The 142,802-nt window shown below is 47.9% G+C and overlaps 6 protein-coding genes across 6 annotated transcripts; 2 read left to right on the top strand and 4 right to left on the bottom strand.

Annotated features, from left to right (window-relative positions):
• Positions 1 to 34,336: 34,336 nt before the first annotated feature.
• spry1 (sprouty homolog 1, antagonist of FGF signaling (Drosophila)) lies at positions 34,337 to 38,502 on the bottom strand. Its single transcript, XM_062475964.1, has 2 exons — positions 37,890 to 38,502; positions 34,337 to 36,207 (listed from the first exon to the last, which is right to left on the bottom strand). Exon 2 carries the CDS (start codon positions 36,150 to 36,152, stop codon positions 35,088 to 35,090), a length of 1,065 nt encoding a protein of 354 aa, XP_062331948.1. The 5' UTR covers positions 36,153 to 36,207; positions 37,890 to 38,502; the 3' UTR covers positions 34,337 to 35,087.
• A 1,020-nt stretch (positions 38,503 to 39,522) lies between these two features.
• On the bottom strand, positions 39,523 to 107,575 carry afg2a (AFG2 AAA ATPase homolog A). The gene is made up of 17 exons (XM_062475963.1): positions 107,320 to 107,575; positions 106,743 to 106,867; positions 106,343 to 106,500; positions 105,591 to 105,649; positions 104,336 to 105,244; positions 104,045 to 104,174; positions 103,783 to 103,839; positions 103,433 to 103,556; positions 102,344 to 102,445; positions 101,587 to 101,740; positions 95,129 to 95,283; positions 91,915 to 92,124; positions 90,846 to 90,899; positions 90,199 to 90,278; positions 89,077 to 89,197; positions 49,902 to 50,066; positions 39,523 to 39,992 (listed from the first exon to the last, which is right to left on the bottom strand). The coding sequence occupies exons 1-17, from the start codon at positions 107,486 to 107,488 to the stop codon at positions 39,816 to 39,818; spliced, it is 2,949 nt and encodes a 982-aa protein (XP_062331947.1). The 5' UTR covers positions 107,489 to 107,575; the 3' UTR covers positions 39,523 to 39,815.
• Positions 107,576 to 107,800: 225 nt separating this feature from the next.
• On the top strand, positions 107,801 to 114,104 carry nudt6 (nudix (nucleoside diphosphate linked moiety X)-type motif 6). The gene is made up of 5 exons (XM_062475853.1): positions 107,801 to 108,134; positions 108,255 to 108,458; positions 111,361 to 111,416; positions 112,941 to 112,995; positions 113,509 to 114,104. The coding sequence occupies exons 1-5, from the start codon at positions 107,816 to 107,818 to the stop codon at positions 113,874 to 113,876; spliced, it is 1,002 nt and encodes a 333-aa protein (XP_062331837.1). The 5' UTR covers positions 107,801 to 107,815; the 3' UTR covers positions 113,877 to 114,104.
• A 499-nt stretch (positions 114,105 to 114,603) lies between these two features.
• On the bottom strand, positions 114,604 to 119,160 carry fgf2 (fibroblast growth factor 2). The gene is made up of 3 exons (XM_062475855.1): positions 118,545 to 119,160; positions 117,022 to 117,125; positions 114,604 to 115,127 (listed from the first exon to the last, which is right to left on the bottom strand). The coding sequence occupies exons 1-3, from the start codon at positions 118,720 to 118,722 to the stop codon at positions 114,942 to 114,944; spliced, it is 468 nt and encodes a 155-aa protein (XP_062331839.1). The 5' UTR covers positions 118,723 to 119,160; the 3' UTR covers positions 114,604 to 114,941.
• Positions 119,161 to 119,230: 70 nt separating this feature from the next.
• Positions 119,231 to 122,910, bottom strand: bbs12 (Bardet-Biedl syndrome 12). Its single transcript, XM_062475852.1, has 2 exons — positions 122,777 to 122,910; positions 119,231 to 122,462 (listed from the first exon to the last, which is right to left on the bottom strand). The coding sequence occupies exon 2, from the start codon at positions 122,448 to 122,450 to the stop codon at positions 120,552 to 120,554; it is 1,899 nt and encodes a 632-aa protein (XP_062331836.1). The 5' UTR covers positions 122,451 to 122,462; positions 122,777 to 122,910; the 3' UTR covers positions 119,231 to 120,551.
• Positions 122,911 to 122,939: 29 nt separating this feature from the next.
• cetn4 (centrin 4) lies at positions 122,940 to 125,243 on the top strand. Its single transcript, XM_062475854.1, has 5 exons — positions 122,940 to 123,102; positions 123,671 to 123,826; positions 123,993 to 124,121; positions 124,349 to 124,486; positions 125,007 to 125,243. The coding sequence occupies exons 1-5, from the start codon at positions 123,100 to 123,102 to the stop codon at positions 125,094 to 125,096; spliced, it is 516 nt and encodes a 171-aa protein (XP_062331838.1). The 5' UTR covers positions 122,940 to 123,099; the 3' UTR covers positions 125,097 to 125,243.
• Positions 125,244 to 142,802: the final 17,559 nt, after the last annotated feature.

Raw genomic sequence — 142,802 nt, 5'->3', positions numbered from 1 at the left:
ATCGAAGTATGGGTGGATCACGCTACTCTCTGTAATGTCAACAAGGAAGTGTTGTGTGATGGTATGATGTCGACGATTTGAGTAAGATCAGCGCAGCTGCCAACCGCTCCTATCCCATTTTACAAGCTTTGTATTGTTTTATGTCTGTGGATTTAAGGGATATGAAGGTAGGCACTATAGGCAGCTAGGATAACCCTGTGACTCACACATTCAAGCATCTACGCAGAGTTGCGTAATCTATCTGGAATTCTTGCAAGGAAAAAGTAATATCACGTTGTTATTGAGTCATAGGATTTAATTTGACAACTGGATGAAAAAACGAAAGACTTTAAAAGTAAACTTTATATAAACTTTTGACACACATTTCCCGAAGCGCCACTGAGTAACGCTGGTGCCAAGCAGGAGTGAGTCAACACCCGTGGCACCCTCCCCGGAGAGAGAGTGTGGGAGAGACCAAGATGATGGTTCACGCTACACGGCTCAAATTCCATGAAAGAATAAATGCGCCGTGCAGTATTTCTCACGCAGGATATAGTTGGATTTGTTTATTAGTCTGTCAAGCTGGCGAACGTACATTAAACAAATAGTTAATCCTGCATAACGAACGCAAATATGAACAGTTGTTTATGGTATCAGCGTGTTGTCGTACTGTGACTGAAGTGTGTGATATATTTGATAAACCTCAACCATACTGCTTTTGTAGGTTGACACATGTGCGTCTAAATTTAACTGTCAGCGCTTTGCACATATTGAGCTCTGATCCCCACCAGCCCATACATCTAGCGCCTACAAAACTAATAATAACAAATTTATCTCCAGTGAATGTGTTTCATGTGTCCGTATGATGTAAACCACACCAAAAGTTGTCATTAGTGCCATTTTCATGGCAGATACAAAGTAGGGGACATAAAAGAGTCTCATTATTCAATATTTACACATGGGGCTTTGTAGTGTTCTTAACAGAAGCTTTCTATTTAAACTTGGAATCCATCAAAACGTTTCCCCACCCCTCTCATCTTGTGGGAACCGCTGGATTAATTAATTTCTTGCAATCGGTCATTACTTTGACAGAGATGTGAATATCATTTGAACTGCGCTCTAAAACCCGTTACTGTTTTTAATGCGTTCACAAGTCTATGCAGAATGGTTATTGTGGTGTTGATTTTAAGAATACCGGCCTATATTTTATTGTGTAGTATTAGTTAAGCATTTGTGTAGCGTTTAGAAAACCTATTAGGCATATTGTAAACCATGTGTTAATACTTTATTAGTCAACCTTGTAGCTTTATGTAAGTCCTTGATGTAACACTTTACAATAGCAATTATTTGTATATATATATATATATATATATATATATATATATATATATCATCAGCCATTTCACTATTAACTTAAATATTAGTGGTTTGGGAGGTGCTAATAAAGAAAAGAGATTCACTACATTTTCATCACCACAGTGGTGCCAAAGTGTTTTGCTATATTATTCATAATATTATTCACTATTCTTTTATTATATTATTTAGAATTATCTATAGAAGTAAAAAAAAGTCAATAATCAAGTTCTGTAATCGTTTTTTCTTTAAAATTTAACTGTTATTTTTCTGTTGGGGAAAAAAATCTGCCCAATCGAGTCTTTCAGAGATGAAAGCAGGAACGGACCTAGCACTCCAACATGGACAGAATCCATCGCTCTCCTTCTCCATAAAACCTGTTTTCGGCCAATTCTCTTGCAAACATTAAAAATAATGACTACACTCAATGCCGTAAATGCTGTGGAGATATTTTGCATGCTGAGTGCACATCCTGTGAAAAACTATATTATGTCTGGGGCTAAACTTTCATTAGCACAACAGTTACTGGCAGAACACTATTGATACAATAACTCAGTGAGGGGCAGTGTAAAACTGTCACCCTGGCTGGAATGGATGGTGAGGACTGGGGGGAGAACCTGGCCTCACTCAATATAAGGGAGGAGGCTGCGGTAGAGGCCGGGGAAGAGGCTGGGGGGAGAGGCAGGGGTTCCTGGGAGGGTGAGGGTGGGTGTTTGTCCCTGTCTGCAGGGACAGGAACTCAGGAGTCTGTTAATCATAGAGAGACTGCACTGCAGTCATCCAGATGGAATACACACAGGTCTTGGAGTCATCCAGATATAATTGTGTAACAGGTCACATTTGTGAAATAAAACAGTTGGCTTGGAAGATGGTAGGATAGGGGTGAAGGAGAACACAGACACATACACACACACAGAGAGAGACACACACACACTCAGACACACACAAACAGACACACACTGACACACACACACACAAACACACACAGAGACAGTCACACACACACACACACTGACACACATACACACCACTTACAGAGATCATGTAGTGGCTCCAGACAGGCTCAGGGTCTTATTACTGTAAGAGCCAGTGGAGGTGTCCAGTGATGGGCAGGGTTAATAAGGCCTGGGTCCGCCTCCTGTCAGCTCCTTAACGAGCCGGCTCCCTCTGCCCTCTTAACGAGCCAGCTCCTTCTGCCCTCCTCAGGTGCCTGGGGAAGCTAGTTAAGCCTGTCTTAAACCTGCCCGACCAGGGACAGGCCGCCTGGGTGGCTAGGGGCCCGAGTGAGAGGGTTCTGAGAGAGTGGGAATGTAGACGTGTGTTTTGCAAAATTGAATCTGCTCTTTTTACGTTTGTGGTAACAGAGTTTAATGATTTATTGTTAACGTGGAACTGAGAGTTCCAGAGGCTCTTGTTAAATGGTTGCAGTTACGCTCACAAACAGCTCAGCTCAGAAGGGTTGTGCATGATCACTGGTTGTGTTCATGTGTCACTTTTAGCTTTTGAAGAGGCCTCAAAAATGTATATGAACAAAATCCACAACACGAAAATATAAAGTGGTCAGATAAGGCTTGAATCCACAAGTTACGCTTCACAACAAAGTTACTTACTTTATTTTCGTGGATGGTAAGATAAGCTAAATGATAGTATCATACATATCCTGAATATTATAGATAAAGAAAAGACAGGATAAAAGGTACAATTAATCAAATCAAACTTTATTTACATGGCGCATTTCATACCAGAAGGCAACACAATGCGTTTCACATAGCGCTTAGCTAATTAATGAGACTGCCCCAGTCTCCCTCCCGGCTCTGACCTTCATGGCGTGTTAGTGTATTATGTGACAGAGATTTAGACATCAGGACTGAGCCCCTGGTCATGTTGGAAAGCTCCAGATGCGCTTCCTCCAGAAGGAGAGGGGCTGCTGCCCATCACAGCTGGAATCTGACAGCTCACATACCAGGGGGATGGGGAGATATTGAACGTTTAATTTCCTGGCTGCAAGGCAGACGGTGAGTTCCTCCAGACCTACACAGACATGGAGATGGCTGTTGACACACCAGGGAAAACAACGTATATTGGACCAGAAGTTCTTAAAATATTTATAAGAAGGTCTTATCCCTGGGCCTGGGTCTGCAGTGTCAATGTTTTCGAGACTTTTATCAACGTGCAGGTCTCTTTGCTGACATATCTCCCTTGGCCTGCTTACCTCTGCTTCTCTTTTGTCATAAAGTGGTCATCATGTCCCTGAACAGATTCTAAACAGATGATTCATGACAGTGTGTCTGGGTAGAGTATTCATTAAATGTATTCATTTACCACATGTGCTTTTATCTACAGGGACGTACAGTACGTAGGAGGGGTTTGAAGCTGTAACCCATTAATCCGTGGTCAAATGCAGTTAAATCAACTTGTGATGGTGAGAGAGGCTCTTATATTAACGATTAAGATTTCAGCACATCAAATACTGTTTTGTGTTTTAATATTATTACACACTGGAGTACCCCTGATGCACAAACAAGGTTTATTTCAGTACACCGTTATTACACCTGTTACTGCACTGTGGGTCTGATGTATTACAGCACACATACCAAAACACCTTGTTTAGAGGTAGAGTTGTGTTTTGAGTTTCCTTTTTTGAGGCTTTTCACAAACCATAACGAACGCCATAAAACGTACATTTTTGTTGACTGTGTAAGTAACCCAGCACTGTCACTGCATCCGTTGAGCTGTGCATATTTTCCAGGTGAGATTCGAACACAAAACACACGACTGCTTAGTAGAGGAAGACGTAGAGCAAGTCACTGAAATGCCTTCGCGACGACTCATGCCTGAGCGGGAGACTAGAGTCGTGCCAGCGAGTGGAACGAGGGAACGTGTCTGGATTCTTTCCCGTCACTTCCAGGCTTCGGAGTTGACTCACTGGATGACGCTCTCGTGAGTTCCAGCGGCTCGCTCGCGAAGGGGTTGCCTGACCCTGAGCAGGAAGGCCGTTCACGTGTCTGAGTCATGGAAACGCTGAAAACACAGACTGACGTGTTACACGGGGGTCAGGGCGCTCGCCAGGTTGCCAGACATCTGGATTTTATTTCCAAATAAGCTTATATTGAAATTGTGGCTGATTACTTTGGCGCAAAGCGATTCTATAAATATTTATTTCGGGGTGAATGTGAGAATCCTGCGTCCCGTTGCAGTATTTTTGAAAGGAGGGAGTTTGTGAGGGTGCCAAAATGGTGGCGGCCATGTTGCAGGTGTTTTGAATATGCATGCCAGTTGGTCAAGTTGAGAAGAAATGAATAGTGTTGTTATTCTGCATATCCAAGTAAGAGTTCTTCAGTAACTTGTATTACTAAAGTAAGTGTACTGAAGTGATATCCACAGAACGGAGCCCACAATGGGATTTAAAAAGCCAAACTGTAAATCTTAGCTTTCAGTGTTTCTTGTAGTAGACTCAGTCATCAGGCGTGCATCACTAGGCAACAAATTATCATAAAAAGTGTTTTTGTTGTGTAAAGTGTTGTGAGGTAAACTCTGCTCACCCAAAATTCCCCCCATAAAACGTTGCCGGGAACTGGAGCTGGTCTCCATGCGATAGTGCATCTGAGACTTCCTGTTTATCTGAGACTTCCTGTTTATCTGAGACTTCCTGTTTATCCGAGACTTCCTGTTTATGCGTCCCTGGTTGCTGGGTGTGCATGGCCTCACTACGAGCCAACAGCTGGGAATGGCCTCCAACGAAACATGCCGTTCCTCTGACAAACACCCATGGAGCAATAGGAACATGTGTCTCCAGCCCCTGCTGCCCCTGCTGCCCCCCCTTCACCCCCCAGCCTACTACCCCTCCACCCCCCTACCCTTCACCCCCTAGCCCCCTCCGCCCCAGCCCACCAGCCCTCCCTCCCATACAAAGCTGCACAGTGTACTTAATGAATAGCACACTTGGGGCTCAGTTTTTTTTACCGGAACACTGGGAGGAAAAAACCTCTCCCTGCACTCCCCCCCCCCCTCCTGACTCCCTTCCCCCCCCCACCCCTCCTGACTCCCTCCCCCCCCCCCCCCCCCCGACTCCCCCTGCTGCCCCAGGTGGCCTTAGGGGGCCATCTGAGATCATAAATCCATGACCCTGAGTTCCGGAGTGCTTTGGGCAAGGTCTAGTGCCACATCTCCCACTTCCACTATATCCGATGTGAACGGTAATTCCTTTTAGCCGATGTGTAATGGCTGAGGAATGTCTTTTCCAACTTCGTCTAGGGCCGGTGGAATCTGTTGAAAATGTGTGACAGCTGTGAAAGTTGGCCGGCGCTCTCCTGTGAATGTATACGATCTGGAAGCGCTTCAGAGTTTGGGCTTGTTATGATGAGCTTTCTCCCCCTCCACACCAACCCTGCTCTCCTTTGCTCAACTGTTACTCTGTTACCTTGCCTCAACTACTCTCTCTCTCTGTCTCCTTTATGTCTCTCTCTCACTGTCTCCCTCTCTCTTTTCTGTGCCTCTCTCACTCACTCTCTCACTCTCTCTCTCTCTCTCTCTCTCTCTTTCTCTCTCTCACTGTCTCTCTCACTGTGTTTCTCTGTGTCTCTTTGTCTCAATCTCTATCATTCTCTCTGTCTCTCTCTCACTATCACTCTCACACTGTATCTCTCTCTCTCATTCTCTCCCTCTCCATGTTTTTTCATGGTAGGAGGAGTGTTTGTCAAGAATGTTCCCATACATTACAGAGAGGGAGCAGCTCTTTGAACAGAAGTGTGGTTGGGAACATTTCATGCCAGAGACCCATGTTTCAAAAGGCCTGCTCTCCCTTTCAGAGTGTCTGCGTGCCGTGTGAATCGAGACTGCATGTACCTTCATCCTCCGCGGTTCCAACGCTCAGCTCTTTAACTGCAGCCAGATCATAAATATCAGAGCAGGAGAGAAGCCAGGGGAAAAGGCATAGCTCAGTGGTGGAGCATTCGCCTGCAGATCAACAAGTCCCGGGTTCACAGAAGTGCAGCACATTAAGAAACTGCATAAAGCAAAAAAGTATAAAATGGTAATTATTTTGTTAGTGTTTAAAAGAACATTCTGTTATTGCCTCCTGTTGAAGCGATGAACCGAATGTTGAAGGTTTTAGGGTTGGCCTACTGAACTCCCTGCCTTACTGCTCACCTTCCACTGCGGACAGTAAATGGTTGTCCAGTTGCTGCAGTTTCTCAAGCTTCTTGGAGACAGCTGCAAGTTACAGGAGGACAGGGGGGGGGAGGATGGGGGGGTACAGGGAGAGGGGTGAGACAGTTTACAGGGAGAGGGGAGTTGGGGGATGCAGGGAGGGGGTGGGGTGTACAGGGAGAGGGGGTGTAGGGAGGGATAGGGGGGTCATGTTTTTCTGGCTCGTAACAGATCCCTCTGCGATTAGGAGCACCTTCTCTCACCGCCTAATGCCTTTGAAAGTGAGGTTGAGGATTACTAATTGGATTAAATAGAGGCGGTGACACATATTGTGCTTTTCACTGTCCAAAAGCACCTCAGATGGTGCTGTTTAAATAATCTCCATGCCCTGTTATTCCACATTAAACATGTGAGTGTGCATTTTAGCAGCCTGTCTGATAATCTACTGTGTGTACCGTGTTTGTATTTAAATTACCATCGATTCTTTTAGCAAAGTATGATGGATCAGAAGTGAAACAGTAATGTTGGCTGTTCTAACAGTATTCCAGTATTTCAGTGGTCAGAGTCAAGGATTGGTCTGTATTTACCAGGCCCAGGGATGAGAGCAGGGAGGACAGTACAGGATGACAGTTGTGACGGTAGGGATGACAGTATGGGGATGACAGTAGGGGGGTGAGAGTAGGGATGAGAGAGGATGACCAGGACACACGTCTGAAGAGTGGAAGGAGGGGGAGGCTCCGACTACACATTCCATGCACCCCCCTCTCCTCCACACACACACACACTGAAACACTGCTTTGGGCAGTGGCTGGAGATAGTATTTCCGCAGGGCCAAAAAGGCACAGGCCAAACAGAGGGCTCTTTGTTGCCATCCTGAGAATGCCTTTCACTTGGCGATTGTGGAGGTAATTCCAGAGCTGCACCCCATGGAGGATTTCTTTTTTTCTGCTGAAATCGTGACTGCAATTGGAAAGACTGCCCCTTCTCTCTGAGAGCAAACGCCACGGAAACAGCTTCACGTTACTGAGCACACCAGATTCACTCTGAGATTCATCACAGTTCTGTTCGCGTCATCAAATATCATGAAGGCAGTGGTTGTACAGGAAGAAAGATAGATTGATTGAAGATTCTGTGCATTGTGGGCCGGCTCCTTGACTTGCTAAGATTGTTCTGACATAAACTTATATGTATTTCTTCAAAAACATAAACAGCAACAGCATAACCATAATATTGACATACTGTTAGCATGGTAACATTAGCAACCCGTTAAAGGACAAAGTAACCACATGAGTTCATCAACTGACTGATGGAGAAGATGAAGACTTGAAGCTTGTTTTGATCGCCGTGTTCCTCAACATGGAGCTGCTGTTGTACTGAAGGTGCCTTTCCTCTGGAAACATGTCTGTGCATGGAGGAGGAGGGGGGAGGAAGGGAGAGGAGGGAAGGGGATGGAAGGAGAGGAAAGAGGGAGGAGAGTAGAGAGAGGGAGGGAGGGGAAAGAGAGAGGGAGGAGGAGAGGAGAGGGAGGGAGGAAAAGGAGAGGAGAGGGAGAGAGAGGGAGAGGAGAGGAAGAGGAGAGGAGGGAAGGGGATGGAAGGAGAGGAAAGAGGGAGGAGAGTAGAGAGAGGGAGGGAGGGGAAAGAGAGAGGGAGGAGGAGAGGAGAGGGAGGGAGGAAAAGGAGAGGAAAGGGAGAGAGAGGGAGAGGAGAGGAAGAGGAGAGGAGAGAGAGAGAGAGAGAGAGAGAAGGACAGGAGAGCGAGAGGGAGAGAGAGAGAAGAAGGAGAGGAGAGGGAGGGGGAGACAGAGAGAAGAAGGAGAGGAGAGGGAGGGGGAGAGAGAGAGAAGAAGGAGAGGAGAGGAGAGGAAGAGGAGAGGAGAGGGAAAGAGAGGGAGATAGAGAGAAGAAGGAGAGGAGAGGGAGGGGGAGAGAGAGAGAGAAGAAGGAGAGGAGAGGGAGGGGGAGACAGAGAGAAGAAGGAGAGGAGAGCGAGAGGGAGAGAGAGAGAGAAGAAGGAGAGGAGAGGGAGGGGGAGACAGAGAGAAGAAGGAGAGGAGAGGGAGGGTGAGGCGTGAGCAGCCTCCCCCTCCCTCTCCTCTCCTTCTTCTCTCTCTCTCTCCCTCTCTTTCCCTCTCCTCTCCTCTTCCTCTCCTCTCCTCTCCTTCTTCTCTCTCTCTCTCTCCCCCTCCCTCTCCTCTCCTGGTTGTGGGGCTCTCTCTCTCTCCTCTCAGGATGCATTCCTACCGCACCACACCCAAGATCATTGTAATGAAAATTCCTGCATCTGTGCCAAAGAGATCCAGTTGCTGCTAATCCCTCTGTGAAGCATCCTGCCTTCCCAGGTAGGTCATCATCCCTTCCCAGGTAGGTCATCATCCCTTCCCAGGTAGGTCATCATCCCTTCCCAGGTAGGTCATCATCCTTTCCCAGGTAGGTCATCATCCTTTCCCAGGTAGGTCATCATCCTTTCCCAGGTAGGTCATCATCCCTTCCCAGGTAGGTCATCATCCCTTCCCAGGGGTCATCATACCTCATCATCCCATCCTTAACCAAGAGGTGGAACCTGGAGAAGAACCTGGAGAAGAACCTGGAGAAGAACCTGGAGAAGAACCTGGAGAAGAACCTGGAGAAGAACCTGGAGGACAACCAGCTCATGGGCAGGTTTATCCAGGGTCATCTGTATTGTGACAAGTAGGAGGAGAACACTTCAGACATAAGTTCTGCATTCATCCTTATCCCAGTGTAAGAGAGATCTGTTTGTCAGATTGAGTATGGGTATCCATCTGTCTTTAAACAATGATCACACGCCAACTTTCTTAACAAACTTTAATTTAAAAACTGCTACAAATTACCTCAGCCCCCCTTTCTTTGATATTCTACTTTTGTTTCCACTCGGAGCCCACAAGAGACAGCTACCTGTATCGTATTCATCCAAATGTATGATGGATGAGAATTTATGATAAGAAAAAATGCTGCAACTGTATTTGTTCTTCCCTTAGCGATAGCTCCAGGCGGTTGCCATGGGGTTTGTCATATCCCAGCCCCTTTGGCATACACTCTTATCTCTGTTTAAATATCCTGTTACTTCCTCTCTCCATCTCTCCCGTCCAGACATACAGAAACATGTCCTCAGCAGTCGTATCTCTCCTCTCTCCCTGGCTCCCTTCCTGTGTGTTTGTGTGTGTGTGTGTGTGTGTGTGTAAGTGTGTTTGTGTATCTGTGTGAGTGAGAGAGAGTGAGAGAGAGAATGTCTGTGTGTGTGTAATTAGTAGCCGTATCTCTCCTCTCTTACCGGCTTCCTTCCTGTGTGTGTGCGTGTGTGTGCGCGTGTGTGTGCGTGTGTGTGTGTGTGTGTGTGTGTGAGAGAGAGTGTCATTAGCAGCAGTATCTCTCCTCTCTTGCCGGCTTCCTTCCTGTGTGCGTGGCGACAGATTGATTTTCTCAGGCAGGAGTCTTCAGTCTCATCTCCATGGTAGCCAGGAGGTCAGATGTCTCTTCTAGCTCAGGGAGGGTGGGGGGGAAGTGGGGCAGGGGTCCGCAGAGGAGGGTGGGGGGGAGGGTGGGGGGTCCACAGAGGAGGGTTAGGGGGGGCGCACAGGAGGGGAGGGGAGAGGGGGGGGCGCGGAGGAGGGTGGGGGGAGGGGGGGAGACGGGTCCGCAGAGGGGGGGGGGAGGGGGGTCCGCAGAGGAGGGGGGGGAGAGAGGGAAGGGGGGGAGGGGGGTCCGCAGAGGAGGGGGGAGGGGGGTGTGAAGAAAAATCAATCCTGCGCTCCTGTTCTTTGTCTTCCAGATGCACCAGAAAGGGAGCGCTGGATTGGGTTACATACAATGTCAGGTATTCATTTAGCTGACGCTTGTATCCAAGGCGCAGTAGGGACGAGGAGGGGGGGATTTGAGCCTGTGACCTCTTGATCTGCAGATGCTCTAACCACCGACCTGTACCCAGCCCCAGGTTTGTTGGAATATGTCGAACTGTGATGGGAAACGGGTTCAGAAAGATACAAATACTTCAGTAAGTATGTGTGTGTGGGTGGGGGGGGGGGACTGTGAGGAGTTAATATCACACCTGCAGGTGGTAACATTTGATATTGTGTCATTATCCACGCTTGATCAAATCCCGTATCCCGACCGTGCAGAAACACTACTACTTACACAAGAACTGAAAAAATGAGAGCTCACATTCTCCTACAGCTGTGGAAAGTAACGCACATTCTAAAACGACACATTTATCTTAAAACGTTCTCTCAGCACCCTAATCTTTTACAGCTTTCGTCGCGATCTGGTTACACATTCTACCCGCGACAGTCCTCGGAGCTTTAGTACGTCTTTATCGCGAAGCGTTCTCAGTCGTCCGTGTGCGCGTATCACCGCTCGCTCGCCCTGGGGTTGAACCCGGGGAGACGGTAAACAAGGGAGAGAGGCGCGTTCAGCTGCCGTGATGATGTTGTCGTCCACAGCTGCTACGATCCGACAGGTGTGCAGGCCTCGGCAGACCACGGGGTCGGGGGCAGACAACAACCAAGCACGAGAGGAGAGGGGGGCACGGAGCAGGGAGGAGAGAGGGGGCACGGAGCAGGGAGGAGAGGGGGGGCACGGAGCAGGGAGGAGAGGGGGGGCACGGAGCAGGGAGGAGAGGGGGGGCACGGAGCAGGGAGGAGAGGGGGGGCACGGAGCAGGGAGGAGGGGGGGGCACAGAGCAGGGAGGAGAGGGGGGGCATGGAGCAGGGAGGAGAGGGGGGGCATGGAGCAGTGAGGAGAGGGGGGGCACGGAGCAGGGAGGAGAGGGGGGCACGGAGCAGGGAGGAGAGGGGGGGCACGGAGCAGGGAGGAGAGAGGGGGCACGGAGCAGGGAGGAGAGGGGGGCACGGAGCAGGGAGGAGAGGGGGGGCACGGAGCAGGGAGGAGAGGGGGGCACGGAGCAGGGAGGAGAGGGGGGCACGGAGCAGGGAGGAGAGAGGGGGCACGGAGCAGGGAGGAGAGAGGGGGCACGGAGCAGGGAGGAGAGGGGGGGCACGGAGCAGGGAGGAGAGGGGGGGCACGGAGCAGGGAGGAGAGGGGGGGCACGGACCAGGGAGGAGAGGGGGGGCACGGAGCAGGGAGGAGAGGGGGGGCACGGAGCAGGGAGGAGAGGGGGGGCACGGAGCAGGGAGGAGAGGGGGGGCACGGACCAGGGAGGAGAGGGGGGGCACGGAGCAGGGAGGAGAGGGGGGGCACGGAGCAGGCAGGCATGAATACGTCCACAAGAGACTTTATGTTTGGGCGTCCTGGTAGCTCAACAGAGAAGTGCACATACCGTGTAGGCTACAGCCTTAACGCAGTGGCCTGGGTTCAAATCTAGCCCATGCCCCTTGCTGCATGTCACCCCTCTCTCTCCACACTGTGTCTGTGAAAAAATAACAAAAAGGCTTAAAAAAGCTTTTTTTTAAGATCCTTTATGTGCCCGCTCCCCTAGCTCCCTAACCCCCCCCACCCCTCAGCAACAGCCCAGCTGGGTGGAATATTCAATTAACAATGTCTCCTCTAACACCTGGCTGCTGGGGTGAATTTGATATGGATGTGGGATCTGGACCTTGACAGTTTTGCTCTGACTCACGTGGTGTTTAGTAGAGATACAACCTTCTGTCTGGAGTCTGGACATCCTTCCCGAGGCAGGGATATCCCCAGCGTGTCTTAGACACTGAACACACAACCAGTCAGGAAGGAGACGATGGAAATACTTCAGGATCATTTCCTGTCAGGGCCCCCTCCTGTAAAACCATTCCCTGCCAACTTGATCTTGACACGGGATTTAGAGGCTCGCGAAGAGCCCTCCTGTTATAAATAGACCTGTTAAAGTCTGTCCTGCTCCGGATGTTGCGTCAGTCACCACTTTCCACTTCTGCATTGCAAGCGCCGCTTCAAATAATTTCATTTTACAGGATGTTTGTTTGGACTTAGTCTCATTTTTCCAGGTGCTCTCCTTTCCTGCTGTGATGCAGTAATTCACGGAACACATCTACATCCAAGCCTTTGAAATTCAAATAGAAGCAGATAGTGAGTTAAAGTGGAAATGATCAAACACTAACACAGCACATTAAAACCTGTGTTGATTCCAAATTGCCAAGCAACTCTAAATAATTAAACGCAGGTACGGAAGTTCATTTTTCGTCTGGAGTTTCGAAGGTGAAGCTGACTGCGTATTAGCGGACTAACACAAAGGATACATCTTTAAAACATAAAATATGATTAAAAGAGTAAGGGGGGGGGGGGGGAGAGACAGTAGGGAAATGTTGCTCTGCAGTCACAGAGTCATGGAGTCCAGCCCAGAGCACAGGCTCTCCTGTACAGTATATACCTCTGGCTAATATTAAAGCCAAGGCCGTCCGAGGTAAATATTAGCTTTCCTCTCTCATGTTGACAGTGTGTGATTTTCCACACACACAGAACAAAGGTCGCCATATTGCATAGCCACCTTGGTTCTGTCAGTTTGGGGAGGGGAGGGGAGGGGGGGGAGGGGAGGGGAGGGGAGGGGGGGGGGAGGGGGGGGGCAGTGAGTGCTCATCACCTGGCCTTACACAGATGGGATGATGACTTAGGGATGATAATGCTATTGAATATACAGACCAATAACTTTTCACTGCATTCTCCGCTGCTTCCTGTCTGAGCTGGTTTACGTCGTGAAAGGTTAAAGGTCGGCTCCTAAAAGGGACATACATCACAGTGCATACCAGGGAGCAGGATGAGGCCTGGAGATAATGATCACTGAGCCTGTCAGAGCAGTTTACACCAGCGGCATCAATAATCATAATAAAACAGCTCCTTTGCTTTATCTCTCTGTCCACCCCCTGCCTCACTACACACACACACCCTTCCCCCGATACACACACACACACAACGACACATACACACACCACACACATACCACACATTTCACACACACACACACACACTCACACACACACACACACACATACACTCCCCCAGTCTCGGCTGACAGATAATGATACACGAAAATCCTCTTATCCCATGTTCCTTTCTGCAGAGCTGAGAGCCAGTTCCAGTTCAGGGCCTGGTGGCTGGAATGTGTCCAGGAGATACCCTGCTATTTACCGCCTGTTTCCACTCCCGAGGGAGCAGCTCACTTCCTGCCGGTCTTAGCGTCCGACAGGAAGCAGAACCCGGCTTAGATTCCAGGAGTGATGTTTGGGTTCCTTGTGGAGCCGGACCGTTCCACGGTCTGACCACACACGAGTTTCAACTCACAAACACTCACATGTGATACAAACATGCACACATGGCCTCATGAAAAGTAATACAGTTTTATGCAGAGTTTCAAACTGTTTGGATGCAATGACTTTTTAACGTTGTTTCTGCAGTTATGGTTCGAGTTTTCTGGTCTCAGCAATAGACAAATGCTTTCCTTAATCACAACCCTGAGGTTCTCTCTGTTACCCGGTCCTTCACATACACATGTACACGTACTCTCTCTATCTCACACACACACACACACAGGTTCTCTCTCTTTCACACACACACACACACACACAGTCTCTCTCTCTCTCTCACACACACACACACTTGTGCACACAGACAAGACCCTTGAATCCAAAACATTCCTTCAGCTCAAGCTCAGACACATCCTGCTAATAGTCGGCTTGGTGCTCTTCGGCTGTTTGGCTGCACACTCTCTGCACGGCCCTTTCACTGTCACTGTGGAACTCGGAGACTGTGATTTAAACGTTGTCTGAGCGCCTCTAATCCACCGGAGGCACATGAGTCACACAAAGGTACAGCTACGAAAGACTCCGTAAATCCACGGAGTAAAGAGGACGTTTTTAAGCTGGCCTTGAATACCTCAGAGTTGACTTGTGATGGATGGTTCTGACGCGTGAATGAGAATCTCCTGATCGAGTGCTGCGCTCGCTGTTGAGTGTGTCTGGGAACGGGCGCGGAGCCTGGAGAGGAGGCCCTGGGAGAGGCCTAGGTCTGGGAGAGGCCTGTGTCTGGGAGAAGAGGACCTGGGAGAAGAGGACCTGGGAGAGGCCTGGGTCTGGGAGAGGAGGCCCTGGGAGAGGCCTGGGTCTGGGAGAGGAGGCCCTGGGAGAGGCCTGGGTCTGGGAGAGGAGGCCCTGGGAGAGGCCTGGGTCCTGGAGAGGCCTGGGTCCTGGAGAGGAGGTCCTGGGAGAGGCCTGGGTCCTGGAGAGGCCTGGGTATGGGAGAGGAGGCCCTGGGAGAGGCCTGGGTCCTGGAGAGGCCTGGGTCTGGGAGAGGAGGCCCTGGGTCTGGGAGAGGAGGTCCTGGGAGAGGCCTGGGTCTGGTAGAGGAGGCCCTAGGAGAGGAGGCCCTGGGAGAGGCCCTGGGAGAGGCCTGGGTCTGGGAGAGGAGGCCCTGGGAGAGGCCTGGGTCTGGGAGAGGAGGCCCTGGGAGAGGCCTGGGTCCTGGAGAGGCCTGGGTCTGGGAGAGGAGGCCCTGGGAGAGGAGGCCCTGGGAGAGGAGGCCCTGGGAGAGGCCTGGGTCTGGGAGAGGAGGCCCTGGGAGAGGAGGCCCTGGAAGAGGCCTGGGTCTGGGAGAGGAGGCCCTGGGAGAGGCCTGGGTCCTGGTTCAGGGTTCAGTCAAGTGAAAGACTTCTCTGTCCTTCTCCTCTCTACAGATTCTCTATCAGTCGAACCTCACTTTTGGTTTGGGAAAGTCAATCTAAGCATGTTACGTCTGAGCATGCTGTTGGGCAGAGGAAGGGTGTGGAAACCTTGCGTTGGCTTCAGTTCGATCCTGGCCGAGTGCTAACTATTTCTGCGACAGTGTGCTTCTGCTATAAAGCATTACCAGTAACACAGCGGAGTCAGGACGTAAACAGCGTTGGCCTCCGCGAAGCAGCGACACACAGGCCACACAGCGCCTGAGTCGCGTCACTCTCTCATGTCAACCAGGTGGGTCCAGAATGCATCTGGCTCCTTTCAGGAGTTCCTGTGCTGAGACAAGTCCTGCTGGCTGTGTGTCTGCCAGAAGGACTGGGAGTCACGGCACAGCCTGCAGCTTTCTCCCCCCTCCTCCCCTTCCTCCCCCCTCCTCTCTTCCTCCCCCCCCTCCCCCTTCCTCCCCCCTCCTCTCTTCCTCCCCCTTCCTCCCCCTCCTCTCTTCCTCCCCCCCCCCCCCTACTCCCCTTCCTCCCCCCCTCCTCTCTCCTCCCCCCCTCCCCCCTCCCCCTTTCTCCCCCTTCCTCCCCCCTCCTCTCTTCCTCCCCCCCTCCCCCTTCCTCTCTTCCTCCCCCCCCTCCCCCTTCCTCCCCCTCCTCTCTTCCTCCCCCCCCTTCCCCTTCCTCCCCCTTCCTCCCCCCTCCTCTCTTCCTCCCCCCTCCCCCTTCCTCCCCCCTCCTCCTCCCTCCTCTCTTCCTCCCCCCCTCCCCCTTCCTCCCCCCTCCTCTCTTCCTCCCCCCCCTCCCCCTTCCTCCCCCCTCCTCTCTTCCTTCCCCCCCTCCCCCCTTCCTCCCCCCTCCTCCTCGCACACACCGGCCATTAGCCTGTCATCACACATCTCTCCTCACTGTCACATGGAATACCTGCTCCTGACCCAAACAATATGAGAACGACGAGAGAGAGAGAGAGAGAGAGAGAGAGAGAGAGAGAGAGAGAGAGAGAGAGAGAGAGAGAGAGAGAGAGAGAGAGAGAGAGAGAGAGAGAGAGAGAGAGAGAGAGAGAGAGAGAGAGAGAGAGAGAGGTGGAAAGGGGAAGAGAGGACGGGTGGAGGAGATGGAGGGGAGGAAGAGGGGGGGGGGGGCAGAAAGAATATCAAATTTATCTGACATCCTCTTTCAGGTTTGGAAGCCATCAAGGCCAATTTCCTCTGGGGAGAGATAGCATCTGGTGAATGAACGCTCTGGGGTGGATTGTATTATGTCAGGTTGAATGAGAGTGACTCTGGCTGGAACGAAGAGGCGTGGCTTCTCAGAGGCCCAGGCAGGATGCACAGAGGGTGGCCATGGTGACAGGGCACACCACGTACACAAGGAGGCGGACTGCCCTCCCCGGTCTGAGGGCTGTCTGCTTTTGGGGTCCAGACCCGTAGGTTGTTAGTGGGATTGTTAGTAAATGACATGGCATTATGATGGTAATAATAGCAATGACATGAACCACAGGATTAATAATAAGAATGAATAAATAAGTCTTACTAACTTTCTGAAGCCTTACTGAACTTACTGAACTAACGCTTCTTACAAGCACCTGGATCCAAACAGTTACCCAACAACCTTGAGGACTCTGGGACTGTCTACTGACCAGTGCTGTTCAAGGTAACTCCATTCTCAGTTCCTGTGGATCTGGAGACCAAAACCCCAGTGAAAAGACAACATCTTCACAAACGCTCCGGAATTCCAGATCCGAGCGACCTGCAGCCTGCCCTTATATGGCGTTGAGAAACAGGAAGCAGAAGGTAAACATTCATTAGGCCTGTGTGATGTTTTACCGCTCCATCTAATAATTACACCTGAGGGCCACAGATCCATCATGGCTGCCTGCGCTAGAAATTGCCCTCAGATGGTCACATGGCCAGGGGGTAAGGGTGGCCAGGGGTAGGGGGGGGGCAGGGGGTAAGGGGAGCCAGGGGTAACATTTGCAAACTATTACAGGCTGATTTCTGCTCTCTTCCTCTCCATGTTGATGGTAATGCCGGATGCGGTGACACAAAATGTCCTGAGCATCTGGGATCTTAAGCTTTTAACAGCACCTCAGGGAAAAAAGGAGAGTACTTCTTGGCGAATGTGTGTGTGTATGTGTGTGTGTGTGTGTGTGAGTGTGTGTACACTTAATTGTTTCTGGATTCATTCGGTGCCTATTGGTGTTCTTGGTCCACATACAGACCAAAACCACTCGCCCCCACAATACATTGTGGGATAGTGTTTACCCAGGCCGATGTAATGGTGGACTTCCCCCTAATAAACCACTCCATAATGGAGGCCCCAGTCTCTGGACATGGTTATCTGCTCCCAGACCTCTCTCTTATCCATGCACCAATCCAGTAACCCCAGAAAGGCTCTCAGAGGGAGGCTCAATACACTTGACCTGCCCCCCTTATCAGATACAAGTCTACAGGCTGGAGATAATTGTTGATTCTTTATTCCCATGATGCTGGGAACAACGTTCAAGCTGTGGTTAGAAATGACCAAAGAGAGAGAGAGAGAGAGAGAGAGAGAGAGAGAGAGAGAGAGAGAGAGAGAGAGAGAGAGAGAGAGAGAGAGAGAGAGAGAGATTAAGGCGAGAGGGTGGGGAGGAATAAATATGACAGATACACACACGCACACATACACAGCCCAGGGTTGACCTGCTGGTGTTTTAACATTCCATTCAAATTATTACTGGGACTATTTTAAACGGCAAACATTTGAACCCACGGTAAAATGTCTGATAAGATGGTATGTGTGTGAGGGCTGTCAAAGTCTGCGAAACAGAGTCAGCAAGACTGTATGCTAGTTTATAAAACGTTGCGGACCGAGCTAATGTCAAGTCACACATGGATGAAATCTTCAACCACCGAAGAATGAGCTATAAGCACATTTTTTGCGAATTTCGCATGAAATATGAATCTATGAGAGCGTTCGCCCAAGCCCGTGTTACCAGTTAGCTTTTAATCTACAAAAACATTTTCAGTTGCACTTTTTCAGTCGTTAAACCTTGTCTTCAAAAGAGTCTGGAAATCAGAGGGACTCGAGCTATCCGCCAGCCCACAAAAGGTGAGCAGAAATGCAGCCAAGGTCAACAAGACTCTGGCTCGTGGGAGACGAAATAAATCACATCTCTAAATGCTACACTGGGTCATTTGTGGAAAGCGCTGCCCCTCCGTAAGCCTTGAAGAATATGTTTTAAACATAGGCTTAATGGCCATGCCAAAAGCCCCAGAGAAATGTTAATATGTATGCCAGATAAAAATGTGACCCTGTGTTTCCGACCACCGCTATAATTTGCGCCACATAACTGGTGGAAGCGACCAGAGATATCCTTGCTGGATCGGAGTGGGATGATGTCAATAACATTTCATGATTATTGCAATTGCCTTCACTACATGACATTACACTAAATTAAAGTGTAAAATTAAACTTTCTATTCGTTCAGCAGACGCGTTTATCCAAAGCGACGTACGAGCTTCAATGTTTCAGTTGTTTAGGTGCAGATGCACAGTTTAGCAATGTAGGCTACAACGCTTCTGTGACGTTGTCGCTTCTGTATCAAACAGATTACGGTCAGGTGGCCAAACATTTCCCCTCGGAATAGCAACGTGTTTACCAAAGGGAAACTACAAGACTTAGAACTAAAGCTGCACTGCTGCTACACAACATCACTTTAACAGAGCCAGTGGGATGCCAACTGGAAGGGACAGTCCGTGTGGTTCACAGTCGCTCTAACGCGGATGGTTAGCGAAGTCAATCCAGAGTGTGTGTGTGTGTGTGTGTTTGTGTGTGGTGGGGGGGGGGGGAGAATTTTCTTCCTGTGGGAAAAAGGGGTCTGGTATCCCACCACGGTAGGTATTTCTTTCTCCTTCTTCTACTTCCTTCCACCTCTACCTTCACAGCTCCTCTCTGCAGGCCAGGTCACACTCCTCCCCTTCAGTGTGCTGGGAGGCAGGGGGAGGCATGGAGGGGAGGCAAGGTTGAGGCAGGGGAGGGGGGGAGACATGGGAGGCAGGAAAGGGGGAGGGAGGTATGGCAAGGGGAGGCATAAGGGCAGATGCGGGGAGGCAGGGAAGGGAGATGAGGCAGGAGAGGGGGATGAGGCAGGACGCACTTATTGAAACTGAATGGAGTGGAACCTCTCGTATTGTCTGCCCCCTCCCTCCCTCCCCCTCCTCCCTCCTTCTTTCTCTGGGGGACAAAGAATGCCCTGAATGCCCTGCATCTCCTGCAGTGTCAGATGACTGAAGGATAGGTGGGGCCAAAAACCCCAACTGGGTGGAACCCCCTGAACAGGCTGGGGGAGAGAGGGAAGAGATTAGGAGGAACACACTGACCCAGGGTTTTAATTAGATGTATTTTTTTTGTATCTCCTTTTTTCATTATTTATAGACTTGTTAAGTTGTCTCAAGTTTTACCAAGCACTGGGTTTTTATGTATCTCTTATCCTGTCTCTCTCGCTCTCTTTCTCTTTTCTCTCTTTCTCTCTCTTTCTCTCTCTTTCTCTCTCTTTCTCTCTCTTTTCTCTCTTTCTCTCTCTCTTGCTCTCTTTCTCTCTCTTTCTCTCTCTTTCTTTCTCTTTCTTTCTCTTTCTCTCTCTTTCTCTCTCTTTCTCTCTCTCTTTCTTTCTCTCTCTTTCTTTCTCTCTTTCTCTCTTTCTATCTCTCTCTCTCTATCTCTCTTTTTCTTTCTCTTACACACACACCTACACACACAAACACACACAGGCACAGTGTTTGTAATGAGTGATAGTACTAATTACTCTGAAGCAGTGAGAACACTGTGGTCTTGTAGCCACATGAAATCCTCTTCCATATATAGCCTGTACACAACAAACTATCCATCAAGCTGTCAGGCTAACCTCACTCCCTCACCAAGGTAGGAAATTTCCCTCCACCATAACTTCATCAGCCTCCTTGAAAACTACCATCCCTGTAAAACACCCGGATCTTTCCTCTATCACCAGTGTTGTGTTTTACCTTTGTTTGAACTACATGTTTGATATGTATCTTGTTTGATTGCAGAGGATCTCTAGTTAAGATACTCAACTAAGTACCTATGGTTATAGATACTAACCTAAAACTATAGAAGACTGTATAAAATTACAAAAAGTGTTATGTCTCATCGACCTTTAGAATTGATCAGAAACTCTCAGGTGTTTTCAGTCCCCTTCCCAAGCAATGGCCAGCAGGGGGCGCTGTCCAGAGTCAAACCCAGGAGGCCAACTGGCTGGTAAACACTTTAAACTCACATAGTAACATAGTAGCAAAATAGGAAAAGAATATACTGAAACATCCAGCTATGAAGGCAGGAATATGTGTATGTATGTGTGTGTTTTTGTGTCTGTCCGTGACTCGATTATCTCCAGATTGAGACGCTGTATCTCGGATGCTGAGCTGTTTGCAATAAATAAGTATAAACGCGTGTATACGTTGAATATATATGTGTATACGTTTGGGCACCGCCAAAAGGTACTGCTCCAATCCATTTTAAGGTAAAATAATTGAAAATAAATGACTGAAAATAAAGTAAAAAGCTGTCATGTGGCATGTCTGTTTGAGGCTTGACTGTGCGAAAGCTTACTTTCCTGATGGTCCCCCGAGGAGCCCCCAGAGTGCTGGCTCTCTGAAGCACACACATGGCATTTGTATTGAGAAATAATCGTCATGCATTTTTTCTGCTCCTAGTGACATGAGATATGATGTGCAGAAGAGAGAGGAGGAGCGGAGAAGGGGAAAGAGCCAGAACGGGAAATATGTGTGTGTGCTCAGGATGTACACAACACACAGAGAGAGAGAGCAGAGGAGAGCAGAGGAGAGACACAGAGAGAGAGGAGAGCAGAGGAGAGACACAGAGAGAGAGGAGAGCAGAGGAGAGGAGACAGAGTGCAGAGGAGAGCAGAGGGGTGTAGAGCGTGCTGGTAGTTATTTTCTTGCTGGACTCCTCTCTCCCAGCTCTCCTCTGTCCCAGCTCTCCTCTGTCCCAGCTCTCCTCTCTCCCAGCTCTCCTCTCTCCCAGCTCTCCTCTCTCCCAGCTCTCCTCTGTCCCAGCTCTCCTCTCTCCCAGCTCTCCTCTCTCCCAGCTCTCCTCTCTCCCAGCTCTCCTCTGTCCCGTCCATCAGCACAGAGCTTCAGAACATCACAGGAAATCAGGAACCTCTTCTTCAGTCCCGTCCTGCAAACACAAAGCCGTGAAATGAAATGACTGGTAGATGCACTTTGACCTCAGCTACTGGCAGGCATCCCATTCAGGCAGAAATGTAAAAGTTCCTCTCTTCAACGGGAGCTCTTGTTCGGGGGGTGTCTCTATAAATGACCCAGGGCCAGTTACAGCAGCTTGGAATGAGGCCCACAGGCGGACCAACAAGCCTCAACCAGCACTATTTCCTACTGGGCTCTTTGTCTGGTGAAGACTTTCTTGGCAGGCTTCCTATTGCAGACTTGAACACCCCATTGAGAAAACAGGCAGGCTCCTTCCTCGAGCATGGCTCAGGTCTTTCTGCTCCAGTGGAGAAGTGCTAAGCATTTAACGTGCCATTGTTTTTTTTATGTTTTCTTTTTTGTTTCTTGTTTCGTTTCCCCTTGGGACGTTTGTGAGGTGATGGTATTTTACAGAGCAATATCAGCAGCTTGGTTTGTTGGGTTTAGAAGTGTTTTGTGCGTGGTGATAATGTTTAGCAGGTCTGTGACAGTGCTGCAACCAGCCTAGTCCTTAGGTTAATACTATAAAAGAACCTGAACTGTTTTATTGTTGCTTTACTCTCATTGTTTGTGTGGCTTTTTTTCAGTTGGTCTTTAAATTCATGGTCTTTCATAGTACGTCAGTGCAGTTTTATAACTGTTCTTCTGAAATAATTAATAGGAAAAACTTATTTTTATAATCTGTAAAAGACTGAAAAATGAGCATGACCTACATATGGGCCAAAATCCCAACACCTGTTCCACCTGTCAACTAATCACCATTCCTCTTATTTGATTAAATATCATATTGATTAAATACCACACTGATTAGACATATTGATTAAAGATAATAAGATTAGACATATTGATTCAAGATCAAATTGCTCGGATTTGAGTACATTCTATTTTTGCAATAGCAATAAATCTTAAAAATGCCCAAATTAAAGTTTGATCCATGTTGATGTAACAGTCAAGCCAGAGTTAGTAACCCCCTGATCAGGTTGAATCCCTGGCTGTAAACCTGGCGTGACCAGCCCCACTCAGCGCCAGGACACAGCAGCCCTCCTCCACATCAGCCGGGGCCATCAGATGGAACATGACACTTAACAACACACCGAGACAATCCACACGTCCGATCACAATACATACCATAATTATCCTTCTCTTCATACTCGTCTCCCCTGGCAACAGCAATCATACAGCCAAATAGCTTGAGCTAATTCATTACTCCACAGAGGAAGTTGCCTGTGAGTAATGACACCAATTGCCCTGACCTAAATGCAGTAATAAGATCTCTGAGCACACAGACTAGGAAACGACTGCAATCGAGGCTTTTTCACTTCCTAGCAACCGTGGCGTGGACCTACAATTTGGGAGGGTGGAATGCTTTACATTACCTGTGCCCTGCGGGTTGAAACACAGCCTAATGAAGGAGAAATTGTACGAATGAAGCGAATGGGAGGCCACAGCGGAAAGTGGAAGCATGTGTGTCAGATGGGCTCTCGTTTATTTGAGAGAGGGTCGTTTTGAAACAGGCTAGATTAGAGAAGACCGGAATCTACTTCGTCCTCACACAATCAGGAGAGACCGGAGGGAGGGGGGAGGAGGGGGAGGGAGAGAGGGAGAGAGGGAGGGAGGGGAGGAAGGTGTCCAATGAGAAGCTGAGAGACTCTGTTCTGTTCCAACAGACAACATGGAACCAGACTGCCACAAAAGTGTCACATATCAACCGCTATTCAAAACACAGTTTAATTTATCAAGACCAAAGCTAAGTTGACAGTAAGTTCGTTTTTATCCTCGCTTTTACAGTTCTCAGTTTACTATTTTCTTTAAAAACAATTAGCTAGGCTACATGGCTTAGAATAGGATCAATCCATTCCCACACAGCAACTGTAAGCTCTGTACACCAATGAAAACCTAATCAGAAGCTTTTCATAGCTGAACTGATACAGAAGCTGAATGTCATCCACATCACCCCTTGTTTCGTCTCCTCATTTCAACTCCCAGAAACCCAGTCTGACCCCTCCTCGGTTCACCTGGATGTCCTCTGATTGGTTGGCTACTAATGAAAGCATTCTGTCCAACGGGCCCACCTGTGGAACGAGGTGAGGATCCAAGTGTTTGATTGGTCAGGAGATAGTGTTATCTGGCCGACTTTCAGTCAGCACAGACAGGGCCAGGCCAGGAGAATGTTCCATAACTGGTGAACAGATGTAGCGATGCAACACACCACACCAGACCCCCTGAGCCCGGAGACAGCTTCTAACAACTTCCGTATGTTAGGAGATATAAAGCTAATCAGCTTTTATATAACATTTCTTATGTCATTACATTGTTGTTACTATAAGTTTTGCTATGTTGTTACATGGTAGTTAATGTGACTTTAATGTAAAGTGTTGTTACAATGTTGTTACTATAGGTAATGCTGTGTAGTTATATGGTAGTTTATGCAACCTTTATTTTTCAAATTAAAATGTGTATATCATTATTAGAAATTTTATTAAATAAGTATTTATAGTTTTGAAAACTTACATTTTTAGTTATGAGCCTACTTTGCTGATTCAAGTCATCAAAAAAACTAGCGAAATTAACATTTTAAGATGTATTTATTTAACTTCATAGAGCTTTGATTATTTCCTCCTCCACAACTTGCGAGTGTCTATCTGTCCTAAGTCTCTGAGAAGTGGGTCACCATGGAGACCCCACCAGCCTGACCTTCTCCACGTTTCGTCAGCGCGTCACCTGAACAATGACTCTCTCCTTCCTGTTCAGCTTCCTGCCCTTCTTTCTGCCTGACTTAGCAAACTCAATGTCTACAAGCAAACACCCCTCCCTCCCTTTCTCTCTCCTCCTCCCCCCTCTCTTTCTCACTCCCATCTCTTAGCAAGGCCCCCCTCTCCTCCTTTCCTTTGAGGCAGGGGGTAGAGAGTTAGAGGCAGAGGGGTATAGCCTTAGAGGCAGTGGGATGTAGACTTAGAGGTAGGGTGTATAGACATAGAGGCAGGGGGTAAAACTTTAGAGGCAGGGGGTGTAGCTTTAGAGGCAGGGGGTATAGCTGTAGAGGCAGGGGGTATAATGTCAGAGGCCGGGATGTAGCTTTAGAGGCAGGGGGATGTAACAAGTCAACTGGCAGATTCCTTCCTGTGGAGATGGAGGGGGGGGGGGGCAGGGTGGATGTGCACCTGAAGGTGTTCTAAACTGTCAACCCCACCCTCAACCTCCAGGCTCTTCTGACACAACCCGTCACCAGATTAATAGCTGGGCCCTTCCTCCTCCGTGACCTCTGACACCAACAGGAATCAGTTAGCGTAATCTGGAAGATTTTCCCTTCAGAGATCTTGACAGTTTGGTTGTCTCTGAGTGACAGGGGCTTCCTCCTGTGGCCTCCACGCACCCCACCGCAGCCTGAGAAGCCGACACTCACCTGAAACACTCTTTACTATCATTCACATATCCAAACAATAAATACACACTTTATGTTAAACTTAAGTGTTTGAGAACAGAAAATGGCTTCCAAAATGGCTTCTTCGTGTCTGTCCATCCACCCTCATCCTGACACCAGTGCCTGAGTGGGAGGGCTGCTTTACCAACCCCAGACTCACCAAGCTCAGGCTCTCTGTGTAAGTGTGCACCTGCATCACGGCGCGGCGGGGCTTGATGTGGACGGCTATTTTCTCTTCCTCCAGGGAAGGAAAAGCGTTAAGGACCCCTTTGTTGTCTGCGCTAGCTACACGCCATAAATATTTAAGTGTGTAAACCGACGCGCCCCCAAAAGGACCACCGCATAACATCTATAATATTCCTGTAAAGTCAAATGGGACGTTTGATTGTGGCAAAACTTGGACTTGTTTAAAAGTCTGTGTCCCTATGACGTCGTAAAGATGAAGCACGTTCAGACGGCTGGTTCCACTTTTCCTCTCTTTCTATTTTCTCCTTTTATCTCTTTCTCTTTCTTTTTTTTTCTCTCCCTTCTTCCTCTTTCTTTTCCTCCCTTCTCTCACTCCTTTTGTTTCATCAAAGCGCATGTTATCTTAAGTAATGGTGTGAGATTCTGAGGGCGAGGATATCTTAGGAGTTTAAACCTTTCACATATACTCCACAGATGTTCTACGAACAGCACCCCGCAACGCAGAAACACCCAAGCCTGTCGCAAAAACGCCTTTTTGATGTGTTTTTTTTCTCTCTGCCATTCTTAGGCCTTCTGGAAACAAACAGGTTGAGGAATGCTGGGTGAATAGTGTCCCATGGTGGTCTTACAACAGTCTTGTATACTCCCATTTAACACACACACACACAAAGTGTGAGGTGTCAATCATTCCGGTCTGCTCTGCCAGTGTGTGATGGAGGCCCTTGATGGACAGGAAGCCCAGTGTGAGAGGGTGTGAGCTGGCTGAGTCAAGCTGGGTTGTGTTATTGGGTGGTGCGAGTAATAAGAAGTACAGCAGGGAGAGGCCTCCCCGCAGGTTAAGGTTTCCATCGGCAGAATGAGACCATTTGACAACATGGAGATTCAATCAAGACACTATCAGAGTTTAAATGTTAATGTACAGTTCAGTGAGAAGGAACCGATATGGTATAAAATGGAATTATACGCTCAGAGCAGTTTTATAAAGTCTGAGACAAAAAAAAGGTCTTGTTGCGTGTTTATGTTTCTTGGTCGAGTACCATTCCTGGTTTCATGGAAAACAGGCATTTTTGCTTATCAACTTTTACTCCCAATGTATAACTTAAAGCGCACGAACCTGAGTAGAACCACCAGGGTTCTCCAAAGCCCTTGAAGAACAAAAGCACAGGAAGATGAAACGCAGGGATCCTATGATCTGGCCCTATAATTCCCAGCCCATCTCTAGAACCCTGTGCTTGAATGTAAGCCCTAAACCAACAACAGATAAGCCTTTTCTGTGTGTTTCCTCTTTGATCTGGGGTCCTGCAGAGCCCAGGGGAGAGAGGGGGGAATCAGGACTTCCTGGTCAGAAGCCCCTGCTCTGGACTGGGGGTAGAAACCCGGGGGGGGGGGGGGGGGGGAGGGTGAGGAAGAGGAGAGATAGAGGGGAGAGAGAAGAGAGAGAGAGACAGAGAGAGAGAGAGAGAGAGAGAGAGAGAGAGAGAGGGGTGAAGGGGTAAAGGGGAGAGAGGGGGGAGAGAGGGGGAGAGAGGGGAGAGAGAGATTCTCTCCCCCCACCTGGAACAGATCTAGCAGCGATCTTTCTACACAAACACCGTGTGCTTGTTAGAAACACCTGGGGCCCAGGGATCCACCCCCGCAGACCAGCCTGCCTGCAGCGGAGGACGACAGCTAAGCAGTGCCAGGTCAGTTACTCTATAGAGGTAATCAGAGTTGCCTTCCTGTCTTCTCAGCTGTTAACGTGGCTGGCCCGCATTCAGAGGCTGACACTGGACACCCCAGGCTTTGTTATGGTTTTATTGTACCATAAGAGAAGGAGACAAACAAGCCAGGAAAGAGAGAGAGAAGAGTGAGGTCTGGTCTTACGCTTCAGGTTTTGTTGTCTATAGCCCGGAGCACACAAGCGCTGTTTGATACAGAAACCGAATAAACCAACCAGGCCAGCCAACCATGTTTAAGTTTGCAACTTGGTCTGAAAAAAACACATTTGGGTAAGGTTGGAGATAAGTTAGATAGGTCAGATAAGGAGAGTTACAAGCAGTCAAAATGGCACTTATTCTTGTTCGATAAACACACGTACAGGAAAAACTAAGATGAGACATCACGCAAGGTGAAATCCCATTCGTTGGAAAACGCAAATGCTGAACATGCAGATGGCCTCTTATCTAAACAGCCATCTGACCTCCTGACAGGGCCCTGGGGGCGGGAGGCCTCTGATCAAAGCCCCGAAGCCGTCAGAAGCGAGGGGCTGCGGACAAGCAGGACGAGCGTGGATCGATTAAAGCCAACAGGATGTGGATTGTGGACACAACAAAGAGCAGAGCAGCGTGGTTGGTGGAGGACCTCCTTCAGGCCCTTGTGGAGGCTTGTTGTGTGGGGTGGGTGGGTGGGTGGGGGGCGAGGTGGTTATGGTGGGGAGGGGGCCGCTGTGAGGGTCGAAGGGTGAGCAAACCAGCAACTGAGAGGTTAACTATCACAGGGGGCTTGGCTTGCCCCCCCTCCACCCCCTCTGCCCCCCCCCCCCCAAAAAAAAGAAATCCAGCATGACCTCCACCCAACGCCCCCAGCTGAGGAGAGCCGGACAAGACTAAAGCCCCCCATTGTTGTCTCTTACACAGGCTCACCGAGGCCTGGCAGGGAGGGGGGCAGGGGGGGGGGCTGAGGGGGGCAGGGGGGGGGCTGAGTGCAGGGCTGACGGGTCAGAGGATGGGGGGGAGGAGGGTGCTCAAACACAACTGTGTGATAGGACTTGGGCCTATCTAATCAAGGCCAGGGGGTCACTTCCGAACAACTGGGCAATAAAAGATTACTTCTAGCCGCATAACAGAGAGGCCGTTAGAGAAGGAGGGAGGGGGGAGGGAGGGAGGGGAGGGAAAGGGGGGGTAGGAGGAGGGGAGGGGGAGAAGAACAAGGGGAAGTGGGGGAGGGGCGCAGGGGGCCTGTCTGTGAGGAGAGGAAGTGAATTGAAAAAAGGCAGCAGACGGCAACCATCTGGCTGCATGCAGAGAGAGAGGGGGGGAGAGGAGGAGGGAGGAGAAGGGGGGAGGAAAGAGAGAGCAACCCCCCCCCGCCCCCCCACCCCTTCCAAAACACACTCACACACACACCCTCTGCAAGGGGCCACTGCCTCCATGGTATGAACACACCCTCTGCAAGGGGCCACTGCCTCCATGAAGGTTTAAGCCCTTTTATTTTTTGAAGTTTTTTGGGGGAGGCATTTTTGGGTGTGCTCAAGCCTTCGGCGAGAGCACAACCTTTGTTCTCTCACATATATATTATTATTATTATTATTCTTTTTGCCCCCCTAAAACTCAGTCAATATTTGGCCTACATAGACAAAGTAGGTGTCAAAAGTTTCGTCTTGGTAGCGATTGAGTTGCTTCTATTGGAATTTACGTTCCGTTGCATGGTTTGGGCTTAAGTTAAGTTTTTGTGGCGAAAAGTGAAGCTAACGGTGGCTAATTTGCTAGCCACAGTCACTGACGTTACTAACGTCACTACATCACTAACGTCACGAAAACACGCGTGACTACCTTTGGCAGAACATTCGTTTCGCATCTGTTAACTTGGGGGATAGCTAGGCTAACTATAGCTTTACTGCAAGGCAGCTGCAGAAACGCCACAAGCAAAGAGGCCAGGGTGATAACTATTTACTCATTTTACTTTGTGATATGACACACAATTGTGATGTGTAATGTACAATATAAGCTGATATTATTAAGGAAGTACATCTACTTTCGGAAACAGTAGTCTACTATTATTAAGTATTAATTAAGTACTATTAAGTATTAGCATCATGACATTATAGCCTGTGTTGCCCGGGCAACACATACTACAGTGGTCTATGATGTATCTGTTTTCAATCGTTAAAATAAACATTCCTCACATATACATTTTTGTTGTAGGATTTATTATGACATTAGATTACAAGTAAACGATTTGTGGGTGAAATTATCATTACCTGTGGTTTCAATCCAGTGTATCACTGCAACGCTGTAGCCTACGCGAGACACACGACAAAAACATCTAACATACACAGCTGTTTAGGAAGTCAAACGGCGACAGAACATGTTCGGCACTCCCCTTACTTAAATCAAAAGTCTATCTAACTACTAACCTGAACTTCATTGCCACAGCCTAAACTTTGTCAATCTGTTCATGAAAATAATTAATTTCAGCCTAAACCGTACAACGGAACGTTTAATCGAATTCAACCAACGCAATCGCTACCGAGACGAACACAGCAGTAGTCTAGTACTGTACCGTAGTAGTAGAATTTACCGGGGCAGCTTCTCCACACAGGGCTAAATCGCATTTTGCGTTGTTACCTTACAATGATCGCTACCAGTGAGCTTTTTATGAATGAGCGATTTTCCACTAAATAAATGTCAAGCTTATTTACGTTTTGGGGGGCATATTTTCAGTTAGCAGATGGTACTGTTTGAATCGCGATTCCATCTTCTACTGCCGGGTAACGTCGTAGAATAATCTTCAAAGGGGGTTCTTTATTAATGAATGAATGCAATGAGTAGGCTAAATGCATGAAAATATCACGAGAAGGGTAAACTTAAAAGGACGTTTAAGTCATAGAGATTAGGTCAATTTGTACACCGGTCTGCCAAATTTATTCGTTTTGATTCAACGATGAGGCTGCCTCTTGCAGGGGAAATGAGAAGACATCCATTTCATTCTACACTTCACTCGTATTTTCAGTTGTAAATGAGCAGCAAAAAAAATGCTTTTAAATCTATGTAATCTTTATAAATAATAAGTATGCATTTTTATATAAAATACAGAAATATCAGTTGTAAAAATGTCATTAAAAAACGGACCCCTGTCCAACCGACGCAAGCAAGCACACCCTACAATTTGGGGGGAAAGAATGGAAAGTGGAGGTGGTGTGTGTGTGTCTCTGTGTGTGTGTCTGTGTGTGTGTGTCTGTGTGTGTGTCTGTGTGTGTGTGTGCGTGTGTGTGTGTGTCTGTGTGTGTGTGTCTGTGTGTGTGTCTGTGTGTGTCTGTGTGTGTGTCTGTGTGTCTCTGTGTGTGTGTGTGTCTGTGTGTGTCTGTGTGTGTGTGTGTGTGTGTGTCTGTGTCTGTGTGTCTCTGTGTGTGTGTGTCTGTGTGTGTGTGTGTGAGTGTGTCTGTGTGTGTGTGTGTGTCTGTGTGTGTGTCTGTGTGTGTGTGTCTCTGTGTGTGTGTGTCTGTGTGTGTGTGTGTGGGGGTGTGTGTGTGAGTGTGTGTGTCTGTGTGTGTGTCTGTGTGTGTGTGTGGGTGTGTGTGTGAGTGTGTGTGTGCGCGTGAGGGGGGTTTGAAGAAAGTTCCAACAGAACTAGGCCTTGGGCTTGTGAGAATAGGAGCCATCTTATCATTATGGACCGTCCTCGAGCAAGACTGTCACACACAGACGTAAGGATCCCTGTGTTTCCTAAAACTCAATAACCCTGGCCTTCATTTAGACAAAGCAAAGCAGCAGATATATTGTGTTGTGTTGTGTCTAAGCAACAGCTGGCATGAATTCTACGTTTCTCCATGGATATAGCTCAGTGGTTAGAGCATTTGACTGCAGATCAAGGTGTCACAGGGTCGAAAACTCCCCTCTGTACATTGCTTTGGATTTGAAAAAAACCCTAAATGTATTAATAATTAGGAAACTACCTAATAATAATCTACTACAACCTATGATCGCTGACCACCTACTGCCTTGAGCAACATTTGTTATACAAATGCTGAGTCTGTCCTATTGATTTCATTAGCTGGTTGAATGCAGCCTCTCCAGGGTTCATCGGTGTGTGAGTACCCGCACTGACTGGACGCTCATCTGGGAGGAAGTGGTAAGAGCCCTGCTGATGACTCAATCTCATTGATGAAACAAAAGCCATTGATCAAGATTAACGCTCGCCTCAGAAAATAACGCCTGTCCTTTCATTACAAAAGGATCCCTCTGACTGATGGCTAAGGACTGTGTATTGATTTCCCTGCTGTGTCAACCACCTATTTACCACCCCCACCCCCCCTCCTGCCCCCGGTCTCTTCCTCTCCTCCTCCTTCCCCCCCCCCCCCCCCTCCTCACCTCCTTCACTCCCTGGTCTTTGTCCATAAACCAGCAGACAAAGGCAGGGACAGGAAGAGTCCGTGGAGAGGAATGTGCTATCAGATGGCCGTAACACTGCATAGCCACATGGTACTTGAGGGCGGGATGTGTGAAGGGTTAACGCCGGCCTGGTGTGGACGTGAACCCAGGAGCAAATGGTCCAGAGAACCCCCCTCCACCTGGAAGAACCCCCCTCCACCGGGAAGAACCCCCCTCCACCTGGAAGAACCCCCCTCCACCTGGAAGAACCCCCCTCCACCTGGAAGAACCCCCCTCCACCTGGAAGAACCCCCCTCCACCTGAACCACTATAGGACAGTCCTGGGTAAGGACAGTATAGAACAGTCCTGGGTAAGGACAGTATAGGACAGTCCTGGGTAAGGACAGTATAGGACAGTCCTGGGTAAGGACAGTATAGGACAGTTCTGCTTAAGGACAGTATAGGACAGTCCTGGGTAAGGACAGTATAGGACAGTCCTGGTTAAGGACAGTATAGGACAGTCCTGGGTAAGGACAGTATAGGACAGTCCTGGGTAAGGACAGTATAGGACAGTCCTGGGTAAGGACAGTATAGAACAGTCCTGGGTAAGGACAGTATAGGACAGTCCTGGGTAAGGACAGTATAGGACAGTCCTGGGTAAGGACAGTATAGGACAGTCCTGCTTAAGGACAGTATAGGACAGTCCTGGGTAAGGACAGTATAGGACAGTCCTGGGTAAGGACAGTATAGGACAGTCCTGGGTAAGGACAGTATAGGACAGTCCTGGGTAAGGACAGTATAGGACAGTCCTGGGTAAGGACAGTATAGGACAGTCCTGGGTAAGGACAGTATAGGACAGTCCTGGGTAAGGACAGTATAGAACAGTCCTGGGTAAGGACAGTATAGCACAGTCCTGGGTAAGGACAGTATAGAACAGTCCTCGATAAGGAGACTATGCCAGTCCTGCTTAAGGACATTCCTGATTAAGGAAACTATAAGACAGTCCTGGTTAAGGATAGTCCTGGTTAAGGACACTATAATAAGACAGTCCTGGGTAAGGCCAGCCCCAGCAGAACGTGTGTGTTGGAGGTTCCACGGTGACTCACAGGGCAGTCATGCGTGTTGAGGCCCTGGCAACCTCCGTCTGTAGGCCGGGACTCCGGGAGCGAGGCCCGGCCAAGCCTCACACTCCAAATAGCTCGGCGTGGGCGGGTTCCACTTTCTAAATATACACTAAAACAAGTGTGAGGGGGCGAGCCGGCTCATGACTTCTCCTGCCATGGCGTTACCTAATGCAATCACTCTGAGCAGGGCTTCTATGTTTCCTTGTGCCCAGCGTGGGTAGATACAAGCCTGTGACAGGCCCCGGCTCCACTGTTTCATGGTGTACGATCCATGAAACAAGGAGAAAAAAAACGTGTGTTTTAACAGTTATGAAAAAAGGAAGTATTTTCAGAGGCTTTAGGGCAAGACCTGGAAACAGGGGAACAAGATATGATTTCTTTTTAGGGAAGGGGGAAGGAGGAGGGGGGCGAATCGGGCAGGAAAATATCAAGTAAACATGGTCTTCCTGTCCTGAGTCCTGGATGTGGTGTTAGCTCTGCCTCGCTCCCATAAGAGGTATCCGAAGAGAAACCTGAAAAAGAGGCCTCCTATTGTTAGTAATTGTCCAGCAGCCAGGAGAGAAAATGGGGCTCGGATTGCAGCTCTGAAAAGAAACAGGAAATTGATAAATCGCTAATCCACTCCTCACTATTCACAGAGACAAAAGGTACATTCCAGCTAAAAAAGAAAGTACATTAAACAAGGGCACATTTGGTAAGGGTGGTTTGTTATTGAAGTGTTCAGAGCAGGCCAAACAAGAGCCTTACCAAACAAACCGACAAACTTAGATTTGAAACTAGAATCCAAGTTGTCCCACGTATAAATGACCCAACACTGAACAACCGACACCGAAGACAAGGTAGAACTTCTGACTAAACTACTAGCTAACCGTGTTTACTTAAAACAACCAGAGCAGCAGATCCATAACACACCGGCTCCCAGTGTGAGGAATTAGTAAACCTGTAGTAGCTAACCAGAGCCCTGAAGCTAGGGAGTCAGGTGGCTGAGCGGTTAGGGAATCGGGCTAGTAATCAGAAGGTTGCTGGTTCGATCCCCGGCTCTGCCAAATGACATTGTGTCCTTGGGCAAAGCACTTCACCCTACTTGCCTCGGGGAGAATGTCCCTGTACTTACTGTAAGTCGCTCTGGATAAGGGCGTCTGCTAAATGACTAAATGTAAGCTAGTCCCAGCTCCAGGTTGATCACTCACCCAGAGTTGTTTCTGCCACTGCCTACAAACTAATCCCCTGTGCTTTAGCAATGTCCCGGTACACTTCCTGGTTGAGGCCGCCCTCACAGCCTGGCTTTTCTGCCCCGGCCAACCACCTTCCAGAGTGGTGATCTCATCCCCAGGGGTCAGGGGATGTCCTGGGTGATAAATTCACTGACAAAAGGAGGTTTGCCGGGGGAGGGGCCCCATGGCTGGCTGTAGTTGCCTGTAGTGCTAGAGCCATGCCATAAAGCCCAGCATTGATAATGGGTTTACTATCTTTGAACAGGTGGCCCCGGGTAGCTGCAACGACGGCTTCACATTCTCAGACACACATTGGGGGGAGGGGGGTCAACAAGATGGACGCCATTTGGGAGTTTGGCACATCCTGAATGAGCAATCTTAAAGCCAGGGAAATTAGCTTGAACATTCTTTAGTACCCCAGGCTGTGGTCAGCATTCTGACACAGTGTAACTTCCTGTCAGTGTTGACCCCTTACTGGCGCAGGCAGATGTTAGCAGGTTCTAGGCTAGCTCAAGTCAATGGCCTGTATTGTTTGGTTTCAAGGTTACAGGACTGCAACATGGGAAAGACGTTCTCCAAGAATGTAAACATTCATGTTTTGGCTGCAAGCGGTTTCAGCCGACCTCAAAAGTTGACGTTCTAAAATCGTGAATTACACACCCACAACTAAATGAAAGAACATTTCGGTTCAGCAGGTCTAGCTCATGCACTGTTGTCTTGAATTCAATCGTCAACCTGAGTTTGTTCTACCTGAGAACAGAGTTGTGTTCTGAGACAGACTCTGCAAACACTGAACCATGGAAAATCAAGACACAAGACGTTGCTTTTTTTCATTAATTAATATATTTTCTGCATTAAAGTTAACATAGTTTTTCTTTTGTGCCACCCTTTAATTTTTCAGTAAGTATTGATATTTTGTTATATTCAGACATGAGTAAATTTAAGACTGTCTTTTGCAATAAATATCATAAAATAATAGAGCTTCACATAATAAATATTTTTTTTTACAACAAAGAATGTTTTAACAGACATTTCTTTTAAAAAATAGCCAGAATTACTCTCATGAATTTGAGCATACAATTTACAAAACCAAAATAAAAACCAAAAAGGTAGGACAAGCCAGAGGAGAGAGAGTTGAGAATGTTGAGCAGGAACAGGAACCGGAAAAGTCCATCACAACAACCATGACAGGGACAGGCTTTCCTTAACACAACTCACAGGAAACCAAGCCCACCACGATCTCTGTGTGGTAGCGGTTAGGTGATCCAACAGTCCTGGTTGCCATGCGTACAAGGTAACAGCTACATATCATCTAGAGAGAGAGTCCTTCACAGATCTGGTACGAGGCGGTTCTTACTGGTAGCTTAAAGCCCCGGGGATCCCCTGCTTAGCTGACAGGAACATGTCAGATGTACACGAGTGTTAGTGTGTAGCTGAACAAAGACAAAGAAACAGTTAAGGCAAACACTGGTCTGTAAAACATGATCCTGTTGCAAAAGAAACAAACAAAAACAAACGAATGAGTGGTTTTCATCGCTCCCCAGCTCCTCTCAGGACTGCACTGGTGCAGGGGAGGCAGGGGCTTCAAATGTTTGATAAACATCGATAGTGACTATTATTATCAGCATAACCATTAACAGGTCCATATGGAGGAGAAGGTGGTGGTGGAGGAGGTGGGTGGGTTGGGTGTGTGGGCTCCATGCCCCCCCCCCCCCCCCCCATCTCCCCTCCCCCAGGTACACACGACTAGTCCCCCAGGATCAGGAAGGTTTTCCCTGGGCCTGCGGCGACCAGCTCTCCAGTTTGCAGTACACAGTGTTAGAGTTCTTGCATCTGCACCCAGGCCTGTTGACCCGGTCGTAGCAGCCTTGGCAGGCCTTCAGGCAGCCCTTGATGGGCGGGTAGCACAGCAGACAGGGGAAGAGTACCGACATTAATCCCATGCAGAGGAAACGCGAGCAGCAGAGCGAGCGCGACAGCGAGCAGGGCTGGTCGGCGCACGAGTCCCCCTGGTCGTCGTTGGAGCAGTGGTAGAAGATGCCCTTCACCAGACACATGCAGGTGCCGTGCTCCAGCGCGCTCTCCGCGGAGCACAGGCACTGTCCGTTGCAGGCCAGGCAGGAGGGCAGCGTGCGCGGGGCCGTGCAGTCGCCACACTTGCACTTCCCGCAGCGCTCGCAGATGAACTGGTGGCCGTCCGTCCCCACCCCGTCCAGCAAGTCCTGCTTCCCTTTCCCCGAGGGCTTGAGCGGGGCCTCCAGGGGGTGTAGGCCCGGCTGGGGGGGGAGGAGGAGGCCCTTCGGCTGGGGCTGAGTCCTGACTGCCCGCTCGGCTCTGTGGTGGTGCTGGGCCAGGGCCAGGCCGGGCCTGGAGGGCGGGGAGCGGGCTAGGAGTCCCTGCTCGGAGGAGGCGCTGCTGTTACTCCCAGAGCTGGCCGCGCTGCCGGTGCTGGTGGAGCGGCTGAGGCCGGGGGCCCTGGAGCCTCCATAGGGCGGGCCCCCGGACACCAGCAGCACCCCGCTGGGATGGTGCAGCGCGGACGGACGGTGGTCGTAGTTGTTGTTGTTGACGTTGACGAGGATCACCTCGTGAGTCCGCTCTTGTTTCTCAGGCCTGGGGGCCATGCGGGGGGCTGGGGGCCGGCGGACCACGGACGGACCCTCGCTGTACTCGTTGCTGGAGCGGATGGCTTTGATCTGGTCCAGGGAGAGGATGGCGGCATGCTGGAGCTCCCGGTCCAGGTCAGACCTATGCCGGCCCTCCAGGGGAGACTGCTGGATCACCAGTAATGAACGGCCAGGGCCATGTTGACTTTGGAGCTCCATCTGGGGGGATCACCACTTCCGACATTCACCGTGGACTTGGCATGCATCGGAGAACCTGCGGGGGGAGAGGGAGAGAGGGCACCGTCAGAGCAGGTCGAGGGATGACTTTCGTAATGAAAGGTTATGTGTTTTTAATCACTATAACCGACATCGTAAATGTTACTTAAAGAAAGCAAACTGGTAACTCTGGTCTCATGAACTGGTAACGCGTTGTGGATATATTCATTATATCCAACAGAAATGATAGGAGTGCATTTAACGAAGTGACTAGATGCTCAGACAGAAGCAGTAGCCAAAGGACTAAATGTAACACACATATCAAATCTGTTAGATGTGTAGTTATCATACGAAATGTGTTTTGTTATGCAAAAACCTGCTTAATTCTCCAGCACGCGAATAATACTTATTTTTAAATCCTCAAGCGAATCCCAAAAAATCCTCACGTTTCTTAAACATCAACTTCCCTCACAATATGACACATTTGAACCCTTGCAGAGGCAACCCGGGAAAAGTTGACTATTAACGAGACTTTTTGTACCTTCTTCAATACGCACACATCCAAACTTCAGTAGCCTACAAATACTTGCCCTCCTCATTTACATTTGTATGACTAGTTAACATTCAAATGCGCCTCGGCGGCGAGACAAGGACACGATCCAAGAGGACTAAAGGAGACTAGAATTTGTATTCTATTACGACACCAGAAGCGATTTCAAGGAAATGCTTTAACAATGAGGTAAAAAGCTAAGGTCATGATAAAAAACACGATATTCTGACAGTTAACTTCAAACCCGATTCCAAGAACTTTATAGGCTACTAGAATAGCTATTTGGCTCAAGCAGAATCATACAAAATGTTAGGTACTTTATATGAACGTTAATTTAGGTCGTGCCGCTGCATGTAGAAATTAAACACACAGGACAAACTAATTCCCAAATGCAACTGCTGAAATCACGCAATTAAACAAATGCAATTTAATCTACACGCACATACTGCCACTTGCTTTATAAGATAGTATAGGCAACCTGTTTATAAACAGGCCTATGCAACTCTCTGCTTCGAAAGCCCAAGCTTGACTACTTTGGGTCGTCCGTCGGCCACAAACTAGGTTTCCTGCCGACATAAAACGGGAGCTTTTATTGCGCGTCAAAGGGGACGTAAATATGCATTTTTCTGTAATTTAAGTGCATGTCTTTAATTATAGAGGCGATTCGTCTTTTTTTAACGCTAAAAACAAAGCGGAGGCCCATGTGATGGACCCCAGAGTGTGCTAGGATATCAATCGTAAGATCTGAGGTCGGATGAATCGTATTAGCTGGGAAAACTTGTGAATGAAAACAACCTCCGTGGGGGAGGGGTGTTTGTTAGTTGCGCGTGAGAGTATTCCCTGACAAATCAACCCCCCCCGGTTCTATTCCGAGGGACGAATAGCCTCCGGTATGGCAGACAGCGTAGGATCCGAACGCATACATCATAAAGGATATTGCCAACTCGCGATCAATGTAAGCACCAGATGCGAATTCACGAGGCCACTTATCTCGACACAGTCACCAGTTCATTTCGTGCAAATGATGCCAAAACATGTAGACTCGGAGTTTTAAACCTGGGAGCATTTTAGTTTAGTTTTGTCCAAGCTATATTAGTTAAATGCAAATGTTTTTCTAGCCAAGTGAATATTTTCAAAACCAAAGACATGATTAAGGCAGACGTTTTAAAAACATAGAGGGAAATACGCACCTAAATGCAACCATCCATAACGTCGAATCCATCAACCATTATACCAGAACTCCATCCAAGAAAATTGTCCAGACTAACTTAAAAGCAGATAACGTCCATAATGGACAATGTTAATTCCAAAAAATGTGAGGATTTATCTTCTTTCCGTTAATCCTTATAGGCTAAATGTTGATGTTTTAAACGCGCAGTTACATCAATCTTTTCCAGAAACAGTAAATCCACGATAGAGGCTAGATGTAAGACACCCTGTTTGAGTTGCGCACTTGAGGCCGATTTGTAGTCAAGAAACCCAGGTTAGTCCGGTAGCGGAATAGCGATCGTGATTAAAATGACTTCAGTTTCTTTGTGCAAACAAATTCGAAATGCAAACAAATACCGATATATCCAAGAGTCTCCCTTCGCGTATCTGTAGAAAGGCGCGAGTTATTTCGTGTTGTCTAACGCTCAAAGCAAACCCTTGTCTCGTTCGTGCTCTCTCCAAAGCTGCAGCACTGTCTAACACTGAATGAATGGGAATGTAGGGCTCAGTGTTTGCTCGACAAGCCAACTGCCATTGGCCATTCAGTCCACTGAAAAAGGATACATCGCATCCGCTCTTAATTCATTGGGCAGATGTGGAAGGCCAGGCGACAGAGATGTGTGCAGTACTTAAGGTGGAACGCTCCAGAAAAAGCCTACCAGAGGGAAAACTCATTTCCGTTCCTGTGGTTAACAAACAAAATATCTCTCAGCCTTCAGATAAGACTGAGAGCTAACGCAGACTTAGATCCACGAGTTTGACACGTTATGCCAAACCACGTTTCCGTGAAACTCAAGCCTTTTGTTCTAGTTTAAAATGTCTTCAGATTTAACGATGAAGCTATGTATGCATGTTAAAATATCGATGTATACAGATTAAATAGTGAAATAATGTGTTAGACGGCAGAGGACAGACTACATGGAGCTTTTCTGATTTCACCGTGCGCGCATGTAGCTTCAGAACGACCTTAAGAAAAAGGCACCCCGCGAGCGAGGGGAAAGAGTCTCCCCCCCACCCCCCGTTCTTGACTGTCTGGTTTGATTGGTGTCGCGGATGCGCTACATCCGGATCCATGAGAAAAGGAAGTTCAATACAAAGTCAATTTATCCCTTTCAAATGGAAAAATCAATAGATGAATGACCCCAATGTCACATCGGGCCAACAGAGTCGTCAACCGAGTACAGTTAAGGAACTGATAAACCGCATCCGTATTGCTCTGCGATGTTTTGCCTCGACATAAAAAGGGTAGTTTACTGAAATGGATGATAAAGCTAGTCCTCCCTGTGAAATCTCAGACAACAGCCTGCCGCCTAGAAACTCTTCTGCGGTCAGAAGTGTGATCGGAAATCTAACCATAACAACGATTAAACAGATTTTTTGAACAATCAATATATTCTAGCCATGCCTGTTATTCTAAGTTGAATGCAATATATTTATACACGCGAGAAAACGTTTAATTCTAAGGTTAAATAGGCTACACCCCATTTTGTGCTACTTTTTATAGTCCAATTATTGTCATTAAATAATTACAGTGGAATTAAAAAAGCGTCAGTAGTTAATGTATCTCGGATACATTTTAGTCATTAATATATACTAAAACAAAAGATGAACAAAACACATTAAGTAACAACATATTTATTACATTATTTATTACATTAATCTACGAAATGCACAACCTGGGCAGATCAGATTCCAAATCCCACAACAGTCCAAAAAATAATAATATCTAAAGTGATAATCAAAAGATAAATACTAAACACTGACAGAGGATCCTTAGAAAGCAACAAGGAGAAGAATCTCCTTCCTATCACAGTCCCATTCCTTGGCTGGTGTCCATCTGTAACACAGAGACACTTCTCTGCTCCGTCCTGAACAGTCCTAAAGGTTGGCCTTCTTCCCCAGGGACATCAGAAGAGACGCAGGCCTCGCTGCTGCTGGTAGTTGACGTACGACTGGATGAGAGCGTCCGGGACCCTGGGCGTGACGGCCTGCAGAGCTCTGTGGAAGTGTCCGGCTGCGATGCTCTGGGCTGTAATGTTCTCCTGCAGAGCCTGGAGGGCTGCTTCCCTGCACACTGCTGTTATCTGGGACAGGAAACACACTGAGGTCAGACAGGAAACACACTGAGGTCAGACACGCTGAACACAAGGCAGCGTGCTAACACAGTCTGATAGGGTTATTACTGTGTGGTTGTGAGCATCCCGAGTTAAAAAAGGAACACGGTTACCACGACACAGTGAACTGTAAAATACATTTGAGATTATCCAACACTTTGACACGTTAGTGACAATAAAGATTGTGAGTTTTACCTCATTTTAAAAAAGGACAACATTTGAATACCGTTGAGTATTTCTTCGAATAAACGCCGCCCTCGAATAAACGCTGCACCAAAAATAAACGTTGTGTAATAAACGCCGCCCTCGAATAAACGCTGCACCAAAAAAATCTGAAAACGGTTATTTAATTGGTTAAATTCAACCCCAGTATTTATTACACATGTACATAACTTTCTGTTTGAAAGCTAACGTGTATGAACGTTTCGGCATGCTGCTTCAGATTTCTACACAATGTAGAACACCTGTATTTGAGACAGTTGTACTACCAACGCACACCTAATTGATAGCCAATGAGAAAGGGAGTTGCCGCACTCATAGACCAACAAAGAATAGACAAGGAGGTCAGCGGTAGTAAATGAAACCTGCGTTTTTAGCTGCACGATTCATTTGTCACAATGTCAGCAACGAAGTTGTCTATGGCTGCACTGCAGCTACAATTCACGAGATCACCCGTACTAATTAAACGCCGCCCCTCGAATAAACGCCGCCCTCAAATAAACGCTGCACCAAAAATGAACGTTATTTAATAAACGCTGCAGTGTTTATTTGAAGAAATACGGTAAGTAATTTCCTGGACTGCATTACCATGTCTACACTCTGGTCGAGTAATTTGCTGAGTTTACATTCTTGGCATAATTCAAGTATTGCCCAAGCTCAACTGCAATATCACTCCCTAGTACTCCAGACCAACAGACCCTGGTCCCCCAGAACCAGACCCCTACACACGCACACACACACACCTGGGTTCTGGAGGGGTGGGGGCCAACTGAGACCTTGCGCCTCTCTTCACAGCAGAATACTGTTACCTGCAACGGCTGCAAATGCTCTGAATGTATTTCAGACTGGGTAGAAGGAGTCACATGGACGGTGAGCTCACACATTCCCTTGGTGAACTCCCCCGTTCCCAGACAGGCACTGCACAGACTAACCCTAACCCTGCAATTAGCTGGCCTCGACACACAACGTTCTGACTATAGGTACTGCTGTGTGGTTAGTGTAATGTTAATGTACAGTGTTGGCTGACTAGCAGAAACCGTCGAGCAGAGGAGAGAAGTGGGAGGTCAGTTCCTGTTGAGCTCATCGCTCGACGGAGGCTGCCGACAAAATGGCCGACCTGAGACAAGTATAGTCGGTTTGTAAGCATGAGAGACACGCAGAAGCTTTGCATGACAAAGTTGTTAATATTTGGGAGTATTGTATTAGTATATGTATTGGTATGATCTTTCAAAGGTTTCCGAGTTAGGTTTGTACTGTCTTTCTCTGGTTTCCTCCCTCTCCCTCCTCTCACTGTCTTGCAGTCTTCTTCTGTGTCCTGTACGTTTTTTCACAGTCAACCAGAAGAGAGGAAACTGATATCCCACTTAGGCAAGCCTTTCCAGTTCCGGCAAGGATGGCAACGTAATTCCTATGACCCGAGGGCTGAGCAGAGTAAAAACAATGAGGACAACTGTGTCTTTCATGTAAATCTGTGGTTTGATCCTGAAGGGACGAGCCAAAGAACTGGCTGGAGAAGAGAACGGGGAGGGTGAGGTGTGCGGGCGGGTGGGCGAGCTACGTAGCCGTGGCAGGTGTGGCACAGATGTCAGGACATCATATTCAGCTTTGTGTTAGACCAACTGAACAACATGATTTAGCTTTGTGTTCAGGGAGTCAGGTGGCTGAGCGGTGAGGGAGTCGGACTAGTAATACGAAGGTTGCCAGTTCGATTCCCGGTCATGCCAACTGATGTTGTGTCCTTGGGCAAGGCACTTCACCCTACTTGCCTCGGGGGAATGTCTGTCTGTCTGTACTTACTGTAAGTCGCTCTGGATAAGAGCGTCTGCTAAATGACTAAATGTAAATGTGTTAGACCAACTGAACAACATGATTCAGCTTTGTGTTAGACCAACTGAACAACATGATTCAGACAGAAGACACAAACTCTGGCTCATGTTTGAGGTTTTTGCGTCACTCAGATTATTAAGTATGTATTTAGTATTATGTTTCCATGTATTATGTACATCAAACAAATACAATCATTGTGGACTTGAACTTTTTCCCTGGACAGCAGGGACATGGGCCTCAATCCCATGACTCAACTGCAAATTATTTCGTTGTTTACTCCTCTACCCCCCACCCAGTCACACACACACACACACACACACACACACACACACACACACACACACACACACACACACACACACACACACACACACACACACACACACACACACACACACACACACACACACACACACACACACACACACACACACACACACACACACACACACACACACACACACACACACACACACCTCCTTCTTTATGAGGGCAGTGGGGTGAGAACACTCCAGTGTTTTCGGTGCATGTTTGCCTTTGTGGCTTTCTGGAAACGCACACGGTAAACAGGCCGAGCAAAACAGCCCGTTTGTTTGTAAACGTGGAGGCATGTGCAGCCTGGAGCCAGCGAACAGCCCTCCTGAAGCGGGCCCCTCGCAGGAAACTGCAGACGCACAGAAACCAAGGGGGCCAAGCTTGTGGCAGGCCGCCTAAGTTATGGATCGAGGTTTTATTGCAATGCAGACCTTATTTTTCATTCCCTTCATAAATTATGTCAGCAATCACTTAAATATACGGAGGGCCGGGTGGGTGATGTGGCTGGTGCGGGGACCTGACGGGCGACAGCCGTCGTAAAGTGGGAGCGAAAAATTTGGAGGTGTTTCACCGTGTGGTGGGGGCGAAGGACTGATTTAAACGCGTCTAATTAATTAAACGTAAAAGAAAATAAAGTCAAAGTGTTTGTGTGACAAATAACCACAAGGTAACTGGAAGCCTCGCAGTACACATTGTGGACGTTTTTTTTCATAGCTCAAAAATAGTTTTGCGGCATCTCATGCAACGGGAATAACTTGCAGACTTTTTTTCCGATAGACCTATCATAGAGCTCAACTCGAGTAATAATGATGTTTTGATTTAGCAGACAAGCTACACCCAATTCCAGTCGTGGAGGGATCCTACACGATCCTTCTGCCAGTCAAACGACCACAGTGAGCTGGCCTGGGAGCAGTTTGGACCGCAGTGATTCAGGCAGGACGCAGGAGAGGGATGGACACACTCCTGAAACGCTGCCGTCTCCTCCTGCTCCGACCACACGCTTGTTTCCACTCACTCCTCGCTGCTTTTAACCCTGGACCAATGAGCTCTGAAACGCACACACGCACACACACAGGCATGCACGTATGCTTGTCCACACACATACACACACGCATGCACGCACAATTTGAAGAAATGATTGTGGAGGCCACTGAGCGTCTGTCATCATATTTCCCCAATGGTAAGAAGCGAGGGTAGGGTGCAGTCAGTGGAACACCATAATGATACGTTCCTGCAGTTCGCTAGTCACATTGAGGTCAGTTCTTTGTTGGTTCTTTCATTGGAAGGGGCAGGCAGAGTCATTAGGGAAACGGAGGACCAGGAAGGCCTGTCCTCCACAGTGGCCCCTGGTGCAGGAAAGAAGATCTTGGCAGAGAGGTTGTTAAACAGGGGATGACATCAGAGTTTTCCCCAGAGTTGGAGGCTGGCTCATTAGCAGGCTACACCAGCCTGGCTAGGTTACAACAGTAGCCTGGCTAGGCTACATCACCCCTGGCTAGGCTACATCAGCCCTGGCTAGGCTACATCAGCCCTGGCTACGCTACATCAGCCCTGGCTACGCTACTTCACCAGCCCTGACCCTAACCCAGTCCTGCTCTCTGGCACACATGAAGCCAGACACGGGTGTGTGTGGGTACAGAAGCACTCTCTCTCAAACACACACACAAATATACTTTTTCATTGCAGCATGTTGCACAAATACGCAAGCCTGCGCATGCACGAACACACACTGCACAAACTCTCACATTTATATACTCAAACATACTCTCACTAACACATACATGCACAGGTATACATGCAAACACACCACATAAACACACACACACACACAGACACACACACACACACACACACACTGACAACAAACACACACTCTCTCTATGCCTGCGGCCTCTTATAATCAGGCTGTGTTCCAGCTCTAGGGATGATATTGGCTCCTAGCAGTGCTCTTAAGCAAACGCCAAAATATTGACTGCATCCTCCTGCCCTGCCCCCCCCCCCTCCCCACCCTCCAGGAGAGAGCCACACTGCATCCAATTTTCAGAGAGGAAATTAAATAATATACAAATCAAACGGCATGGGGCCAGGGCCCCGGACAGAAATAAAAACGTTTCATCCTCGAAAAAAAAAGGCAAAGAGGAAGTGTCTGCAGTGACAGGATGCTGCCAAGTACAACAAGGCCAGACCACAGTCCCATGTGAAACCTCTTTAAGATTACAAGGCAAGAGGGGGCGGCTGGTTTAAGGGGGGTGACGGGGACGCGTACGGGGACGGGGGGGGTGATGGGGGGGGGGTGACGGGGGTGAGTGCAGAATGGAAACATGGCACACAACCATAAAAAGAGAGTGAGGGGTGAAGGTGGAGGTTCTTGGCAGGGATCTGCCGGAGGAATTCAGATTCCATAGAAAACACGGTTGATTTACTTGGTTGTTGCTTGCTGGTTCTCTGCAGTGTGGGGCCAGGCAGGTTGAAGAAGCCGGCAGGAACCATCTTTGGACAGAAACTAAACTTCCCTTTGAAGATCAGTTTTTTTAGTGCATGGAGGCATCTACCTACCCAGAACCTCTTCCATTACCTACTACATTCGATTCATTTTAGCAGATGCTTTTATCAAAAGCGACATGCAAGTAATGCATTCAGAAAGTACAGCAGAAGATCAAGGATCAGAAGTGCATATGTAGTTGATAATAACAGTATTTCCAGAGTCAAGGAATGGTCTGAATTTACCAGTAACAGTGCAGAGTCACGTCTCAGCCAGGAGGCATGGTGCAACAACATCTGAGGCTGGGGAGAGAGGCTGGGGAGAGGGAGAGGGAGGCTGGGGAGAGGGAGGCTGGGGAGAGGGAGAGGGAGGCTGGGGAGAGGGAGAGGGAGGCTGGGGAGAGGGAGAGGGAGGCTGGGGAGAGGGAGGCTGGGGAGAGGGAGAGGGAGGCTGGGGAGAGGGAGAGGGAGGCTGGGGAGAGGGAGGCTGGGGAGAGGGAGGCTGGGGAGAGGGATGCTGGGGAAAGGGGAGGAGGAGGCTGGGGAGAGGGAGAGGGAGGCTGGGGAGAGGGAGAGGGAGGCTGGGGAGAGGGAGGCTGGGGAGAGGGAGGCTGGGGAGAGGGAGGCTGGGGAGAGGGAGGCTGGGGAGAGGGGAGAGGAAGGCTGGGGAGAGGGAGAGGGAGGCTGGGGAGAGGGAGAGGGAGGCTGGGGAGAGGGAGAGGGAGGCTGGGGAGAGGGGAGAGGGAGGCTGGGGAGAGGGAGAGGGAGGCTGGGGAGAGGGAGAGGGAGGCTGGGGAGAGGGGAGAGGGAGGCTGGGGAGAGGGAGGCTGGGGAGAGGGAGGCTGGGGAGAGGGAGGCTGGGGAGAGGAGAGAGGGAGGCTGGGGAGAGGGAGGCTGGGGAGAGGGAGGCTGGGGAGAGAGGCTGGGGAGAGGGATGCTGGGGAAAGGGGAGGAGGAGGCTGGGGAGAGGGAAGCTGGGGAGAGGGAGGCTGGGGAGGAGGAGGCTGGGGAGAGGGGAGAGGGAGGCTGGGGAGAGAGGCTGGGGAGAGGGAGGCTGGGGAGAGGGAGGCTGGGGAGAGGGAGGCATTTGGGGTAAGATAGCACCTGCATGAAGGCATGAGCCCTGCAGTGCTGTGTTGGGGGGAAAACAGGGCCTGGCTTTTAAGGGCATATTTGTCCTTGCCCGTTAATCAGCGGAATGAAAGCGGCACATTCTCTCCGGCCCTGAGAAGGAGGGATGGCATGTTTAGTAAACAAGCCTGCACTGCTCTGGGGGGAGTGGAGCCGCCACACCACAGCTCTGATCAGGCCCCTGTCTGTTTGCCCTTCACGTGTGTGTGTGTGTGTGTGTTGGGGGGGTATGAGTGTGTGTTGTCTGCGTGCAGGTTGTGTGTACATGTGGGTTGTATGTATGTATGTGTAAATGTGTGTGGACGCGACTACATCTTTATGTTTTGGGGACAGGTACAGCTCAATGGAAGAGCCTCTAACTGCAGAACAAGAGAGTTCAGGTTCCCTGTCTACGGGTTGCTTTGGATAACAGCGTTCTCTGCAGGAACACGTTATATTTAGTTTCATATTGGATGTGGTTTAGGCTAGGAATAGTCCTTGGCTATGTTATGTATGTGTCATCCTAGATAAGTACAGCAAGACTAAACACAAACTACACAAGACATTGTGAGCGAGACAGCACACAGTCATATTATGCCTTCACTGAAGGTTGAAGCCCAGTCACAACTAATGCCTGGTCACAGTAAGAATACACAAGCTGCAACTGTTCTCAGGACCGAGGTCCATTCAACACCAACACCCACTGTCAGACAAAACACCCTACACATTCCCTCCACTGACTCCGATTTTGGGTCACATTCGGACACGCCACTGTGGTGTGAAGCTGCTGTGGACTGATTAGTCTTTTGAGAACGTAAGGACTGAACGTAAAATACCGTTGCAGCCATATGCAAAATGTACAGAATCTAATGCATTAAATGCGATTAATATGCAAAGTAGGACCTGCACTGAATCGCTAGCTTGAACGCTACTTAGTCTTGTATAGGCTACAGATGCAAATGGCATGAGTGCGAGTTGGAATCGCAGACTGGTCCATCTCGCTGACATCTGCGACGAAACATGACGCGTCGGCGATCGCGTCTTTGATAGTTCATACAGAGCCCGTCTACGGAGACATTCTCTGGTTCATACATTGCAATCGTCGGCCACGGAAGCGAGCTCCGACTTGCCTACGATTTCGGGCTTTTGTCGGCGATCGCCAACATCTCTAACACCTAGGCTTCAAACGTACGCTAGCACTACTTAGATTACCTCTCCAGTACGGTAGCTAACGCTAGCTTGAACACTACGTAAAACAACACCTCCTATAGGGAAACTAACGCTAGACTGAACGCTACTTAACGTACCATATCCATTTCTGAAGCTATGCAGGCTAGCGTTAGTCTTCAAACGCAGGCTAGCTTGAACTCAACTTAGAAAACACCTCATGTAGCGAAGCTAACGCTAGCTGGCAGGGCCTCAGGTCTGAACTGTGGCTGCAGGGAAAGGTAGGCCTCTCTGTGCAGAGTCAGAAACCTCAACGTTCCTGTCAGGGCTTGATCACAAGGTAAGAAGAGTAGATGAGCGCCTTCCCATCTTGGTGACAACACAAGGCAATTACGGCATCAAATGTTGCTTCTGTTGAGAGGAGATGGACGGGGAGGGGGGCAGTAGCAGTTAAGGTGTGTGTGTGTGTGGGGGGGGCAGGGGGGGGTGGAAACCAGATGTCACTCTGGGCAAGTATCCTGTGAGGATGGGGGTGGGGGGAGGAAGAGGTGATTTCAACAAGCGACTACACCTCCCCTGCAGTCTCAGTTCCCAGGAATGTAATTAAAGTCAGTGCTTCAGATAGACAGACCGCCGTGACTGAGGCGTCACCTGAGCCCCCGACCTCCGACCCCCGCTTGTCTCCCTGCCTTCCTGTCTGACTACCTTTCTCTCCGCTGCCTGCCTGTCTATGTGCCTGTCTTTCTGCCTGTCTGTCTGTCTGCCTGCCTTTCTGTGTCTGTGTGCCTGTCTGCCTGCATGCCCATGTGTCTGTCTGTCTGTCCAGATAGACCACCTCTGCCCACCCCGACAGGGAAGGTAAAAGCAGGTACTCAGGGACAGACAGACTGGAGTCCTGCCAAGTGTGTTTACAGACATGCAGCTCAGCCCAGGATCCTCCTGGGGCCCTTCAGGTGATGGAGACGGGGAGAGAGAGACAGAGAGAGACAACTGAGGGAGAGGGAGAGAGACAGAGAGAGACAGACTAAGGGAGAGGGAGAGAGACAGAGAGAGACAGACTAAGGGAGAGGGAGAGAGACAGAGAGAGACAGACTAAGGAGAGGGAGAGAGAGAGAGACAACTGAGGGAGAGGGAGAGAGACAGACTAAGGGAGAGGGAGAGAGACAGAGAGAGACAGACTAAGGGAGAGGGAGAGAGAGAGAGAGACAACTGAGGGAGAGGGAGAGAGACAGAGTGTGTGAGAGAGACAGAGAGAGAAAATGAAATTGGACTCTGGTGAGTGGTCTCCAATTCCAATAAGAGCATTGATTGGTGATTTACGAGGTTTCCTTATCAAGCTAACTCCCTGGAAGCAAGGAATCCATACACCACCTCCTGCTCGCACAACAAGCCCCCTCTCCACCGTCTCACCTCCAGCCCTGCCACCTCCAGCCCTGCTACCGGTTAACCAGAGACATGTCAGTGAAAGCATGCTACTCCAGGGTGTCAGTTGTGTTTCAACACCCAGATGAGTAACACCTGATATCCCTGTTTGGGCTTCCTGTGCATACCTCCTTCAGGGTCATTCCACCAAGAGAGGACCTTTTACATTTTGAAAAGTTACATTTGTTTTTCTATTCTATGTTAAACTTTCAGAAAAAGGTATTGTGTCATTTCAGGATGTTAAATTATTTTAATTAAGAGCAATTTATTAATGTGTATGCAACGTCAACCCTGTTAGACACTTACATGATAGTTTGAAATAGATTTAAATACAGATGTTTCCATAGCGAAGCTGCTTCTAGAGGAGGGGGGGGGGGGCAGGTTGTACATGAAGGGGGTTAGATAGACTGGGTGTCAGTTAGACTGAGTGGCAGTTAGACTGGGTGGCAGTTAGACTGGGTGGCAGTTAGACTGGGTGGCAGTTAGACTGGGTGGCAGTTAGACTGGGTGGCAGTTAGACTGGGTGGGAAAGGGGTGTATATTTGAAGGATATTACTCCTATGTGTTTGTGCGTTGATTCATCTCCTAATAAGGGCATGTGGACATGCATGTTTTTAATCAGTTCCCCCAGAGATAAATCTGTAGCTCAACAATGTGTGTGTGTGTGCCAATGTGCGTGAATGTGCTTTGTGTGTACACGTGCTTCTGTATGTGCTTTGTGCATGTGTGTATATGAGCTAGTGTGCATGTGTGTATATGAGCGAGTGTGTGTGTACGTATGCTAAAGCTTGTGTGTGTACGCACAAGCAGTAAAAAAAAAATATATATTTTCTCTGTATTAAAGAAGGGATGTGGTTTGTGATGGGACACGATTCCCTTTCAGTCCAGACAAAAGCTGTGTTGAAATGGATGTGCTGGTGTACTCCGACTCTGCTGTTAGCTGGGGATTACACGTAAGGGTTGTGTCTGGGCATGTGCAGAAGCCCATTTAAATATAACAGCCTGGTGGACAACACTAGTTAGTTTTTTTCTTCCCTTGTTCAATTCAAAAGGTCCTTCAAAAGCCAAATCCAACTGCTTTTTCCTGAATAGAGATGTGGGCTAGCTGGAGCAGATTCACAAGCGTTGTGTCCCCGTCAGGGCAAGGTGACTCACACAGGACGGAGCCGTGTTTGTGCTCTGGTTTCAGGTCCACTGTGAGGCAGCGCCTTGCTGCAGCCCAGACACAATAGAGCCTGCACGGCAGGCAAACAACATCCCAACCACAACACCTGGTTTCCTGTAACGGTTAAAGGCGATGTGTCCGGTAAAAACACAGGCCGCTCCGCGTGCCCTCACCTCGGCACCCGAGTACTTCTCCGTCCGGGTCACCAGCTCGTCCAGGCTGACGTCCGGGCCCACGGGCATGCTGCGGAACTGCAGAGAGAAGATCTCCCGGCGCGTGGCGGCGTCTGGGAGGGGCACGTAGACAATCCTGTCCAGACGACCGGGTCGCATCAGGGCCTGGGAGACAGAGGTCAGAGGTCAGAACCTAGTAGTCTCAGAAGCTGTAGAACATGACCCTAGACAGAGAACCAGAACGTAGCTGTAGAACATGACCCTAGACAGAGAACCAGAACGTAGCTGTAGAACATGACCCTAGACACAGAAGCACAGCTGAGCTTTCATTAGAGCTGAGTCTGAATGAGGCCTCACAGAGACATGTGACAGGAAGCAGTGTGTGCAGCACACTGCTTCCTGTCAGCCATTCCAGCTCCTCTACAAGCCGTATCTCGGTGACCTTTGACACCTCGCTGGTGCACCAGACGCCACCGCCTCTGATGTGACAGAGACAGACGACAGCGCTGTCCGTCCTGCATGATGATCTCTGAAGGGTAGTTAGAGCAGATAATAACCTTCGAACTCTGTTTACGTCTCTGTCACATCCCTCCCCAAAGCCTGTGGATACACCGAGGCCTTTCAAGCCCAGAAACTTCCTTCCCTTATGTGTGTGTATATATATATAGATATAATTGTTTTTTTAAATCTGTCTACGCTTTGCAATGTGGAACGTTTGAGAGGGGAAAACATCAGCAAACACAGGTACTGTATCTTTCCTTGGGTAACCACAACACAGCGCTCACTAACAAAGGGAACACTTTCTTTTTTCCCCTCTGATTCCTCCTGCATGGGCTCTGCCAACAGGACCCAGAAACAACAAAGCGACCGAGTTCAGCTGGGTGATAGTCTTTAACCCTCGTGCTGCCTTCGGGTCACATGACCCAAAGGTTCATAACGAACCATCGTTGTGTTTACCCAATTTTACCCAATACAAAAACAAATTAAAATAATTTTCTTTTAACCTTCGCAATGTGGGGGGTCTGAGACAGCCCAACGGTTAAAAGAAAAGGCTTCACTTTGTCTTTGTATGCGGTAAATCTGTCGCAATACGACGGTGGGTCACAATGACTGATGGGTCAGAATGACCTGATGGGTCAGAATGACCCGAAGATAACACAAGGGTTAAAGAGGATCTTTATGAATGAGATCTTTATCAGTATCAATTCCTTAATTGTATTCGTCTAGCAGACGCTTTTATCCAAAGTGACGTACAGATAACTAAGAAATTACAGCAGCAAAAATCAAGGATTGGGAAGTGTAATGGTCGGACAGTAACGGTGTTTTGGGAGTCGAGGAACGGGTTTCACAGGCTCAGAGCAAAGAAACCACATCTAGACTACCAGGCACAGAGCAACAGTCGTACCTCAACTACAGTGCAACAGTAACAAGTCAACGGCTGTATCACACGGCACGAAGCAGGCAAAACGGCGCCATGTCTGAAGTGCAACATCAAACGCTGGGATCTTCGGACCCCAGGGCTGCGAAGGAAAATCATAAAGATGCTGGCAGCAGGATCGTACACTCGATGACACGTCTGGGACAGAAATACGGGAGTTGGCCCTTCTCTTGCATGGCTCTTCTCACGAGGGGGGGAGGGAGGGAGGGCGAGGCGGAGGGGAGGGAGGGGAGAGAGGGTTGTTTGTCACCGCAGGCCCAGCCAGCTCCGCTGTGGACGTGCCAGGGACACTTCCTCTGCCGTTCTCCCTGGAAGAATGTGGTGGCCGCACGCAAACCTGCCGACCTCGATTACGCACGCACACACTCACACGCCTGCACACACACACACACGTGCACACATACACACACACACACACACGCCTGCACACACACAGACACACGCCTGCACACACACAGACACACATGCCTGCACACACGCACACACACGTGCAAACATACACGCCTGCACACACACACACACACACACACATGAACACACACGCACACACACAGCCTACATAGTTTCGGAAAAACAATACTGAGGGGAAGATACTGAACACTGACATTGATTTTAGATACAATATGTAACACCCCATTATGGGAACCTTCCTTGCATGCAAAAAGCTGGATCCTCTATGCAAAGCTGCTGTTTGACTCGTCAGTGTGTGTGCACTCGTCCAGCCTTCAGTCCCACAAACGACAATCTCACAGACGACAGTCTCAGCTCCCAGACTGCTAAACTCGTCTGACTGCCCCGGAGGCAAAGAAAGAGCTGTTTTTTCTTTCTTTTTCTCAGCAAGAGCAGGGGCCCATCCATCACTTAACAAGATACACGTCCTGTTTTCAAGGATCCGGGGGAGTGGGTGAGGGGGGGGCAATTGAGGAAAGGGGGAGTAGAAGAAGGAGGAGGGGGTAAAGTGAAGGGGGAAGAGGAGCAAGGGGGGAAATGAGGAAGGGGGGTGGATGGATGGAGGGAGGGAGGGGGGGTTGAGGGGGGAGGGGTGGACTCAGGCGAGGGAGGGGGAACCCCAAAAGACAAATACTTGGCTGGCATGTGAAGCGGGCGTTGACATCTTCCTGTCACTCGAGCAGTGTTCCACCTGAGCGCATGAGGACTGTAACACGTCCAGGAAGCACCGACGCACGCTGCCGGACACTGGCTAGATCTTTCAGTAGGTTCCACTGGGAGGGGAAAACAGGATTTACACTTTACAACTGTCATATAACTACGATGGAACAATTCTGGTGGCCATAGAGTTCTTCGTCTCATACTAGGATTAATGGCTCGATAGAAACTGCTAGAACAACAACAAAACACACTTGCATTATCTATCTGACTTCCAGATAGTTTGCACCACAACTCAGCAGCCTGCTGTTGGGACGAGCGCAGCAGCCTGCTGTTGGGACGAGCGCAGCAGCAAGCCACACAGACCGCAGTCAAGTCGACTGTGGCTGCGCCTGCAACCAGCCAAGCTGATCACAACAGAAAGCTGGAGCTGCAGGTTTGACTGTGGATAACAACAACCGTCATTCCAGACATCTTTCTCGAGACACGATCATCCTCTACTGACAGATGGCTTCCTGTCCCTGAAGGTTCCCTCCACTCTCTAACCAGCCAGGAATGCACCTCGTCCTCAGCTTTGCTGTGTTTACTAAGGGACGGACACTCCAGCTACAAACTCCAAGCTTGCTGGTTAGCTAGCTGGCTATTCAACTGGCTGGCTGGCTGGCTGGCTGGCTACCTGGCAGGCTTGCCTGCGGGGACATGAATGTAGTCTTGCCCAGAGGCATCTTCTGTATGCGGTTTCCTAAACCTGTCAGTCTACAATCTGCAGAGGCCCTGGTGAGTCACTTTGGAAGCAAGCCACCAGGCTGGGGCTGCCTCGCTGGGGCTGCCTCGCTGGGGCTGCCTCGCTGGGGCCCAGGGGGGGGGGGAGTAGGAGACGAGAAGACAGGCACAGGACAGGAGGGTGGGCAGGTAAGAGGGTGTTGATGCCAGGAGAGGGTGGAGAAAGGTTTGAGGCACGTAGCGAGTTGGGAGCAATGGAGAAAGGAGGGAAAGAAAGAGGAGGGGAGAGGAGAGAGAGAGAAGAAAGAGAAGGGGAGACAGAGTGACAGAGCGGGAGGAAGGGAGACAGAGAGAAGGGGAGACAGAGTGACAGAGAGGGAGGAAGGGAGAGAGAGAGAAGGGGAGACAGAGTGACAGAGAGGGAGGAAGGGAGACAGAGAGAAGGGGAGACAGAGTGACAGAGAGGGAGGAAGGGAGAGAGAGAGAAGGGGAGACAGAGTGACAGAGAGCATAGTTGGAATTGGTTCAAGACTGAGAGGCTTGCCCTTGAGTCAAACTTGCATCCGGCAGGCAAGGCCACCATGTCCAACCAGCTCTCTGGTTAACCCCTTCCTGTCCAATCAGCTCTCTGGTTAACCCCTTTCTGTCCAATCAGCTCTCTGGTTAAACCCTTCCTGTCCAATCAGCTCTCTGGTTAACCCCTTCCTGTCCAAGCAGCTCTTTAGTTAACCCCTTCCTGTCCAATCAGCTCTTTAGTTAACCCCTTCCTGTCCAATCAGCTCTTTAGTTAACCCCTTCCTGTCCAATCAGCTCTTTAGTTAACCCCTTCCTAGCCAACCAGCTCTCTGGTTAACCCATTCCTGTCCAATCAGGTCACTGCTCTAGTTAACCCCTTCCTGTCCAATCAGCTCTTTAGTTAACCCCTTCCTGTCCAATCAGCTCTTTAGTTAACCCCTTCCTGTCCAATCAGTTCTTTAGTTAACCCCTTCCTGTCCAATCAGCTCTTTAGTTAACCCCTCCCTGTCCAATCAGCTCTTTAGTTAACCCCTTCCTAGCCAACCAGCTCTCTGGTTAACCCATTCCTGTCCAATCAGGTCACTGCTCTAGTTAACTCCTTCCTGTCCAATCAGGTCACTGATTCACAGCTCACCCTTCCTGTCCTCTTCTTTGCACCACAAATAACCTATAGGATAGGATACTAAAATAAAAAAGTATGGATCAACAGTTGTACACACTGCAGTGTGGTAAACACAGAGTGACAGAGTTAGAACGCTGCACTTCTGATCCTTAATCTTCTGTGTACTTTCTATGTGCAGTATTTGTATGTCGCTTTGGATAGAAACAAGCGTGTGTTTATGTGTGTGTGTGTGTGTGTGTGTGGGCTGACAGTGTGAACACGGACACAGCTGCTGAGGTAGTTAGGTCTCCTACCCACCCTGTCCAAACAACCTCCTACTGCCTCACAGCCCTGCAAACAAAATGGCCGCTGACAAGAAGTGCCTCATTCCTATTTTGATAAAGAGGAGGAAAGAAAAAGCTGTTAGACACACAAATAAAAGGCTAAGTGGACCGAGTGGAAGTGGGCCACCAAACAAGGTGAGGAAAAGCAGAGCAAACGATGCAGGTCCATGGTGAAATGTCTCGTCATTGGAGCACGGAATAAAATAGCAGTAAAACGACTGCCATAAAATCCATGTATGTTTGCTTTATAAAGAGGTGTTTCCTGTGAGCTGTCCACAGTTCCCAGTTTCTTCCTGCTGGCTGAGCGCTGGGCGTGAACCCGTCTGGTTTCTATAACCCAGCATGGAACAGTGCGGAGGCGACATGTAGCGTGCGCTCAGCACCAAACACAACCTCTCCAGGGAACACGGCACAACTGTCCTGTCTCTCTCTTCACCCTCATTCTCAACGTGTTTCCCCCCCCTCTCCTCCTCCCTTTCTCCCCCCCTCCTCCCCCTGCTGTTCCCCACCTCCCGTCATGTACAGATGTATAAAGAGGGACTTCACAGCATCGATCTGCAATTACAGTGTGTGACACGTTTGAGATACCGTGTTACAATTCATGAATGTACCCAAGAGTAACTGTTGAAGTTGTCCCTCTACCACTACCACCACCATCATCATCATCCCCAGGTCAGTCTGATCAGCCCTCCACAAAAACGTGCACACACGTAACCACAGCCCTGCGCACGCACGCACGCACGCACGCACGCACACACACACACACACACACACACATAAACACAGCCCTGCACACACACAGTCTCTCCCCCACTCTCCTCTCACTCACATCCACTTGCGCGCACACACACACACATGCAGAGACACACACGCGTTGCACATAGACACACACACACACGCAAACATAAACACACACATTGCTGAGTGACAAGGCTGACTAGGGGAGATCAGTTTCCACTCCCGTGAAATCTAACCATCATCCTGTTTACCCTCTCCCCAAAGTGAGACTGCTGGCTGGGAGGTGTGTATGTGTGTGTGTGTGTCTGTGTGTGTGTGTATGTAAGTAGAAGAGGGAGAGATGAGAGAGAAGGAGAGAGAGCAAGAGAGAAACAGAGAGATGGTGGGAGATGACAGAGGCTGTTCTTTCTCTGTCTTCAAGATCCCTCCATCTTGTCTCCTACACCGGGTCTGAGCAGGAGCCCAGGAGCAGGGGGGGGGGGGGGCAGGGAGAAAGGAGAGACAGAGGGAGAGGAGGGAGAGAGAGACAGCAAGTAAAGAGAGGAGGGAGAGGAAAGAGAGGAGGGAGAGAGAGACAGCAAGTAAAGAGAGGAGGGAGAGGAAAGAGAGAGCATGCCAGACCAGCAGTGGTGGTTTAGAAGTGTGTGTGTGTGTGTGTGGGTGTAATTGTGTGTGTGTGTGTTGGGGGGCGGAGGGGAAGCTAGACCGGGGAAACCCTGTCAACAGGCTTAATTAAGGGGGGAAAAAGGAAGCAAATAAAGACTAGTTAAATGTGATTCACAAAATAGCAATTAGCCACCCAGTACTTGAACATCCTGAAAGAAAAGAGAATGCCCCTCCCTCCCTCCCTCCCTCCCTCCCCCACGCATGTGAAGACCTGTGTCAGATTTCGAGGAGACGTGGTCCACGTCCCCGGCCTGGCTCCAGCGCGGGATCGTAACTGAAGCGACGACAAACCTGTTCTGGTCCCAGCGGAGTGGCCGCTAGGTTTACCTGGCCTTTGTGTACACAACACCTCCGCCCATCCCGCTTCCCCCCCCGGCCTCACCTCAGAAGAGCTGTCCTGGCTCGCTGCCACGGCAACGCTGGGTGAACTGTTACTATCACTATCAAACAGCCTGGTAATCCAAACACCTGCATTCAACCCCCTACCCCTGTCTCTACCCCTATCTGCCCCCATCTCCACCCCCTCTCCCTCTGTCTCCACCTCTCTCTGCTGCCCCTCATCCCACCCCTCTTTGGCCCCCTCCCCATCTCCACCCCTCTCTGCTACCTACTCCCCCTGTCTCCACCCCTCTCTGCTGCCCAGAAACTGTAGCTCCAGGCAGTGTGTGTTCCTCAGGAATGGTGGATACCCTCTCTGTTGACAGCGCCAAGCCTTTTATGCTGAAAACACTGTATTCCCTTTCAGGCAGGGGTGTGTGTGTGTGTGTGTAGGGGGGGGGGGTGGAAGAGAGGACACCACCCCGATAGCCTCCAACAAACTTCAAACTCTCTTTACCCCCCCCCCCCCCCCCATCACCTGAATAAGAGGTAGAAGGGGAGAAAGAAACGGGAGCACAAAAGGGAGTGTAATGAAGACAGGGGAGAGAGGGAGCTGTGGGGCCGGGGCGAGAGAAGGAGCTTGTGGGGCCGGGGCGAGAGAGAGGGAGCTTGTGGGGCCGGGGCGAGAGAGAGAGGGAGCTTGTGGGGCCGGGGCGAGAGAGAGAGGGAGCTGTGGGGCGAGAGAGAGAGGGAGCTGAGGGGCGAGAGAGAGAGGGAGCTGTGGGGCGAGAGAGAGAGGGAGCTGAGGGGCGAGAGAGAGAGGGAGCTGTGGGGCGAGAGAGAGAGGGAGCTGTGGGGCGAGAGAGAGAGGGAGCTGAGGGGCGAGAGAGAGAGGGAGCTGTGGGGCGAGAGAGAGAGGGAGCTGAGGGGCGAGAGAGAGAGGGAGCTGTGGGGCGAGAGAGAGAGGGAGCTGAGGGGCGAGAGAGAGAGGGAGCTGTGGGAGAGAGAGGGAGCTGTGGGAGAGAGAGAGGGAGCTGTGGGGCGAGAGAGAGAGGGAGCTGTGGGGCGAGAGAGAGAGGGAGCTGAGGGGCGAGAGAGAGAGGGAGCTGTGGGGCGAGAGAGAGAGGGAGCTGAGGGGCGAGAGAGAGAGGGAGCTGAGGGGCGAGAGAGAGAGGGAGCTGAGGGGCGAGAGAGAGAGGAGCTGTGGGGCGAGAGAGAGAGGGAGCTGAGGGGCGAGAGAGAGAGGGAGCTGTGGGGCGAGAGAGAGAGGGAGCTGAGGGGTCTAGGAGCACCCGAGACGTCTGAATAAGGCCCAGATCCTGCCTCCACACTCCGACACGGTCACTTCCTGCTCCAGGTTGGGCCACCAGGACTTCCTGCCTGGCGCTGCTCCCAACACGGAGGAGGACAACAACAGGTGGCGCTTCCAGACAGGCATGTGAGAGGACACCTCACAAAGCCACAGGACCCCGCAGTGAATCAGGAGACAGACAGCCCTCTGCTCTAACCAGCACAATAACAAGCACCATTACAGCAGCACCGTCAGCGCACACACACATAAAACTAGGAGGGCTCTGTCTACCTGTATTTGCATGTTGCTTCGGATAAAAGTGTTTACTAAATACAATGCCAAATGTAAATGTAATGTTTCCTTCAAATGAGCTTGGCGCTTGGGAGGACAGGATGTGGCCAGGTATGTTTCCTGCAAGAGTCTGGAGGGCTAGTGGAGGTGTGGGGGGACCTGGTCTGAGAAGCCAGCAAAGCTGTCAAGCTGTTATTTACAACTGCCTTAACAACTTTATAGATTCCCCTGGAGGTGAACAGGAGGCCATGCTACTAAATCAAGCCTGGCAAAAGCCTTCTCCCTCCACAGCTACATTCATATTTTAAGAGCTGTGACTTTACAACGAGGAGGAACAAATGTGAGCCAATAAAGGCCCAACCTTTGACCCTTGACCCGTGTTGTTTCCCAGCCTGCCCTTTGATTATTAAGTATCTGAGAGGTTACCCCCCCCCCTCCCCACCCATTCCCCCCTTCTTCCTCCTCTTCCTCCACTCCCCCCCTATATTCTCCTCCCCCACCCTCCCTCCCTCTCTGCTTCCAGTGGGAGGAGGTGGGCGTCCTACTCAGCGCCAGTTCAAACATCCCCTTCCTCTTCAGGGGAAGCGTTTTATTGTGTTCCACCAAGATAATTGCCAATCCCTTTAAATGAAAGGGTTTTCTTGGTGCAGTGGTAATTACTAGATGCACAGTGAGGGTCTGGGGAGGAGGAGGGCACAAGGAGAAGAAAACATGACAGGCAGGTATTAAAATTCAGAGGGCGGAACAGGAAGGAAGTGAAGAAAGGGATGTGTTGAAACAGAGAGGGAGGGAGGCAGGCAGGCAGGCAGGCAGGCAGGCAGGCAGGCAGGGAGGGAGGGAGGCAGGCAGGCAGGGAGGCAGGGAGGGAGGGAGGGAGGCAGGCAGGCAGGGAGGCAGGGAGGGAGGGAGGGAGGCAGGCAGGGAGGGAGGGAGGCAGGTTTGATGAAAAAGGGAGGGAATCACTGTTTGGGGTTGAACGAGAGAAGGAGGGAGGGAAGGAGCAAGAGCTTGGGGTTGAGTGAGAGTGGGAGAAAGAGAGGGAGGGAGGGAAGGAAGAGTACGGGAGGAGAGAGAGAGGGAAGGAAGAGTACGGGAGGAGAGAGAGAGGGAGAGAAAGAGCCACTGTTTGGGGTTGAGGAGGGACATATTTATGGTCCGAAGGCTGGGTGTCTCTGAACAAGGCAAGCAGCCCTCAGTTCAGAGCTGAACATCTGCTCTCAGCCAAGGCCTTCCTTCTGCAGAGAGATTTATATGCTGATCTGAACTCTGCAGTAAATCACTGATCTTTTTTTTTGAGGGGGGGTACGACGACTTGAAACCATGAAATTCAATGCAGTGTATCTGAGCTGAGGGTGCTTTGGGCTACAGACATTACAAACAACACTCCTCATCAGACAGAGGTCCACCAAGGCTCAACAGGAAGTATTACAGAACCAGTTTTTAGTTCCTTAGATACTTCATAAATAATTCTCTCTATAAAAAAAAAATATAGAGAGAGAAGAGAGTGAATCAAGCAACCTAGTTTCAGGATAGAGCGGTGATGGAGGTTGATGGTGGGTTTTACAGCTCTGGTCAGGGTGGTGTGGGGCTCTAGCTGTGTGGTACCAGCTGGTGTCTAATGGTGTCTTGTCATTCGGAGTGATTTGCACCTCAGTCTCTTTACTTCCTCTCCACTCCCTCGCTCTTTACTTCTCCTTCAGATCCTCCGCATCTCTCCATCTCTCCTTCCTTATCTCTCCATCTCTCCCTACTCAGTGAGTTCAGGCTGGCTGGGTGTCAGTTGGGCCAGGGCAGCATTCAGAGCAGTGAGAGCCTGTGTTTGAGGGACCTTTCCCTCTGCTGCACATGAGAGATATGCCATTAGGCCAACATTCCCTCACTGTCCCAAAGTACAAATAATTAAGGTTTGGGAAAAGTAAAAAAAAAAAAAAAAAAACTAAAAACACAAAATAAAAGAAATCAAAAAAAAAGAAATGTTTCTAAAGTTTTGAAAGATATTTTGACAAAAAGTTTCAAAAAGTTGAAAATATATTTGCGATGAAAAAAAAAGGTACTTGATGAGTACCTAAACTGTACTCTACTCTGTTCTCCCTTTTACTGGGTGTGATAAAAAAAAGTAGCAAAACTGACAAAATATTTTCTAAAATGTTTTGAAAGGTTGAAAAAAAGTTTCTAAAGGTTTGAAATTTAAAATAAAAAAAAAGTTCCTAAAGGTTGAAAATATATTACCAAAAAAATAAATGTGTTTGCATCATTGATGAGTACTTTTCGTCAGCCCCGGGACAACAGGAGGTTAATTTGGGGCCTTGGTGTCCTGGTTATGTCCTGGTTATGTCCTGGTTATGTCCTGGTTATGTCCTGGTTATGTCCTGGTTATGTCCTGGTTATGTCCTGGTTATGTCCTGGTTATGTCCTGGTTATGTCCTGGTTATGTCCTGGTTATAACTTTGAGACGGTGTGTTTAAAAACCAGCACCGCGGCCTGGCCAGGGAAGCTGTCTACTGCACTTCAGAGACTTGATAAAAGGTGCACTTGTTGTCAGGCAGAGAGGAAGTGGGGGCCGCCGGGATGGGAGGGTCAAGGCGTCAGACAATAGCCCCACTCAGGAGGAAAGAGACCATCAGTTAAGATTTTTTCTTTCTTTTTTTTCCAGCAATTTGAGAAAGTGGAATCTGGACGAATTGGTGTCCTTTGACTTCCTATGGCATGAGTTATGTAGGGGCAGGGGGGGGGGGGGGGGGGGGGCTCGCCCTAATTGATACTTGCAGCTCTGGAGGGGGAGGGGTCAGCCCCTTAGCAGTGCAGAGCACCATTTCAGGTCAGACTGGCTGTCGCCATGGCGATGACTGAGGGAGTGAGCTATAGAGAGAGAGAGAGCAGAGAGAAAGAGACGGAAGAGAGATGGAAAGAGAGACAGTGTGTGTGAGTGAATGAGAGAGTGAAAGAGAGAGATAGAGAGAGAGATGGAGAGAGGGAAAGAGAGACAGTGTGTGTGTGAGTGAATGAGAGAGAGTGAAAGAGAGAGATAGAGAGAGAGATGGAGAGAGGGAAAGAGAGAGAGAGCGAGGACCCGGCAGCAGATATATAGAGTGACAGTCAGCGCCACGAGCTACACAACAGGCCCGAGCCACAAGGTCAGTGGTTCAAGCTAGCGCTGGAATTCATCACAACAGACCCGACAGATCCGAGGGCACTGGCACAGAAGATGACCAGTATATACAGACCGTTCCTGAACTCTGACCACAAATACTGTTAAAACGAATATTACTACTATGCGCGTCTGACCCGATATTCTGCTGTATATATATATATATATAATCTATAGTATAAAGTATATACAACACTATTTATAAGTTGCTTTGTAGAAAAGCATAATCTAAATGAGTAAAATGTAAAGTATTCCATACACCAGCACTATTGTAATCCACACTAATGTAGCTATCCTGTTCATCACACACAATGGCTGTATTACAGCATACATCTCTAAACCCCTTGTTTGTGCATCGGTTGAGTTAGGCTGTTGTAGTCCTTAGAATTTCCTTTCTATTGAGGCTTTTTACAAAGCCTAACTCACCACCACACAATTTTGTTTTTAATAATCAGTATTCCCTCTTGGCAGTGCCCAAGGCAGTGCCATAGCCAGCAGTTTTATGGAACAGCGGAGTCGTGGTTGAGTAATAATAATGTTTGTAGTTCCTCAATACAAAGAATACATCTAAAGTAATAAAAAATCATAAAATACATCAATAAGAAAATGATCATCCTTGATCCTGATTTCATGTTGTGTTTTTCTATTTGCACTAGTTGTGTGGGCTTTGGATAAAAGCGTCTGCTAAATAAATAAATGATACAAATGTCAAAATGTACTCCAATCAGCCAGTAAGTGAGACTAACATCCTGTACTTGACTGCAATGTCTTAGCTAGCATTCTCCTGACCTTGACAGTGTGTGTAACACACACCGGACATTGGTCTATTTCAGTGCTGGTTTTACGGTTAGCTCTTGGTAATAGAGCCATATTCTCTCAGGACTGCAGGGCGAGAGTGGGGGAGGGGTGCGGCCGCTATGGATAATGCATTTGACCAATATTGAATAATCCTATGCCGAGTTATCTGAAAGTCAGATGACACCGGTAAACATAGTTTATGACATGAGTCATGAGTCCGGAAATTCCCCAAAACTTACCCTCCTCCTAAGTGGGGTCATTGTTTACAATTTATAATAACGTAGCGTAAGCCTAGTAGTCACCTAAACAGATAACATCGCAATTTTCGCACCTGGCGTTTTTTCCGATTGATAGATTTGAATCCGTTAGGCTAGTTTCCGCTCGAATCCAAAGGCTAGTTTCAGCGTGGTATTACACAGGGTTAGCAGAATAACCTCTGACACGCTTTCTAATACGTAGCCTGCTGCTACAAAGTTGTTACAGGCTCCCCACTCCTGACTCTGTTGCCAGCAAACTCCACCTCTGATTGTGTAACTCACCGGATCTCAGTGATTCCCTCTGGCAAAAAATAAATCCTTGATTTCTAAAGATAGAGAAACTGGGCTATTTGCAAGCTGTCGAACATGTAATCTCTCAACCAACACAGATAAATCCAGAGTCGGTACTCATCCAAAAACAATCCACCTAATCTTGCTACTTTACACTCCATCTTTGTACCTACTAGTCAGAGCGTACTAGGCGGCATGAAAGTGAATTTAATATTCGCAATAAAGGCACATAAATTATTAATATTAACCATATTATGGATCAGTATTATGCAGTTTCACTCCACCGTACTGAGTGTTCCATCCTGTTGCAGGTATAGTTGGCAAGGTGTGAAACGATTTAAGTGATCAAAACGTAAGATAATGCGCTGCAGATGGTCTGTGTAATAATGTATTATCACTAGTGCATATTGGCATGCATATAAGCCATGAACCAGCACCATATAAACAAGTATAGACCCAGCTCATATCCTCGAACACACACACACAGACACACACACACCTGGCAGGATTCTTTCCTGCTCAGGCGTAGATTATCCCTCTAGAAGAATGGCTGGATCTGGGAGCTGTTTCCCCTCCCTTCTCTACCTCTCTCTTTCTCATGCTTTCTTTTCCTCTTTTTAATCCCTCTCTCATCTCTCTATCTGTACCTCTCCCTCTCTCTTTATCTACACCTCTCCCTCTCCCTTTATCTACACCTCTCCCCTCTCTCTTTATCTACACCTCTCCCTCTCTCTTTATCTACACCTCTCCCTCTCTCTTTATCTACACCTCCCTCTCTTAAGTTCTCCTTTATTTATCTCTTTCTCTACCTCCCTACCTCTCTATCTCTACATCTCTCTCCATGCTTCAACACAAGGTGAGGATCACAAAGAGAACACCTGGCAAACACGGATGTGGCCCTCCTCATCTCATTGTCTCTCCCCCCCCTCCCTCCCTCCCTCCCTCCCTCCCTCCCTCCCTCCCTCCCTCCCTCCCTCCCTCCCTCCCTCCCTCCCCAGAGCAGCTTTCTGCCCCCACAGCCGCAGGAATGGCAAACAAAGTTACCAGGAGGTGCTCTGATCCCCCTCCCCCCCATACACTCACACACCCACACACCCACCCCAGCTCCTCTTTCACACGCCAGGAAGTGACATTCAGACCAGGAGCTGCACGTACATGTTCCTCTCCTCCAGCAGCACCTCTGTCTGTGCGTGTGTTGGAGAGAGAGGGAGGGAGAAGAGAGAGAGCAGGGGGGAGAGTGATAGAGAGGGGGGAAAGAGGAGGGGAGAGTGACAAAGAGAGGGAGGGAGGGAGGAGAGAGGGGGGGAGAGGAGGGGGGAGTGACAGAGGGAGGGAGGGAGGGAGGGAGGAGAGAGCAGGGGGGAGAGTGATAGAGAGGGGGGGGGGGAAGAGGAGGGGGGAGTGACAGAGGGAGGGAGGGAGGAGAGAGAGAGAGCAGGGGGTGAGTGATAGAGAGGGGGGGAAAGAGGAGGGGGGGAGTGACAGAGAGAGGGAGGGAGGAGAGAGGGGGGGAGTGATAGAGAGGGGGGAGTGACAGAGAGAGGGAGGGAGGAGAGAGGGGGGGAATGATAGAGAGGGAGGGAGGGAGGGAGGAGAGAGGGGGGGAGAGTGATAGAGGGGGGGGAGTGACAGAGATAGGAAGGGAGGAGAGAGATAATCTAAACAGGACAGTCTACAGTGGCACACTATCTGACGACTGTGTCTGATCAAAAAACTACAGAAGCCATTCACTGTGTACAGACTCAGTGAGCACAGCCTGATTGTAGAAACAGGCTGACCCGGAGAGAGCCTGTATCTTTTTACGTGCCAATACAGCACTTGAAAATGAAAAGTTAAAAGGAGGGAGAGAGTGTGAGAGAAAGAGCTGAGAGACTAAAAAAGCATGAGGGGTGCAGAAAACGATCCCCCCTCTTTTTCCCCCCATTTCAAGTCTTTTCAGATCAACAACAACTCAGAAGTAGACGACAACTCGGGGGATGTAAGGCCTCGTTGTTCCCCAGCTTTCAAACACAGAGCATCAGACCCAGACATCCCAGCTCATTTGGAGTTAAGCGTGATTAAGTTCCTTTCACACATCCATACAGGTAAGCGGGCCCAGCGGCCCAGCCCCTCCCTGATCTGGGATCCTTTGTGAGGAGTCAGGATGTTGTTTGTCAGGATGTTGACGCAAGGTGAAGCCCCCACGGGCCCTCTCCTACTCCGGCTATCAGGGCCGAGCATCACCACAGCCTGCATGGGTACGGAGGAGGGTAGCCTGCCATGCAGGTCTGCCAGGAACAGGGGGGGAGGGGGGGCGGAGACAGTGGTACAGAGAGAGAGAGAGAGAGAGAGAGACAGTGGTACAGAGAGAGAGGGTGAGACAGAGAGAGAGACAGAGACAGAGAGAGAGAGAGAGAGACAGTGGTACCGAGAGAGAGGGTGAGACAGAGAGGGTGAGACAGAGAGGGTGAGTGAAAGGAGGAGAGACAGATGGGTTTCACATAAAGGTTGAGAACCTGACTTTGCTCGTTCCACCAAACAGCAGTTGGTATGATGAGGGACACATGAGCATGCCTGGCCTGGAGGTACAGTAGGTTGCTTCAGAGATCTGACCAGCAGAACCGCACCGTCTACACCGGCAGCATGCAGAGCTACATGAAGCCCACTCACACCGGGCCGCCGATCCAGGGAGAGTGGACCCATATTGGGGAAGGTCTGTATCAAGGCCCCCTCCTGGCATGGAGCCCCAGGCCAGTCTGGAGGGACTCCAGGAGAAGCTCTGGAGGAAGGAAGACCCTGCTGAAGCTTTCTGACTAATCCACAGATGCCACGGATCGAATCCACATCCTGCAGACAACAGACTGACACCTGACTGATGTGGCCACAGAAGGCTCTGCCATCTCACTTCCTGTTTACACAGAAGGCCAACTGCTGCGACGCACGAGGGAGGGAGAGAGAGAGGGAGAGGGGGGAGGGAGAGGGAGGAGTGGATGTGTGGGACAGGACTGGAAGGAGAGGGTGAAGATGGCCTCTCGTCTCTTTGTGGCATTTTTGTGCAGTAGGAAGGATGTGATAGCTTTACTGCACGGTCGAGTATTTATAACCTACAACCTTTTCAGAGGCCCTGCTCTGGACCGACCAGCACTCTCTTTCTGGGCCGCTCCGCGGCAGGCTGTGCTGTAATTCAACAGCACTCGCAGGCTTATAAATCTCTCACTGAGGGAAGTGTGGGTTCCTGTGCCTGCTAAGCCAACAGGGGAGGCAAGATGCCTTGAGAGAGCCTATTTGCCTGTCAAAATGAATCTTGGGTAACAGTTTGACTGGAGAAGGGCTTTTTTTATTGTAAAAAAAAAAAAGAAGATATTTGGGGGTTGCTGTGGTACATACCGTAAATAGCTAGACTTTCACGGCTAGAGATAAAATTCTGTGGGAGGCGAGCAAGGGAAACAGAAAGGACTGCACACCACAAACAAGTCATTTTGAGCTCTTGTTTCAAACTCAGCATGTTTCAGAGAAAGGGAGATTCATCATTGACCCAGCTCTCCCTTCCCCCTCCCTTTCTCCTTCTCTCTCTCCTCCTCCCTTTCTCCTTCTCTTCCTCTTTTAAACAACCTCTTCTCCATCTTTTACAAACTACCTCCCGATCTATGGCCTAGATTTTGTGAGGGTAAAACAGGGCTTGCATTGGCAGTTGCATCAAAGCCCTCACAATCAAATAATCCCTTACGGTTTAAATAAAATAATTTTCTTTCAAGATAGAGATATTACTCATCCCACTGCGACATCAGATTTAGATGTAAAGTAATCCACAAAAAGACTAACCAAGAACCAAAGTAGATTTGAAAAGGAAATCTCTGGCTGAACGCTGTTGAATCCATTTGAGTCCGTATCTCTGAAGCAGATTTTGAGTGGACGTTTCCCCTTCACCCCCACTGCCATCCCTCTCTCTCTAAATAACTCACTTTCCCCTTCTCAGCCCTCAGCTAAACATTCTTCAATCAAAAGGTGAGCTCTTGTTGCAGGAGAAGGAGAAGAGAGGTGAAGCCACTTTTCCAGTTGTCTCTGTGGATCTCTGTACTTCTTGGTGGGACTGTAAGCACTAACTCATGCGCACTGACAACCATATGGAATACTGCTCTGTCTGCAAACTCAGAGTTGTGTGTGTGTGTGTGTCGGTGTGTGTGTGTGTCGGTGTGTGTGTGTGTGTCGGTGTGTGTGTGTGTGTGTGTCGGTGTGTGTGTGTGTGTGTCTGTGTGTGTGTCAGTGTGTGTGTCAGTGTGTGTCGGTGTGTGTGTGTATTTCGGTGTGTGTCGGTGTGTGTGTCGGTGTGTGTGTGTGTGTCGGTGTGTGTCGGTGTGTGTGTGTGTGTCGGTGTGTGTGTGTCGGTGTGTGTGTGTGTGTCGGTGTGTGTGTGTGTGTGTGTCGGTGTGTGTGTGTGTATGTCGGTGTGTGTCGGTGTGTGTGTGGATATCCCAACAGACCATTTTCTCTGGTATCTCAATAAGAATGCAAACTTCTTCAGAGAGAGTCACAACACACTTTAACCAGCAATTTAAACATTTAAACACGGGTTTAGCTGCAGACGAAACCTCGAAATTGAAAGTCGGGCCTAAAATTATACCTAGCGTGTAACCTTAGCTTGTCTAACGCTAGCTTGTCTAACTAGCAGTTCTAACATTGTATGGCAATAAATCGGCCATTTTCCCACCGCTGGCTAGTGACCACTTCTCTGGGCCTCCATCACCACCAACAGGACAGTAATAATGTACAGCCGACACTTTTAAACACACCGCTTTAGGCAGCTACATCACCAGCTACGTCACTGAAGAGCTAGCTATTTGATCTATATCAATGCTGAGCAGTGAGTTTGACCTGATGTTTGAAACCTTCCATCTCCTACTCCAGTGACATGAAATTTGTATTTATTTAGCAGATGACAACATGCAAATACTGCATATAGAAACCACAAATAGTGCCTTTATTATTTATGCTTAACAGCATATCTTGTCCATCAGAAAACATGAATTTATAAGTGAATTAAGAATCCCAGACCCCAGCCAGTGTGGCTGGATGCATCAACAGATCAGGTTGGGGTGTTTCCACCAGGGGTCAGGGGTCATATCTCACCTACGATGTCTGCTGCAGAAGTGCTTCCTGAGGTCAGACGTGAGCAAACACGAGGAGGCGTCACCTGTAAATCACACCTGCCGGACCCCCCCCCCCCCCGCACCACCCAGAGAGCCAGGAGGGAGCCATGCAAACGCCTTCTCAATGACCTCATTCACACATCCTATTCAATGCAAGGGCCTTGTTGACAGTGCTCTTGTTTATACTCATAGCCCACGGGTAAATATGAGTAAAATGTAAATAAAAAGTTGTCAAACTTGTCACCTGGACACGTCTGTCGTGTTCGCCTGAAGGTCGACCCTGCGGTGACTTGGACAGACACACGTTTGCGCGGCGAGGTTCATTGTGCGTGGGAATTGTGAATTCTTATGTTTGTAATCATTTGTTTATTTGTATGCGGCTGGCCTCTGGTTTTCTGCCACCTCCTCCCAGCAGGGTTGTGTTGGGGGGGGGGGGGGGGGGGAGGGAGGGCAGCAGAGCCCCACTGAGCCCAGAGAACACTAATTGGTGCTACCCCCTCCCCCCTCTCACCCCCTCCCTTCTCTCAACCCCTCCCCCCTCCACGGTGTTTATGCACTAATTGGGCCACTTCCTGACGCTGGGGCCAGACGGGGGGTGGGGGGGAGGAATGCATGGCAAAAGGCCACTCAGACAAGCTAGCGTCAGTGGATTGGGGGGGATGAGAGAGAGGGTGACAGACAAAGAGAGAGGGAGAGAGAGAGAGTGAGAGAGTGACAGACAAAGAGAGAGAGAGAGATAAAGAGAGGTGGAAGGGTGATAGAGATTGAGAAAGAAAGCAGTCCTGATTCTTTTCGACAAGGATAAGTGCCAGATAAAAAATTTACAGATCTGTTCCCGGGGTTTCATAACCAGCTCCGTTATGAAACCCTAGCATGCAGGAGGGAACCACACTCTCTTTCTGAGCTCTCCCAGTATAAATCACCAGGCTGACAAATGGGAGGGCTGTTCATGGTCGTTGTCTCCAGATTGACCATCTATGTGCTGTGTTTCGTTTGATGTGCTGGTTCTTTGAAGTGAGCCTTCCGGGTCTATCGGGCTGTTCCTGGGGTTAGAAGTTGATCCCACAGACTTCAGGATGTTTCTGGACGGTAAAGGTTGCCAGATGAGTATTCTTGGATGTGAGAGGGAGTGAGGGGGGCGGGGGGGTCTAAATGGAATGGTGATTGTCACCCCAAACTAAAAATAGACTCCAAAAATTGGACCGTTTAGACAAATGACCCGTCTTTCACTGACAAACAGAATCACAAACAGTCTTTTCCAAGAGTTGACGAGACTCTAAATCATCTACGATCGTGGAACGAAACGAGAGAAAACTCTTGATCTGCCAGATTGAGGAATACAACACATCTCAGATATACCGGCGCTGCGTCCTGCATGAGACCCGACACCGCATTAAATCACAGAGAATTACCGACTCGGCTAATTGTCCCCAAAAAATTGGGAGCGGCAATAAAAACCCAAGGAAAATTGCCCCTTCTTGCGCAACACAGGATTCAGAACGAGCTCTGGATAAAGAACCATTGACAGTGTGCAGACTTTATGGAGGGGAGGGGAGGGGCGGTGTCACGTGATGGCCATTTGGACCGAGAGCCATACCACGCAGCTGGCTGGTTAGAAGGTCCCTAGTAATTAAGGGAGGGATGAGGAGGAGGGGTGGTGGAGGGGGGGGTCACACACAGATCACTTCCTGTTGTCCCAAATAGCAGCTTCCTGTTCCAGCAGCTCCAGCAGCCGTGCACACGGACAGCCTCCCTGGGCGAAGCCACATCCCTGGAGAGATCCCGGCAGAGAGCCTTCTCTGATCAACACCAAGGGAACAGAGTCCATCCAAGGGAACAGAGTCCATCCAAGGGAACAGAGTCCATCCAAGGGAACAGAGTCCATCCAAGGGAACAGAGTCCATCCAAGGGAACAGAGTCCATCCAAGGGAACAGAGTCCATCCAAGGGAACAGAGTCCATCCAAGGGAACAGAGTCCATCCAAGGGAACAGAGTCCATCCAAGGGAACAGAGTCCATCCAAGGGAACAGAGTCCATCCAAGGGAACAGAGTCCATCCAAGGGAACAGAGTCCATCCAAGGGAACAGAGTCCATCCAAGGGAACAGAGTCCATCCAAGGGAACAGAGTCCATCCAAGGTGAAGTACAGTATATGGGGGGGATTTGCACCTGTGACCTCTTGAGATCTGCAGTCAGATACTACCAGCAGGGCAGCTATACCCAGTATACCTACTGTCATGGACAATATCAGGGAGAGAAAGATGGGGAGAGAGGGAGCGTACAAGAGAGTGAGAGCATGCGAGAGAGAGGGAGCGTCCGAGAGAGAGAGCAAGCATGCGAGAGAGAGTGTTCACGCCATCTCCATCCTGGCTGCCTCAGGGACTGTGCAGCTCCACCACATTCTTCCAGAGTGACAGCAGAGCGGAGATGCAGCCCGTCCAACACGCAAGGCTGGAGGGGGGCTGAGCCCAGGCCCAGGCCCAGGGCTGGAGGGGGGCTGAGCCCAGGCCCGGAGGGGGGCTGAGCCCAGGCCCAGGCCCAGGGCTGGAGGGGGGCTGAGCCCAGGCCCAGGGGTGGAGGGGGGCTGAGCCCAGGCCCAGGGCTGGAGGGGGGCTGAGCCCAGGCCCAGGGGTGGCTGACCCGGCCCGCCGTCCTGCAGCTGCAGGTGGGATGGCCCGGCCTCTCCAAAACAGGAAGTGCGCTGCTCCCCAGGCAGGGGACTTCCTGTCCGAGGAGCGAGGGTTCAACACGCTCCCGCAGCGGAGGAACACATTACAGCTCTGGCACGTGAAGAGCGCCCCCCTCCCTCCCTCCCTCCTATTTAATGGCCATTGTAGTTCCCCCTATCTCTCTCTCCCTCATTTAATGGCCATTGTAGTTTCCCCGCTCTCTCTCCATCCCTCCCTCTCTCCAGCAATTTAAAACAACAGAAATAGTCCCCTTGGTGCTTTTCCAGAGGAAAGCAGACTTTTTTTACCCTCGCTTGGTTTTGCGTCAGAGAGGGCAGGGAGAGGGCACGGTTAATGACACTTGGCCTCGGCAGCCAACAAGCCCAGACCCTACCCCAGCACCGCCGTTCTGACTCACAGCCTTGACATGAACTACAATGGCCATTAAACTCACGGCAGAGCAGGATGAGAGCCGGGGCTTCCTCTACAAGGACACAATCTGTCGAAGAAAGCAGTACAAGAAGTATTAACCACCACCAAACGTGGGAGGATTAAAACGACCTGCATTACAAGCGGCACAATGGAGAGAATTTTTCTCAACTAATGCCCCTGCACCTTACTTAAAATTGGCCCATCTTGCAGTACTGCACCACCTCTTGTAAAGAGCTGATCCACAGTTAGCTTTAGTAGGAGACACAACACCTGGGGCCTGATGGTTGGTTACTATCCACTGGCCCTGGAGAGGGCTCCTTCCTGGTCTCATCTCGTGCCCCCCCCCCCCCCCCCTCCTGTCCGGATCACAGTGACTTCATTAAGATGGAGCGCTGGTTGCCAATGTGGTTCTAATCGGGGTAAACTGTAAATAAACCCAGCAGGAGATGCAGCTGGGTGACAGACTGTCCAAAAATACAGAATGTGTGTTTGATTGTGTGTGTGTTGGTGGTGGTGGTGGGGGTCAGGGGAAATAAAACATAGGAGGCGACGCAACACGGCTGTGTGTGTGTGTGTGTCGGGGGCGGGAGGGGGGTGATGATTAACGATGCCGACACTTTGAAGACAGGAAGACACCTGGTGACCATCTTGTCTCCCGGGGGCGGACAGGCAGTAATGCTTCAGCGTGTTGGAATTAGGCCCCGTGCATCCCAAGGCTTTAGTACGGATCGCGGGCCCAGATGGGGGGCTAAGCCAGGGGAATGCAGAGGACTCGAGGAATGAACTCGGACCAGGAGGGCTGCAACAGCCAGTCTCCTCCCTCGTCTTGGCAGCGTGTGGATGGAATGACGGGATTCAACCCACACTAGTTCTCCTCCGTCCCCTACTCACTGTGAGATACCACCCCCGCCTCTCTCCAGAACAAGGCTGAGGGAGGGCGAGGGTAGATATATTCCCCAGTGGTGGAGCATTTCACTGCAGATCAAGGGGTTGCAGGTTCGGATCCCCCAATACCGAGCTTTGGATGAAAGCGTCTGGTGTTGTGATTTTCTTGAAGTTGATTGTCTTTGGTGTGAAAACCTCAGTCTCTCTCTGAGCTGGGTTCACCAAGGACAGAAAACATTCACACAGTGATTCTCAGGAACCTGAAATAGATATCTAATAAATATAATTTTAAGACATAATTTCAGGGCATACAGGTCCAGAATGAAAGGCGGAACAGGATTAGCCATTACACAGAGCCTGGAGGGTCACCATCTGGGGTTGCAGGTCCCCCACATCTAGACCCGGGGGTCGGACCCGTGAAAGAGCAGTCTTGTCCTGGAGACTTCTTTGTAAAGAGCTGGGCTGCAGCTTGGCCACTGACAGCTGTCTACACACCCACCCTGAGGGGGAAGGCGCTAACTACAATCTCCACACTGTCATTACCCAGCGCCTTTTGAAGACGGCGAAGTTCCGGTCTGGCAATTCGTTCCGCTTCTCTTTTCGTGTCGATCTCGCTAGCTGTTGTCAGGATGTAGCGTGACAGATCGCCTTAAAGGACAACAGAGCAGGAAGGCATTTTAAGCCGATTGCACTTTCGACTCGAGTCATCTTATTTAGGGATCAGGACCATTTGAACTTTTAAACGAGTTTACTGTCACTAAAACATGTCGAGAAGGTCCGAAAAGGATCCGCTGCTTCCCTCTGAAAGTTGATGCTTCGTGTCCTCAGAGAGAAACAGGCCCGTCTCGGGCGGTGCGATCCAAGCTCTAGACGTCCAACCACAGTCCCCCTGACCACAGGAGACACCACAACAGAGGGTGGCCTTCCAGCGACCGAGGAGCAGCAGTCTGCACGTCTGGAGACCGCCAAGGAGCAGGTCTCCAATCAGAGGTCCCGGAGAGGCACAACACATGCTGGCCGTGTTATGGTTAGAATTAGAATCTGTTGGTTTTCAGCGGATGTGGGTTTGATCCCTTTGGCCTCCGGGCTCAATCAAGTGAATCTAAAATTAGTGGGCTGCCTCGTTTTTCCGGAAAGCAGATAATTCCCAGTTGATTGTGGAGGAGAAGGAAAAACACAGCTAAAGCAAACATGACAAGGAAGGCAGAACAGGCCGGGGCTGGGGCCAGGAGGCAGGCAGAACAGGCCGGGGCTGCGGCCAGGAGACAGGCAGAACAGGCCGGGGCTGGGGCCAGGAGGCAGGCAGAACAGGCCGGGGCTGCGGCCAGGAGGCAGGCAGAACAGGCCGGGGCTGGGGCCAGGAGGCAGGCAGAACAGGCCGGGGCTGCGGCCAGGAGGCAGGCAGAACAGGCCGGGGCTGGGGCCAGGAGGAAGGCAGAACAGGCCGGGGCTGGGGCCAGGAGGAAGGCAGAACAGGCCGGGGCTGGGGCCAGGAGACAGGCAGAACAGGCCGGGGCTGGGGCCAGGAGGCAGGCAGAACAGGCCGGGGCTGCGGCCAGGAGACAGGCAGAACAGGCCGGGGCTGGGGCCAGGAGGCAGGCAGAACAGGCCGGGGCTGCGGCCAGGAGGCAGGCAGAACAGGCCGGGGCTGGGGCCAGGAGGCAGGCAGAACAGGCCGGGGCTGCGGCCAGGAGGCAGGCAGAACAGGCCGGGGCTGGGGCCAGGAGGCAGGCAGAACAGGCCGGGGCTGGGGCCAGGAGGAAGGCAGAACAGGCCGGGGCTGGGGCCAGGAGGAAGGCAGAACAGGCCGGGGCTGGGGCCAGGAGGAAGGCAGAACAGGCCGGGGCTGGGGCCAGGAGGCAGGCAGAACAGGCCGGGGCTGGGGCCAGGAGGAAGGCAGAACAGGCCGGGGCTGGGGCCAGGAGGCAGGCAGAACAGGCCGGGGCTGGGGCCAGGAGGCAGGCAGAACAGGCCGGGGCTGGGGCCAGGAGGAAGGCAGAACAGGCCGGGGCTGCGGCCAGGAGGCAGGCAGAACAGGCCGGGGCTGGGGCCAGGAGGAAGGCAGAACAGGCCGGGGCTGGGGCCAGGAGGCAGGCAGAACAGGCCGGGGCTGGGGCCAGGAGGAAGGCAGAACAGGCCGGGGCTGGGGCCAGGAGGAAGGCAGAACAGGCCGGGGCTGGGGCCAGGAGGCAGGCAGAACAGGCCGGGGCTGGGGCCAGGAGGCAGGCAGAACAGGCCGGGGCTGGGGCCAGGAGGAAGGCAGAACAGGCCGGGGCTGGGGCCAGGAGGAAGGCAGAACAGGCCGGGGCTGGGGCCAGGAGGAAGGCAGAACAGGCCGGGGCTGGGGCCAGGAGGCAGGCAGAACAGGCCGGGGCTGGGGCCAGGAGGAAGGCAGAACAGGCCGGGGCTGGGGCCAGGAGGCAGGCAGAACAGGCCGGGGCTGGGGCCAGGAGGCAGGCAGAACAGGCCGGGGCTGGGGCCAGGAGGAAGGCAGAACAGGCCGGGGCTGCGGCCAGGAGGCAGGCAGAACAGGCCGGGGCTGGGGCCAGGAGGAAGGCAGAACAGGCCGGGGCTGGGGCCAGGAGGCAGGCAGAACAGGCCGGGGCTGGGGCCAGGAGGAAGGCAGAACAGGCCGGGGCTGGGGCCAGGAGGCAGGCAGAACAGGCCGGGGCTGGGGCCAGGAGGCAGGCAGAACAGGCCGGGGCTGGGGCCAGGAGGCAGGCAGAACAGGCCGGGGCTGGGGCCAGGAGACAGGCAGAACAGGCCGGGGCTGGGGCCAGGAGACAGGCAGAACAGGCCGGGGCTGGGGCCAGGAGGAAGGCAGAACAGGCCGGGGCTGGGGCCAGGAGGCAGGCAGAACAGGCCGGGGCTGGGGCCAGGAGGCAGGCAGAACAGGCCGGGGCTGGGGCCAGGAGGAAGGCAGAACAGGCCGGGGCTGGGGCCAGGAGGCAGGCAGAACAGGCCGGGGCTGGGGCCAGGAGGCAGGCAGAACAGGCCGGGGCTGGGGCCAGGAGGAAGGCAGAACAGGCCGGGGCTGCGGCCAGGAGGCAGGCAGAACAGGCCGGGGCTGGGGCCAGGAGGAAGGCAGAACAGGCCGGGGCTGGGGCCAGGAGGCAGGCAGAACAGGCCGGGGCTGGGGCCAGGAGGAAGGCAGAACAGGCCGGGGCTGGGGCCAGGAGGCAGGCAGAACAGGCCGGGGCTGGGGCCAGGAGGCAGGCAGAACAGGCCGGGGCTGGGGCCAGGAGGCAGGCAGAACAGGCCGGGGCTGGGGCCAGGAGACAGGCAGAACAGGCCGGGGCTGGGGCCAGGAGACAGGCAGAACAGGCCGGGGCTGGGGCCAGGAGGCAGGCAGAACAGGCCGGGGCTGGGGCCAGGAGGAAGGCAGAACAGGCCGGGGCTGGGGCCAGGAGGAAGGCAGAACAGGCCGGGGCTGCGGCCAGGAGGCAGGCAGAACAGGCCGGGGCTGGGGCCAGGAGGAAGGCAGAACAGGCCGGGGCTGGGGCCAGGAGGCAGGCAGAACAGGCCGGGGCTGGGGCCAGGAGGAAGGCAGAACAGGCCGGGGCTGGGGCCAGGAGGCAGGCAGAACAGGCCGGGGCTGGGGCCAGGAGGCAGGCAGAACAGGCCGGGGCTGGGGCCAGGAGGCAGGCAGAACAGGCCGGGGCTGGGGCCAGGAGACAGGCAGAACAGGCCGGGGCTGGGGCCAGGAGACAGGCAGAACAGGCCGGGGCTGGGGCCAGGAGGCAGGCAGAACAGGCCGGGGCTGGGGCCAGGAGGAAGGCAGAACAGGCCGGGGCTGGGGCCAGGAGGAAGGCAGAACAGGCCGGGGCTGGGGCCAGGAGGAAGGCAGGGAGCCATGGGATGGACAATATGGTGGTGCATGGAGTAGCTAACCATGCCACACATAAAACACTTTACTAAAATACTTTACGAAGGCTGAACGTCCACATAGCAGGGACCGTGAGCGCACACCTAGAGGGGAAAAAAGCACAGCGCCAAGAATCCCCCCCCCCCCCCCCCCAAGCGTTCCGACTTTTTGCGCTTCTAATCTCTGTACTTTTTTCCGAAAGTCCCCGGTGTCGTCACTGTCGCTCCTCGAGCGGTTGATACGTTGTCGAGATATTGTCGTCGGCATAGAAACAAAAACCAACAAGAGGAAGTGCTCCCCGGCGCCCCGCCAACACTTTTCTGCCAGAGCAAAACGCTCCATGGACATACGCCCTAAGACATCAAATTGAATAAGATAATATATGTTATAGAAAGTTATGGGTTGGAGCCAACCACCCAACCACAGCCCCTGGGCTTCCTGCTTGAGGCAGGGGGACACATGCAGTGTCTGTAGACCAGCTAGGATACTGAGGAAAACCTCACCAACTGTGCCCTGTCCCCAAGGTCGGAGGGTTCAGCTAGGAAGCTGTAAACAGACAGGCGAACTGAGGCTCACCTGAATTCATCAAGGTTGAGACAGCGGCGTCATGGCAACGCGGAAGTCCAGTTGTCACAGGACCAGAAAGAAAACGTCACCTATAGCAAAAGGCTCATGGGTAATCGACGGACGTGTCTCTGTCTCTGTGTCTGTCTCTGTGTCTGTGTCTGTCTCTGTGTCTGTCTCTGTGTCTGTCTCTGTGTCTGTCTCTGTGTCTGTCTCTGTGTCTGTCTCTGTGTCTGTCTCTGTGTCTGTCTCTGTGTCTGTCTCTGTGTCTGTCTCTCTGTCTGTCTCTCTGTCTGTCTCTCTGTCTGTCTCTCTGTCTGTCTCTCTGTCTGTCTCTCTGTCTGTCTGTCTGTCTCTGTCTGTCTCTGTCTGTCTCTGTCTGTCTCTGTCTGTCTCTGTCTCTCTCTCAGCCTGCCTCCTTCCTCAGGTGCAGCATGCTCCAAGGCAGGCTTCTAGGACTCCATCTTGGTTAACCACCCAACCACAGCCCCTGGAGGAAAACCTAACTGTAACCTCTAATTCGCAGCACCCGGAAGGTTTTGGCAGTTACACGCAAAACACATTCCAAGGTTTGTGAAGAAAAGAAAAGGTTTTCGAGGTTGTATGGGTTTAAATTCAATACATCCTAGTGGTTTTCGCTGCTACGAACTAAGTAGAAGAACAAAGAGGTTGTAGAACTGCTGGTGTGAGTTTGAGACTTGCCGAATGCAGAAGGTTCTGTTACGGCTTGAATCTGGTGGACGAAGCATTTGCTCCAGGAAATCATGTAGCTTTTAATTAGTGGCTTCCGTCTCCTAATTGGTGTCTTTATGCTTCCCCCGCCTTAATTGGGGATCGGACCAATTGGCCGTGCTGCATTTAGTAGGTTTTGTTTACATTGGGAGAAACCGTACACCGTAATCAAGGCTTACAATGACGGTTTTCAGGAGGCAAAACAGCCCAGTGTGGAGAGAACAGGCAACCTCATTCTTTTTTAGATACCCGTAAAAAAGAATATATATATATACACACACACACAATTACATAAAGGACAAAAATATGGGATTGCCCTCTGAAAAACTATTTATGTTCCTCAGCACACTAGCTCTACAGTGGTTTGGCTGAATGTGTATTCATAAAATTAACAATGATAACGTATTGATTTAGGAGACACAGACGAAACACAGATGGGGATTTGACCCTGTGACCTCTAGATTTGCAGTCAAATGCTCTAACCACTGAGCTGTGTGGACACACAACCTCCTAAACGGCATCCAACACACAGCTGCTGAGCATACTGCTAAAGTCATATAACTGGATTGACTTCCCACTGTTGTAAAAGATCACTTTATGACAGCATGGAGGGGAGGGGCACTAATCTGACCAGCTGAGAGTGCTTTACTCAAGTACAAACTTTTACCTCGTCGTGACCTAACAACCGAGTCATGTTTACGGCTCACGATGAGTAGAAACATTTCTTGTATCCGCGTACCCGGATCTTTTAGTGGTTTCTGCCTGGAAAAAGGAGTGTAAACACTCCACTGTGTTTCCATTAGGGTTGTATCCCCCATGGCACAGACAGCCACAGGTAGAGAGAGAGAGAGACAGAGAGAGAGAGAAGACGAGAGGGAGAGAGAGAAGAGAGGGAGAGAAAGGAGAGAGGGAGAGAGAGAAAAAGAGGGAGAAAGAAGAAAGAACAGGGTGAGAAAAAGAGAGATGGGAAGGGGGTGGAGAAGAGAATGAGAGGTCTTGAGAAAGAAGAAGGGGAAGGATGAGAATAAGAGAGAGGGAAAGAGGAAGAGAGGGGGGAGAGAGAGGGAGAGACAAGGTTGCTGCCTCAGTAGCTAGGGTTCATGTTGACTTCAGCCACGCTACACCAGCGTCATGAAGAGCCAGTCTGGAAGGCCCCAGTGGTTGCTGGGTAACACAGGAACGCCCCCCCCCCAACCCCCCCCCCCCCCCACACACACACACACACACACACGTCCCATCTTTTGCAACATCCCGTGACAGGTTTACAGTAAGAGCTGACCAATCACATGCTATCCTGTTGCCAGGGCAACTTTCGAGAAAATTGCACGACGCCAAGGGATAATATTACCAGCACTGTCTGAACACGTTATCAAAAGATCCATAGTTATTCATTAAAACTTGAGCTCATTAATTAAGACATTAATAGTTGCACTGCAGGCTCTTAGCCTGCACAGGCATTGGGCCGACTTACAAACACTTTGAACAGAATGTGGTCTTAATTAATGAATAAGCTCCCTAGCCTTAGCTTTTAGCCCCAGCTTCTAGCCCCCAGGTCAATCTATGGATCTTTGCTGTGGCAAGGGTTCTGTAACATCATCACCGGATTAGTAACAGTATCCACTCCTAGGCCCTTTGTCCACCATTATGGATGTAGAGCTCTTCCACACAATGGAAATGACCAGAAGTAACCTTTGCAAAACATCTAGCATGCAGCAGGAGAACATTCAACATCTGACTGCGTCCCTCCATAACTCCATTCATGCAACATTTATCAGAGAAACATGACACAAATCGCCCACGGGCCATCAGTAACAGATGAATTATAAGAGGCAGAAAATAAGAGAGGGTAAAAGAAAAGTTGTAAAACGTAGGAGAGCAGGGCAGGAGGAAGTGAGGGGCCTCCAAGAAATGAAAGAATAAAAGACCGATAAATACGAGAAAACGGTAAGGCTCTCTCTACATCTTTCTCTCCCTCTCTCTCTCTCCTGCTCCATCTCTCTATGTCTCTTTCTCCCTTCCCCTTCTCTCTCCCCCAGTCTGTTTACAATTACTGTGCCGCGAATGAATCTTCCACGAATGAGCTCAACTGGCATGCTGACTACTCAGGAACAAGGGAGCTATTAGTGGAGGAATGGAGGAAGGAAGGAAAAGAGGAAAGCCAAAAGGGAAGGCAGCCCAGCTTGGAGGCCTGGGGAGGGAGGCAGGGAGATAGGGAGGGATAGGGGGAGGGAAGGAGAGACGAGGCAGGGAGATAGGGAGGGATAGGGGGACTAGGATAGGGAAGGAGAGAGGGAGGGAAACCGAGAGAGGGAGAGGAAAGGAGGGACAGATGGGAAGTGGAGGAGGGGAAGGGTGGGGGGAGCAGGCTTCTGCTGCATCTCCCTGAGGTGATCTCTTTACCAGAGGAACACAGACCCGCTCCACTCCCCCCCCCCCCCAGCATTCGGAGATGAAAGAGATTAGTTCTGGGCTCAGGCCCGGAGGACAGTTGACTGGGAACATCTGAAATTCTTCCATTTCTCAGGCAACAGGGTTTAGGAGGGGACCCTGTGCCCCGAAGAGACACTACAGACATGAAAACACTGTGCGGGGCTGCTGCCCCAAGTCAAGGTCTTCCAGCACTACACACACACACAAATACACAACAATTACACCAAACGACAACAGAAGTACATGAATGTGCTTGAGTTTGCTCTGTTTTTATGCGTTTTCTTTAGCTCCAGCGCGTTGAGCACTGTGGGCCACCATAGGCGTCTGCTAGATGGATAAAACATAAACTAAGAGCCGTTCTGGAACTTCCCGTAAACCATAAAGCATTCGAATCAAAAGATGACACACACTTCCTACGATGAATGAACCTAAAAAACTGTTAGATATTAAAACTGAGTTTAACTATGTTAACACGGGACACACTGAGAGACTCTATTAGTGAAACTACACACACACACACACACTTCAAACAAACATGCAGCACCCTGAGAAGAGGAAATGTTCTTTCCCAAAGTTTCTGCCAAGTCGCTGCGACAGGATTTGGGAACGACCTCAAACACGTTCATGGTTTATCTCCTCACACTGAACACTGACCTCATGTTCCTCGTCTTAAGGTCACTTACAGCAGGATTTCACTTCATGCTGACCACAGCCTCAACTCAATTTCAACCTAAAGACCCACACAAGATGAAGCTGAGCAAATTTAACGCCACATGCACACAGACAGCAACAGTTAAAAAAAAAAAAAAAAATCCAATATTTTCCCTCACTTCACAAAGCCTTTATATACAGAGGGCCCGGGTTACTACAGTAAAAAACATTTCAGGCTGAAATATAGTTCGATATTTTGATTTATTTGTATATTTAGGTAACAAAATATCCTGTGCTTCTGTTTTAGGGAAGTTCTGGCAGCTGAACAGCCCTCTCGGACAGGAGAGGGGGAGGCATTTCATTTATCCCACAATGGGAAACTTAAATCTTGATGAAGATGACTAGACTGATTGAGGATATACATTGGGGTAGTGTTACAGTGCTGTCCGGAGCACCTCTGCAACCATCACTCAAATAAAAGCTCATTTGTCAGCCTCCCAAACACTGCTGGCCCCTTTGTTAAGACAGGAATCCTGTCGTCTTGTATGATTGGATGGGCACGAAACCTCTCGTGTCGCATGTTACAGTACCCCCGGCCTCATCTAAATCCCCCAAACTTACACCTAATCCGCACGTAAGCACCTCTTAATGTGCTGCCGGGCTCCCGGGCATGGGCTGGCCTGGGCCGTGCTCCTAAGGGGGGTTATATTTTTTGGAGCACACAAAGAGGGTTATTATCTGCTCCTCCCAGGTCCCCTATTGGGCTGCTGTACACTGCATCCTGCAGGTGAAGACTGATGACTCACCCCGCTCCCTCCTGCCTCGGTGGGGTGAGGGGGGACAGTGACTGGGCAGGTTGGGGAGCGACGGGGATGAAACCGCCTTTTCAGGCGCTTGTTTTTCTATCTATTCAAACGTCAGGAACTCCTTGGGATGTGCTGTGAAATGAGCTGTAAAAGATTTATCAGGGACTGGGCACAGCTAGCTAGGACTCGTAGGTTAACAATGAATAACACAGGATATGTTATATATACAAAACATACAGTACTTAAACATGACTTAACCCATGAAGCTCAACTCCTCAAGAGCTTTATGCTTTGTTGGTTAGACACTCAATTCAAGACATGAATATTACCATAAGATTACAATAATATTACCATAACATTACTAGAGGTGGCTATACCTTGAAGTCAGAGAGAGACAGAAAGGTAGAGGGAGAGACAGAGAGAGACACAGAGAGGGACAAAGAGAAAGAAAGAGTGAGAGAGAGAGGGACAGAGTGAAAGCAAATTAGAGAAAGAAGGAAGAAGAGAGAAAAGAGAGAGAGAGAGCGAGAGCAGAGTATTTCGCCATTGGGGATTGTGGAGGGGTTTAGGAACAGCATTTATAAGAATAAAGGAGATTTCCTGAACTGAAAGCATTCCAGGGGCGCTGGTGGTCTTCCCTCGCCAAGAGGCAAGACGACACACGCTGGGGAGGCTGCAAGCTTCAGCTCACAAAGAGCACTCATATCCTGCCTCTCCCTTTCCCTCCCTCCCTCCCCCCCTCCCTTCTGTCTCTCTCTCCCTCCCTCCCTCCCCCATCTCTCCCTCCCTCCTCTCCCTCCTCCCCTCCCTCCCTCCCTCCCTCCCAATGCTTATGTCCCTTAGTCTCTCCGTCTTGCTTACCAAAACAAAACACCAGGCAGGAAGTGGAATGTGCAGATTGGTTCTGGGTTGTTCTGTTCGTCTGCTATAGTCATCCAACATGGCCGCCACATTCTCAACTGCCCATTAAGTCTAAAACAACTACAACAGGTCTGTGACTGTGTGCAATACATTTATGGTTTGAAATACAAACCAAAAATACAGACTAATACAAAATTATTTAGTCATGATTTAAGTCATTTAACTTGAGTTGTTGATCTAGGTCTTGGCATGGTGGTATTCTTAGAGGCAGTTGTGTGTTATCTGACACTAATAAAGCCCTGGAAGTCTGATCCTACCCTTCAAAACCCCATCCACACACACACACACACACACCTTCCCTCCCAGGGTTCTTCCATCCCCTACTGGTGTCCCGTTTCCTAGGCGTGAGCACATACACACACAAAGAATTAAATCCAATCCACGTTTGTTTGCTTTAGCAAATGTAGCTTTGCTAATCCACAAATCTGAGTTGTGCCAGATACCTTCCTAGATCTCACCAAGAAAAAATGACATTTAAAAAAGCAATACGACAGAGAATGCCGAAACATGAACCGCTGGTGTCTTTTTAAGGTTCTCTCTTCACATAACCAATGGTCAAAAAGATGTGATTAAGTGAGTATTAGGCTAAACTTCAGCATATTATTCACTGGTAAATAGACAGCCAGCAATACATGGTGACCTGGAGAGAACCCTGGTTCTACTGGGGAACAGTCACCTGGAGAGAGGTTCTACTGTGGAACAGTCACCTGGAGAGAACCCTGGTTGTACTGGGGAACAGACACCTGGAGATAACCCTGGTTCTACTGGGGAACAGTCATCTGGAGAGAGGTTCTACTGCGGAACAGTCACCTGGAGAGAACCCTGGTTCTACTGGGGAACAGTCACCTGGAGAGAGGTTCTACTGCGGAACAGTCACCTGGAGAGAACCCTGGTTCTACTGGGGAACAGTGACCTGGAGAGAGGTTCTACTGCGGAACAGTCACCTGGAGAGAACCCTGGTTCTGCTGGGGAACAGACACCTGGAGAGAACCCTGGTTCTACTGGGGAACAGTCACCTGGAGAGAACCCTGGTTCTACTGTGGAACAGTCACCTGGAGAGAACCCTGGTTCTACTGGGGAACAGTCACCTGGAGAGAACCCTGGTTCTACTGTGGAACAGTCACCTGGAGAGAACCCTGGTTCTACTGTGGAACAGTCACCTGGAGAGAACCCTGGTTCTACTGGGGAACAGTCACCTGGAGAGAGGTTCTACTGGGGAACAGTCACCTGGAGAGAACCCTGGTTCTACTGGGGAACAGTCACCTGGAGAGATGTTCTACTGGGGAACAGTCACCTGGAGAGAGGTTCTACTGGGGAACAGTCACCTGGAGAGAACCCTGGTACTACTGGGGAACAGTCACCTGGAGAGAGGTTCTACTGGAGAACAGTCACCTGGAGAGAGGTTCTACTGGGGAACAGTCACCTGGAGAGAGGTTCTACTGGGGAACAGTCACCTGGAGAGAACCCTGGTTCTACTGGGGAACAGTCACCTGGAGAGAGGTTCTACTGGGGAACAGTCACCTGGAGAGAACCCTGGTTCTACTGGGGAACAGTCACCTGGAGAGAGGTTCTACTGGGGAACAGTCACCTGGAGAGAGGTTCTACTGGGGAACAGTCACCTGGAGAGAACCCTGGTTCTACTGGGGAACAGTCAACTGGAGAGAGGTTCTACTGGGGAACAGTCACCTGGAGAGAGGTTCTACTGGGGAACAGTCACCTGGAGAGAGGTTCTACTGGGGAACAGTCACCTGGAGAGAGGTTCTACTGGGGAACAGTCACCTGGAGAGAACCCTGGTACTACTGGGGAACAGTCACCTGGAGAGAGGTTCTACTGGGGAACAGTCACCTGGAGAGAGGTTCTACTGGGGCACAGTCACCTGGAGAGAACCCTGGTTCTACTGGGGAACAGTCACCTGGAGAGAGGTTCTACTGGGGAACAGTCACCTGGAGAGAGGTTCTACTGGGGAACAGTCACCTGGAGAGAACCCTGGTTCTACTGAGGAACAGTCACCTGGAGAGAACCCTGGTTCTACTGGGGAACAGTCACCTGGAGAGAGGTTCTACTGGGGAACAGTCACCTGGAGAGAACCCTGGTTCTACTGGGGAACAGTCACCTGGAGAGAGGTTCTACTGGGGAACAGTCACCTGGAGAGAGGTTCTACTGGGGAACAGTCACCTGGAGAGAGGTTCTACTGGTACACTTCAGGCTGGAGCAGCAGTACACAGACACCCCGCAGCCAGGAACTCAGTGAATGAGTCCTAATCACTTAAGACAGCACAAATAGAAATTCCATCATGCTTGGCTCACCACAGGGGAGGAGCCAGGCTTGGGAGATGGTAACCACCACAACATCAAAAATGGCCTGTTTTGACTAGCAGGCTTATTACTGCATTTGGTTCAGATTCATTTCCTGTTAGGTCAGTGTTGTAGGTCCGGGGGCTTGCAGTGCTGAATAATGAACAATCTGGCCTGTAACACCACCATGCTATCTGGGATGCCTGGATGCTCTGGAGCAGTTATTCTAGTAGTAGTTATATTAGTAGTTATATTAAAAATACATCTCAACGTGGATGAATGTGCATCTCTCTGCAAACATGCAGATAAGGAATGTCCATCTTTCAAATGATCATCTTCTTTAAATCTGTCAGGGTTATCTCTCAAAACTTCCCAGAGCAATCTTCTGCGATAATAATAATAAAGGTTTAATAAAAAAAAAACTTGCTCTTTTAAAAGATTTTGATTATTATTATACCTTCACTACCAAGCTGAAACCCCTCTGAGGAAGTGGCACACTAGAGATCCGCTCATGAACCAAAATAAACACATTAATGAAGTCTGCCCTCACACGCTAAAGGTCAGTAACTGCTCTGAGTGGAACTGAGGGAAAAAGTACATCAAAGTGTTTCATTTCGGTTGACTTTTTTGTAAATTACTGCTGATCAGACCCCTTATTTTCTCTAAAACACAGTTAACATGTCAAAGTAAGTATCAAGTGTGCCAAAAACAACAGTAACTCACTTTTGACCAAATGGCTGTTTTTCTGCCTTGTGTTTGGTTAGTGTGGAAGTAGCTGGTTACTCAATAGAGCTTTCACCTAAACCGTTGAATTAATTTAACCCTTGTGTTATCTTCGGGTCATTCTGACCCATCAGTCATTGTTACCCACCGTCGTATTGCGACAACTTTACCGCATACAAAAACAAAGTGAAGCATTTTCTTTTCTCAGACCCCCCACATAGCGAAGGTTAAAATTATTTGTATTTGTTTTTGTATTGGGTCAAATTGGGTAAACACAATGATGGTTTGTTATGAACCTTTGGGTCATGTGACCCGAAGGCAGCACAAGGGTTAAGCATTTAAACTGAAAAAAAATATATATGTAGAATGTAAACATCTGATGTGTCACCTAGAACACCTGAAGGCCATCACTACCAACGAGAACCCCCATATTTACGACCCATCCCTCGTCTGGTAGAAGATAGAGAGAAGGGAGTCAGGTGGCTGAGTGGTTAGGGAATCGGGCTAGTAATAAGAAGGTTGCTGGTTCGATCCACGGCTCTGCCAAATGACGTTGTGTCCTTGGGCAAGGCACTTCACCCTACTTGCCTCGGGGGAATGTCCCTGTACTTACTGTAAGTCGCTCTGGATAAGAGCGTCTGCTAAATGACTAAATGTAAGATGTTCCCGTGTGGTGAGTACTGACTGTGTAATGCAGTGTGCTGTTCCCAGCTGAAACCAGTTGACCTTCAGAGATTCAAATCCCAGCCCTCGCGACCAAGACGGTGACACGATGCTTGAGGTAGAAACTTAGACCTTTTATTTGGTTGTTGTTCCAAACCTCTCTTCATGGCATGAGGAGGTATGCAATTAGTGGGAACCCTTTTCCCCCCCTCTTCCTTCTTGTCCTCTTTCCTCCACCCTACGGTTATTAAGAAAGTTCTGAGAAAAAGAAGGTCAAAGAGGTCAGATTCCGTAACTTCCAATAATGTGTGGAAAATTAAAAATTACTAGGCGGAGGCAGTTCAGGGTCCGTTTTGGGAGATTCAAACAGAGCACTTTGTCAAGGTGCAATTACCAGGCCACAGATAAACCCCCGAACAGGACCACTGGCTCTGCCCAGACACGCAAGGCATGTCCCACAATGTACTGCAGAAAAGCACTGTCGTCACATATCTGTATCGAGTTTCTGATAGGCTGCAGTTGGAGAGCTGGTGTGGTGAAATACTCAACACTATTCAGGTCAGTATGAAGGGAGTTTTAGTGATGCATTCAGATTGCCTTCTCACTGTCACGCGTCACAGAACACAGGTCAGATCATAACATAAACCAACAGGTTGGACGTAAGTAGTAAGTAGCATCATAAACCATGTCTTGCCAAATCAGGTTTGGCTCCATCTTCTGGTAATAACTCACAGTGGGTGCAGAACTGGGGAGGAGGAGAGAGGAGAAGGTAGAGAAGGTGGAGGAAGAGGAGGTGGAGGGAGTGGAGGAGGAGAGGGTAGATGGGGAGGAGGGAGAGAGGTGGAGGAGGAGGAGAGGGTAGAGGGGGAGGAGGGAGAGAGGTGGAGGAGGAGGAGGAGAGGGTAGAGGGAGAGAGGTGGAGGTGGAGGAGGAGGAGGAGAGGGTAGAGGGGGAGAAGGGAGAGAGGTGGAGGAGGAGAGGGTAGAGGGAGAGAGGTGGAGGAGGAGAGGGTAGAGGGGGAGGAAAGAGAGAGGTGGAGGAGGAGGAGAGGGGGGAGGAGGGAGAGAGGTTGAGGAGGAGGAGGATAGGGTAGAGGGGGAGGAGGGAGAGAGGTGGAGGAGGAGGAGGATAGGGTAGAGGGGGAGGAGGGAGAGAGGTGGAGGAGGAGGAGGAGGAGAGGGTAGAGGGGGAGGAGGGAGAGAGGTGGAGGAGGAGAGGGTAGAGGGAGAGAGGTGGAGGAGGAGAGGGTAGAGGGGGAGGAAAGAGAGAGGTGGAGGAGGAGGAGAGGGGGAGGAGGGAGAGAGGTTGAGGAGGAGGAGGATAGGGTAGAGGGGGAGGAGGGAGAGAGGTGGAGGAGGAGGAGGATAGGGTAGAGGGGGAGGAGGGAGAGAGGTGGAGGAGGAGGAGGATAGGGTAGAGGGGGAGGAGGGAGAGAGGTGGAGGAGGAGGAGGAGGAGAGGGTAGAGGGGGAGGAGGGAGAGAGGTGGAGGAGGAGGAGGAGGAGGAGGAGAGGGTAGAGGGGGAGGAGGGAGAGAGGTGGAGGAGGAGGAGGAGAGGGTAGAGGGGGAGGAGGGAGAGAGGTGGAGGAGGAGGAGGAGGAGAGGGTAGAGGGGGAGGAGGGAGAGAGGTGGAGGGAGTGGAGGAGGAGAGGGTAGAGGGGGAGGAAGGTGGAGCTTTCCCCATATCTGATCAAATCCCATATCTGACTAGAACCTAGTTGGTAACTTCTGGTCCCTAACAAAGCCCATCTGGTAGTGATCTCCCCTACTGTAACATTCCTGGTCCTCACTTAGAGGAAGCCTCTCACACACCAGGGCAAACAAACAGGCCATTCAGCACAACAACCCAACATTATCCTTAGTCAAGGAAGCCAGATATAGGTTTTCTACGTCAAACAAACTCACATACAACCTCGACTAAAGTATTAGCTAGGATGCTAATAAACGATGACTCACTTTACTCTCTGAGGATAAACTGTGATCCAGAAACTTCCCTTCTCAGGATAAATTGTGAAATATTTGGACCGATGTTTTCTGAATAACTTCAACTAGACAATCATACAAGTCATAGACTGCATAGCCATGCATCGCTCCATTTATGGTCAGCTTTTGCAAAGAATACCAATAAATAAAGAGGTCTCACTGCGTCAGTGTGTGTGTGTGTATGTCTTAGAGTGTGTGAGTGTGTGTGTGTGTGAGCTGGGGGTGTAGACAGCTGCTACTAAAACAGAATGACAGGCCTGGGGGGGGGTCTCCCCCAGCAGGCAGGGTAAATATCCTGGTGCTGCTTGTCAGTCATCACTGGGGAGACAGCAGGGGCAGAGGTGAGGCGAGGCAAAACATCCTCTCTCCCTTTCTGTCTGTCTCTCCCTCTCTCTCTGTCCCTCTTTCTGTCTCTCTCCCTTTCTCAACCTCTCTTTCCCTCCACAATCCTCTCTAATTCTCTCTCACTCCCTCAGAAATTGAGAATGCATCGTTTTTGAACCACATGAAAGTTGGTGCCAAATACACCATTACAATCCAACATTTAGTTGGGATAGTCATTACATTACGTGGGAATCAGGTGGCTGAGCGGTTAGGGGATCGGGCTCGTAATCTGAAGGTTGCCAGTTCGATTCCCGGCCGTGCCAAATGACGTTGTGTCCTTGGGCAAGGCACTTCACCCTACTTGCCTCGGGGGAATGTCCCTGTACTTACTGTAAGTCGCTCTGGATAAGAGCGTCTGCTAAATGACTAAATGTCTAAATGTACATTAGAATCAGTAATATTTTTCATATAAATATCATTATATGAGTGAGCCAAGCGGGATCCTTGCACAGTGGGGGTGCTGGGAAGAAGCTGATGTCTCGGGGTGGATGACAGACAAAAAGCAGAGTCGGCTAATCTGAAAGTGGGACTCCTTATCTACCAACCCAGTTCCTGCTCCTCTATCACTCTCTCTCTCTCTCTCCTTCCCTTGTTCTTCTCCCTATCCCTCTCTCCATGTCCATCTGTCCCTCTCCATTCCCTGTCCCTCTCTCTAGCCTTTTCCCTCCCTCCGTGCCTCCCTCCCTCCCTCTCCCCCTCCCTCCCTCCCTCCGTCCCCCGCCTCCCTCTCCCCCTCCCTCCCTCCCTCCCTCCCTCCCTCCCTCTCCCAGTCCATCAGACAACCAGGACCCAGAAAGTCTCTAGTGCTCCATCAATCTGACGACAAAGACTCCACTGACACCCAAACATCTCATTCATCTTCGTCTGCCTCATCACTTCCTAGTATTCTCATGGAAATAGCTGCCTTTCCTGTGGGCAGACAGTGGAAGGGTAGGGGTGGGGGGGGGGGGGACAATGGGTGGTGGGGATACAAGAGGGGAAGGGGGGGCAGTTCCGGGGGGGGGGGGGGGGTCCCTGACAGTCCATTTGGTGGCTTGTGTTTCCTATCACTGTTGGTACGTTTCACATTCAAATGACCCTCAAGAAACACACACTCTCTCTCACACACACACACACCAGGGGGTTTCACGCAGGGATAATGTGATTTCTCAGCTGTCTGTGAAGCTGCTTCCTGATGGCAGGGTGGGGCTGGAGGTCTGAGGTTTCAACACCAGGCGGGGGGGGGGGGCACAGCTTACTACTAGGGACACAGTAGATGTGTATGGTGCATTTCTATGATCTTACAGCCTTATGACAGGCCACTGGTTAGGAGAGAGCCAAGAGGAGGGAGGAGGACAGTTTGAAGGGAGAAAGAGAGAGATGGATCGATCAGAGAGTGAGTGAGTGAGTGAGTGAGTGAGTGAGTGAGTGAGTGAGTGAGTGAGAGAGAGAGAGAGAGAGAGAGAGATAAGGGAGAGAGAGCAAAGATGGAGAGAGAGAAGGCAGGAGGAAGTGCGTGAGACGCGGAGACAGGAAGTGACCTTGTCGATCATGTCAGGTCGGTTGGTGGCGGCCAGCACGGTCACGTTGCGGAGCTGCTCGATGCCGTCCATCTCGGTCAGCAGCTGGGCCAGGACACGGTCCCCAACGCCACCCGACGACCTGGGGAGGGGTGGACACACCAGGGGAGGTGAGGGAGGGATGCTCCATGACATGTAACACAGAGAAATGACTGTAGTTGCACCATGCCTGGTAGCTATGATGTGGCTACTTTGTACTGTGGCTGGTAAATACAGACCGTTCTTTGACTCTAACCAATGAAACACTGTCAGAACTGTGCACTTTTGATCCTTGATTTTTTTGTGTAAATTCTATATGCACTATTTGCATGTTGCTTTGGTGAAAGCGTCTAACAAGTGAATCAAATAGTGAGAACGAAGGAGACTGACGTGATAGAGAGGTGATGGGATGATTAAACACAAGAAGTAAAGACCAATGAACAACAAACACCGACAGACACACTGACTCTATTGATAGGACTAGAGAAAGTAGGAGCCATCATGAGCAGACAAGGCCACAAAGAAGTCCTGTCACTACCATGTCCGAGAGAGAAGGAGAGGGAGGAAGGAAGATGGGCAGTCATTCCCTCCTCCCTCCCTGTCTTACACCCCACCTTTCTCCCTGCCCTCTCTCACCCCCCTCACCCTCTCTCTCATTCCAACAGTTTGTTGAGGCATGTAGACTGTGAAAGATTTACAGGTGCTTCTTGTCTTATTGTCAAAAGAGAGAGAGATAGACAGAGAGTGAGAGAGAGCGAGAGAGAGCAACACAAATAAGGCTGGCTTGTCTGGAGCCCAGGTTGAGTCAGCAGTCGGATCTCTGCTGGTGTGCACAAGCCACTTCATTGATTAAACGCAGAGGAAGTACAGACCAGTAAATAACCTTTATAGATGGTAGCTAAGTGCATTCTTGCAGAAGGCGTGGTGTGGAGATGTGGTGCTGTGTCAGTACTGAAGCTCTCCTTCATGTAGTTATGAAGTCCAGAGCTGTGCGGTCTGGTTCACAACCCTGGTACCAACACAGAGACTAGTACAGTGGCGAGGGAGGTGTGTGTGTGTGTGTGCTGCTAGCGCCTGTGCTAGCTCGTCTAGATGGACACTCACCCTCCTCTCTCTCCTGCCAGTGCATCGATCTCATCAAAGAACACGATGGAGGGAGACACAGCTCTGGCCTTCCTGAACACCTGGCGCAGAAATGACACATATAAACATCACATCATGTATACCACATCCAGGATTTACAATATGGAGTCAACCACATCAAATATATACCGCTTACATATATACATCACACATACACAGTTCACCCTATATTTATATATGTTACATACAGCAGCCATTCCTGACCTTTTCCACTTTGCGGCCCACTTGCATAGCTCAAATATAAAAATTTAAAAAAAAAACTTTCGAAAGGTTTACAAAATATTTTAACAAAAAGTTTTGATTTTCCTTTTTTATTTTTTAAGGTTTACTAAACATTTTCGAAAAAGAAGTTTGGAAATACAAATTCCCAAAAAGGTACGTTATGGATGAGCAATGTCGACATGACTAGAGACATTCCTGATCACCCATGGCCATATATGAGGAAAAACGAAATTGTCGGTGTCTAATAGGGACACGCACGGACCACTAGTGGGCCGCGCCCCACAGGCTGGGAACCGCTGACATACAGTACATCAGTGGGAGCCGACCACCTCACTTCCTGCAGAGTGGGAGCCGACCACCTCACTTCCTGCAGAGTGGTTACTTACTTCTCTGACGGCCCGCTCCGACTCTCCCACGTACTTGCTCAGTAACTCTGGACCCTGTAACAATAAATCGTGATTCACCTTAACAGTTCATATCCCTGGTGAGAGAGAACAACAGTATCATCCCTTCCTCCCGCTGTTCTCCCTGCTCCTTCTCCTCCTCCATCCCCTCCCCCTCTTTCTCTGTGGTGTGGGGTGGCCTGACCATGACACAGCCATTTTTGTTAAACTGGGCTTTATCAATGCTGTGTGCGTGTGTGTGTGTGCTTGGCTGAGTGTGCATTTGAGTGTGTGTGCATGCATGCATGTATATTTGTGTGCGTGTGACCGTGTGTGTGTGTATGTGTGTGTACGTGTGTGGTTAAGGATGGAAGAAAACTCAAAGTGACAACTTGATAACAGGGATTTCAGACGGCGGAAGCAGCTCACATCTAAATGCATCCCCAGAAGGTAACAGATCCATTTCACAGGAGAAAAACCGGCAGCTTAAAAACCTTAAGACTGTTTTCCATTTTGGGAACCTGCCAACGTTTGCCACCTATTGGCTGTAATTTGCTTAATGACAGCGGGTGAAAGCTCCTTTCATAGGCCTTTCAGCAAATGGCAACAGTCAAAATAATCACCAATCACCGATTCACCCAGACGATCAATCAATCTCCATCAACAGAGTCCACACAGATGGAGATGGGGGGGGGGGGGGGGGTGGAGTGAGGAGATGAGGGGGGGCAGGAGGGGGGGGGGGCAGGAGGGGGGTAGCGGAAACTGAGGGGGAGAGGGTGGAGTGATGAATGAAAAAGGACCAGCCCAGGGTCAGAGGTCATGTGAGGAGGCTTAGAGGTCAGCCTTAAGGGAAGTGGGAGAAGGCCACAACTGTTAGCCAATCAGAGGGGCCCTAAAAGCAAACACATTTCAACCTCCTAATGGAGTGTAGAATGTAGGCAACCTCTGCTTGATCACACACACACGCATGCATAAACACACACGCACACAGTTACCCATTTGTGTGGGCACACACACACACACACACCAAAACAAACAAAGCACACAGAAAAAAACGAACAAACCCACTCACCTTGATAGCCAGGAAGTTGAGTCCACTCTCATTGGCCAGGGCCTTGGCGATCATCGTCTTGGAGCATCCAGGGGGCCCGTAGAGCAGGAGTCCCCTGGGAGGCAGGATGCCCATCCGGCAGAAGGCTTCAGGGTGTCTCAGGGGCCACAGCACAGCCTGCAGGAGCTGCACCTTCACCTCCGCCATCCCCCCCACGTCTGACCAGCACACCTGGGGGAGGGAGGAGGACGAGGGTGAGGGCGGAACCTGGACACAACCCTAGCCCTGACCCTTGACCCCTGAACCCCACGTCTGACCAGCACACCTGGGGGAGGGAGGAACCTGGACACAGCCCTAGCCATGACCCTTGACCCCCCACATCTGACCAGTGAACCTAGAGAGGGGGAAGGACTGAGGTTGAGGGCGTGTCGGCACAGGAACAGAACCCATCCAAGACAGATGGTTTTTTATCGTTCAGTTATATTTGATATTTTCTATCTAGCATCCCTCCTGTGGCATTTCTTTGAATGCAGGGACTGGAACAAGACAAGTCCAAGCCCATCTCCTGCTCCCCCCACCCCCCGTCCCCCCACCCCCGTCCCCCCACCCCCGTCACCCCCTTTCAAGGTAACACATCCCAGGCCACCGGCCCCGTCTCCAGGGAACCAAGCACCTAATGGAAACCTGGCTTCCAGCCACATACTGTAAATACCACACGGCCAACAGAGAGAGAGAGAGAAAGAGAGAGCGCGCGAGAGAGAGAGAGAGAGAGAGAGAGAGAGAGAGAGAGAGAGAGAGGCTGGAGAGAGGAGAGGCTGGGGGGGAGATGGAGAGAGGGAAGGAAGAAGGTGGGAGTGGCACAAGAGAGGGAGGTATTGAGGGAGGAGAGGCAGGAGAGAGATGGAGGAGGATAGAGATAAGGACAGAGATAGGGTTGGAAAGGACAGTGAAACAGGAAAAGGCTAGATAAATAGATGGAAGATGGGCCAGTGATGGATGAGGAGATGGAGAAGCAGAAACAATCTAAACTGAAGAAGAAAGAGACCAAAAGAGGCCAGAGGAGTTATTACAAACTTGTAGTGTATTACAAAAGTAGTGTTACTACCAAGTTACTATTACTGCTATGATACCACAAACTTACTACCAAGTGTCCATGGAGAAAACAAAGGCTGATCTGAATAATCATGTTAAAAAAAGGAGCCACATCCACTGAAAACGTTTTTGAATGTGGTGGATGCAGAATCCAAGACTGCCGTTTCACACACACACACACACACACACACACACACGGTCATTTTTTCCTCCGTTTTTCCACCCAGTTGTTATCTTTCACTGTTGTTTCCCAAACATGACAAGGGGCCTCTCGGAGTCGGGGCTGAGACTGAGAGGGCCGTGGTGGCCACCAGAAGATGAAGGGTATACAGATAAAGATCCTCTCAGTTCCTGTTTCTGTAGTCACATCAAAAGGTTAATATTCTTATTATCAAACAAAAATCACCAGACTTTATCCCTTCTTTTCAATTAGATTTTATGACTTTTAGCTAATGCTTTCATCCAAAGTGATGTACGCACAGTGCATGTACAAAGTACAGCACAAGACCAGAAGTGTATTGTTTGAAACAGTATTTAGTCAAAAAACTGTGTGTTTGTTTACAAGGCACAGTGCTAAGGAGGGGGCAAGCGATCTGTTACGACAGCGTCAGGGGCTGGTACATCTGATGGGCGTTGAACGCTGCGAAGGACTTCCAGAACCCATCGAGACCCGAATGATTCAAACCAAATATGAACTTGGGTTTTGGGATCTGAAAAGATAATGTCGGCACTGAATGCATGGGGCACGTGTAGGTAAGAAAATCCAGAATGAACTGGAAAACGACCATTAAAACAGCAGGAAACGGATTGATGCTCTCAATGTCCTACAAATGTTTGTATTCATGTGGGTCTGATCAAGTCTGAGGCCTCAGCTGGTCTGGGAGGAGGAGGAGGAGGAGGAGAGGGATCAGGGGAGCAGAGGGAGGGAGGGAGGAGGAGGAGAGAGGGAGGAGGAGAAGGGATCTGAACTTGAATCCCCTGCTCACCGTTTCCAGGAACCAGCCACAAGAACCAAACGTATGTGGGTGCGCTCAGCGAGCCGGGGGAAGGAGGGACCGGAGGAGGAGGAAGGAGGCCCAGTCGGGTTTTTGCTCGCTCTCTCCCCCTCTTCCTCTCTCCCTCTTTTTTTCCCTTCTGGCAGGAACTGCCGGCGACCTGATCTGCTTTCAATTAGCACCGGAGGAGTATGGTTTGGCTTCTTCCTGTCCCTTATGTCTTACACATGCTAACTCCACAACATCCTGCAGCCTCACCACTGTCCTCTCCCCCCCCCCACCCCGCTCTCCCCCCTTCCTCTCTTTAACTCTCCCTCTCCCCTTCTCTCTCTTCCACTCTCAACCTCCCTCTTTCTCTCCCTCTCCCCTCCTCTCTCCCTCTCCCCTCCTCTCCTCTCTCCCCTCCTCTCTCCCCTCCTCTCTCCCCTCCTCTCTCCCCTCCTCTCCTCTCTCCCCCTCTCCCACCCTCTCCCCTCCTCTCTCCCCCTCTCCCTCTCCTCTCCCCTCCTCTCCTCTCTCCCCCTCCCCCCTCTCCTCTCTCCCCCTCTCCTCCTCTCTCCCCCTCCCCTCCTCTCTCCCCCTCTCCCCTCCTCTCTCCCTCTCCTCTCCCCTCCTCTCCTCTCCTCTCTCCCCTCTCCCCTCCTCTCTCCCTCCCTCCACGACGTGTGATTCATCTCCATTTTAAAGATGGGTGCAGTGGGGTCATTTCATTTGACCTTCCCTGGTGTGAACCTGAACTGAGTGATGATTCACTGGTCTATAGTGCAGAGAGTGATGAAGGGAGTGTGCGTTACAAGATGTGGGTGTGCTTCCTGTCCAAACATTGATTTTTTTTATTACCTAGGACTATTTACCATTCCTTGTAGACATAAAAAAAAAACGACTTTGCTAATCATCAAACATAAATAAAACATTTAGACTTTAAATACATCAGAAAGGTACATTTTTCTGAATTTGTTCTGATTCATTATTTGAAGTTTACTTTTGTGCAAGCATTATCTCTACGTACCATGGGTTACAATTAGCAACATGTCTATGACCTTACATGGGGTTACAATTAGTGATGCATTGCTATATTGTCCCCTGGGTTAGCATGAGCACCACAGGCTACACCTTGGGGTAGCATTAGCAACATGTCTATACGGTACCTTGGGGATGTCAATGGCGACCTCCCTCATGGCGCTGGGTTTGACCTCTGACATGGCCAGCTGAAGGTCGTGGAAGGTCACCATCACGGTTCCTCTCAGCTCCACGTCTGATGGCTGGACGCCACCGCCCAACGCTCGCCTCAGCGCACGCAGTCCTGGTACACACACACACACACACATGGGGTTTGTGAAACGGGTCCTTCCTCGGCCTGTTAGGTGGATGAAGCTCCAGTCCTAGTACAAACACACACACACACACACAGACCCAAGAACTCTAAAGTGAGCATAGGCCTACCCCAGCATGAAGCACACATGCATGTACACACACACACGCGCACATGCACACACACGTTCTAGTTTTGATAGCTCCGGGGGCCGGGGGCCAGACAAGAGAGGATTTACGATCAGACAAGACTGCATCCTGTTTATATTTTCCACGACCCGAGCGAGACTTTGAAAAAAGAAAAAGGGAACAGAAGGAAGGAGGGAAAAAAATAATACAATGAATACAAGCGAGTCCGTCACAAGCAGGCTGGGCCAAGGTCACTGAGACACACACACCCTGGAGTGTGTGTGTGTGCGCTTTCTCTCTCCCCCCCCCCCCCTCTCTGCCCCTCTATCCTTATCTTTCCCTCTCTTTCCTTTCTCCTCTACTCTTCCTTGCCTTTTTTCCCCCTCCCCCCTCTCCCCCTCCCCGGAGAACTACATCTCCCATCAACCCCCCTGTCCCTCACCCGATGACATGTCTGTCCTCATGCATGACCATGCCAGGCCTGGAGCTCTCAGACACAGGACCATTTCCCAGTGTCAGGGACGGCCTCTTGGTCTGAATTCAAACGCTCTGCCACTGAGCTCTGCCTATCCCCATGATGTGCTACCCAGGACCTGTTCAATCATTTACCATTCATCCTAACCTCTTGTTGTGGATGAAGCACGGTGAGGTGGGCTCTTTGGCCTCTGCCTGCCTGCCTGCCTGTCCGTCTGTCCGTCTGTCCGTCTGCCTCCCACTCTGTCTGCAGGACTGCCAGCCCACCCATTCACCTCTCAAAACTATACTATTATTGCGATCGTTTCTAACAACTAGCAATTAAACAAATGTCAAACAACTGTCCTCAAGTCAAGGAAACACAACAGATTCATTCAGTCATGACGTCCCCAACGAAACGGAAATTTAGTTGGACAGCGAGGCTTCAGCGCTCGGCCCTGGACCTCCTCTCCTTGGCTCGGCCTGGCCCGGCCTGGCTGACTTCCAGCTCACATTCGGTTCAGTTATGAAAACATCCGATGGAGCAAGGGGGGGGGGGGGGGGGCAGGAGGGAGGGGTGGGGGGGGGAGAGAGGGACGCAACACAACAGAGATAATCTGAACCTCATGTGGACACTCCACTTTTTATTTCGTTCGCTGGTTCTTTCCTGAGTGTTTCAAATTCAACAGTGGCCACTGGGGAGCTAGGGGTGGGGGGCCCCTGCCAAGAATGCACATTCACAACCCTGCGTGAGGCACGGACTGGGGGGCGGAGGGGGGTCGTGTTTATCGTCGCCGAAACTGACTGGGGAGAAAGAAGAGCGAGAGGGGAAAGACGAGGAGGTTCTTAGTGGTTCAGACGGAATGGTCCTAATTATCTGACCCTAAAAATACATTCCCTAAATCACGGCCTCTTCAAGGGTCACTTCCACCAACCCCTGGTTCAAGCAAACCAAACTGAATTGGTTAAAATCACTCACTCAGTATAAATACCGCACACCCGCCCCATCAAATTGCTGGCTTCTCAGTGGCACAGCTGGGTCATGTTTTCAAAGATGGCTGTTGTTGGACTCAGAGAATCCAAGATCGAACCTCGGAGTGGGCATGTGAGAGGAAAAAAGTGACAATCAACAATGAGAACTGTGACACAAACAGGCCCTGGAAACACACCAACGTAAAGAGCAGCTATAACCTCAGAGAGCAGCTATAACCTCAGAGATCAGCTATAACCTCAGAGAGCAGCTATAACCTCAGAGAGCAGCTATAACCTCAGAGAGCAGCTATAACCTCAGAGATCAGCTATAACCTCAGAGATCAGCTATAACCTCAGAGAGCAGCTATAACCTCAGAGAGCAGCTATAACCTCAGAGAGCAGCTATAACCTCAGAGAGAAGCTATAACCTCAGAGAGAAGCTATAACCTCAGAGAGAAGCTATAACCTCAGAGAGCAGCTATAACCTCAGAGAGCAGCTATAACCTCAGAGATCAGCTATAACCTCAGAGAGCAGCTATAACCTCAGAGAGAAGCTATAACCTCAGAGAGAAGCTATAACCTCAGAGAGAAGCTATAACCTCAGAGAGAAGCTATAACCTCAGAGAGAAGCTATAACCTCAGAGAGAAGCTATAACCTCAGAGAGAAGCTATAACCTCAGAGAGAAGCTATAACCTCAGAGAGAAGCTATAACCTCAGAGAGAAGGAGTCCATCCATGGACAGGACTGTGTACTCTCTACAACACCCGGAATGTGTCTGTTTGGAAGGAAGAAAAGAAGGATATTCTGTCATCTGCAACTTGACTTCATCTGAATGCAGGAGTTTGACAAGAGATTTTAGACAGACCCTCAAGGAACTTATCTTAGACATTACAAGAGATCACAGCATTGGCATGTGTTCATAACTAACAACGTCCTTGACCAATAGGATCAGGTGCACTGTGCATGACACTACGCAGTCCTCCTCTTCACTATTAACTCGATTTATGAAGAGCCGTAAACACAATCACATGAAATATTTCAGAAACTGGAACTTTCCAGATGCACTATTTGTATCCCGCTTTAGATAAAAGCATCTGCTAAATGAATAAAATGTCAAACTAAAAGGTGTATGTCACTTCAGATCCATTTTCACGAAGCTGTGTTGAACTTCTACCAACACCAACAACAACAAGACCAGAAAAGTTTTAATCGCCACGGCAACAGAAAGTTCCAGATCTTTAATGCGCAGGCAGAAAGAACCAAGAGTGTGTATTCCACACCCCCGAGCGCTTGAAAAACTAGAGAGCCGGGGGGGTTTAAAACCACGATGTCCTCAAATGAATTGTGAAATACTTTTGGCATGACACCATCCACAAACCATGGGCAAGTTTTCATGGCTCTGTGGGGCTTCTGGAACACTCACTGCACCTGTATTTACAATACCAGACATCTGTTCCAGAGCTGGAACACTGCAATAATATGTGCTCTTAAACACACACACACACACACACAGCCACACACACACAGGCACACAGCTGTCATTAGGAAGGTAAGTACGAAGGTTAAAGAGTACAAGGCGAACATTTCCGGATTTTATAAACAGAACCCCCAAATAAACTTCACATGGTGATCCAGCAATATTTATGTAGCTTGTCCTGAAATTCCACAAGTGTCTTTAAAAGGAAGGGAGAGTAGAGAAAAGTGCTTTATATGGGAAGACGGCCTCTCTAAACATCATCTAGCATTTAGCACTGTTTATCTAATTCGTGTCTTTGCAGCAGAATTGATGTCAAACACAATACTTGCCTGCTTTTTGCTGCCATTTCTCCCCACGTACCTACGTAATAAAGCTCTCTGGATGACGACACAGCCTTCCTAGGTCAGTCTGTAGGATGACGGATGAGTTCTACTCAGTAGGAATCTCACTGCTGGGATTATAGGGCTGCAAATGAACCAGGCTAACTCTAAAAGTCTGCTGAATGAAGTAAATGTAAATATAAAATATAAAACCTGTCCAACTCAACACCAGAACCAAGCTGACTCAACACAAGAACCAGAACCAGGCTAACTCCACACCAGAACCAGAACCAGGCTGAGTCAACACAAGAACCAGAACCAGGCTAACTCCACACCAGAACCAGGCTGAGTCAACACAAGAACCAGGTAGAACATTGGAGTAGGGGTGTAGTCTCTCCCCTCACTAAGAACCCTTCAGGGCTGGATGGTGGTGATTAAAGGTTTAAGCTTTCTCCATGACAGCTGCAGTAACGCTGTATCACCATCGCCGCCTTTCTTTCAACAAAAATTAATCAAATATAAACCAAGGCTTCACAGTTCATCATACAAGACCAGTACTGATCCATTGTAGGTTTCTGATAGTACAGCAATACAAAAACTCTCCACTAGAGGGCTCTTCAAAAAGATTTAACATTGACTTGACATTTCGTAAAGTGTGAAGTCTTGAGGTCTTATCGGGTGACCCTGCCCGCCACCTGTTGCCTACACTTCCCAGAAGCCCTGGCGTGGGCACGTGCCTGTGTTGGCGTAGGAGAGGGGCTACACGGCCACCATGTTTGTAGTTCTTCTACATAAACTCTTCTTGAGGTCTTATTTCCTTGGTTATAACCCATGGTAGCCATTCAGCATTGTGCCTACGCCAACTGGAGTTTCATTCAGAGCTAAAAGGTTAGCATGCTATGCTTCAACTCCCAGAAAAACACATCCTACTTCACATCTGCTTCATGTCATATACGTCTTCTGTCGTACTTAACCACAAACACACACTCAGACACACACTTTGGCCTTGCCGTCCTTCCCTTTGTCCCCAGCGCTCCTCTCAGGAGATGGTGACTGAGAAGAGTGTCTGAAATAGCGTTGGCAGGCATGGTCTGGTCTGGAAGCTGGGCACCATTGTGTTGTGGGAAGGATGTTATCCCCCACACCATGTCTGCATGCGCCTGTGCGTGTTTTTGTCTGGCTGTGTGCAAGCGTCTTGTGTGTGTGAGACCATGTGTGTGTGAGACCATGTTTGTGTCTCCCTGTGTGTGTGTGTGTGTGTGTGTGTTAGTGGTCATTAGAACAGCAGCTGGACGTGTGTGTGTGTGTGGGGGGGGGGGGGGGGTGCGTGACCCAGACACGTCCCAGCCTCGCTAGCCCTCCATCTTCACAGGAAGTGGTGTGGTGGCGAGCACGTTACCCTTCAGAGGCTCTTTGTTACCTGACGCGAGGGAAACTACTGGGTTCCTCCTCAGACTGTTTGGACGCTTTTAGTTTCTCCTCTGGAAGCCAGGGAGGAAAAAACAGGCACTGACACGTGTGTGTGGGGGGGAACGCGTGTCTAATGCCTGCGTACACAAGTAAGCGTGCTCGGTTTAGAAGCAGATCATGTCATCTCCTCTGCACCTGGACAGGACTGGGACATACTGGACTCTCAGGTGTCGTCGTCGCACAAACAAAAACACGCCTCAAGGACGGAAAACACGTGACGACGTCCTGAAGAAAGTCCCGTCCGTGTTTTTACAATCCGTGGCATCGTACGTGACATTATCCATGCTAGCAGAACCAGGGGTTTATAACATAATATCCACAGCATCCTAAATCCTACCAACACGTGCAGATCTGTATTACTGAAGCAGCAAGGCCCAGATACGAGCTAGAGGCAGAGAAATGAATCTACTCTGGAAATTGTTAGCTTTACTGTGGTGCGCACAGACTGTGTTTGTCCAGTGCTTTGGGTTTCCAGATCGGGGAGCAGAGGAACCAGAAGAGGCTTTTCCCTCCAGAGGGTTTTCTCTCAAAACACTGCCAGTCACGTCTGGGCCTCGGGGTACGGTAAATCACGCTCCCGGCCCGGGCGTTTCCGTGCGGTAGCCCTCGTCGGCTCAGCTGGAAATGCAATACACCACGTTCTCCTCAGACAGACCACCCAGGAGACCCTGAAGGTCTCACACACACACGCAGGGACAGAAAACACACACACACACACACACACACTGACAAAACACACACACAGGTACATATTAGTGTGTGTTTGCATCTGTTACACACACACACACACACACACACTAGAAGGACCCTCAGGCCACACAAACACCCCAACGCAGTGGTCCTCACACACACTATTTACTAGCAGGAGTGACTGGTGACAGGGTTTGCATATGAGACGGGAGAAACTGCCCAACAAGCAGTGGTTACAGGGGTTTAGAGGTGGGTTTACTTCAATGGAAGTTGAATCCGAGAAACAGCCCACATCCGTCAGGTCAGAAAGATGTTAAAGGAAGCTGTGGTCCACCAGAGACTCCCAGAACCTCGGAGGTTTCCCTGACGTCTCAATAAGTGAGTGCTACTGAGACACCTCCGGCCACTGGTTCCAGACTAGGGATTACAGTACACAAGAAGTGTTTCAATGCGTGTTTCTCTTGGTTACGTATTCAGTCAGATAATCTGAGTCCGGATGAGGATTCCCACTAGACTGAAGGAGGCGCATTATTTGGCGCTCTACTGGTCAGCCCACTATTGGGTCGAGGGCCTGTGTTAGCCTAGCCCAGCGCTAATCTAGCCTTGCTTTGTAGCAATGTAGCCTAGCCAAGCTCTATGGTAGATTAGCCTAGTCAAGCCCAACTCTGTGGTAGACTAGCCTAGCTCAGTGGTAGCCTAGCCTAATTCTATGGTAGATTAGCCTAGCTCAGTGGTAGCCTAGCCTAACCTAGCTCTATGGTAGCCTAGCCTAGCTGTACTTGCCTGCCTCCTTGCACACAGCTGCCAGGTCAGCCCCGACGTATCCGTGCGCAGCATCAGCCAGCTGGGCGAGTTCCTCTGGGCTCACGCTGCTAGGCACAGCGCTCATCAGCTTCTGCAGGATGTCCGCTCGTTCGGCCGCCCCCGGGACGCCCACCTACATTTACATTTAGTCATTTAGCAGACGCTCTTATCCAGAGCGACTTACAGTAAGTACAAGGACATTCCCCCCGAGGCAAGTAGGGTGAAGTGCCTTGCCCAAGGACACAATGTCATTTTGCGCAGCCCGGAATAGAACCGGCAACCTTCTGATTAATAGCCCAATTCCTAACCGCTCAGCCATCTGACTCCCTCCTGAAACAACGTCCGCTCGTTAGAATCAGAATCAGAATGGGATTCTGATTCGAGACACAGCCTACTCTCATTTCACTCGTAAAAATATTAAGAATGTCTTCATATGCTAATTTTAATGGGGGATTTGAACCTGGAACCTCTTGATTAGGGACGTAAGAAGAAGATAGCATCAGAGTATAAGAGTATTAAAGCATCTCTGAAACAAGATGACACAAAAACATCAAGTCACGCATCATGCGTATAGCTCAGTGGTAGGGTATTTGACTGCAGATGGAGAGGTTACGGGTTCAAATCCCTCCCGTGTCGCTCTCATCTTGGGATAAAAGCGTCTGCAAGGTGAACACAGAAGACATGCTTTCTAAATGAAAACGCGTCAGCCGGCTGGTTCACGAGGCGCTGGGCTCACCTCCAGCTCTTTGTCGAAGCGTCCGGGCCGGCGTAGGGCGGGGTCCAGGGCGTGGGGGCGGTTTGTGGCCCCTAGGACCAGCAGCTGCCCCGAATGGCCCTCCTGCACAAAGAGCACACACATCAACACCTGTAGCAATCATTCACCATTTTTCATCCTATATTCTGTCAATAACTGTAACTGCAATGCTATCTGGAATGGCATGTTTTATCCAATCCTCAGCAGGCTGTGCTCAGAGGTACGTTCTCCAACACTGGCTTCAGCCCAGGATGTTTCTCAGGGTGGTCCAGCAGGGGAAAATAATGCTCTTTCCTCTCCTCAACGCCACAGGGGGAAAGACAAATAAATTACGGTGCAGGCAGGAATTTTGGGACCAGGAAGTGCTTTCACCACATTCCCGAGGAGCAGGTGACCTTGAGTTATACAACAATCTCGACTGGACTGGACGCTGGACAGGAAGGTCACTGAAAGCTCTCTCTGTGTGACTTCTCCCCTCAGGCTGTGAGGGGGGAGCGGGTTGGTGATGAAGTTATGCCAATTTGGCATGTCATGGTGAGCCACGGAGATTAGTTTCCCAGGCTCCCTGTGTTCTCTAAGGGGCCGGAGGAGCGACTGTGGAGCCATTCGGGTTCAAGGCTCACACAGTATTTTTTCCTTCAGGCCCGTGTACAAACAGAAAATTCCAGATGCCACTCAGGAAACACAGAGTACAGACAGACACGGAGAGTGTATGAAAGCCGTCCAGGAAAGAAGTATGCCTTGGACGTAAGTCAGTGCGCAATTCTGGACTGGGAAAAAAGTTATTTATGCGTTGACATTTTACATCCGGTATATTCTGGGACATAGCCCAGTACAATGAACCTGTTCCTCAGGTGAAGGAAGGATGGATAGTGTACTAACCCCCAACCCAACCAGCCAGACACACAACTCTCTTTATGTATTCTCTTAAATGTTTAGGTTCAACTCCCCTGCCACATTTCGACTGAGGGCTTTTCTCTGAGGTTCCGCACATGGATATTCCAGAGAGTAGGTTTATTTTTATTTATATACTGTTTTTCAAGACTTTTTCGTTCTCCCAGGAAGACTTACTGAGCCAATCCCGTCCATGAGGGTGAGTAGAGAAGCTACGACACGCTTTTCCACCTCGTTCTGCGCCCCCTCGCGTTTGGGACACAGAGCATCTAGCTCGTCGATGAAGATGATCGCAGGCTGCCTGTCAACACAAGCCACAGCATCAGAAGCTGGCAGGAGCAGATGCGCACACACACACACCACACACCACACACGCACACACAGACCACACACAGCATGGGTAACACTTATCTGATCCATCATTTCCTTAGTCCCTACATTGCTTGTAAAAAGGTATTATCCGTTCCATCATTTGTGAAGCCCTCTGTGACATTGCTTGTAAAAAGGTAACATTTGATGAAGTTTACCTCTGAGCAGCATCAATGAATATCTGTCTTAGCCTTGCTTCAGTCTCACCATAGAATCTACAGAGACAGAGAGATGACAATCAGCAACTGAAACCATTTTGACATATTGTAGGGGAATCGCTATACGCGCAGTTTGCACACAGATGTATTATTATTTTTTTTATATATATATATGATTACTAATGCTCTACAATGTTGTTTCTGTAATCTTAGTTCATGAAACCCTAATGAAAAGGTTTCCCAGATGTGGGAGGATCCATACTTGCTCATGATCTCTGCACCATTGATCACCGTCATGTAGGCCCCAACCTCATTGGCTATGGCTCGTCCAATCATAGTCTTCCCTGTTCCTGGAGGACCGTATAGGAGCACTCCCCTGGGGGGTGGGATCCCTGTGAGCAAATTACACACAACAACCCATCAATGTACTGAATGCATTCAAAAATAATTAAGCTATCATTTTTATATAATTTTATATACACAATGCAGTCAGCTAAATAAATAAAACGTAACTGTAAAATGTGAAAAGGAGAAGAAAGCAGTGGTCCAGTACCGTAGTTGGAGAACAGTTCAGGGTGTTTTAGCGGCAGCTCAATGGTCTCCCTGATCACATCTAACTGGCTGCTGAGACCGCCAATCATACTGAACGTGACTTTTGACCTTTCGGCCTGTGTTTCATCCCGCCCCCGCTGAGAGCCTGCCTGTCTGTCTCTGAGCCGGATCTTTGTGGAGGCTGAGATGCAGTAGAAGGTGTCAGTACACAGAGCCCCACCAGATGGCACTGTGGGCGACTTGACTGTGTCGGTCTCCTCAGGACAAAGAATACTGGTGTTCTCTAAACTGGCGCTGCTCTCTAGGAGGTCAGTGGGATTCTGGGAGTTGGAGGCGGGAGTGAGGGGAGTCTGGAGGTTGAAAGCAGGAGTGAGGGGAGTCTGGGGGTTGGAAGAGAGAGTGTGGGGATTCTGGGAGTTGTAGGCAGGAGTGAGGGGAGTCTGGGGGTTGTAGGCAGGAGTAAAGGGAGATGAGGAGGAGGGAGAGGAGGAACGCTGGGGCCGGCAGGGGGTGCTGGCTGCAGGGCCACTGTCTCCAGCTGAGCCTGGTCCTCCATCCTCCACAGTCAGCAGGCTGAGCTGCAGAGACAGGTCCACCAAGCTGGGGCCCAGGGCAGAGCTCATCCCAGAGGCCTCCCCAGAGTCCTGTATGGGGCCCAGGGCAGAGCTCATCCCAGAGGCCTCCCCAGAATCCTGTATGGGGCCCAGGGCAGAGCTCGTCCCAGAGGCCTCCCCAGAGTCCTGTATGGGGCCCAGGGCAGAGCTCGTCCCAGAGGCCTCCCCAGTGCCCTGTCTGGAGGGCAGGGCCAAGGTGCCTCCATCCACGCCCTTCACAACCTCCACACACAGGCTGCAAGCTCGCCCAAAGTACGTCAGAGAGAGGGAGTTTCCAGGGAGAAGAATCCTCCCATCTGAAATGTGTAGGTTTGTCCGTTTAAGTTGTTTGGAATTGACCACTTTACAGGACATCATCATATAACAGGGACAAGGAACACAATGTTAAGCATTGATAATATTATAACCCAGTTCATTAGGGTCACTTATGAACAACGTACAAGATATGACTAAAAGCAAATAAATTATGTCCTTTATGAGCTGAAATATAAACAAGTAGTCTTTTTGTTTCTCAGACCTGACCACTGAGTCAGACTAACACATCTGATGAAACACGTGCTCAAACACGTGTGCTCGTCACTAATGACACTAACACGTCTTATGAAACACGTGTGCTCGTCACTAATGAAGAAACCAGCTCACCCAAAGAGCGGACCAAGAAGTTGCTGAATTCTTCTTTTTCTAGAGATTCGTCTTTTTGTCTGAAATCACAAAGACAATATGATACCAAATGTTTTTGAAAACTGAAAACATGCCGTTTAATCACTCAAGGAATTTACCACCAAATAATAATAAATAAAAACACTGCACAAAACTGTCAGAATCAAGACCAGGACTGATGAGTTTAGCCATGTGTATTAACAATAGGGGTTTATCTCAAAAAAGGTTTTACATTACATTACATTTAGTCATTTAGCAGACGCTCTTATCCAGAGCGACTTACAGTAAAGTACAGGGACATTTCCCCCGAGGCAAGTAGGGTGAAGTGCCTTGCCCAAGGACACAACGCCATTTGGCACGGCCAGGAATCGAACAAATCGGCAACCTTCAGATTACTAGCCCGATTCCCTAACCGCTCAGCCATCTGACTCCCAGGTTTTGGAGTTCATCTACACTCCACCACCAAACTGCTGTTACAGTTTCTTGCCAGCAGATGGTGACATCTACCTGAACACAACACGACCATAAGAAGCAACATGCCCCATTTCTAACATGTTCATCCAGTATCAATAACAATTTCATTTAGCAGACTCTTTAATCCAAAGTGACAGCTTTAGCTCGATATCTGCCTACCAATCAAGAGCTCCCAGGTTCAATTCCCCCCTCCCCCGACCCCTTTTGCATCTTTGTATAAAAGCATGAGCTCCAGTGAGAGAACATTTTAATGATTCTACCTGGTGGACAGAAGCAGCTCATGCGCCTGCAGCACGGGGCCTGTGATAGGCTGGAGAGAGACCACGCCCCCAGCCTGGACCCCCAGACTGCTCTGGATGCTCTTCTGCAGGCCTGCTCTCCCTCCTGGGAGACCTGCAGTAGGCCAGGCCAGGCACACCTGAACACACACACGTATACACACACACATACAAGGATACACAAACATACATACACACAGACGTACACACTCATATCAGTCAACAGTGTATGATCGGCTGTGCAATTATGCTACAATGAGTAATGTAAAAGGTTACGGATACTGTGTTCCTGTTCAATATAAAGCAACTCTGTTATGTTGGTGACCATGCTTGTGTACATAAAGAGGAGTTTCTGTCCCACTAGAAAGCACCGTTGACGCACCTCTTGTTGACCTGTACTGCTTGACAACAGCACCGGTCTTCCGATGCAAATGTTAGCAGTCTTCATTGCATTAAGGCTCAGCTGGACGAGAAATGCCCTGCATCTCTTAGGGACTTTATCCTCTTCTGTAAATAAAAGTAAAATATAATCCCCTTGGTAGGCTACAGCATGTTTAAAGGCAGGGTATCTACTGTGTTTGAGAAGCACTTGTGTCATATTTGCCTAAATAAACTTAACAACTTGATAGCAACCAATACATATAAAGGTTTGACGGTAATATGAAATCAATTCGACATCTGTGGGTGTCGCAAGACGAGTAGGCCCTGACTAATGATTGGACGGGATACAAGTCTGCCTACCTACCTACCTGAGTGCACTATTTCCCTGCACTCAATGCGCGTTACTAGTGGCTTTGGAGGGAGGGGGTGGGATATTTTGGTTAGTATCGAGTCAAATAGAAGCTAAAATAACTAGTTTAGCAAAACTTGCCTAACACAGTTTTAAGAGAAAGTAGCGAATAATAGGCTACGATGCATTTGAAGAGTTGTCTGCTCGTGTTATTAAAACTAGACGGTACCTTTCTCAATGAAGTCGATGACAGCAAATGAGTCGTTGCCGGTGTTGCTGTTTGCTCCAACGGTGGAGTTCTGTAAGTTTGTTGAATCACCGGAGCCATCTTTCAGACCGCTTGAGTTATCGCCTTCATTTCCTCGTTTAGACTTGCTTTTATTTTTCTTTGAGGACATTTTCTAATTGACTTCACTAGCGGCATGTGATACAGCAGTAAGTTCAGCATGGGAACTTGTGTCTATGCCTGCACCCGGAGTAATAAACTTCCAGGTTACAGTTCAAGCCCGCCCACATTACCGTAAATACCATAGTTGTTGTTTCTAAATAAGTTAGGTGGTTGGAATTTGGTTATTTATAGTTGGATACCGTCGGTTAAGGTTCAATAAGTTGGTTATAGTTGATACCAATAAAGCAATGTCGAAGTATTGCAGTAAACAACCAAAGTGTATCCATATAACAACTCGGTATTACGGTATTATGCAACATTTGAGAGCTGACTGTTTATGCAACTCATAGTGGACCGGCAAAAAAACAAGGACAGATTTTACCTTACATTTTATACCATGGCAGCTCTCAGTTGTAAACTTCTACCTTTGATGAGAAGCAATCTCTCAAACAAGACGCCTTGCCTTGCACACACTGTGCCCATCAGTACGGTTCGTACATTCAAATGTGTCCCGAGACTCTTGCAACTGCAGAGCGCGCAGGGGTCAAATGTACTGTCAGGGAAAGTGGACAGATTCGGCGGAGTGACAGTCAACCTGGGTGACAGCGGTATCCCCTCAGATATCAACGAAAGTGTTTTTAGTAACTTACTTCAAGGTTGGTTATAAACCAATGTTGAAGTTCTGCTCCAGAACTTATGCTCCAGATTCATTGTACTGTCTTAACTGAAAACAGCTTCATAATAACGAATGACTTGCAGATGTGTGTTTTCCGTAGAATCCTTGGCACATTGGAGGGCAGAAGGGCGGATAGCAGTGTGGCTGCACGTGCCTATATCGCTGGGCAGGTGCGCAGCGGCAGCGTCGGTACATGGGTTCACGTACCACCACGCCAGACACGACCGAGCCGTCCTGGCCTTGTGGTTAGCAGACGGGGAGAGCCGTTTGCCGGGCTTCGCTACTCATCAGATTGGAGTGGCAGGTACCGGAATGTGTCTCTCCCTCCTTATTTAGATGGAAGTCTGAACTGAGGTCCATGCTTATGAACTCTGCCGGTGATGGGTTCCTGAATGCCCGGTAAACGGCGTTGCCGACCGCCAATGACTCCCCTTGAACGTCAGTGTATTTTAGGGTGCATTGCCTAATTCTAGTCATCATACATTATTATGCTGACAGCATAGTGTAGATCCGAGTAAACCAGTTGTGAGGGAGAATTTCCGTACCTCAACGTTCGGGTTTGTGTTCAAGGGGTCTTCACACGTGACCTACATGGAAAAATATTCTCCGCTGCTCATCAGCTGATGCCGGTATTTTACCGTCCGCTGCAACAGGCGATGACAGCGTCAGCCACCAGGGGGCAGTCTGCCCGTACCGGACCATCTCTCTGGAGGATGAGAACATGTCAGAGCATGTTTGGAAATTGGTCTTTTTTTGATTGCCCCGAAGTTCAAAAGGGTCTATCTACTCTAAGAGCATTGCGAAAGTGAACTTTGGCAGCTTTGATAACCCACATCCCCCCCAAAAAAGACTGCAGCAAAGAGTTCATTCATCACAATCTGCTCACTTTTGTCAGTTCTAAACTCATAGTCCCGCCAGAATAATTAAGCTGTTTTCTAGTATGTAGAACATTACACACTATTTGTTTTGATCATGTTTCAAGTTTTGACATGAGTTTGTGAGTTATGTCCTCCTTTTGAGCAACTAAATTCTTCAGTGCGTAGGAGGGGGAGCTGACAGAACCGTTACCAATTACAGATTTCCAGTAACAATGACCATTGACCATTCCAAGGCAGTGTTGGCTAATTAGCCTCCCAGAGCAGAACACCCACACAGTGACTCTATCTACGTAGCTCAGTGGTAGAGCATGTGACTGCAGATCAAGAGGTCGCAGGTTCAAACCCCCCACCCCCCGTTTGTCGCTTTAGATAAACGCCTCTGCTAAATGGTCAAGTCATTGTTATTACAGACCAGGCAACTACAGCTGCTGTTTCATCAGCAAACCACGGCCTGAACTCTGGCGAGAGAGCCAACAGCTGTGCGGTATGTGACCTGCAAGTCCCCTTCGTTGATTATTTGTGGATTCCTACTCCCCATCTCAGGCCAGACCAGAACTCTGCCTTTGAGGAAGCTGGGTTTTTTTTCTCCACGCCGCCAGGCTAGTTAATGATAGCCTCCCCGTCTGGGCCTGGCATGAGGAATGACATCAATTTCCATACGGAGGGCCAAGTCACTGGTTTAGACGACCCATCCCTCAGCACACATCTGTAGGATTCATTGGAAGAGGTTGATGTCTCGGCTCCCGCTTCCTCTCTCCTACCAGCCTGTCAACACAGACACACGGCTCAGTCTCAACCTGCTGGGAAATGGTGACAGACACACCATGACACAGGACTCGAGCAGTGAAGAGTATTATACACAGTACTCTGATAGTCAATAGTAGTATACACGGTACTCTCGGTAGTAGTATACACAGGACTCTAGCAGTGAAGAGTATTATACACACAGTACTGTGATAGTCAGTAGTATTATACACAGTACTGTGATAGTCATGATTATTATACACCGTACTCTCAGTAGTGGTATACATAGAACTATATCTCCAGCCAGTTTCATGTGTACTGAGGGGAATAGAGGAGGCTTTATGACGGGAAAGCATCATAGTACAATGCATCACTCAAGAAAAGACAACACAAACTATTCAAATCAGCCAACTCAAATGGACTGTTTTATGGACGTTTTCTTAACCCTTGTGTTATCTTCGGGTCATTCTGACCCATCAGTCATTGTGACCCACCGTCGTATTGCGACAAATTTACCGCATACAAAGACAAAGTGAAGCATTTTCTTTTAACAGCTAGGCTGTCTCAGACCCCCCACATTGCAAAGGTTAAAAGAAAATTATTTTAATTTGTTTTTGTATTGGGTAAAATTGGGTAAACACAACGATGGTTCGTTATGAACCTTTGGGTCATGTGACCCGAAGGCAGCACGAGGGTTAAACTGCAAGGGTAGCTGTCCTCCGAGATGGGTGGGAGAGCTACAGGGATGAGTTTGGGATGTTCTTCAGAGTTACGTTAGCAGGGGAGGATGTTTGTAGTTGGCCAGCCCAGCCCCAGGCCTCAGCCCCAGGCCTCCACCACTCCACATGGGTCAGTTTAATGAAACCTTTCATGTTGTCTCCAGCCCAGTCATTACTCCTGCATGTGAGTGCCAGCTGGACTGAAGGAGAGTTCTGGACATTTTCGTTATGGTTACATTTGATTCATTTAGCAGTTTGTCACATACAAATAGTGCACATGGAAAGCACAGGAGAAGATTAGGGAAGTCAGGTGGCTGAGCGGTGAGGGAGTCGGGCTAGTAATCAGAAGGTTGCCAGTTCAATTCCCGGCCGTGCAAAATGACGTTGTGTCCTTGGGCAAGGCACTTCACCCTACTTGCCTCGGGGGAATGTCCCTGTACTTACTGTAAGTCGCTCTGGATAAGAGTGTCTGCTAAATGACTAAAATAAAATAAATATCACATGATTAGGGATCAGAAGTGTACAGTTCTAATAGTGTACTGGTAGACAGAGGCAAGGAACGGTCTGTGTGCCTTAGTCTCCTTGCCAAGTTCCTTCATTCAGTTCAATTCAGAAACTCTGTTGTCTTTCAGGTTTGACAGAACATTATCTTTGGCTGTGAACATCAACAGAACTGGGCTGAACGGTTTAAAGCTAAACAGAAAGACACTTTAGGACAGCTAGTGATGAATGAAGGATATGAGGATTTATGAAAGTCTTGCTGGCCAACTAGCTGGCTCTGGAACTATTGAATACTTTTTGTAAAAATGCCATGAATTGTTGCAGTTGTTGATTTGTAAGAAATTGTTCTTGTTGATTCATTCAGGAGCTGTTGTTGATGAGTCAAATGGGAAGGTCCTCGTGGTTCAAGACAAAAACAAGGTACAGCTGTTAAAGATAAACCACAAAAAAAGATTACAACTACAGCATAAAACAAAATCACATCTCCAGTTGATCTCACTATGCTCCTTAATTGAAGTATCCAAGGAACTTATCAATCTATCAACACATTAGAAGCAGAATAGCTGTTTCTTTTACCTTGCCAGAACATTTTTGTCATTAAAAAGCAACAAATATTTCCCTTCATATTTTTTACATTCCAGAGTTTGTTGACAGGGCCTAGATATTTACCTTGGCTTGTGTTGCATCTCCTGGACATGTTTCATTCCTCCTATTACGTTACCTAAGCTAACCTCAAGTCAACATGCCTAACCCCTGCTTGTGAGGGTCTTTATACACCAGAAAACATCCCGTAAAAGACCACGTCTGTACTCAGAGAGGTACAAATACTACTTATAATTAGCCCCCTGTAGTGTTCCTTGTTATTTAGTATATATATATATAAACTCTAAATTTACAGAAATGTTTCCCTTGTCTTACAAGTTTAGCATCTTTCTCCTTATATATATAGTGTTTAGTGACACAAAACTCAATGAAACAACCCCAGCATGTTTTTAAATGATGGTAGTTTGAGATATCAAGCAGCCGGGAACGTGAGATGATAATAACACGGTCATCGCCTCCGACAAGGGCCTGTTCGGTGGTGGGGGGAGGATGTGTGTTTTATCTCCCTCCTTCCTCTCCTCCCCTCATTTACTGTAAGGCTCCGGCCCAGTAAACTCTGCCTGGCCCAGACCCAGCACAGTCAGGCTGGCCGAGATGAGCTTCCTGGAAGTGATCCCCTAAAGGCCGTCGCTGCTGCTGGGGGGGAGGGAAGGGTAGAGCACATCAGTCTGTGTTGAAGTAGATTTGTGTGCAATATGATGATGTATTTGATATTGACACACTTGAATGGAAAGCAGTATTTGATGCAGATTTAATTTGAGTAAAGCTGTTTTACATGCTGATAGGAATGTGGTGTAGAGCTGTAAAGAAAAAAAACATCTGTGAAGGACTGCCAAGCAGTCATTACTGGTAATCAGTAATTAAAGACTTAACTAAATTAAATGATTAACCACACAAACAACACATTTTTGGGGGGGATATTTATTTCTTCGAACGTTCCTAGCCTTATACAAATGTATACATTAACATAGCACTTTCTAGTTTATTGTAAGGTCTATAAAATATAGAAAAGTTTTATAATAAATCCATGAAGTAACTAAAATAAAAGTACGCTTTACAACAACTATTATATAATTTAACCAGCAGCAATTTGTATTTAAATATAAATGAGTGGTGAAATGTTTTGTGTAATCAGTAGACACAAAGTTATTTTTGTATATACTTCAATATTCAATAATAAAAGCAATCACATCAAATTGAAAAGATTAAATCGGTCATTATAAGACAAACTTAAGAGCTGAGCATCACATGTAGCCTATAAACTGCATGAACTGGCAGAAAAGTAAAAGTACAATATTAAATTAAAGACCATCATAACAAAAATTCGTATTTTTCTTTAAGACGAAAAACGCATGGAAATTTCCTGGAGGTCTGTCTGATCCAGGAGAAAACATTGGTAAGTTTAAGATTGACACAAAACATAAGAAAGACTGTACACTACTTGCATGTATATAAACTGTTCACCATATTTCCCTTACTGGCATGATCAAACTGTCAAACTTGAGAAGACATACAGCACTGTACCGGTTTTTACTAATTTACCTACAATGTCCAAGGAAGTTTTTCATGTTCATAAACTCAAAATGTACAGAAATGTTTCCCTTGTCTTACAAGTTTAGCATCTTTCTCCTTTTTTCAAAGCAGACTTTGAAACATAAAAAAGCAGCTTTAAAGTGTTATAGTATACACAACATATTTCAGAAACAAATCAAATTAGCTATTTATTAATAAAGGCACTACAATATTTCACAATCATTTAGAGTAGAGGACAACCACATTTGCTTTGCGTTAAGAATAACTGAAATTTTCTTCATAATTAACACTTGTTAACATATCTGATACAGTACAAGAATGTGTAAAAGCCTGCTTTTCTGTTACATTTGAGAAAACAAACGTCCACATGTGCTAGGTGCCACAGCGGTGCGCGAGGTGTTTGAAGAGACAGGGGTCCACTCGGAGTTCAAGTCCCTCCTAAGCATCCGGCAGCAACACAACCACCCTGGAGCGTTCGGCATGTCCGACATGTACGTGATCTGCCGGCTCAGCCCTCTGTCCTACCACATCCACTTCTGCACGCAGGAGTGCCTGCGCTGTGAGTGGCTGGACCTGGCAGAGCTGGCCAAGACCGACTCCACCACGCCCATCACGTCGCGCGTGGCCAGGCTGCTGCTCCACGGGCTGCGGCAGGGCTTCCATCACATCGACCTCACCATGGAGGAGCTGCCAGCCGTCTACTCTGGGATGTTTTACCAGCTCTACCACCGCCAGCTGCCCTAGGAATCCAGGCCCTAGCCCAGGAACTCAGGCACTAGCCCTGGGACCCAGGCCCCTAGCCAGGCCCCTGACTCCGGCCCTCCTAGCCTCTAGCGCGTCACTGCTAATTGCACCAATGTGAACTTGATTAGCACATGGATGCTAACCACACTCTCTCTCTAAGTGCTTTTTTTGGTCTGGACTATGTTTACTGAGTGAGTCACACACTGGTTCTCATAAACTGTTACAAAAGATTGTACTGATGATTTTTGTTGTTGTTGTTGGTACAAACAAGAGGTTACATTTCTCTGTTGTAAACTAGGAAGGAGAATACATTGGGCCATCTACAATCATTCACGCTCATTTATGAAATAAGTCTATGCGGAGGTGAGAGATAATGATAAACTCAAAATACTGTTGTGCTGAAATGCATTAGAGAAACAGTAGAGTAAAATGGTGGGATCTTCCCTTCCCCTGTTCATGAAAGACATTAACCCTCGTGCTGCCTTCGGGTCACATGACCCAAAGGTTCATAACGAACCATCGTTGTGTTTACCCAATTTTACCCAATACAAAAACAAATTAAAATAATTTTCTTTTAACCTTTGCAATGTGGGGGGTCTGAGACAGCCCAACGGTTAAAAGAAAATGCTTCACTTTGTCTTTGTATGCTGTAAATCTGTCGCAATACGACGGTGGGTCACAATGACTGATGGGTCAGAATGACCCGAAGATAACACAAGGGTTAAAGATGTTATCAAGTACTGCAGTCTATGTGACATTTCACCTTCATTTCCATTTTCTCGTCTCGTATACCCTTTCTACTTGCTGTTATTTCATACCTTTGGGTCATTGTGACCCACCGTCGTGGTGCAAAAGGTGGGTCACAATGACCCGAAGGCAGCACAAGGGTTAAACAAAATAGGGAAAAAAACAAAACATACTCAGATTAATTAAAGCAGCCATCGTTAAACTCACATTATGTACTGTTTCGGTGATGATTTCTAAAGACATCTTTCACGACGGATGAGGGTATAGTCACAGTCGTTCCAGCGCAAACCTTTAACGCTCCTTGCGATGACACTGGGATCAGAACTTGGCAGACATGGGGAGGAAGAGGATTGCTTTCTGTCCAGGTCCGGTTTTGGATCCTGACTTAAACTGTCCGTTGCGGTTCAAGGCCACGTACATTTCGGGGTACTTCCTGGAGCGATAGGTGTTGTAGTTGTTGCTCTCAAGCCTCTCGATGAAGTGGCACTCATCCGTAGGACGTCTCTGAAGGGAAAACATAACATCCTTGTCAAACATTGGTCATTCATTCACTTATTTAACTATTATAAGTCCATCTAATGGCAATTACAGTATGCATAAGCCACCTTATCTCAGTATCCGATTGCACTGCATGTTGACCACTAACGCTGCTCATTCTTATTTTTATATATATTTTATTTTATATTTCAATTGTTGTATTCTTAGATTGTTTAGTTCTTAGAAATAGTTAAACTTTTGTAATTGTACTTAATTTAAGATTCTTATATGTTTAGTGTTTTGCACCTCCCTGCCACAGTAAATTCCGTGTTTGTATAACATACATGGCGAATAAACCAGATTCTGATTCTGAACACAAGTGGTTCATGTTGTAGATACAGTACATCTAGTTTTCTATTCCCCTGCTTGTATGTACAGTAGGCCTACTGTGCAAAGGTCTTAGGCATACAATCATTTTTACATGGCTTCTATCCTAAATCATATTTTTTTGTCTTCTGTATTTGTATGGCAGTATAACAGTACAATGTTGAGAACGTGTGTTTTGTCTTCATTTCCTTAAAGCATTTTTGCCTAGCTTTTTGTTTTTTGTGCCTAAGACTTGCGAACAGTGCTGGTAGTTCTCTCCTGAGGTCCTGGAAGTGAGGGTCCTTGGTGGTGAAACTCTTTTTGATGTTTGAATATGAGATCATTTTGCAATACTGACATATGGATTTATCGATTTTATGATCACCCTATTAAAACACCTCAGACAACAGTGCAGCCAACAGTTTCGACGAGTCCATACCAGTAGGAACTGTCTCAACTAATGAAGATATTTTTACCAGGTTAAGAAAGACTGTTGCTAATTTCATTTCAGTCTAAGAATCCGTGAACCCCAGGAAACTGCTTAGCCATGATTTAAAAACGACCAGCATTGCTTCTATCTCGACGGCATGCGTTGATATTTTTAGGACATGTGCAAGAAGTCAAGCCCTCGCCTCGTCCATGTGGGAGACTTGATGACATCAGTTCCATCTGGCTCAAATCTCTCTGTTGCTAGGGGCGACACGGGTGCAGTGCTCACACCCTGTCAAACAAGAGGGTCTGTTGTCTCCTCAACACTGGCTACCTATGAAGCACCACAGAGCCTAAAACACGTGCCTGGAACCTCCCATAACTCTCCTTGAGCTCAGAGTCTAAGGGGAAAGCCCTGAATGTCCCTGTACTTACTGTAAGTCGCTCTGGATAAGAGCGTCTGCTAAATGACTAAATGAAAGCCCCCCCCCCACAAAAAAAATCAAAAGGACTATAACTCCAGGAAACAACTAACACAACAAGACCAAACAAGTCCACTTACTGAACACCTCTTGTCAAAGAGACACTAGGTTCTATCCCTGAACACCGAAACGTATGGAACTACAGGACTACAGGGGTAATTTATATTAGTATTATTATAAAGTATTTTAAAGGAACTGACATTTCAGTATCTATTAAATTTGGTGTTTAGAAAACGGTCTACGGGTTTCCTAGTATTTCACGTTATCTATTCACTCAGAAGCAGTAAATAAAGTACTTTACAGTGTTGGTTAAAACTTTTTAAGCCAGGTTGACCACATCAGTGAAGGCAACATGTGGGTCATAAGCCTGCTTGCCCTCAGGGTGTCTGCTCGTTTCAACAGGAGGAAGCACTGCTTGGAGTTCACAAGTGGTGGAGTACCACCATGAAACCACATCAGGCCCTCACCACACTCACACCCTTTAGGCCACCCCTGCATCTCACACAGACTGAGGGTTGAGTTTAGACCTGTCATTATGGCTTCAATGATTTAACATGAGAAATGTGATTAAAATGTACATTATCGGTATCATCTGTTTTTGTCCATTCGTGGTGACTGTATTGACGGGGGTTAGGGTGACTCACGGCTCCGAACAGTCTCCCGGACGAGTTCATGGCCAGGTAGCGATTAGCAGAGACTCCTTTGATCACCACCTCCCCCACTGATATCGCCTGGAGTTGAAGCTTGACTGAGGAGAAGGAAAAAATATGGCGGTTGTCACTTAAAATCCCATTACAGAGATGTAAAGTATACTAAACCACTTAGACTGGCACTGGTGCTGTTTGCTTAAAAGAGGAGAGTGAATTGATTGCTGGTTTATTGTAATATTTACATTCCTGAAAGCAGATAAACCACTGGAGACAAGAGCTGTTCAAATCTCCCAAATTGTCATTGATAAAGATTCATGGTTTTCTTTATAAAAGTAATTTCTTTGAAACATTTGCAGTTGGACTGCATGTGCCAACTTAGCATTTTTCAGTTAAAGCCAAAAAACAACTGCCCCTGGCAACAGGACCTTCTAAGGATAGGTAAGCCAGGATAATAAAAAGGTTATTGTCATGGATACAACACACATTCTGCCCTAAGCAAATACACAATACCTCTTTGTTGAATATCTATCCAACAGGTCATGTATTTTTTCAGCGATCAAACATTATTTACCTCCAAAGAGTACTGTATATGGTTCAGATTGTTCATCCTGGATTTCACAGTTACTATAACTTTATTTGAAGAGTCTCTTCTCTGTTTAGTACAAAAATTCTCAAGACTGGATATGTAATTGTTACCGGTTTATTTACATCTCCCTCCACACAGCTGGAAAAGCCTACATTTTCTTGTAAATCATATAAAATGGAAAACTGATTGCGCGTTACTACAACAGCTTTTGAAAGACAGCTCATCTCTTGTTTCAGGGATTACCGTCGATTACTTGTGATATAAGATGGACAGCTGAATGCACCTGTTCAGAGTCCCATCCCCTCACATAGTGATCTTTAGTATCCCCCCACCCCCAATTAGCCCCTCTCTATACCCTCCAAACTGCTACGTGACAGACATACTTCCAGAAACAATTTGTTCATGCGGACTTGGTGGCCTCAAAGTCAAGGACAAACATTTCTCTTTCCACTACAGGCACCACAAAACGTTCTCTCTACCCACACAGTGTCATTCTCACTTTGTTTTGTGAAAAATGTCAACCAATGTTTTTTTATCTGTAATCTTGTTTGTGTTTTTTTGTGAGAAGTTTTTCCACTTAGATAAAAGTTACTTTCAGGAACACAGGTATATTTACCGAAAGTGTTTTTTCCCTGTCATGGTGATTTACAGATCTACTCTTTCAATCAGTGGGCAGTTCCATGTCATGGCATATACACACCCAACAGTAACTTTCTCAATGAAACTTACGTTAAAACACATCAAGGTGTCTGGAATGTGACAAACACAAAAAACAACTCGCTTGTCAACATCTATGAAAGTTCAGTAGGAAAATTCACAAACGACAATTCTCTGTGATTCACCTCATCGTGCCTCCCTTGTTGCATTTTTTAAGTATAAAGAAGTCTTGTGTGCCCTCCCTGCAACGTGAGGAGGGCCTGGGATTACTTACTGTGGGGGTCGTTCTTCTCCCGGATACCATCCACCCTCCCGTCAGAGTTAATCCTCAAGAAGTAGCCTCCGTTTTTACAGTACAGCCTCTTGGGATCCTTAAAGTTTCCTGGGGGAAAGCCACTGCTACCGCCGTCATCAGGAGTGGAAGGAAGTGTGGTGATCTCGCCCGTGGCCATGTCCTCTCTCTGTCTCTCTCTCTCTCTCCCGCTGGCCCGATTCGGAGCAGGAGCTCGGCTGGTCTCCCACTAGCGGTCTCTCCCTCCTCCTCGTTTTCACAGCTCCCTGAGCCTGATTCCGCTTAACCCCAGGGCCAGGCAGTGTGGCTGAAACCCCCCTTCTCCACCAGCATACCTTCTGTTCCCCCGGAGCAACTAGGAAGCCCAGTGTCGTGGGATCCGGGAAACTCAAGATGCCTGGAGTCTGAAGCTCCCTGGCTGCTCAGCCTTTTGTGAAGAGAGGTATAGGAGACACGCCACCAGTTTGTGTTTCTCCTTTTATCCTTCTCTCCTTCCCCTCTTGAAATATTTACAGCTGGATAGGATCTGTGGAGGCTTCCCCCGTGGGCCTCAGTTCGCATGCGCCCTCCGAACACGCTCTCTCTCTCTCTCTCTCGCACACAAGCCCACTTTGACGTCCTACCTTGCCCTGCCAAGTTGCTGAGCACAGGCAGAGAGGGGAGGGTAAGGAAGGGGCTCACTAACTGAACTGCGTCACAGAGACCCTTGTGCAAGCTGGGAGAGCAGCAGCTGACTGGCAACGTTTACAGACAGGATCACTTGGTCGTTCATTCATGTAAGCCAGTGATTAAATTAAAAGAGCATTCAAAAGATGTGAAAAAGAACAAAACCTGGCAGGCTTGAATGATTGAGTGACACAGTACTCAGACTGCACCAAGATTTAGTTTGGCATGAATTAGGCTCTGAGTGTTTGGTGGAACTCGGAGTGGGCTGGGCCATAGACACACAGAAATCATTCAGGTCTTAACCTGAACTTCAAAATGTGTCAACAGGTTAGTTGTGCCATTTTCTGTCTCATTTTTATGTGCCAACCGACCCCTCCACCCACAACTGTGACGTTTCAGTTGAAGACTCTTCCAATGCAAAGGACGGACATATAGGTGATTGCTGTGAAGCGCCTTTGTTTTGATACGGCTGATGAAAACATTAACTCACATTTAACTTTAATGAATTCCTTAACTTTAATGAAAAAATTCCATTATTTTTAAGTATGACAGCTTCAAGGGACTGATGAGAAACGTTGATAGTTTAACTATCAGTTAACTTTTCGGATGTGAATCAGACGTGACACAAACATGAACTGTCTAGAGAGGTTCCTTGTCTGTAAACCTTTCCTTGTGTCAAACAGGAAAGAGACAGTCATGAGGCCATCTCTGGCCATCTCTGGCTTGCAAGAGATCTTTAACAAAATCATACGTAACGGTTTAGAAACCAACGTAAATAAGAAAAAGTCAGCTAACAATCTAGACCACTAGACACAATTTCTCCAAAATCTTGTAACAATTCCTTTTCATCACCTGTTAGGAAATAACCTGTTAGGAAAGCACCGCTGATGAATTTCCTCGGTAGAAAGAAAACAACACATTTTCACAGTTTATCTTTGCAACATGTAACCTTGACTAATAGATCAAATACTTTAAGCTTGTGAACTTGTGTGACTGAGACGGAATTGTATTGAGTTCTGTATGTCAAATGACATGACTGCACACTACAAGCCAATACAAGGTTGCTGATGAGAAACCACTGGCAAGAATAAGGTTGGTACTGTTTGTCTCCCCCAGGTGGTCATGTCCCACTTAGAAAACATACTGTAAGAACAGTAAAATATAACAAATGCAAAGCAGTCATAAGGAAACAGTCGTACTTATAGTAGCTTAGTACATTTATCAGCCTAAGCATTAGTCTGTAAAAGTGTTTTAATTGTATTTTTTTTTTTTTTACTGTTGGCACACACACACAACTGTTTCCTGATATACTTGAAACAAACATCAAAGTGTCGTGATATTTTCCTCTCCTGGTTCAGGCTCCATGCCTGTGATGATCTCCGTGTCTGTGAGGAGCACGAGGAGAACCAGATCCAGGGCTCTCCTCCACGCCTCCATCTTCACCTTGTAGTTATCGTAGATCTTTCCTGCTGGTCCGTCACCAAGCACGTGGGAGGAGCCTAGTCCCACCCCAGCGGAATCACACTGAGGAGCTTCCACACATCCATCCAGACGTTGAAGTCGATTACTGATCGCAGTCCATGCCTCCATTTTGGAGCACTGTCCGCTGTTCGCCATCACGGTAGATGTAAAGTCCATCAAACCGTCTGCCATGAGTTGAAGCACAGTATCACTGTACGGGTTATCAGCAGCCTTGTCTTGTCTCTGTCCTCTGCAGACCTCCATGTGCTTGTGAAGGTGGTGGAGGCAGTGGACCTCTAACTCTCCAGCTCCCGGGAGCAGCTTTCCGTCCTCCAGGGCGTGGTGGAGACGATAGGCACAGCCCCAGAACTGGTCGTCCAGGGCCTGCAGCTTGGCAGGTACGTGGCTGGTGAGGATGGCTGTCACCAGCCTAGTGTGGTCAGCGGCCACGTTGACAGCCATCGATGTTTTGCCACCATTTTGACTGAAGTCTCTCCATGCGCTGACGCGAGCCCCGGTGCCAACGCAGTATCTGCTCAGCTGCGTGGCGTAAGAGACAGCGACGGCTCCTGTCGTTTCCGCAAAGTCTTTCAAAATGGCCGGCTTCATCCTCTCGATTACGAGGACGGAATGTTCCGTACACTGCTGAGACATTTTTTCATTCGCTACCCCGTGGACTAACACCAGATTCACATCTAATTTCAACAGTATTGTCAAAACTTTGTCTATCCACTCGTCTTCTTTGCCACGACCAGTCACGGCCAGCTCGTGAGACACAAGTCTGACGTTTGCCGGCTTGGTAAAGCCGAGATGATGGTAGTTTTCACCAAGATCTCCATTAATCAGAGCAACATTCAGCCTCTGTCTTTGCAGAACATGAACCAGGGAAGCTTGCTCGTCAGATAGCTGGACAACGCAGCCAAGCTGAACACACGTGCAGTCTTCTGACAAGCCAGATAGGGTGCACGTTATCAGCTTGTTTACATCAAACACTCCACGGCAACCAACACTTCCTGTGTTCTCTGACTGCATCCTGCTGGCCTCAACCACCAACTTCATGATCTCACTCCCGTGACTCACACCCGGAGCGAGATGACTGATATCAACATCTTTAGGATCTGCTGAGGGGGTTAACAGCGCTCCTATGCGGTTCTCAGTCTCATCTGAACAGAAATGCCTGCTGTGAGTCAATTTTATTTTCCTTTGTTTCCTGTTCAGCAGCATCCCAGTCCTGGGATGTTCTGGCAGTGAGGAGGAGGGAGCCAGGGCAGCTGTCTGCGACGGGGTGACCTTTGAACCTCGCGGGCCTAGCGTGACGCTGTCTGGTGCCTCCAGCCCAGCTAAGGAACACACAGCATCCTCTACGAACACACTGCTTCTCCCACAGGCGTCCAGACACACCTCCAGACCCTCAGACATGGCGGAGACGATGTGTGGAACGGCCACGTCTCTGTGGAGGCATTCCAGCGCTGCCCTGCCCCAGGCGCCCGCGAGGAACAGCAGGCACCCTGTCCCAGTGTGGTAGACCTTCTGGTGGGACCGGAGAGTCTCGCTGACCAGCTGGCAAACGGAGCAGCTCAGGTCTAAGTGCTGCAGGAGGCGAAAACACGAACGCACCAACACAGAGTCGCCGCTCTCGTCGTCGTGAATGAACTTGTGTCTCTTGTTGGGGCCCAGAAATGAATGGGCGAGGGTTGAAAGGGCTGTGAGCTTTTGAAGTCCAATGTGACGTTTTTGGTTTATGATTGTACTCCCTGACATGGTGTGTGTCTCCTAAAGTATAAAGAGATATGTTGGAAGTTAGATGCAAGACACATTAAAACTCGCTAGAAACACACAGACAATAACATATTATCACATGAATAAAGTCAGTAAGATCGGGCACTTGACGTAAAGCGAACTGCACGAGATGGGTACCTGTCCTGCAACCCTAGTGAAGACTGATAGCATGTAACTACTTAGCCGTTAGCTAGCTACGGCAGTAGTTGCGGATACATGCTATCGTGTATATGTGCAAACTACGGACGTGGAAGTCCAACTATAACATTACAGAGGCAAATAACCATGGCAGATGGGTCTAAACTCACCCTAAATGGTGTTGCTGTCCAAGGTTTGCGAGTTCCCTTGATCCTGTTATTAACTTGCACAAAACAGCGCGTGCGCCAGCAGTGGGCCCGCTTGTTGCTAGGAGACGTGGTGAGGCCCAAACGGAAATCAGAAGCCAGTTATATCCCGCCTACCTACGTTTCTGATTGGTGTCGTCGGTGCATTTTGGTGTCGTTTATATTATCCTCTCACAGATACGCCCATTACACTTAGCTACCGCATTGTTTACACCTGCAGAGCTAACGTTAGCTGACTTGATCTCGTCAAAGCGTCTTCACTGACTATTCTGTTATTTTGGTTAACAATGGTAAGTACTGTAAAAGCATGTCTTCGACTACAGTAAATGTGACAATTTTACAAGCATTCAATGGCAGCTCAAGTTAACATTTTCAGCGAGCTTTTTAGCTTTTTGAAGCCGGGAGCCACGTTAAGTTGCTGATTTGCTTTCCAGTTAGCGTAGCTATGTACCACACTGTCACTGTACTGCTCTCCAGAATGTCCGCTAAACTACTACCTAGCGTTCCCCAGCGGACTACTGTAGCTACAACGTTAGACTAAGTAGCTCAGCTATCAACCTTCAAGGTTTTTGCATCAAGTGGCATTTTTATACAACTTAAACAAAACGTATCTCACTAAAATATCCATCATAAATAGCATATTATATTGAATGCCAAGCTGGCAAACATGAAAATATAGTATAGCTAGACTAGTCATCGGTATAGTACCATGCTGCAAAGTAAGATAGACTAGCTATTGTAGGAGTAGTACAGTATCTGTCATCATACTGTATGATTAATAATACCCCCCTCCCGCATCCCTCTCGCTGACCTCTCATCCCTCACCGGTACCCCCCTTGTTTTGTAATTGTTTCACAGGCTTCCGGTTACCGAAAACCCACTGCTACAGCTCACAACAAGAAAAAGTCCGGTCCTAAGCCGGATTTGACGGAGGAACAAAAACAGGAGATCAGGGAAGCGTTCGATCTGTTTGATACGGATGGTTCAGGCACCATTGACGTGAAGGAACTTAAGGTAAGTTACCATGGCAACTAATAAACTAATGGCTGCCATGGTAACTTATAATGATGGAGTCTGTGTATCAACCTGCCGGGAACTTTGCACAGAGGTTTCAAAAGTAAGTAAAATGTCAGTAAAATAAATTGCATCCCTGTGCGTATGTGACATCTGTCTCCTGTAGGTTGCCATGCGTGCTCTTGGCTTTGAACCGAAGAAAGAGGAGATAAAGAAGATGATCTCAGACATCGACAAGGAGGGCTCAGGAACCATCGACTTTAACGACTTCCTCAGTATGATGACACAGAAAATGGTGTGTTTCTATTCTTGCTACAACTTAACTGAACAACCTTCTTAAAAGGTTTCAGCTGTAATGAGTAGTATGATAACGTTGCAGACAGTTACTCTTTCTCCCTGTTGTGATGGATTACATTGATTCTGTTTCAATGTTGGTCTCCTCATGCTATGTCATATTCTCAGCCCATCGTCTCCCCATCATGTCGTTAATCTTGTCACACAACTCTCTCTCTCGTCCACCAGAGTGAAAAGGATTCCAAAGAGGAGATCCTGAAAGCCTTCCGGTTGTTTGATGATGACGGCACGGGGAAAATCTCCTTTAAAAACCTGAAGAGAGTTGCCAAGGAGCTGGGTGAAAACTTGACGGATGAAGAGCTGCAAGTATGTTATTTTCCCTATGGAATTCATACAGCACAGGGCTCCCGTTGGTGGTCTTGGTACCACTGGATGTCACCGCTATAAGGAATATTACACAAACTGGGGATAGGTATACTGCAGCTGAGCGGTAGAGCATTTTCAAGAGGTTGCAGGTGCAAATATCAACTCTTTCCGTTGCTTCTTTTCAAAATGAAAACGTTACAAAGTGGATGAAAACATTTAGAACGCATTGGCTTCTACACGGATCAGTGATTTGTCTTTGCAGTAGAATTATGAATTCAAATCGGCAGTTGGGAACAGTTGTGTGGGGCGATCAACAGATACAGTAGGGTGATCTGATTCCCTGACCACCAAGGCCATCATATAACTGCTCACAGCACTCACATGTTGTTGATACATGCATACATTCAACTGCTGTGTTCCGTGTGTTTGAATGTGTGTTGGCCTCAATATGGATGTTAGTATCACTATGATTCTATAGCTACATACAGTAACTATAGATGATCTTTCTTTCTTTTTAAAGGAAATGATAGATGAAGCAGACAGAGATGGGGATGGTGAAATTAATGAGCAGGAGTTTCTCAGAATAATGAAGAAGACCAGCCTGTACTGAAGTGTTAACCTCTGGAAAGTCCTCTTCAAGATCTCTCAAGGATGCTTTAAAATGTAGCCTTTAAGTTTTCTGTATTTCTCATGACCTTTTGGAATGTATTTTTTTTTTAAATTTATTTGAAACATGAAATAAACTGGATATTCTGTGGATTGTTTTAACATTCATTTTCACAATGCAACTCCCCCAAGTATGGATACAGTACACTCTGTAAGACCCCTGAATTATGTTTGGTTCCCCCTTGTGACAAATCAGTGAATGACCAACAAAAGGTTGACCTAACTATGCGAATGCTCAATAACTATGCAACAACCTAAAGGGATTTAAGCAACACCCATTCTTTTTCATATCGTATCATTTTCAGAGGTGGAGAGGTGAACCCTTCGAAAAGAAGGCAAATAAAAAATAAAAAAAACATTTTCATGTTCACTTTAATGTAACATTTCAGTTACAAAGAGTAGAGGTTTCAATGCCTTGCCGCCTGAGTGAGACAGCCGGTGACTTGCATGAGTAAGCTACTTTCTGATAACTTATCGATATGGGGGGAAATGACTGTCTTGGGCTCAAGATGAGTAACCATCAGTAAAAGTGATTTTTCACTTTTGCTTTTAAAGAATAATAAAAAAATATATATATATTCCCTATTCAGTTAATGATGGGATATATTAACCGTTTTTCTTGTGTGCATTCAAGACTTATCTCAATCTGATCCATTCCGCTCTACAAATAAACAGGATATAGGTACTGACGTGTTGTTCCGAGGCTTTTCGATGACGATTATTTTGTGGATACCTTCTGTTTTTGTGAAAGCAGCACTATAACCTGTCTCGGTGTGGGAGCTTCACATGGAAAATGTGAATATAAAACCTAATTGCATTCTTCACAAATAAGTCCCATGTGACATAATCAATCCGTACAAAGTAGATTTGCTTGGGCCCATATGCCTACATGATGGAACGTAATTCCTTTTAAAATGAATTGCAGTGTACAGTTTGATGTCACTTTCTCTAACTGGACTTGAAACCAGCCAACTGAATTTTTTTATTAAAGGTAAAATATTTCAGAGCAGGTCAATATCTCCACGACTCGTAACAATCCACTCTCCTTGACATAAAGGCAAGTTGCCATTCAAGATGCTGAACGTTAAAAGGAAAAATTGTCTCCGGTTTTCTAATATTGCAATCATAACATAACTAGAGATTACAGCACTAGGTGACAGATTTGCACTTATTTTATTAAGAAATTGAGGTTATCCGGTGAAACCCTTTTACGGTGTCTATGATTTTCCTCATCGGGGCCTTTTAACAGTAGACCCTCGGTCTAGCGTTATTCCCCTATTCTTGTGGTTACATCATGATAACATCACCAGTCGTTCAAATCCTCCCACAACTCGGCTGCTTCTAATGTGTTCCTATAAACCAGCCATTTTCCAAAGCAACAAACTGCTAATGCCTTTTCATCTCTGCTTTTCAAAGACAGTGCACCAGTAAAGTCCAAAGGTCAAATGTATCATGTTCATAACCTATATCTTATATTCATCCAGTCATATTCTTTAAAGCTACATCTAAAAGCATAAGAGAAAGTTTCATTATGCCATTTAAGTGACTGTGTTCATGGTATGTACATCTTTCTCCTACTTCAGTTTATAATTTAGTTATTGGGCTTGGGCTGTGCATGTGTTTAGGCTTTGTTGTGGTCCTCGGTTCCCCACAAACACAAAAATGAGAATGATGATTCTTAGAAATGTCACTTTAAATCGTTTACGGTCCAAAAAAAAGAACATTTTGGTTTCAGTTGATAAACAAAACAAAAAAATGAATTCAGTTTCTGCTTTCTAGACATAATGGTACATGTATTTTCACTGTATTTAGACAGAAAACAGACGTGGAATGAATGAATGATGGTTCTTGAGCTTTTGAGGTCATAAGTAATTATATAAAAACCCTGTTTCTGGTAGTTTCATGTTGTTTTTAGTTCCAACCCCAGGTGTTACTAACCCAATTCAACATATCAACCAACCATCAGTACTTTACTTCACTATTTATGTCTTTTTAATTTCAGTCCTTACATTTTTTACACAAATATTGATACTTACTTCTATTTTAAAGCCAGGCTCGTTTTAATCTGTATTTGGTGGCATGATCAATATTATTTCTTGTCATTGCGAGCCTTTATTAATTTCCTGGCTATCACGCACAACAAACGTCAGGTAGTCTACGAAGCTACCATGGAGCAAGGCAGAAGGCAACAAGAAGTATATTTGAATATAAATTTCGAAAAAGTATTCATAAAAACGTTTTTATCATTGATGAGGACTCTACTATACTCTACTCTATTGTACTCTGCTTTAATCTACTCTACTACTGTTTTAGGATTTTCTGTTCCCCTCTCCTCTTCTCTCCTCTCTTTTACTGTATGAAGATCTTAAAAAAAAAAAACATTTAGCTTTTTTTAAAAGGTTGAACTAGTTAAAAAAAAATTAAAAAGGTTTTTAAAAAAAGGATGTTAAAAAAGGGACGTTATGGATGAGATTGAGGGAGGGGTGACAATGTCGACATGACTGAGAATAGAGACATTCCTGATCACCCATGGCCATATATGAGGGAGATTGTTGGTGTCAAAAAGGATTCCTGGCAAATTCCCTGGGTGTGTATAGTGTATTTTTGTATTAATATGATGTGAGGTCCAACAGGTGTGTTAGTAATGGATACTTTTTACATAAGTATATGTCAGAGCCCATACTTCTTTACTTTAACTTGAGTAAAAAAGTGTAGTCAGCACTTCCACTTTAACTAGACTCTTTTCAAACATGAGTATCTGTACTTGAGTGAAAGATGTGTGAACTTTTGCCATCTCTGACCAGTACTAGTCTCACTCTATCAAGACAGATTGTGATCCAAATACAATGAACTAGCTGTGTCATTATTGCTTTCCTTGTGATGCAGAGGACCAACTCAGGAGAAACCCCACCCACGGCAAGTCTTCTTCCTGAGTGTTTACCGTAATATCAGCCGCAAGTTCGCTTAGTTTCATGTTGAATCATCCCACAAAATGGTATTGTCTACCTGATAAAAAACGAAAAGAAATCTATGTGCACAAGATCATCTTTGTGAGAGCTTCACTTGATTTTCAGTGACCAATTCGAGAACTTGTGGGTATGATTTCTCCTTCCAGAGGATTGCCAACAAAAGAGACACCCAGCCAGCATGTTGGCTTCATGCCTGGACTAATGTAGCTCTCATCCTCTTTTTGCTTACACCTCACACACAGCAGACCGCAGACTAGGAAATATCAATATTGTGAGTGGGAGTGAGAGATGCATTCTAGTGTGTTTATGCAATAAAACGAGACTATGTTAAGATCTGTGTTTATGCAATGGCTTATATTTAGGATGTGTTAAAATCCCTCAGGTATTATGCTGATGTAAGCAAAACAGTCAGATGTCATTTGAAAAATGTTTACATTGAAATGTGAGATTTTCTTGAAAATTATATAAATGTAGAAGGTTCCATATTTTTTTATTAACGAGACTGTCTCGTTTATATATATATATATATATATATATATATATATATATATATATATATATATATATATATATATATATATATATATATATGAACAAGGTTAAATATGCAGGGTGAGGGAAGTAAACATGTTAAAGTATTTCTCCACTACAAACATGTTGGTAAGTGTGAGGCATGTTCAGCTTTCATTGACAAAATGTGCAAATACTAGATCGACCAAGCTAGCTGATTTAAGATGTTTAATTTGCTATTATAGGTATGTTGATGATACAATAAAATATAACATGCTTTATATAAACTCTTTTGACTCAAATTATGTGAACACCACATTATTATCAAGCATGTACCTTTAAATAGTCATAATAAAATGTAACCTTTGAATTGCAACAGAACTTCTATATTTAATATTGTTAGATCCATGTTACATGAAACGCGGGCAGCTAGACCACGTGTCTCAGCCTGGTGTTAAACATGGCACACCACAGATCTGACACTCTCTCCTAAATCACATTTGTGTCACCAGCAGCTTACTGTCTCTCTCTCTCTCTCTCTCTCTCTCTCTCTCTCTCTCTCTCTCTCTCTCTCTCTCTCTCTCTCTCTCTCACACACACACACACACACACACACATCTCCTCGCCAGCACAACAGGGATAATATAATAACAACACGTCCTCTCAGCGTGTGACAAGTTGAGCTCAGCCACTGAGCAACACCCCAGATATTACTATGGACATGACAGGGCTGGAGGAAACTTCTGATTCATTTCACTTGTTCCCACAACAGGCCTTTCTATTCACTTCCGTCAAAGCCTGAAAGAGGGACTCCCGAGCAGGTAGGGAATGCCCGGTCCACGCTGACTCCCTCCCCCAGCGTGGGGTGGGGGAGTGGGGTTGCTGGGGGGCATTCCCTATTTGCAGTGACTCTATGGGTAAGAATACTAGTGACATGAGTAGCCGAAGCCCAGCCCAGCCCCCACCCACCGTTTCCTTCACGCTACACTCCACGGCAGAACGAAGGGTTTTTCTCACTAGTCCGCCAGGTTGGCTTCCTGAGTTTCAACTGCAGGGGCCACAGATGAGGCGCTGAACATCCTGCTCGTCGATTCGACTCACACGTTCTCACGAGAACACTGACGCAGCAGAAACACACACTCACAGATACACACGCAGAGACACTCACACACACACACTCATGTACACGCCACACTCCCCCCTGGCTGACTCATGCTGGGGATGAGGGGAGAGGATGGGGATATGGCACTAGACGTTTGGGACTATACTCTAGCCGGAAACACATAAAGCTGTGCATTTAAATACTGCACTTTAAAATGTAATTGCATGAAGTACTGTATATTCAAGATATACTCCAGACTCTACAGTGTCTGTGTAAAGCTGACACTAACATCTTAATTTCACTGTAAGATCAGACCTGAGTCCTGCAGTAGGTATTCTATATAAGGAATACGAGGGAAACTGTTCATGCCTTCTAGCAGTAGCAGTATAGGAGATGTACTTGTAAGAAAAAAATCGCCAGGTAGTTGGTCCTGTAATCCTTGGTCTCTACATGTAACATCAGCCATCCCTCAAAGTATGTTTCTCTCATTGCATCAAGTCGAACGTCAATGTGTTTAATTGACCCAATGTTCAGAGGGACAGTGTCATCTGGACAATTAACTGCTTAAGACAAGACCAGGTAAACCACACACACATACACCCCTGCACGCTCACAACCACAGACTCTCACACACACACTCTCACACACACACACGTCTATCTAGATGGAGTCCAGTGATTCAATCTGAAAATGGGAACTGTCGCCTTCCTCTCGTTTCCTGCCCTATGTGCAGAAAGCATGTTATTACCCTGCTCTTGCATCTTCCCGCCCCACGCACGCGCCACGACACCACACTCACGTAGTGGTACGGGCCAGTGGAAAAGAAAAAGTAATTACTCACTCAACAGTTTCTGCAGTTTTCCAATCTCTTAAAGTGGTTTTCCTGTGTCCTGATGGATAAATATATAAAGGTAAGCAAGTCACCTGTCTACGGTACTGATGATCTGAAAAGCATCCTTTATTAATCGTGAGCCTTTGTTGAATCAAGCTGAGATAATGAAACTGGTAGTTTGTTGCCTGGTAGCAGTTGCTTACTGTGTCATGGTGTGTGCAGAAAGCGATGACCGGGCAAAGAAACGACATGAAGTATTCATTCAAATAAAAAGAATTAACAACACGCTCAAGGTAAGTCAATCTATATCCAGTTTCTTTTTTGTTTTTAGCGATGTGAAGTTTCAACATCACAGCTTTACATGTTATTTTTCTTGTCTTGCAGAAAAGCAACTTGACCCTTCACACTCCCCTCTCTTCGGAAGTAGACGTAAGTAACTTCCCTGACTTCACGTTTTCTGAGCTGATTGACATGGTCATTTGTTGGTGCTGGAGGCTTGACTGTGGTGCTGTGGTTGCCCTGAGTCATGACTTAAGCACCCACCTATACTGTTCCTGATCTGTAGACTAGCATGGTCTTCTGAAAACAGGAAGTGTGGAGGATCTATTAGGTTTGAACACATTAACCCTTGTGTTATCTTCGGGTCATTCTGACCCATCAGTCATTGTGACCCACCGTCGTATTGCGACAGATTTACCGCATACAAAGACAAAGTGAAGCATTTTCTTTTAACCGTTGGGCTCTCTCAGACCCCCCACATTGCAAAGGTTAAAAGAAAATTATTTTAATTTGTTTTTGTATTGGGTAAAATTGGGTAAACACAACGATGGTTCGTTATGAACCTTTGGGTCATGTGACCCGAAGGCAGCACGAGGGTTAATGTTACTCAGGGTGACTAATTAATCACACAAGCCTTCCTTGAAGTGTTCAGTGTTTGTGTAGGAAGTTCTTCACACAACACAAATTGTGATCTCTTTCTTAAAAAAAAAAAAAGATTCTTTGAAATCATACTTGAAATCACAGTTAAACTAAATCAGGGCAATTAAGATTATTCAACATTATTGTTGATGATAATGAGAATACATAGTGGTTAGATGTAGAGCTGTTCTACATTCTGGACACCACCACTTTGATTAAGAAGGCAACTTGAAGGCTTTATTTTTTATTAGAAATAACAAGGAAGAATACATTTAATGGAAACTAACATTGTCACAAAAGATGAATCATATTTGTTGAGGATCAGTGTTGTTAGTTTTCATTTCAATCACTTTCACAAACAGTAAATCCAGTTTGGCATTTGTTCTGTTCTTCTATGAGTCAGTCTGAAAACATCTCCATATCTCTCGGGGTAACTTGAACACATTTAGGAGAAATGTGTTGAGTAATTACAGCATTCTCTGTGGGTCATGCAACTTAAACTGTGCCATAGGCATTGTTTATTCAAGTCATATAAAGAAGGTTTTTAGAGGTTTAATTTCAACACTTTAATGTGGTCTTTGGGTGCTCCAATAACCTGACCCGTGCAATTAGATGTGGAATCTGGTGAAAAACATAATTCTTCTCTTAGAAAAAGTATGTTGAAAGTAGGTGGAGCAGTTGACTGATATTATGGACACATCATACAGGAAACATTACTTTTCCTACCAGTTTCGAATTTCAAGTTTATTTTCCATTCTTGGTCCCTCTACTCTTAGCAGTTTCCTTTCAGTTTAACAAAACAAGTATATGGGAGATAGGACACAGTGGAAACCCAACTCAGAGGCTAGTGTAGTTGAATCGTTTTGTCCCATCGAATGGTTTGAAGGAAACATACCTTCTGAATCACTCGGCTCCCTCTACGGTGGAGACAACGTGGTGGATGTAGAATGAGCAGAAACATCAGAGCACATTGAGAACCTTGAAAGTGTCTTCATAACTACAGTGGATGTGTTACAAAATTCAGAAATGTTTTACTGTAAGCTAATATGGACCACTATTTACAATTTAAAGGCAGGTGCAATCAATTATAATGTGTGTACTAAATGATGACAAAATGAGTAAAGTAAATGAAAAAAAAATTAAGTAGCAATATTCAGAAAAGCTTTGCCATTTTACACAAGACAGATTAAAGGCAGGACAGGCAATTTTAGCTCAAGTTTGAAAGGATTCAAACCAAAATATCCCAACGCCTCCCTTAAAAGCCACTCTTCCAAAACCCATGATTGTTCTGCCTGACTGCGGGGGATAGGTAGACAGACAAGCAGCGCGTACAATCATTGCATTCGGTCCGAATCCCTACTGATCATGAGTGCCGGTCCGACCATAATGATTGTTACCATCCTGCATCCCACAGATGTCAGATTGATGTCATTTAACTGTCAAACGGGTTGCTATCAAGATATGAAGGGCATTGCAGCAAATATGATACAGTGCTTCACAACAACAGTGCTTGCCCTGCCTTTAACCCTCGTGCTGCCTTCGGGTCACATGACCCAAAGGTTCATAACGAACCATCGTTGTGTTTACCCAATTTTACCCAATACAAAAACAAATAAAAATAATTTTCTTTTAACCTTCGCAATGTGGGGGGTCTGAGACAGCCCAACGGTTAAAAGAAAATGCTTCACTTTGTTTTTGTATGCGGTAAAGTTGTCGCAATACGACGGTGGGTCACAATGACTGATGGGTCAGAACGACCCGAAGATAACACAAGGGTTAAGAAGGTTGTGTTGTGCGTCTGATGTAGCACTTGCGATTTGAAATTAGAAACCATCTTAACAGCGCCCCCCTCTGGCATATACTCTACACACCTCATCCAATGTGTGTTGGGCTCTATGCGCAGAATGAAAATTCATCCATCCGTTTACACCTGCTACACAGACATTTGGATGCAAGTAGTTCTACCAGAACATTCAAATGATTTTATTACAACTGAGCAATCAGATGAAATGTAGCAACCAGCCCCACGACGTCAGACATCTAGAATCTTCAGTTTTTAAGTGAATTAATTCTAATGTCTTCTTCTGTGGTTTTCAGAACTGCTGCTCCCTGTCTGCCTTGTGCTGCTTCAGAAACGAGCTGGATAAACTCTCCCATGAACTATCCCAGAAACTTTCCCAGAAACAGAAACAGCATATGAAGTTACTGCTTAAAAACCTACGAAATCCACTCACGGTGAGTCACAAGGAACAACTAGCGTAAATACAATCAAACAACAATATTAAGACAGCGCTGAACAAAAGGTTTAATTCACACAAATTTGTTGTTTTCAGGAGAATGGTGTAAACTTCTGCAGTCCAGAGGAGATTAAGGTAACTATCCATTTCCAAAACATAGACCTCTAGTTTTGTGTTGTAACAAACAAATCACGTTTCGCATGAATCTAAATGTATGTTGTCTTGTATTTCTCCAGGACACGGTTTGTTCACCTTGTCATTTACATCCAAAGAAGGACACCAAGGAATTTATGATACAGTTGAAATCCCTATTTCAAAAGGTATCTACTTTGAATTCACCTCACAGACTACCAATGAACTGTAGTGTCACGTATTTTCACAGTGCCAATCATACTCATACTAACTAATATCTACAATGCTGTTCTCCTACCAGGCTAACAGCATGTGAATGGAAGCCTGGACAAAGAGACGTCTGAATGTGTAAAGAACACTACACTGTTAACCCCCCAGAGGTCAGATCATTAAGGATTATGGCCATCCTGCTAAATAACTTATTTAATTAATATTTATTCTTTTAACATGCAAGTCTTCTGTAAGAGGGAGCCAGGTGGCTGAGTGGTTAGGGAATCGGGCTAGTAATCTGAAGGTTGTTGGTTCGATTCCCGGCTGTGTCAAATGACGTTGTGTCCTTGGGCAAGGCACTTCACCCTACTTGCCTCGGGGAGAATGTCCCTGTACTTACTGTAAGTCGCTCTGGATAAGAGCGTCTGCTAAATGACTAAATGTAAATCCTCAGAGCTGCTTTTGCTTTACCAGTTCACACTGTGTATACAGGATGTCTTTAATTTATTCATGTAATGAGCTTAATGTTCGTGTTCAATTGTTTTTATTGAGTCGATAGAGCCCATAGACAGAAAATGAATGTTGAATCTCAGGAAAACTGTATTTCCAACAATGTTCTGATACTATTTTGTTGATCCTGTGTTTGTATAAAAATCTGTCTAGATATGTGTCGTTGACAGTGTATGTACATCTGTGCTCTTCTCTGTAGCTCTAACTCTATGCTATTTTCAGTAATTTAAGTTTTAACTTATTGTTTTGCCAGTCAAAAAGTGGGATTACCTGTTCAATCTAGATTTAAATTAAATAAAACAGATCAAACTACATTTGTGTAATTCTTGCCTGACATGTCTGACTTGGTTGCCATGTTGAAGACAACTGAGCAACAGTAAAGCGATGTGTAAGCATGGTATTAACCCAGCAACGTGTTCCCGGAGAGAGCTTTTGACAGGGCTGGCATATAAAGTATGTCACCTAAAAACTGAGGTGGTGTTTTTAAACACATTTTGTTGTCCCTACCAAGATACAGTAGAGGTAAGCCACATGTACCGTGGTTTCTCTCACAATGACAGGTGCTAGCTGCTGCAAGCAGGTGTCTGGCCTGCTGCTTGACTCTGGACTTCCCAGAGCTGTGGGGGGGGGGGGGGGGGGGGGGAGGGGGGTTTCAGAGACAACAACAATCTGTTTGGAGATGCACATCCTGCCCAGACATTCTGCACCTCCATCCATCACTAAAGCACTCTGTCTCTGATAACATGTCATTAAAATATGGAGTGTCCACCAGCACCAAGTAAGGCCATACGGTGTCACAACTCTTGAATTTGAAATTTCACAAGTTATTGTAAGGTCAGGTTTAGTTGTGTTGTGTCATACGTGATGGTTTTGGGTTGCAGGAAAGGTGTTGTGGGTTTGGTGGTTCATGCAGAACAACAGGTGTAGTGTTCCTGTGGTCTGCTCACATGCTGGGTTTTCCCAGACCATGTGGGGCAGAATTCCCATAGCGTGCAACTGCAGGTATTCCTGCTGATCCTGTGAAAAACAAAATGTTGTTTCATAACTGATGCTGCAAAGGTGTATTTTGTCAAACTTTCTACACTCTTGATTATGCTAAAATTGTAAAGAAAATGTTTAACCTTTGAAGTTTTAATACTACATACAAAGTAATTTCATAGAGACAAAATATATTTACAAACAAAAACAAGACACAAAGACACGGTGTAAATTCTTCAAACAGGCAGGAGTGTGATAATATCAATGTAATTGTGCTCCCGAAGTTGATATCCGTTTAGCCCAACAACCCATTTAGCCCATTCTGGGCATCAATCCAGAGCATCAGTATTTAACATCCTGAGCCTAAGAATGGGTTTGGTGACTGGCGTGGGAAACAGATTTGGTGGAAACTAATTTGAGCTTTGCAACCGGTAGATTTCTGCCGCAAGAAATAGAATACAAAAAGGTCAGGACACCAGTCCGGCAATTTCAAGCGTGTTTTCCCATTTTTCTCTCCCTGCTCTCCCGTCTATCTCTCAAACTGTCTCCATTCAGAAAAAAATACAATATACAGTTAGGTCCATAAATATTTGGACATTGACACAATTTTCATCATTTTGGCTCTTTATACCACCACAATGGATTTGAAATGAAACAATCAAGATGTGCTTTAAGTGCAGACTTTCAGCTTTAATTTCAGGGTATTTACATCCAAATCAGGTGAACTGTGTAGGAATTACAACACATTTTATATGTGGCCCCCCCCCTTTTTAAGGGACCAAAAATAATTGGACAAACTAACATAATCATAAATCTAATTGTCACTTTTAATACTTGGTTGCAAATCCTTTGCAGTCAATGACAGCCTGAAGTCTGGAACCCATAGACATCACCAGACGCTGGGTTTCGTCCCTGGTGATGCTCTGCCAGGCCTCTACTGCAACTGTCTTCAGTTCCTGCTTGTTCTTGGGGCATTTTCCCTTCAGTTTTGTCTTTAGCAAGTGAAATGCATGCTCAATTGGATTTAGGTCAGGTGATTGACTTGGCCATTGCAGAACATTCCACTTCTTTGCCTTAAAAAACTATTTGGTTGCTTTCGCAGTATGCTTCGGGTCATTGTCCATCTGCACTGTGAAGCGCCGTCCTATGAGTTCTGAAGCATTTGGCTGAATCTGAGCAGATAATATTGCCAGAAACACTTCAGAATTCATCCTACTGCTTTTGTCAGCAGTCACATCATCGATAAATACAAGGGAACCAGTTCCATTGGCAGCCATACATGCCCACGCCATAACACTACCTCCACCATGCTTCACTGATGAGGTGGTATGCTTTGGATCATGAGCAGTTCCTTCCCTTCTCCATACTCTTCTCTTCCCATCATTCTGGTACAAGTTGATCTTGGTCTCATCTGTCCATAGGATGTTGTTCCAGAACTGTACAGGGTCTTTTAGATGTTTTTTTGGCAAACTCTAATCTGGTCTTCCTGTTTTTGAGACTCAACAATGGTTTACATCTTGTGGTGAACCCTCTGTATTTACTCTGGTGAAGTCTTCTCTTAATTTTTGACTTTGACATAGATACGCCTACCTCCTGGAGAGTGTTCTTGATCTGGCCAACTGTTGTGAAGGGGTTTTTCTTCACCAGGGAAAGAATTCTTCTGTCATCCACCACAGTTGTTTTCCGTGGTCTTCCGGGTCTTTTGGTGTTGCTGAGCTCACCAGTGCGTTCTTTCTTTTTAAGAATGTACCAAACAGTTGATTGAGCCACACCTAATGTTTTTGCTATCTCTCTGATAGGCTGAAAAATCAAAACAAACCTAACGATGGCTTGCTTCACTGATGGTGACAGCTCTTTGGACTTCATATTGAGAGTTGACAGCAACAGATTCCAAACACAAATACCATACTTGAAATGAACTCTAGACCTTTTATCTGCTCCTTGTCAATGAAATAACGAACTCCCATGAGGGAATAACATACACCTGGCCATGGAACAGCTGAGCAGCCAATTGTCCAATTACTTTTGGTCCCTTAAAAAGGGGGGGGGGGCCACATATAAAATGTATTGTAATTCCTACACCGTTCATCTGATTTGGATGTAAATACCCTGAAATTAAAGCTGAAAGTCTGCACTTAAAGCACATCTTGATTGTTTCATTTCAAATCCATTGTGGTGGTATACAGAGCCAAAATGATGAAAATTGTGTCAATGTCCAAATATTTATGGACCTAACTGTGTATATATATATATGTAATTAATTTAAAAAACAAGATAGAGTTGCAGGTCTTATCAGGTTCACAGCTGTTGATAACATCTGTGATCCGTTTGTGGAGAAGCATGCAGTGGAACAATCTGTCTGCTGGTTTTGTTTCATTTGAATTCAATTGAAATACTGATCAGTCTTTCCACTAGGTAGCCTACTCTAGGTACTGCAATAACTCCAGAGGGAGACATAGCAAACCTACAAAGTCTTAGATAAAACGTTGTGACGCAAGCGTGTAGGCCTGTGGTTCTTTTCCTTAATGGCACACATTAGACTGGGCAGACCGCTATTTGCTTACGGTGGTTTGTGGTTTCTTTCCTCTATGCTTTTAAACATCATCCTAAAATCAAACATCGGTTTCTACAGTTTCTCAGGCTTCTACATCCCTGATTGAAATCGAGTGGGCCTAAAGACTGAGGATTGCATGAATGTGTGAAAACATGACTATGACTTAAAAGGTCAGAGAGGCAGGTGTGGAATCACTCAGGGAAATTCTATAACAACACTGCTTAACAAATTTAACTTACAAATCCCAATTAACATATTTGAGATAAGTAAATAAATAAGTTAATGTTTCTCTGGTCTGCCCAGTAAAGGGTATTCAAACTAAATCATTTTGGTTTCAAGGAAGGTAACCGTATGTTTCAGTGGTGCAGGACTGTCTCCCATCACTTCCTGAATCACAGGGGCTAATGTTTTACTGCTGAATCTAGCACAGCTCCACATGGCAGTTGAAGTTTTAATACTACATACAAAGTAATTTCATAGAGACAAAATATATTTACAAACAAAAACAAGACACAAAGACACTGTGTAAATTCTTCAAACAGGCAGGAGTGTGAGAATATCAATGTAATTGTGCTCCTGAAGTTGATATCCGTTTAGCCCAACAACCCATTTAGCCCATTCTGGGCATCAATCCAGAGCATCAGTATTTAACATCCTGAGCCTAAGAATGGGTTTGGTGACTTCACACTTTCCATCTGTAGCATGGAGCCTGCATAGCGCATGAGTCTCGTCTTGATTTCTGCCCGTTTTGAAGTGCCTGTGCGCATCTGTTTCACGCAACATGTCATTTAACATTACCAGATCATCTGAGAGTAGATATGTAAAGTGAGTCAAACGTTTTTAATGATGGATTAGATGATTCATTCACTGGTTTGAGCATTTGACTGTAGATCAAGAGGTCTCAGGTTCAAATCCTCCCTCTTACATCGCTTTGGAAAAAGGTATCTGCTAAATGAACACCATCATTATTAATAATAGGTAAAAAATGATTTTCCCTTTTCTCCTAATCCTCTCCTCATCCTGTCATCTTCTCATCCTGCCACCCCCACTTAGTCAAATACGCCATGACAGGATCTGGGGACAAGTACCGCAGCAGTGACCTTCATCAGAGAGAAAACGGAAATAGAGAAAGTTCCAGAGGACATGGGACAATCGGTTCACGTGGGCTTTATGGTCAAAATGATTGTGATTCACTGAAGTACTGAAATGACTAAGGTGAATGAAAGTGATGTCAGGTCTAAAAACAGCTTCGTTTTTAAATGGCTGTACCAGAGCCATGGATAAATATGGAAGTAAATAAAGAATTTGGGAAAAATATCACCTTTACCGCATCCCCTCCATATTTTACATTTACATTACATTTAGCAGACGCTCTTATCCAGAGCGACTTACAGTAAGTACAGGGACATTCCCCCCGAGGCAAGTAGGGTGAAGTGCCTTGCCCAAGGACACAACATCATTTGGCATGGCCGGGAATCGAACCAACAGCTAACCACTCAGCCATCTGACCCCCATGTTCTATGTGGTGAGTTTGTCTTGTGAAAAGCATAACAAGTTTCAAACGACTACCACAACCCAAAGTCAACCCAGGCATGCATGTATGATGTCTTTGATATTTGAAGTACAGTAGACTAACATAATTAGTGTGGTTAAATGTATAATAGGCGTTTCCTGGAATTAGCCTGGTTTGTGAATGTTTTTCTTTTATCATTTGTTTTGTTAGAAACCAAAGCTGATTTTCTCCATTGCATCTTTATACATACTTTAAGGCTATATAGCTGCATGGATGTTTTACACAAATAAACTAAATCACAGGTAAGAGACGGCTGCCTTGACAACAGGGATGACACCTGTCACACCCCAGGAAACCAGCGATAAAAAACAAACAAACAAAAAAACACCCTCTTCCCACCAAAACTATTGAGTACACTTATTTCACCTAAATCTTACCATGCATCATCAGTAAAAACTAAAGTGGAAAATAACTCATTTGCACAAACTGTCAGTGGGCATCATCACCAGGTCTGTGACATAAGTGAACATTAGGAATGAATGAGATCCTGATTGCCCTGACAGGGAACCCCCTTCAGATGGAAAACATCTCTTCCCACAGCACCAGATTCTTACTCTTTCCACTAAACAACCTTCAACCTGGTTTTCGCATCTCACCTCCAGTTACGACAATGACTGAGCGGTTCAGGGTTTTAGATTATTTTTACATACGTAATGTGACATTGAGCTAATCTATGACAGTAGACAACATCATTCTACACTAAAACTGTACAAAATCATAATCACTACGAAATCATGAAGGTGCCTTGAGGTAGGGTGATGCCGTGCAGCCTACGTCAGAGGTAACTGCTGAAGTCAAACACTAGAAAGCTCTACATTTCGTAAGAGAAATGAAGATCACACACGTCTATGTTCTGTTCACACCACATTTAAACAGACGTGTTCGACGTGGATCCAAAAAGACCCAAAGATAAACCAGCCTCACTGTCGCAGGGTCACATTACGTTACAACCCGGAGTGAGAACGTGTCTCAAGCGAAGAAAGCCGTGTTTGTGGTTTGTTTCCTAGGTGACGGGGGGGGGTCCGTCTCATGCCAAGCATGTGACACGTTGTGAGGCTTGTCCAATTGGGTTGTGGGTCCTGGTTTATTTCGGGGAATGGAATTGAAATTCTTGCTTTATATGTTAATGTGGCAAACTTTAATGAGTTGATCTGTGAAATCTGTCATGTTGTTGTTTGTTGCAGTGCTATCAGAATATCTAACAAATCGACGAAAGTTGAAGGCAATCTACTTTGTAGAACTGATGAGACAATACTTTGTTGCCACGACACTGATTACAAACTAGTAAGTCACTTATTAATCAAACCATTTCATAATGTAATCAGGAGATGAAGCTCCAGAGAAGCCCCTACAGTGCTTGGCGTCAGGAGGACCACAGGAAGTTAGGAGGAAGGAAACTACTGAGGATCTGGCCACAAGTAGTTAAACACATACAGGAAACACGTCCAGACCTACAGTTGTGCAAGGTTTGGTCCTGGGATTCTGACACTAGGTGGAAAGATGCCCAATATATATATTTTTATTTACCCTTTAATTGATCAGGCAAGTCGATTAACAACAAATTTGTATTTACAATAGCAGCCTGGCAAGAGAATGGGGCCTCATGAATATGCTACTATGGACATACAACACAAACATCAAGGTAAAGAATTAAATTGAACCCCTTTAATATTAATGAGCAGTGAACAAGTGGTGTGAAGGGATTTCACCCGGTTGTTAAGCACAGAGAGAAAAAAATCCCAAGAGTCATCAAAAGGAAAAAAGTATAATTTGCCCACACATGAGGACATGAGCATGCAGTATAAAAAGAGGGCTAACTTCTTCACTCACATACAACAACCCCTGTTCTTACAGACTCTTTACCTCCAGCCCAATACATCTAAAAGGATACATCTTTGAAAAACTCCACAAGACCATGGATCACATCTTTAGGATTGCCTTTTGCATGCTCTCCATCTCTTATCTTCAAGGAAAACCAATGCCATCTACAAATACCGCTACCTTTGATTCTACCACGGACATATTCAAAGATCTTCTAGAGGACACTGAGCAACTACTGAATCCCACAGTGACCTGTGTAAGTTACTATAGAATCATTATTATTGAAATAGATGGAATGCTTGACTTGGGCTCTTACTCAAACCTTTCATCCACCGCAGGCCAATGGATCAACCTTCTACACTGCAGATTTTACAAAGGTACGACTTATCTGATTCTATTAAATCATGGTGTTTAAATTCTCACCGTCTTGATTATGTGCAGCATAAACAAACACCTCTAGTCTAAGACATCTGCTCTGTTAGAATGTTGGACCAGTGGTGCAGGATCCTCAGCACAGCTGCTCAGATGGGGGTTTCAACACACTTCCCCCCTCAGCCCACAATCCTCTCCACAGCGTCTGTCTGTCTGTCCAAAACCCAACGTGTCTTTCTCTTCCAGGAATGCATAGACGCCGCACTGAGCTGCAGCTTTTCAGAGCTGGAGGACGTGGCCGAGAAATGCCCCGAGCATGAGACCAACGTTTACGATATCATGGTCAGCTTGGAGAGTTTGATAGGTCACAGAAAATCAACAAAGAACTCAAGTGTGAGTATGATTTTGTAGCTAACTGTATTTAAACAGGTGGCAAAATGGATCTCCCTCTCAAAAAACGGAACCTTGTTTAGTCACGCACTCACTCACACACACACAAGGTACACTATTTACAGGTTGACTCTGGCTTTGTTTCTGTCTTTAGGGAACTGAATTCTCTTCAGAATGCAAGTGTGAGAATCAGAAATCAGAACAGCTACAAGGGTTCATTATAAACCTGCGGACTGGACTTCAGTGGATCCAGAGCCAATAGTTTGCAATTAAGGATCAAGAGATTGTTATACAAAGATTGTAAAGCAGTGTGTGGTAAAACAAGTACAATTTCAGCTGCTTTCTAATGATGCTTCTATTCTAAGCTGTGACACATCTACCGAATCTGTACTGTACATATGAGAGGCTGCAGAACAAAGCTGCAGCTAACATCTGGATCTACATTTTAAAGTTCTCAGTGTATGATATGAGTGTTAATGTATTTGACAATTATTTATTTATCTATCTATTTATTAAGTATTTATTACATTGATTGATAATAA

This window comes from Osmerus eperlanus, chromosome 13 (genome assembly GCF_963692335.1).
Source record: "Osmerus eperlanus chromosome 13, fOsmEpe2.1, whole genome shotgun sequence".
NCBI classification, from domain to species: domain Eukaryota; kingdom Metazoa; phylum Chordata; class Actinopteri; order Osmeriformes; family Osmeridae; genus Osmerus; species Osmerus eperlanus.
Note: the sequence above shows the minus strand (reverse complement) of the source record. Positions and strands in the feature narration are given on the sequence as shown.

Excerpts from the sequence above, each read along its gene's own strand:
- fgf2 (XM_062475855.1), bottom strand. The coding sequence starts at position 118,722 with ATGGCCACGGGCGAGATCACCACACTTCCTTCCACTCCTGATGACGGC. Across the intron at positions 117,126-118,544 it reads GGAGAAGAACGACCCCCACA|TCAAGCTTCAACTCCAGGCG; the intron begins GTAAGTAATCCC and ends CCTTCTCCTCAG. Across the intron at positions 115,128-117,021 it reads CCGGGAGACTGTTCGGAGCC|AGACGTCCTACGGATGAGTG; the intron begins GTGAGTCACCCT and ends TTTTCCCTTCAG.
- nudt6 (XM_062475853.1), top strand. The coding sequence starts at position 107,816 with ATGCAACTCATAGTGGACCGGCAAAAAAACAAGGACAGATTTTACCTT. Across the intron at positions 108,135-108,254 it reads TTTTAGTAACTTACTTCAAG|AATCCTTGGCACATTGGAGG; the intron begins GTTGGTTATAAA and ends TGTTTTCCGTAG. Across the intron at positions 108,459-111,360 it reads TCATCAGATTGGAGTGGCAG|GAGCTGTTGTTGATGAGTCA; the intron begins GTACCGGAATGT and ends TGATTCATTCAG.
- afg2a (XM_062475963.1), bottom strand. The coding sequence starts at position 107,488 with ATGTCCTCAAAGAAAAATAAAAGCAAGTCTAAACGAGGAAATGAAGGC. Across the intron at positions 89,198-90,198 it reads CTGGCAGGAGAGAGAGGAGG|GTCGTCGGGTGGCGTTGGGG; the intron begins GTGAGTGTCCAT and ends ACCCCTCCCCAG. Across the intron at positions 50,067-89,076 it reads GACCTGACATGATCGACAAG|GCCCTGATGCGACCCGGTCG; the intron begins GTCACTTCCTGT and ends TCTGTCTCCCAG.
- cetn4 (XM_062475854.1), top strand. Across the intron at positions 123,827-123,992 it reads TTGACGTGAAGGAACTTAAG|GTTGCCATGCGTGCTCTTGG; the intron begins GTAAGTTACCAT and ends TGTCTCCTGTAG. Across the intron at positions 124,122-124,348 it reads GTATGATGACACAGAAAATG|AGTGAAAAGGATTCCAAAGA; the intron begins GTGTGTTTCTAT and ends CTCGTCCACCAG.
- bbs12 (XM_062475852.1), bottom strand. The coding sequence starts at position 122,450 with ATGTCAGGGAGTACAATCATAAACCAAAAACGTCACATTGGACTTCAA.
- spry1 (XM_062475964.1), bottom strand. The coding sequence starts at position 36,152 with ATGGAGCTCCAAAGTCAACATGGCCCTGGCCGTTCATTACTGGTGATC.